The sequence below is a fragment of the Erigeron canadensis genome, chromosome 6, assembly GCF_010389155.1.
Source record: "Erigeron canadensis isolate Cc75 chromosome 6, C_canadensis_v1, whole genome shotgun sequence".
NCBI lineage: Eukaryota > Viridiplantae > Streptophyta > Magnoliopsida > Asterales > Asteraceae > Erigeron > Erigeron canadensis.
Window position 1 is genome coordinate 38,300,518 of NC_057766.1, and position 137,966 is coordinate 38,438,483.

The window sequence follows — 137,966 nt, forward strand, 5'->3', positions numbered from 1 at the left end:
TTGTATATTTATTAGTTTTGTTAGTTTTGTTAGAATATTGGTATGTTAGTATAGTTTTTGTATATTTATTAGTTTTGTTAGTTTTGTTAGGATTATTAGTTGTTTATAGGATTTTAATATGTTTGTTAGTATAATTAGTTTTGATTTATTGATAATTTAGTGATTTGTTAGGAGCCACGAATTTGTTTTGTTAGTGATTTGTTAGAATATATATCTTTAAATGCAAAATTAAGAAGATTAGAATTTGTTAAAAAATTGATTAAAATAAATAGGCAAGATTATGTAAAAATTTTGATTAAATAAACTACTTAAGACGTAATAAAATTTAGTTCAACAAAAATATACATAAAATTAATTATAAAAATTAAGTTCAAAAGTATAAAAAATTAAGTTAAAAAGTTAATATATTGATTTGTTAGAATATTTTAGTCATTAGTGTTAGGTGTTTTACTTTTTGGTTAGAATATTGACAAAATAAAAATGACGTAGATTAAAATTTGTTAAAAAATTGATTAAAATAAATAGCCAAGATTATGTTAAAAATATATGTATTGAACTAAATATACAAAATTATTTAAAAATTTGAATTAAAAAATTTTGATTAAATAAACTACCTTAGACGTATTAAAAATTACTATAAAGTTAAATTTAAAAGTATAAAAGTAAATTTATATTGTATAAACGGAGTTCTAAAAATTATTATCAAGTAAAAAAGATATATATAAAAGTAATTAAATTTGTGATAATTTTGTTATATGATTTGTATTTTGCAAAAAACGTATAATATGATTTGTATTTTGCAGTATAGATGACGACTTATCATGGCGGTGATGGCGGCAATGAAGACCCACGTCGACCATGGTGGAAGATTACATGGGGCTGCAAAGGCAGCGGCGGTAAGGAATTTGGTTTTTTTATAATTCATATTTTAATTTAATATTTTTTTACTAACTTGTCTTTTTAGAATTTGGTTCTTTATAATTCATATTTTAATTTAATATTTTTTTTACTAACTTGTTTTTTTAATTTTTGCTAGCCCCACGAAAGGGAAAGGGGAGGGGGCCATGTCAAAATTTAAATCTGGAGGCCGAGTTCGCGAAAAAGGGCCGTCTGTCGATCGACTTTGACACGAGCAACTTAAAAACGTGGCAGGCGATCGACCCAAATTCTTCTATGTATAAGAGCCTCATTGGCACCTTGGTCCGCCACATCCCTCAGACATATGACTCCTGGGACCATGTGCCTGCTGAAAGAAAGGATTTTATCATCCCGACTCTGAACGTAAAATATTATTCATTTTTAACTTCTTCTTTGATGTTTGTATCAATTTTTAATTTCGCTAACTTTTACTTTTATAAATTGCAGACTCGGTTCAAATTGGACCACTTTATTCAGATTCCTAACCCCGAGGATCCTATTAGGCGGGGGTTCAGGCTGTGTGTTGATAGGGACTGCTCCGATCAGTATCGGCTCCGAAAGAGCCAGTTCAAGAGAGCCCACTTTTCCAAAAAGGGGGGCCTGGATGCAGTTCCCCAGTTGGAACAAGCTGTTCCTCCAGAGGGTATGTCACATGAGGACTGGAGAGCTTTGTTGGGGTATTACCAGAGGGAGGACCGGGTGAAGCAGTCGGCGAGAAATAGCACAAACAGGGGCAAACAAGTTCTTGCGGGGACCCATGGTCGTAAGTCTTACTCTCAGTACGTCCACCAGGAGAAGGTTAGTTATGAATTATATATGTATTAAATATATATACTTGTGTTTAAAAGTATAAATTAAAGAATGTATATGTCTTATGATAAATTGATGTGTTTACAGGTTGAAAAAAACAAGGACGTGGACTTGGTGTATTTGTTCGGGATTAAGCACAAGAAGAAGAAGGATAAACAATGGGAACACCCGATGGCTGAAGAAATACATGTATGTGTCTCTCTGTAGGATTTTATATTTTTTAGTATTAAATGTTAATTAATCAACCTTATGTATAATGTAATGTTTTTTACAGTCTCAGCTCAAGAAGAAGAAGGAGGAGGCTGAACAGGACCCCGTTCCGACACCAGATCCTGACATTGTCATGGATGTACGGGGACCCCGGGCGAGGCATCGTCGAGGCATAGGGCGAGTCATCAGGCAGATGGGTACCGAGGCGTATGACTATACGCATCTTACCCAGGGACAGCCACGTGCATCATTCAACTTGAACAATGACCCACCTCAGCCTATCCAGACGTCCTCCTTATTTGAGGAATTATTTAACTATTCTAGTTATGCACAGGCTCCTTTTCCTCCTCAGCCGTCCCAGCAGTTGCCCACAGCCCCTCAATACTCAGGCGGATCGTATCATGTCAATTTAGATGACGATGATGATGATGAGAGCGATGGTGCTCATGATTAGTATTTTTTGGTTATAAACAATATATTTTTTATTGTATCAATTATGTTTGTGGTGTATATGTGTTTATCTTTTCGGATGTGCTGGTGATGATGGTCAAAACAAACGAAAAAAACGTAAAAAAAATATGCCTAATCTATATAAATAAATACGTCAACTATTATTAGTAATAGAATACGTCAACGATATCTAGTACTTATAAAAACAAAAACAACAAAGATAGCTATAGAATACGTCAACTATTATTAGTAATCATTATAACAAATATAAGTAAAAAAAATACATCAACGATATCTAGTACTTATAATAACTATTATTACATACGTTAAAGAGTTACAAACAAACAATTATACGATATAAATAAACTATTCAAGGATCTCATATCCCGTAGGTGCCTTATTAGCTTGAACGTGTCTGTGGTACTCAGCCAAACGGTCTCTGTACTTCGGATGTGTTGCCCAGGCCTGCGATGCAGGTTTATCATGTCCCCAAGCTGAGGTGTAAGGCATTGGGCAGTCCTTATCTAAAAAAACCGTAACAAAATGTGTCGACCCCGATACCAGGGCAATGCATATCGGGTCATCTACGTATAGCTCGCCTGGCCCCTTCCAAAAAGGAAAACATGTGATGTTCTCCTCTAAACTTAAACAGATAATTATTACCCCCAGCGCATTAGACAGAAGCATATCGCAATATGGATTCATCATCCAGTAATCGTGTAGGCGACCACTTGGATAAGACATTGATAGCAAAGTGTGTATGTGTTTAGCATCACCAGTGAATGCACCCTCATAGTATCCGCGCCTGGACTCATACTCCTCTAGCATTAGTTTGCGAATCCACTCGAATTTTTGCTCGTTTTCACCCAAAGCAACAGCCAGTGCCCGAAACCCACAGTTACCATCAGACTGTACATTTTTTATATTGACAACGTATCTTTGAAAGAACTTAGGGAGCTGGCCTAGGTAATGACTCATGTCAAACGATGTTGACTCACTCGGGAAAAAGTTGTGTGTAAACGGTTCAGGGTTGTTCTGGGGATTTTGTGTATTCTGTGTAATGGGTGTCGAGAATAATTGATCAACAAAGCTATATGTTTCTTCTTGCGTTTGGTTATTCTGGTCTCCGAAATAACTTTGTGTGTCTGCGAAACGTGAATCGCTACCCACATACGAACTATGTCTGCCACTTTGTCCCCAGTATAGTTTGTTATAAGGTTCGCCAAAGGAATCTGTATTTCCCGGGATGTTAAACTCATAACCCACATACCCACTTTGCCTACCACTTTGACCCCATAATACTTTGTTATATGGTTCGTCTACATTGTCTGGCACGTTCATTGATAGGCCCACATAATTACTTTGTCTTCCAATCTGACCCCATTCGGGCTGGCTTTCAGTTTCATTGAAGAAACGTGATGGTGTTTTCGCGAAAACAGAACTGGTGCCCACATAATCACTCTGTCTCCGACTTTCAGGTGATTGTGCTTGGCTTTCATTTTCATTGAAGAAACGTGATGGTGTTTCCGCGAAAAATGAACCGGTGCCCACATAATCACTCTGTTTACGACTTTCAGGTGATTGTGGTTGACTTTCCCATTTCTTCAAAAAAGCGTGATTGGGTGCTCACGTATTCACTGTGTCTCGCATATTGGCCTTCTCCAAATGCACATGACGGCTGCAAAAATTGATCGGAGAATTGAACCGACCTGGATTTTTGAAGACCCGAGGGTGCTGTGTTTGTCGCTGGTTTGTTTTGTTCGGGCGCCTGCAAAAAAAAAAATTTAATAACAGATTACACTTACAAGTATACTAACAAATAGGGGGCAATTACCAAAAAAAAAAAAAAATTTTAATTAATTAAATGTAGTTCGAATTATGATCCGACATACTTGAGGTATATTTTTCTTTGACCCGATTGGTCTTCCACGTTTATTTTTAATAACAGACGGGTCTTTGATTTTCGTTCTCCCCGAATAGACGATGTCTTTTAATTTAGAAATCCAGTTTTTGCGATTTGACTTCGGTTGATCCTTAAACTGGACTTTAACATCCTCTACTAATTAGTCGATAGCTTCGTCATCGTCAAAGTCTTTTCGATGATCGTTGTCTGGAAGGCATGTCGACGGTGTCAGGTCTAGCTTTCTCCAAAAGTCATTTATGGTATGCACCTCAACACGTTTGTCTACATTTTTGACGAAAACTAATTACAATATTTGTGCATTTAGCAAAAAAAAAAAAGCAATTGCCTATATTTCAATAAACTTACTGCAATGCATGTACGCAGCTAGACGGCAGGCACATGGAAGGCCACAACTAGTCCACACCTTACACCCGCATTTTCTCAAGTCTTTTCCGATCTCATTTTTTAATCGTTTTATTTCATCGACCATTATATCAAGAGCTGTCACAAATACAACACAAAGCAGGTCTTTCAAACATGGGTAGTTGTGTTTACCAGCTCTATAAATCCTGCTTTCTTCCAGTTGGCCCTTGATTTCTGTATCTTGTCCGAGGAGGACATCATTAACACACTGAATTATTCGGTGAAATGTACATCTCCCCTGTAACTCGGACTTGAGGAGTGAATGCTCAGCCTTAACTCTGTTGGTAGTGTAATTACGGTAGTTGAGGTGTTGATCCACCCAAAAGGACACAAACTTTTCCTTGTACGGGAAAGCCACTCCTTCTGCAGGTACTTGTAAACCTCTGTCAATTTAACATGTGATTAGCTTGTGTGGGTATATGTGATTTACCAAAAATTAGGAAAAAAAAAACTTCAAAAGCACTTCACTTACTGTTTAAACGGGGATCCATCTTCTCTTTTAAATATGATAAATTGTTGGTGTACTCTTCTAGTGTGCGGGACTCGTAAAGTTTTTTCCACCATCCGTAAAAAGGCCCCCATTTCCCTTCCCCTTTTAACGATGACATGCTAAATTTGTCTATGTTCCTCCATATGTGCACTCTACACAATAAATGGTATGCTTCAGGCATAACGGTTTTGCATGCTTTCATTAGCGCCAGATCCCGGTCCGTGAGTACGACACACACAGCAAAGCCTTCACCTAACGTCGACTTCAAACACTCCAACACCCATGTATAATTATGCTCTTGTTCGCTTATGATAAACGCATATGATATGCTAAATGTCCTGTTTGTTGGAGTGACACCAACGATCTCGACCAATGGCATGTTGTACATATTCGTTTTGTACGTGGCGTCTATTTGGATAACATAAGGAAATGCACGCCACAATTTAAATGCTGTCGGATGTATAAAAAACAGATTCTCCAACCGACCAGATACACTGTTTGTTGTATGATAATACAAGTAATTATGCTCCTTAAGCAAACTGAACATAACCTGTTTCGTTTGAACAATATGGCGTACATATGTCGTTTCAGATACTCTATCATAGTAAATAAATAAAAAGATATGTAAATTTGATATGACATACCTGCATTGGAGTGTTCCCATGTTTTTCGGCCGCCTTTTTCCGCATAGCTTTTTGGAAATTGTAAATGTCATCACTGCGGGTCAAGTTTCCTGGAAATTTTTCTTTCAATAGCTTTAACATCCCACGGGGCGTACTACCACGATGATATTCTTCTTCCAGAAATAATCTCTCCTCTTCAGTCAACCTTCTTGCGTACGCGTAACCCTCCAGATTCTCAGCTGGATAGTGATTATGTGTGTCGTCTACAACGGTTATCCTCCAACCATCATCAGTTAAATGACCGATTAATCTAAAATGGCACTGACACTTAAGTGTCTTTTTAACGAGGCCACTTATCCTATCATCCATTTTCCCAGAAAGATTACAGACTATCGTCACTTTATTTCTTACACCAGCTAAGTTGGAATTTGTTCGTCGTTTGATTAACACATAACCAAGCTACAATCATGTACTTTTGACCTAGTTGAACAATTCTTCGTGTGAATCGAACACCTTAAGATGTATCATTAGTCCTTGAGCAATATATTTATACAAAATTGCGGTAAAAATTTACAAGTTATTTGGGGGTTTAGTAAAAATAAGATTAGGGGTATTAAAGTCATTTGATAATATTTTAATAGTACTAAAATATAAATATTTTAATGATATTTGCCTAAATTAGTTTTTTTTTAACAAATTGTCATTAATTTATATACTAATAAATATCTAACATTTTAAATATGCAATATCTAACATTTTAAAATTGCAATAAATTTAACAACGAAACACAAATTAAATATTACTAAAATATAAATATTTTAATGATATTTGCCTAAATTAGTTTTTTTAACAAATTATCATTAATTTATATACTAATAAATATCTAACATTTTAAATATGCAATATCTAACATTTTAAAATTGCAATAAATTTAACAACGAAACACAAATTAAATATTACTAAAATATAAATATTTTAATGATATTTGCCTAAATTAGTTTTTTTTTAACAAATTATCATTAATTTATATACTAATAAATATCTAACATTTTAAATATGCAATATCTAACATTTTAAAATTGCAATAAGTTTAACAACGAAACACAAATTAAATAGTACTAAAATATAAATATTTTAATGATATTTGCCTAAATTAGTTTTTTTTAACAAATTATCATTAATTTGTATACTAATAAATATCTAACATTTTAAATATGCAATAAATTTAAAAAAAAACACAAATTAAATACTACTAAAATATAAACTAATAATGATATTTGCCTAAATTAGTTTTTTTTAAAGTTAACAAGGATACCTGATCGGTGTGGAAAACCCTAGCGTCGTAGTCAAAATGAGGGGCCGCCTCTGGTATGTCAAATTCTTCATCAGGTTCTTCTAAGTGAAGCTCAAAACCTTCCGCACCCATTTCGCCCCATATACTTTCAAAAACCATCTGAAATAATGATAAACTATAATAATAATACTAAAGAACAAATAGAACAAATAGAATGTTATATAAAAACTTTATGAAAGAACAAATAAAAAGAAAGAATGAAAACGATTGTGTATATTGAAAATCTAATGTATATCTATATATATAAACGATTGTGAAAGAACAAATAGAATGTTATATAAAAACTTTATGAAAGAACAAATAGAAAGAAAGAATGAAAACGATTGTGAGATACGAGTTTCCATATATAGAATCAATTATACACTGTGGACCATTAAGTCCACAGTGTACGATTTCGTACATCGACTTTTTGCAGCGAGGGTCGCTGCAAAAAGTGTGGTCATTTTACTAAAAAACTGGTCGGGTCACCAGGCGCCTTATTTAAGGGATTGGTGGTATAAATTGCGAGTATTAAATTAATTTTTACACTGAGGATGTTTTAAGGGATTAGTTTTTGATTATCCTTTGCATTATACAGTAGTTTTTTATTATCTTTTGCATTATACAGTGTTGATGTAACGTTAGGACCCGTGGCGTTGTGTAACATATGCAGAAGCTATAGATTTTGATTAGGCTCTATGACAAATCCTTAAATCGAATTGTTTAAAAAAACCTACGTTATTGTGAACCTGCAATTGATCGACTGTGTTGACCATTCCATCCCATCGCACCAAATCATCAACACATGTAAAAACGAACATGACAATATTGTATTGTATCCCAATTGTGAACAGTGTTTTCGAGATGTGTAAGCACTGACATGTCAGAGACCCCTTTTTTCATAAATCTCCATATGCTTCCTTCCACCAAAAGCGCTGTTCACCTCATCTGCTCACATATACACACTCACACTACTGAAGGCACTCCCCACCATTATCCATCCAACTCCCCCAACAAATCTACAAATACACCTTTTTTTTTCTTTCTCTCCAACCTCTTTATTATATCTATATATATCTTTCCATCTACGTTTCGAATATTTACTCCCCCAAAAACATGCTTCAACATCCATAAACACTTACTACTAATAAACAAATAAACCCTATCATCAAGCATTTAACCATTTTCCTTCAAACCCCACTTCCCAAAATCACATTTTTTTAATGGGTAATTGCTCAAAAACACTCAAGAAAACAAACCCAGATCACCACCAAAATCTTGACAATTTTTACCCTAAAATCAACACTCCCGATCAAATTCATCGGAAACCAGACACCCCCGAGAAACCCCACCAAAAAAGAGATCATTCGGATTCCGGCAGTAAACTTCCGGCACCGGTGCCGGCGCCGGCGCCGGTGGTCCGGCTGTACGGATCACCGGCATCACCAGCTACATCCTACATTCGTTTTGCAATAATGTATAAGCCAGTAACTTTACTTTTCGTCCCGTCGGAAACCCCAGATTTCGGGTTCGAAACGCCGGTGATACAGTATGGATCTGACGTCATATCCGGGTCATCAGTGACGATACTCCGTTATCTAGACGCGAAGTTTCCGACGCCGTTACTGTTAAGCAACTGGAATAATAATGACGAGAGGATGCCGGTGGTGGTGACGTCGACGGTTTTGCAACATAAAAGTTTGTTATGGCATTTGGAAAGGATGGTGAGGTGGGGTGAGGATCTGGCGACACGTGGCGGAAAGTCAAAGGGAGATCCGGTTATGGGAAGTGCTAGGATGGAAGTTAAGAAATATGGAAAGAGTTATTCACAGTTGTTGGAATTGTTGCTTGAACATGCTCAAATGGAAGAGAGAATTCTCTTTCCTATTTTGGAAAGGGAAGATAGAGGTAAAAAAAAAATTAATAATTTAGATCTGTAAAAAAATTTTACAGTTATCTTTTACAGTCAAACCTTAGTTGTTTCATTTTTAGATGACTTTAATACATGTGAATGGTAAGATACTTTTTTTTAGTAAAATGTGATAATTGTGTTACATGTAAATTGTAGGTTTGACTGTGGAAGTCAAAGGTTGAAATGTAGTTGACTAGCATGGTGTTGAATAAGTAATCATGGTTTATCAGTTCTTTAGTGCATTAATTGTTTTAACAAGATTCAGGAGGGTTTAGCTCTTCAGCTGTTTGCTTCTAATGAAATTTGAGCTGGATTTACCTTGTTTAATACATGTTATATATAATTATGGGCGATTAGACAAGTGGTGACGAAGTTTTTATGGTTTGTTTAAGTTGCGTAATAACATAGTTCAGTATAGACGTGTCACATACTTGTACTTTTATGGTTATTCTTGAATCTTGATTATGATGGTTTAAGTGACACATTATCTAATTTGCCAAAAGTTATGCGTATTTATCACTATTTCTTTGCAAAAGTGAATACTTTTTATTGTTACGATATCAATAGGAACCTTATTTGCATCCGAAAGTTGAATGTGGACCCTTTTTTTGAACTTTAATTGATAGTTTTTTAAGCAACGTTCATTTATATCTTGATTTTTAGCTGAATGCACTTTATTTTCAGTAATTAATGATGAGCTTTCATGATGATACATAAGATATTATGTAAAAGCTACCTAGTGCTGCTTACGTACCTTTCCAACCTGTTCGCCATACATAATCCACTGATAGCTAACATTGCTAGTTTGGGAGATTGGCTCTGCTGTTTTCAATTGAAATTTGAGCTGGGGATTTACCTTCTACTGTTTCATACGTTTTGTACTATATTGGGAAAAAATAAATTAGTAGTGACTAAGTTGCATAGTGAAATATAGACGTTTGTCTAAGGATTCATGGCTTGTCTAAGTTGCATAGTGAAAATATAGACATTTGTCACATACTTAAACTTTTACGGGTCTTCTTGATTATGACGGTTTAATTATTTAAGTACTAGTTTATCTATTTTTCCAGAAATCATGTGTATTTATCACAGTTTCTTTGCAAAAGTGAATACCTTTTTATTGTTGCGATATCAAAAGGAGCCTAACTTGCACTCAGAAGTTGAATGTGGACCCTCTTTTCTAATCATAATTGATAATATTTGAAGGAACATCCTTTTGATTGCTTAATCTTACTTTCTTGTCAGTTTGTGGCTTTAGAATTTTATATGAATGCCTGTCGAAAAAGATATTTATATGAATCCACTTGATTTTCAGCAAATATATGATGGGTTTTCATGATCATAAGATATTAGTAAAAGCTACTTGGTGCTTCTCTTGTACCTTTCTTACTTGTTCACCATACCATCCACTCATAGTAGCCTTCTTTTAATCAACTTTTCAACTCTTTTTTTTTTACCAGAAAGATGAATATTACATCTGTCCAAAAATGATTGACTAGACTTTAAGAGTGCTTGGCTTTTAGTTTAGTATCCAAATTTGCGCTTTCAATAGATAGTGACAACATAGAAGAATCCTGCAGTCAAAAATCAATTAGCGGCAACATAGAAGAATCCTGCAGTAAAAAATCAATGATAGAGTTTTTTATAATGATAATCAGTGGACTAATTGGTTTATTATCACCATGCAGGTTTATCTAAATCTGTAAATGCGGAGCATGCAAGAGACCTACCCCTCATGAATGGCATCAAAGAAGACATCAAAACCATCATAGTTCTCGACTCAGGCAGCACTTCATTGCATGATGCCCTCTTTAGTTTGTCCACTAGACTGAAATCGTTACAGGTACATTCTTTATCCAACTTCAAAACAAATATCATTGTACCCCCAAAAAAGGTGTTTTATTTCCAAGTTTGGTTCAAACTAAATTTTAACTTCAGAATCGATAAGAGTGTTGGTTATTTCAACATAATCAATTATTCATATATGCATATCTAAGGATCCTCATGCCTAATCAAGTCTTCATGCTCAAGTATTATTCCAAATATAAGGAGGATTAAATTAAGGAACATACTCAAAGGAAGAGTAGAATTATAATGTATCACCACTTTAGTAACCATATTAATTGTTCATGATGTTTCTGAGTCGTATTCTTGTTTCTTCTGATAAGTTATAGAGACAACACCCCATTGTACAGTTAGATAAGAAGTGTGGGATTGATTATCTTTTACTATTCACAAGTTATCCAACAAATCATTACAATGAACATAATGATCATCAACAAATTACTCCTGCATGGTACATATAGTCCAGGCCACCTTCATGAATGCATTGAACTATTATTATCTTTTAGATACTATTATAGATATAAAATGTATGGTGGCTTCGTATAATCCAAATCAGTGTTGAACATACTGGTTTTCATCTTAAGTATTAAAACTACATTCTTGATTATACGCATAGGAAATTATATGAATTATTATGCATTATCAATTCGTCTTGAATTTTTGTTAAAATGAATTTTGGATGGGCAGGAGAATTGCAAGGAGCACTTTGATGAGGAAGAAAGGGGGATTTTACCATTGATGGAGGCAACAGAGTTGACTCAAGGACAGCAAGAGAGACTATTAGAGCAATCTTTAGATGTGATGCCCGGTACACACTCTCACCTCCTCAAGTTTTTTATGGAAGGCCTTCTCCCTCAAGAAGCCATGCTTTATCTTGATTTGATCACTAAATGCACCGACAAAGATCGAGCCGGCTCCATATACCGCTTCTTAGTCGAGTAAGTTCACTTCTTGTCGTGCATTCAAATGGTTCAACCTTTCGTGGCTCTTTCTGTCTCAAGGGATTGGTTGAACATAATACGTGGTGTCAAAATGGGTTCTGGAATCGAGTCATTTAGTGCGGGTCAAAACGGGCTTCAGCCAGTTGCTTTGACCTGAAAGTTGTTTTCCCAATTTTCTAAGAATACATATAGTAATTACTAACGCGGTTAAGTAAAATATTTCAGCCATTAGGAGGGGTTCCGTGCATTGAAAATAGACTTTTGGGTAACTTTTAACTCCGTTGCCCACAAATAAAAATGTCGAAATTACCACATCTAATTCAAACACCCCCACACTAACTTTAAACATGGCCAAAGGGCCATTTATTTCCTATCAGTTACATTCATTCGTCATTGTGGGTCCTGTTTTTGATGTGTTTCTTTGAATCATGTGAAATTGGGCCGCATGATATACAACAATGATGAATGATCATGGAGCTCATGTTTCCATTTTGTAGGTCCTACTTTTGTTCGAAATAATTGTAACCCATTACTTGTAGAATAGAATTATATGTGTAAACATACTATTTATCAGTTGATGAACAAAATATAAATGTGGGTTTTTGCTTTCGTTCAGGGAGCACCATGGAAAACGCAATGAGGGTCGCCCGACCATGGCATTGTTGTTAAAAGCCAAATCCTGAGTTGAGCTGCATTCCGAATTAAAACATCCCAACAGTGAGCGGATAAAGAATTGGGTAAAGTCAAAAGTGTGTGTCTAGGTGGTTAGTAACAATCGATTAAGGTAGTGGTTTGATGGTTGATTTGGCTGTGTATTATATGTATACTTCTATAAAATGTAATGTGTACTTGTGCCCATTAACCCAACCTAATTCCATATTAACAGCAACAACCATAGAAGAGGATGTAAAAAGGATGAAACTCCTGGCTTTCATGTATTGATTCGTAGGCTATGCATCTAAAAGTTGTATATTTTTTCTTCCTTTGATTGATCCAAGCTAAATGCAGTTGTCATTTTCAGCATTTTTTTTCTTTCTTTTCCGCAATTGATGAATTAGAGCTGGTAAAAATCGAATGGCAGGCTTAGTTGGTGATTTCTTACATTTAAAGACATTTTGCCTGTTGGTTGAAAAACTTAAAATGCATTGATGTATTCACCAACATTAACGTTTGGAAATTTCAACTTTAAATGTGAGAAACGAGTATGGTTGTTATATTCATTAAAGCTAACAGGATGATCTACTAAATCTCGACTAATCAATCATGTGCTACCTTTGAAACTTTCATATGCAAAAGTTTTTGGTATGGTGGTGCAAGAGAAATGGTTGAGTGCGAGATGGGTACCAAATAATGAAGTAATTGTTGATGGTGACTTTGCTAAACAAATCAAAACTATCTCCTATCCAGCTATTGTCATACCGTTTAATGTCATAATAAAGTTTTCATCTAACAAATTGTCATATGAGGGTGTGAATAGGGATGTCGCAGAGGAGGGAAATGAGGGAAAGAGAGGTAGAGCTCGATAGCTATCTTTTGTCATAAATGTTCCTATAATAGTCCACAGAAGTAAGAGGCTCGTAGAAGTTAGTACTGCACTAATGCTAACGTGCAGGGGCGGTCTCAGAACCTTGTTACGGGCGCAAAAACAGTTAGTGAAATTATTTGAGAAGTTCGTTTATGTGTATTTAATAAACAAATGAACACGAACATTAGTTCTCGTTTGTTTAGTTAACCTAAACACAAACATATTGTTTTGTTCATTCGTATGCTCGTGAACATTTCTAAAGTTGTTCGTTACCATTCATTTATATTTCTGTTTCTTTATATATATTGGTGTATGGTGTCAGTGGCGGCTTAACTTTTTGGGTGGCCTTAGACAGAACCAATTTTGGAAGCCTTTTATTCAAAGTCTCTAACAAAAAAATCTCATTTTTATTCAAGCTTGGAATTGACAAAAATAAATGAAAATGCTTATAAATGACAAAATTACCTAATACAGGTAAGTAAAACAATATAAGTATGCAATCCTCACTTTTTAAATTGTGTGATTATCTAAAGTTGAGAAAAAAAGTTAAAATGTCAAAGCCCAAATAGAAAAAGAAACTTAGAATTGGAGAATGGAATATGTGCTAGTTACCATTTCAAACCGAGACAAAAGTGTGTTTATTACAATGACAAATCATTATTAGCCTAAAACTAAAATTTTGAGGCCTTTTTACAATTGGTGGCATTAGGTCTCCGCCTAATATATCACTTATATTGAGCCGGCTCTGTATGGTGTATATTACATAACTAACTAAAAACATAAATGGAAATGAAAAGGAACATTATATTTTTTTTTTTGAATTTTAAGTTAGCTCTTATATTATAGTTAAAGAAAGTCATTACATTACAACGGCAGGTAGTTGAGTAATAAGTTGTGCGGCTACCCCCTTTTGAATAGCAAACCCGATTCTACTAAATACAAAGTTTTGTGCCTTAAGGGTCGAGGAATTACTATTAACAACTTTCTGAACCCGTTTCAAAAAACGTACAGCGTCAGGGGCAAGAACACCAAAGGTGTCGAAACCAAACGGGACAAATACATGTTGATTCTCAAGACAAGTTTTCTCGTGTTTTGCAACTTTGCTCAACTCAGCCTTGAGGGCAGCCTGCCCCGCAACAAAACCATGGTCCATGAGTCCAACATGAGGGGACACTCTTGTTAAGTCTACACAAGCATGTTTCCCCCCTTCCCATCCGAATACAAGAATATCTGCGGGGCGTAAGGTGGACCTCCCTTATAAAGGATCGGTTAAGAAGTTCACAGGGGCCTTTTTTTGGCAGAGATCCCGACCCGTTTAAGGACATCACATAACACATCTCTCACCCAATCATGCCGATATTTAAAGCATGGTAGTTCTTTACAGTGGACTGCGTGCTCGCCGAAAGAATCCAAGCATGCTTTACGACATATTGGACATGGCTCATCAACCGGGAACAAAGGTATCATCAACCGGTACTTAAGGATAGTTCGGTATTCCATAGCTGACATGTGTTGTCCTAGACCTTCGATAGGAGTGACAGATTAGAAATCCTAAGCGTGAGGGGCACGCAAACAATCAAACACAGCTCTTTGTCGGGGGGATAAAACAAACTTCTCCTCGATCCTCTTAACGATTTCGCTATATAAGCCATTCGCCAGAATTTTTTGGGCTTTAAGAGAGGCGATGTATTTTATATAGAAACCGCCAAGATCAAGAACGGGAAAAGAGCTATGCAAAAGGTCTAATGCACTCTTGTAATCCGAGTCTAATATGCTCACATCGCATATTATATATATTTAAACATTATTATGTGTTTGGGTATGTTTGTTTATGTTTTAGTTTTTGTGTTTATATATCCCTTTAAACAATTAAATACAAGTAAAAAGAAAAGTATTCATTCGTTTAAACTTAAATGAACATGAATACCTGTTCATTAGCTATCATAAGCCGTTCTTTCATCTAGCCATTTTGCGAGTTATCTAGTTCAACCTGATAGAGATGTCACAACTAACCTTTGCGAAAATCAATTACATTAATTTCTATTCCGGGATTGCCAAACATTTTTTATGATATTAACAAACATAAAATTAAACTATAAAAAAATTTTAATCAGTTTTGAGTTATCAATTACTTTTTGAAACTAAATAATAAAATTTGAAAAATGATAAATTAACCTAACTCATATATTTAAAAATAACTTAAAACTTTAAAATTTAATAAATTTCTTTTATTTTTTTTTTCTAATTTACTCATAAAAATTTAGAGTAAAGCCGTGGTCGTAAACTATGGAGGGCCCACATTGGAGTAGCCGCGAAACAAAACAATTTGTCTCTTTTTTTTTTATGGCGGGAACTGAAACAAAAGAAAAGGGGGGAGAAAAAATAGTGAAAGATACGAAATTAGAATTAGAATACAAGGCAAGCCATGGGATCAGAAAGTGATGAGATTCATGAATGGGCTTCAACTCCGTGCATTATGGGCATCGATGAAGCCGGTCGCGGCCCCGTTTTAGGTTTCCCGTCCCTTCATCTTCTTTTTGTCATTTCATCAAACACCTTCCGTGCATTTTTAATTTGATTCTGATTGTGTTATTATGTTCCAGGTCCGATGGTTTACGGATGTCTGTATTGTCCACTTTCTTACAAGAAAACCCTCTCCACTTTGGAATTTGCAGGTCCACACCAAACCTCCCCCTTTCTTAATTCTTAACCCTAAATAAATCTGTATATATTTTGTGTACGATTAAATATTGTTGTCTACATATCACCTCCTGTTCTATATCGAATTTTTATTACTTCGTGTTTTTATTATTACTAGAATAGTAGTGCGTCTTGTCTTTTACTGTCTTTTAGCTTTTCGGTGTCTCGTTTCACTAGTTTTTTTAGTTTATGTTGTATAGTATGTTCATAGGATTTGCCTAGGTAAGTACTATGTTGGATCATGGGTATGTTTTCTGATAAATTCAAAGCTTTCGACTTTCCGCTAATCAAGTGTACTTTTTTTTTCTGATTGTTAATGGGTTGTCAGATTTTTACAACCTTTACATGTTTTCTAGACAAGTTTTATACCTTAACTTGATACTCATATCTATGATTTCTTCGGTGTTTATTCTGTCATCACATTGGAAGCTTAGTTTTGATATTTCTCGCCCATACGTTTATTCTTGGCTCTTTTGTTTATTTAGTTGTTTTTTTCTTCTGTATATGAAGAGCCTCTTCTGGGTGTTATGCAGATTCCAAGACGTTGAAAGAAGAGAAAAGAGAGGAATTGTTTGAAAGCTTAAAGGGTGATCAAACAATTGGTTGGGCTGCTGATGTCATAGATCCTAGAGAGCTCTCAGCTAAAATGTTGCGAAAGTTAGTATGCAACTTACTCTCAATTATAATCTACCAGTAGCATTTAAATGACTAATTACCATATGCTATATTTTTTTGTTTTTAACAGAAACAAGATAAACCTTAATGAGATTTCACATGACTCAGCCATGGGACTTGTCAAGAAGGTGCTAGGCATGGGATATCTTCTGACTGAGGTACACATTACAATCTAATACAGAGATAAAAGTGATTGTTGAGATTAATTGCACCAGTTTTGTCATGTTAAACAACATTTTATGTGTTTGATCACTGGTCAAAGATTTTTCGTTAACTTAGTGTCAATCAAATGTTGCATTTGTCCTGCGAATAGAGCAAGTATGATGATCACCATTTTCATGTCTTGATAAGTCTGATGAAAGCACATTTTAGCTATCGGGGTTATTAAAAATGCTACAGTTTATTATGCACATGCCTTAGTTCCTTCTCTCTTTTTTTTTCCGTTGAGCATGCATAGCATACTGATACAAAATGCCGCAAAAGCCTTTTTAAGCTACCATGCTACTAGTATGAGAAGGATTTATCCTCATGTGTGCCCTTTTATATAGAAAACTAAGTTAAGTAGTTGTAACACAACCTAGAGAGAGAATCTGGGAAATTTTCTTCGTTAATATCAAATGTAAATGAACTACAACTAGTATTTAATTATTTATACAACAAACTAGACTAATACATATAACATAATTAGCATCACTTAGATGTACATGTTCATATCTACGAGTTGAAGAGATATCTGGAAATTTAATCGATAGTAGCTGAGGGAAATTTCAAGAAAACTAATCAAGAACTGAACCTGCATTGGCTTAAATTTCTGCATTCACTTTTCTGTTAGTTTTATGAATGCATGTGGACTCTTGACCGGTAGAACTTCACAGGTTTATGTTGATACGGTAGGAGATCCTGAAAAATACAGAGTTAAGCTTTCCGAGAGATTCCCATCTATTCAGTTTGTGGTTGCAAAGAAGGCTGATAGTCTCTATCCAGTTGTTAGTGGAGCAAGTATAGTTGCCAAGGTAAATTTCTATACCCCGAAGAGACTGGAACTCGAACTAAAGGTGAAAGTTTTGAGTCATTTATGGTTAAAGGGTAAATGTTGATGACCTGGCTTAGAACAAGAAACCAGTGAAAGTTGCGCATACCAAATGTATACAATCTTGTAAGTCATTTAAAATAGATTAATGTTTTGTTATTATAAAGTTCAGTGGAGAATATAAAAAAAGTGTTTGTGGGTCGGCCTAAGCTGACCTTACCCGGGGGTGTTTGGCTTGACAGTGAGATTTACTATGGATGTAGGTTTTAAATGGAAATGAGAATAGATACTTGCCATTTGTGCCTAAGTTGGTGAGTTGGATACCCATTTTGTAAATCCTACCCCATTATATTAACCAAACACTTGTAATAGGAATGAAAGTCACTCCCTCATTCCCATACTCATAAACAACACCCTAACTTGTACTAAAAAGTTATCATCTGTTCAGAACCCATGGGTTCAAAGGCTTTTTGGTGATCATCTTAGATCTGCCCAGGATTACAACCTACTTGATAATTCAGGTGACAAGGGACCGAGCATTGCAAAATTGGACGTTTGATGAAACTGCTGAAAATATGCATAGAAACTTTGGATCTGGATATCCTGGAGGTGAGAGAATTTAGTTTCTTACATTTTAAAGATAGCAAGCTTACTTCTGTTGTTATTATTATTATTATTGTTTGTCTCGTTGGCATTAGTGACCGTCTCCAAATTAGTTTACTTGTCTAGTGATTACTTGCAATGAATTTTTATGCAGATCCCAGCACTAAAGACTGGTTAGAACATCATAAACACCCAGTATTTGGCTTCCCATCATTGGTTCGCTTTAGCTGGGGCACATGTAATGCATACGTCAAAGGCGGTGTTGAAGTGTTATGGTGAGCTCTCATTTCAATAATCAATTATCATCATCTTTGTTAGTAGCTTCTGAAGAGGTTACTATACCTACGTTCTTGTTATTACAGGGAAGCAGACAAAGAAGACGACGATGATGAATCCTCAAGTAAGACGCGCAAGCGGCAATCAAAGCTGAGTAATCTCGGTTTCACTGGAGTGAAGAGAAGAAGCGAAGATATTGAATCAAGCGGAAAAGGTCGATGCAAGTTTTTTCAATCTCGTAAACTCGAACAGCTCTCCCGTTTCTAACCACAAGACATCCGTATGGCGCCATAAAGTCAGATGATATTGTATTTGTGCCAACTCTTCCAGAACTTTGCATTTTCCTTATCAATTCCATTGTCTTTTTATATATATAGTTTTTTCATCGTTGCATTTTGCCTGAACCTATTTTGAATGGTTGGGGAGATATGAAGTGTGCACTTCAATGTTTATCTGATAATACTCGATAAACACCAAAGTTTATTAACAAAATGAAACATAAAAGGCCATACAAAAATCAAAAGACAAAAGCTAACTAAAATAAGCTTGAATGTCTTTGACAATTATATTAATGATTGTTATTCAAAGAAAAATGATCATTTAAAGAAAAAACAATTAAAACCATTTATTTAACAGCTCATCAAAGTCCCAGTCTTCCTTGAAATCAATTCCACCGTGTAGGGATGAGCATGGGTCAAAATCTGGCCCGACATTGACATTGGCATTTGAAGGTTCACCCACTATAGGAACACTATTATTCCACCCTAGTACAGAAGAATTATTCGAGCCAATTTCAGATACATTATTCGAGCCGATTTCAGAAGCATTATTCGAGTCAATCTCAGACATGTTGGAAGTAGAGAAGAACCTCGGGGCTGTCTTGATCATCATGGGGTCAAGATCTGGCCCGACATTGACATTGGCATTTGAAGGTTGACCAAGCATAGGAACAACATTATTATTCCACCCTAATAAAGAAGGATTAATTGAGCAGATTTCAGAAGCATTATTCGAGCCAATCTCAGACATGTTGGAAGCAGACAAGAACATCGGGGCTGTCTTGATCATCATGGGGTCAAAATCTGGCCCGACATTGACATTGGCATTTGAAGGTTGACCAAGCGTAGGAACACCATTATTATTCCACCCTAATACAGAAGGATTATTTGAGCCAATTGCAGAAACATTATTCGAGCAGATTTCAGAAGCATTATTCGAGCAAATCTCAGACACGTTGGAAGTAGACAAGAACCTCCGGCCTGTCTTGATCATCATGAGTTCATCTGCCCTTGTCTCCACTTTCTTCCTTAATTCCACCAGTGACGAAAGATATTGTTCCAACTCAACCACATCATTCATCTCTTCAACGGGCTCTTCATACCACTTGGCTCCACTTTGGCTAACCGGAACCTTCACTTTACGTTTCTTCTCTATCTCTAACTCCCTAGAAACCTGCACATAATGCTGATTATATTCATCAATTGCCAAAGGGGGTACCGAATGCTGAGTAACTGCATTATTCTTATTGTTATCATGACCAAGATAGCGGTCTATGAGGACGTCTGCATTGGGATGACCAAATGCAAAAACCTTCTCACCAGGAGACTTAACCAGAATAGCGACTCGGGCACCAGTCAAAACACAAAGTTCTGATGCCTTCTTGAACAGTCCGGTTCTACGTTTAGAGAAAGCTACTTGCCTAGTTTTGTTTTTTTCAATTTTTTTGATTACTATCTTTCTCTTGCCTTTGGGCATTTTGTTGTTGTTGATGCTACTGTGATTAATCATGGAAGAGATATTAATTATGGGTGTTTTGTTTGATCGATCATAGGTTAAAAGAATGTATAATATGGGAGTATTTATAAGCAAAACCTCAAAATAAGATTTTGGAGATCTTATTTTCTTTGGAAATATATTTAGGACAAAAATATGTATGGTTAGTTTTCTGTTATATTGTTAGAAATTTTGTTATGCTCTAAACCAACTATAACTAAAATTGGTTTTTTGAAAGAGAAATCATTTTTTTAAATACATTTATTTCATCGACACACATTATTATTAGTATTATTATAATAAAACATCATTTTCATGTTATTATTATTATTAATTTATTATTGTATATACCGAATATAAAAACATATAAATTCCGTTTTTAACAAATATAAAAAAATGATATTTCTAAAATATCATAGCCTAAAGATGGATATCGTATCGTGTAGAAAGACATATAACTACATGGTAGTTTATATAGTTAATATCTTCATTTATTCTCAATAAATAAATAAATGTAACCACTTCCGATGTACTCGTAATAGGAAAAAATATATAAAAAAAAAATGGGTTAAAGAATATAAGGTCAGGCCCAATAAACAAAGCCCACAAAACAGAACCAACCAAAGTTCGGCCTTGTAAAAACAAAACCCTAGTTATAAATAGACCCCAAACCCAGAAAATGTTTACATAAGCGCAACTTCTCTTTGCAAACAAACCCTAGCAGCAGCAGCAGCAGCACACTTCCTCTTTACAGATCAAGACTTGATGGTAACTTTCTTTATTTTCATTCACCATTTTTCTTTTTATTATAATTATAAAAAACATTAAAGTGATTTTAATTAATGTTCAGGCTCCAAAGAAGGAAAAGGCTCCTCCACCGTCATCTAAGCCCGCCAAGTCCGGTGGTGGAAAACAGAAGAAGAAGGTCATTTTTCATATTTTAATTTAAATCAATGTTTTTTTTTTTTTTTATCTTATTTTATATATTGTTAGATTTAGCTTAGTTATGCATTTTCATAGTTTTATATAGAAATTTAGTATTATTTAGATCCATGTAAACATATATCTTACAGATGAGTTTATTTTGAAAATGATGTTCTAGTTGGTTATTTTTAGGATGGGGGCCTTATTTTCATAATATCTTATTATTGCTTAAGCTAATAAGATGTCATGGTAAATCTTATTTTTGCAACATTCTTTCATGCGTAAAGCTAAGAGCTTTTAATTCAACATAAAAAAAAATATGTTTGCCCAATCACCCTCAAATACTTTTGGCTTTGGATTATATGCTTGTCGGTTAGCGTGTTTATGTTGGTTGTTCGGTTTGTTATTGAATCATCAGTTGGCTAGGTATGCATTGCGGTAACAATCGTAACATATTGGCACGTTGTATCCGTAAAAGTTGGCTTATTGATTTTTTAGGTAAAGCAAGAACCTTTATGTAGCGATACTTGATACTTATGAATTCTACAATGTTTTGGAGTTGTTAAAAGGCAGAAGGCTATTATATAAGAGTAGGAACTTTTGGCGGGTTGGTGTTTTATGTTGGAACTTTTGACTAGTAATTTTTATTCCTTGTTGTTTGAATGACAGAGTGTTGTAATAATAATAATTAAACAATAACTAAAGATTGTTCTTGTATTGGTTTTACAGAAGTGGAGCAAGGGAAAGCAAAAGGAGAAGGTGAACAACATGGTTCTCTTTGACAAGGCCACCTATGACAAGCTTCTTACCGAAGCACCAAAGTTCAAGCTCATCACTCCTTCCATCTTATCCGACAGACTTAGGGTACCCTTTATTTTTGCTCCCATTTTTCTTACACCCGCAATTTCTGTGGATTATGAATGTGTTATTACTTGTATTTAAACATTTTTCTGAAAATGTGGGAAAAAGAAATCAAATAAGTTGCTTTTCAATGTAAATCATTACATCCTCACATAGTCACATCACATAACAGCTAATATTAACGATAAGAATCAAGCTTACTTAGCATTCTAAAAGATCGTTCTATCGTATTAGTTCACATGCTTACAAAGTTATCTTACATTGCATTTACTTTGTGTTGCTGTAGATCAATGGATCTTTGGCACGAAAGGCAATCAAGGATTTGATGGCAAGAGGTGCGATTAGGATGGTGTCTACACATGCCAGTCAACAAATCTACACCAGGGCCACTAATACTTGAGAGAAATGTTAGGGGTTACTTGTTTTCTTGAGACAATGTTGAAGCATGATTTTCTTGTTTTCTCCCTCTAGTTTTCTTTATTGTAAGATTGAGTACCTTTTTTTGCCATCTTAAAAGGCCTCCAATGCTATATTATCAGACTTAGTTGTGCATCTTTGTCTCTTTGACTAGAAAGTCATGATTAGTTTTACTTTTTTTTATTGTCATATACTCGTATTAATGGTATTCATCATATCTTTGAATCTGTTGTGCATCATGCTCGATATTCTGTTGCTATACAGATAATCTGTGCAATTTGTACATAATTTCATGAAATGTTTTTGGTTTTTTGTTTTGAATCGTTATGTTGAAATGGTCAATCGATTTTGGGTTTGGAATATTTGCCACATATACTCAAAACCAACCCTCTGGACTGGAGATCTGTAGAAAGTTACAAAGCTGCTGTTATCTCATATTATTTTGATAGTGAAATGATCCAATAACATACAGCTTGACCGAGGCTTGTCATACGATAATCTTTTCATGGCTGGTTGTTTGAAACTTAGAATAATATGTATGTGCTGCATCAATACACCAACCGATCTCTGATTTCTTGACTTTGGAATGGTTGCTCAGCTTTAATCAATGAAGTGCTTGCTAAGCGGTGCGTAACAAATTTATTTATTACAAGTCGTTTTCTTTGTTGGTTGGCGTGGTGAAAAGGCTGCATAAAACATGCAAAGAAGTTGTAAAACAAGATCAATAGGAAGCAAAATTTCTTTTTTTAAAAATAATTAATTACTCTACATTATTTAAGGAGCAGTACTCTTACTACTATAACATCTAAAAAAGCCCAACAAACTGTATTCGAAAGTAGAAATAGAAAGAAGAATGACTTCCTTGTGCAGCACGTGTCCACCAACGCTCCTTACCCCGCAATCCTCACGCCAGGCCAAACTCTTCGGCAGAAGTATTAAACATCAACAGCTGATTCTACGTAGAGGCGTGGGAGTTATTAGAGCCGAGAAAGGGACAGCAGTTACAGCGACTGATGACCAGCGGCTAAAGAAAGGAATAGCAGATTTCTACGATGAATCATCAGGAATATGGGAGAATATATGGGGAGAACACATGCATCACGGCTTCTATGATCCAAACGCTAGTGTACGACTCTCTGATCATCGCTCTGCTCAGATTCGTATGATCGAAAGATCACTCCTCTTTGCCTCTGTTCCTGGTATATATTTATATAGTTGCATCTATATTTTTTAGTGTTCCACAAATCCTGTCCATCAAGATTGAGTATTGTTGCTCTCGTTATTCTGTACGAGGTGTTATTTGGTGAAATGAGCAACTTTACTTGCAGAGGAACCTTTAAAGAAACCAAGAAGCATAGTTGATGTTGGTTGTGGCATTGGAGGTAGCTCAAGGTTTTTATCGAAAAAATATGGAGCTGAATGTTATGGCATTACTCTTAGTCCTGTTCAAGCCGAGAGAGCTCGGGCTCTTGCTGATACCCAAGGATTATCCGACAAGGTTTGTAATTTTTATTAGTTTACCCTTAGCGGTCTTGTATATGATGTTCACGTGTCGTGGTGATGATGAATTGGTATAATTAGGTTCCTCGTCGACCAAAGGGTCTTTGGCCCGGGGATAAATATATGTGGATGTGTGTGATAACCTGCATTTCTGTAACGAAAAAAAGATGTTGCTGTCTAACATCAATCTTTATAAAATCAATTCAACCCCGAAATAAATCAAGTGTAATGTCCAAGAATAGCAGAGTTAGCATTCTTATTCCGGATATCTTTACAAGAAATATGGGCATACAGTTGTTGAACTAACCATGATGAATAATAAGCAGGTCTCATTTCATGTCGCGGATGCTTTGAACCAGCCATTTCCTGATGGAAAGTTTGATCTGGTTTGGTCCATGGAAAGTGGAGAGCACATGCCCGATAAACTAAAGGTTGCTTCAGTCAAAGTTCAATTTATCAAGTATACAGGCATATGGCACATGTTTGAATGAATCCCCTTGTACTTTCTCGATATTTTTTATGCTAATTCTCGGTTTCTTGATCAACAGTTCGTAAGCGAGTTGGCTCGAGTGGCTGCCCCTGGTGCCACAATAATTATAGTCACATGGTGCACAGAGATCTTAACCCTACCGAAGAGTCCCTGCGACCAGATGAAACAAGGCTTTTGGACAAGATTTGTGATGGATTTTATCTTCCTGCTAGGTGTTCTACTGCTGACTATACAAATTTATTGGAATCCCTCTCTCTTAAGGTACATTCCGCCATGTTCACGAGTCAACGCATTTACTAGAACATTATTTAGTTCATATTAACATGAACTATTTGGCTTAAAATGCGTCAAAGTCAATGGCTAAACCTACAGCAATAAATCTTGAGCTCTTTTTCTCAGGATATCAAGACAGAAGATTGGTTTGACAATGTTGCTCCATTTTGGCCAGCTGTGATAAAGTCTGCACTAACATGGGATGGCCTAACTTCATTGCTACAGAGTGGTAACTGGGTTTTACTCTCTTCCGAGTATAATGGGAAATTTTTAATCCACCTAACCTAATAGCCATGACATGTGGAAAAATCATGGGTCAAGATTAGGAAAGAGAATTAGTGGATAACACATGTCACTTTCTTATCCTTTTAGGAGAATTTTAGGCTAATCTTTAGGAGAAGTGGAGGTCAATATGGGGTATGTTTATCTCTGACGGGTCAATTGGGTTAAGCTAAACAATTCAACTAAAATGTAAAAAGCATACAAGTCAAATGGGTTGATCTGGGTTGAAAATCAGCCAAGGTGTAATAAAATGCTTAAAATGGGTTGAACTTTCTATTGCTTATATCTATACTAGTATTGCTTTTATAATCAGATTTTGATTAAAACCAGAGACTTGGTTATTTTGACCTGAACCAGTTATGGCTAGTTACCGAACAGCCCATTTTGCCACTTCCGTTTGTCAGAGTGTCAAGCCTAATAACTGGTAAGAAAGGGATTCTATCATCAATCCCAACCCTTCCAAAGGTGATAGAGACTTGTTGCACCAGGGTCACTCTTTGTAGTTCTTATGTTGTTGGGTAGTGAACAGGTATTTTACTTTCTTCATTCTTAAAATTGATTCGATAATAGGATGGAAGACAATTAAAGGTGCACTAGTAATGCCATTGATGCTTGAAGGATTGAAGAAGGGTGAATCCAATCATCAATCATTACATGTAAAAAGCCTGAATAAGTGATGCCACAATGTCAATATGTATGTACGTTCAGATTAAGATAAACGCTTATTTCTGCCATGTTGGTAGCTAAACAATATAGACGAAATTCAAAAGCAGTTATGCACTGTGCAACTAAAATCATGTTTATAACTAAAATTAAAATGGGTTGTACTTTCCATTGCTTACTAATTCTGGCATGATTTATTTTCTCAGGAAACTGTTTCTATGTTTAACTATATAGAAAAAAAAATTAGCTTCAAAAGGTAGAAACCTATTAGGTTATAAAGATTTTCTCCAGTTTAAATCTTAAAAACAAAAAGGTAAAGATGTTGCATGGGTTTTTTAAAACATTAAATATATTTTTAGTATTTAAGATAATATTCTGATAAAATTTTAATTTCAGCAATTTTGTAGTGATGTAACAATCGTTTCAAAAAAATTTACCATACAATCAAACAAAAGATTCAGCATCAATATTTTCATACTAAAATCAGTTAACTCATACTACAATTTGAGAGAGCATTTTGATGAAGAACTGTTGTCATCATCAATAGTAGATTGACATGCACATGGCTCTAACTTAAGAGTTGAAATCAACCAATATTTCATATACAAATAAAATGCAACAAATAAAATTAATGCAAAACGACATGGTTTGTATAAGCGACAATTTCATCGAGGGGGGGACTTTCTCTGATTCAAATGGGCTCGGAACCCTGGACTTGGTCAACAAAAGGTCGTACATGAATATAAAACCAATCATGTTTATATCTTACACAGATAGCTTAAACATATTTTTTGCAAGTAAATATTTGTCAGTTAGAACTCAAGTGCACTAGTAAATTACTGGGATCATAGCTTCTACTTGTGGTACTTTGGCATGATCACAATAGCAGTAAAATTAAGATAAACGTTTATCAAAACAACTGCAGTATGCTTATGAGAACAAAAGGATACCCAAAAAAGATGCATTATCACAATCACTAGTTTACAAAAATGCAGGACAATTGTTTTGCAAAATAATAAACATTAATAAAATCTGGTTTGTTGTTAACAAATCAAAAGAATCATATAATGCATGTCAAGCGATGCAGATACGACATTCTAAAATCAAGTATCTAAACTCACCTTAAAAGGTGAGCCCACCTTGAGGAAACTTTCTTTCAATTTTCCGGACCCTTTGAGGGGGCCAGATAATGTGTGTAACCCTTCCACGAATTAAGCCCAACGGAATCTGTAAAAAGAAGTATGTATGAATTAACTTCTTGCTGGAACCCCACTAACATCCTATGTATCTATATTATTTTTATCTACACGAGCATGATCATCGTAAGAAATTATAAAGAAGCCAAAATACCGGGCCAAAGGATCGGGAGTCCATGCTGTCAGATGGATTGTCTCCTTCAACCCAACAATGTCCTTCCGGAATCTTGACAGCATCATATGATAGAGGAACATTGATCCAGTCACCTGGCATGGCAGTTATACGTTTTATGTTCTTCTCTGTGTAACTATTTGGGGAGCTGCAAAAAGATACAAGCTATCAAAATTTTGGCTAGGAAGAGAAGATTGCCGTTATCTAAAATTTAGGAATCCATGTGGATGTTGCCACAAAGTCACAAACTTATACTACCAATATTCTTTATCCTGTGGCATTATTGTAAAACTTAATGTAGTTCTTAACATATACTAAAACTTTAACAATCCACATTATGTCTGTTATTAATTAGTCCCCTTTCACCCAAATACTCAACCCATAAACAAACTAAAGCTATTAAAGAGTCCATAAACAATGTTGCGTAAATGAAGGTACCTAATATAATACAGTATAAATAAAAAGACATATGAAAGTAACGAAAGCCGAACTGAGCTAATACCAGAAAACTACAACATCACCATGTGAGAATTTGTAATCCGTCAGACAACGTTTCTCCACCAATACATGGTCATCTGCAGACGAACCATGGACTCGATAAAACAAAGATAAACTAAGCATACAACAACCTGCCTAAGTTTTCTTTGAAAAAGCAACGTACCGGTTAACAATCCCAAAGGAGCGTTGTTGGGAGGATTCAACGTGGGTGACATAGACAAACCTCTTATATGGACAACACTTGCAAAACGGTCGGATATCGTAAGACCTATTAACCCAAATGTGAAAGATGATTTGCAAAATTTCCAGAGAAAACTCGCGCCTCGCATATTTGTATCGAACTAACAGATTAAGCTCAGCATAATCTATCAGTCATTCAGTCTGCAATAATAAATCAACACACTAACGATTAACCAGCTATACCTTAAAAATATAATCTTTATTGTTTGCAACTAATTCTTTGATTTCTATACATTTTCTTATGACAATGTGAGCCCTCTAAGTTTACTTGGTACGGCCTTACTGAAAAATAAAATAAAAAATGTCACTTCAACATCACACTGGGAACCACGTTGTATCCACTTTTTAACCGCTTTGACTCACACTGACATATATCATATTAATTAATTATAAAAAGGGGGGGATAATAAGGGAGAGAATACGTACTTTAATTTGTGGCGGGGCTGCCGGCCGGGTGTGGTAAAGGTGCCGCCGTATTTGTTGTGTGTATCGGATTTCCTAATCGACTTATATCGAAAAATACACTTAACCCACATCAATATTAGTTTAGTTATTACTTTTACCCTCTAGGACCTTGTTAATTACAAACATGCCCCACGATTATTCTTGTTTTAGTGGGTGTTTGGCCTAGTTTTTATTTTTTTGGCTTATGCTTTTCTTTTGTAAGCAACTTCTTGCTTATAAGCTTATAAGATTTACTTCAATGTTTGGATTAGTTTATAATAGCTTTTTTTACATAGTTTAAGGCTTTTGTTACAAAAGCTTTGGTGGGGAGATTTCTCAAAATTGACTTATATAAGCCATAAAAGCTAATACAAACATTAAAATGGCTTCTTTGTAAGAAAAAAAAAGCTAAAAACCCTTGAAAAAAAGCTAGCCCTAGTTTTTTGATTTTTATGAACTGTCTTTATAAATTGGGACATTAGAGTATATTTATATATAGTTTATTTTTGTTATAAAACTTAATTACAATATTTAGTGTTCAAGCATTCCAACATTTTCATAGTTATATAGATAAATATTTTATAAATTAACATGGTATTCACGTATTACAACAAATACCACTCAAGTTGATGGCAAATTTAATATAAATATGTTGCTATAATAAATGGATAGCTATGTGTTAAACTTTTTTAAATTAGTTAGTGGTAATAAAAAGAAATGAAGTTTGTCAAAAATTGAGTAAACAAGTTGTTGGCAAAAATTATGGAGACGTTGGTTGGTGGCCAATGGTATATAAACGTTTCCTATATCTCAAATCATGTAATATTCAACAAAGAAGAAATAATTTCTAATAATAATAAAGATCAGAGATAGTCAAATATACCTTTTCAAGTAACATAAACATATAAAAAACTGTCTTTCAAATTAAAAATGAAATCTGAAATGGTTTTAGTGTAGGTATTAATGAAATGGTTTCAACTTTGAGAAGAAAAAAAAAATGATTAATGTGTTTAAAATGCAGGTAAATATATACATAATAAAAAAAGATTAACATATGGCGAAATCAATAAGAAAGATTTAAAAAAAATTGAAGATGATTAATTTTCTTAATTAAATAACCTAAAAGCTCTCCTAATCATAAGATGATGACATGTGAAAAAATTAAAAGATAAAGTTGGAGGGCTTTTTCTACCATTTAGGTAGAAACTGGAAGCAACCTCTTTACTTAGATAGAGGTAAGGTCTGCCTACATCTTAATCTCCCCTATACACCGTCGAGTTATTGGGACTCAAAACCCGCTAAAGGCGACTTTTAAGCTAATTTATTTTTCATTTGTTAGACGTATCATTGCTCAAAACTAAATAACCAAACCAACCCATAGAAAATGTTGAAACCAAACCGAAACATGTCAATTTCAGAAAGCAAATCCCAATGATATAACAATAACATTTGGCGGGTGGGCGGCTATAGAGTTTGAGATGAGATGGAAAAGGGGGTGCAGAGATGGCTAGTCAACATATCAAAATGGAATCCAACTCAAACTGATTTCTCAACTGCCATCTCTCTTTTACCTTCACATGAGCACTCTTGTATCACCAGGTAGTATATATTCCTATTACTACTACTTCTTAATAATTCATTGAATTCAAATCAATTATTATGGTAATAAATAAATGAGAATTTAGGTTTGTAAAGATTGAAGACAGAAAAAGGGCACTTGTTAGTAGGCTGTTGCAGTATGCACTTGTACATCAACTTATTGGGATTCCTTTTCATGAAATTCTCATTGATCGTACTCCTCATGGCAAGCCTTACCTGGTAACAGATTTTCAACTTAAGTTTTACTTACTTTTTTTCGTTGGCCTGTATCTTTAGTTACTTATGTTAAATGTATTTAGGCTGTTTACCCAAACAACTAGTTTAGCAAAAACAACTGCTTGGTGAAGGAGGATCAGTTGGTTGGGTTGGGTACCATCTGAGCAGGCTGCTAGGTGACCTTGACTTACCTCTCCTCACGTGATGGGTCTGATGTCAGTTGGTTGGGGTTGCTGGAATTATATAACTCAGTTTTTTAATGATGGAGTAATGTGTGTTAATTAGTGGTTATTCACATATGAGGGCTACTCCATGATTAAACTGTATAAGATATTGATGTATGCAGATGATTCTTTGGTATCAAATTAGCTGAATACCAAAGTTATTATTAATTATGGCCTTATTTGTTTAAGTGTTTGTAGTGAACTAATCAAAATGAAATATAAAACTAAGTGAGATATGAGATGGTACTTTTATCTTAATAGTCATGATATTGATCAATTCTATGTGCCTCACTGCCTGTTACCAATTGCAGGAAAACCATGAAAAGAATGTGGAATTCCCAAATTTCAACTTTAATGTGTCGCACCATGGTGACTATGTGGCGATAGCTTCTGAACCAATTTGCATTGTGGGTTTGGACATAGTTTCTTGCTTCCTTCCTGGGAAAGAAACGGTTTCAGAGTTCATTCGCAATTTCTCATCTTACTTTTCAAATTCTGAATGGGAAGATATTGTCAACGCTGGTTCTGATGACAATATCCTGGATGTGTTTTTCAGGTAAAAATCAACCGTATTCCACAGTTAGTTGGAACCCCTCTTGTCACCTGAAATTTTTATTTACGTAATGTCTGACATCTTTTTCATAAATAGACACTATTATTCTTGTTATCGGTAGCCCAAATGGGCAAAGAGTACAATCAATGTTAGAAAACTCACCTTTTGGTCCTGAAATCAGTTAGAACCATCAGTATCCTTTTGAAATTAAAAGAATACATGACACATTTGATTGCTATTCTATATGTTAGTACCAAATGTCACTCTCACAAGTCCAGGGCAGAACCTCTTTCAGGGAAAAAAAATGTCATCATAATGGGCTGATTTGGGATATAATGTTTTCTCTGGTCAAATTGGTAAACTTAGAAAACTTACCTAGAATGAAAAGGGGTTAATCAGAACAAAATTTGACAAAGGTGCATACCACAAAACTGTGCAACTCATATGGTTATGAACCCACAAGCTTTGCTTGATGGGACTTGCTTAATACGATTGGGCTATCCTTTATTGGTTTATCATTTATATCAAAATGTTGATTATATATTAATTTTAATATAGAAAAAAGCTAAAAATGCTTAGACTCGTTACTTGACCCGCTTATTTTAACCAACTCCATAAATCATTCAAAATTTTGCATGTAATTTTGAAATAGGATGAGCCTTATTAATAGACTTGACCGGAATGTTGTAGATAGTTAAAAGTACCATAACAATGGCATGTTGGGAACTGGAACAGGTATTGGTGTTTGAAGGAAGCATTCGTAAAGGCTTTGGGGGTGGGAGTTGGATACAAGTTAGATTATGTAGAGTTCCATCACAAAGACTGGACCAACATATATGTCAAAGTAGATGGAGATACATTGAAGGACTGGAATTTCTGGCTTTTTGAACTTCAAGGAAGACATCGGGTTAGTCATCTCAAATGATCTTTCCCTGACTTGTTTAACACTCCCTTACCCGCACAAGGAAGATAGCATTTTCTTATGAACTTATTTTTGCGTTGAACTACCTTTCACCCCCATCCAAAAGTGTAAGAATGGCAAAATGGAAAGACGAAATGGACGGGAAAAACCAAAAAACATTGTTCTTAGATTCGGTTTGGGGGCCAAATTCGGTGATGGTGTTTGTATCCACTCCTTGTTTATATGTGAAACAGATTCCAAACCATTTTCTTTTAATACTAGTATTTAGGAAATGTATTTGGAAGCCACCCAAATATTCCTTTTATTTATAAAGGGTACCTAACAACAATATCCAGTCCTGTCAACGAAAGGTATATGGGAGGTGAGATGTAGACATCCATACATCTATATCCTAGGATAAAGAGGTGGAATGAAGGCCCATTCCTACAGAAGTAGATATAAAGTTAGCCAGAGTGACTGACAGAATTTAAGTAAAAGTTCTTCTTAAACTTTTTTTTAACGGCAAGTTTGGGCTCAGCGGCTTGCCTCTTCATATACTCAACTCCAATTTCAGAACAAACCCCTTATGGGAAAACTCTTGTCTCCATTTCTGGGAGCATTATGCTCACACCAGGATTTGAACCTAAGACCTCTCAGTCTCAGGTTCCACCATGTACCAATCTATCTATTAATGATTGGTAAAGTTCTTCTTAAACTGTTATAAATTCAGATAGTCTAATCTGACTCTTTTTGGGCATCACAGGTGGCAGTTGCTAGAGGTCACCCAAAAATGGCCAATGAAAGTTACAAGAGAACACTCAAACAGACTCACTTTGACAACGATCTTTACAAACTAGGTTTTCATCTAGCAAATCCAAGTTTTGTTACAAGAACTGTCGAAGAAGTTTGTTCACTTCTCCCTAGGACTGAGTTGAATGCTCAAACTCATACTTGACTTTGTTGAACCTCAGTGAGTTTTCTTTTTGCCCGAATCTAATATGGAACAGCCTCAAAAGATTGTGGAGATGGCATACCGCATTTTCCCTAATCAAACTTCATTCATTAATTCTACTTTCTTTGTTACGAATAAAAACATTAAGAGACTACGACAGTTATGCGAGGGTATGGGTATCTATTCTGATGGTAAACCTTTTTTAGTTCATCAAGAGCCGGAATATAACAATCTTGGTAGGGGTATGCGTAGTTTGGTTCATGAAGATTATGATAAGATAGTGGTTGAGGCAATCACTTTTTTAAAGGGTATGTATGGTAGAGTTATAATCTTAATTAACGTTGTAAACTTGTGTATATTTCTGTTCTAATGTACTCATCTCCCATACATTTTCAATGTTGGTCTTTGAAAATATTTAATTTAGCTATAAAACAACGGTTGTATATAACATTATCCTTATGAGCAGTGCTAAAAGACCCACCAATCTCATACTCATTTGAATTACTGACACGTTGAAGTAGGAAGAATTGTAAGAAAATCTGCATGAGCAAGTCTATTAGCCTTTGCTTATATTGGCTAACATTGTTACATGACCATTTCGCCATCTAAAGGACCGATATTGCCCACACAAGAATCATATAAAAGATTCAAATATGGATATCCACATAGTATTTAATAGAATATTGTGCAAGACTCAAATCTTTAGGGGTTTAACCTTGTTACCTACTATTGTATTGTTCTATTACTGAAGTATTTAGGGTGTAATTTGAATAAGCATAATCTGGGCAATAAAGTATAGGGCAAATGCACCTTTAGGTGACATTTGATTTTAGATTGACCAACTTATCAGGGAGATAACATAAACCAGGAAAGTAAATTGAAACCTAATGAAGAGATGGCTATTAAGTTATAGATTCAGCAGATATCAAATCAGAAATTAACACCCTTAATTTTCAAGGTGGGCACATGAACTGCGAGGGCATTTACCTAGTTAAACAGTGACCAAAAACGAACAAAAAGAGGGACCATAATTACAAATGATGATAAGGCATCTTACCTTTCCTGTAATAGTCCAAATATGCCACAAAAATATACACTTTCACTTCTTTTTTTTTAAAATCAATTAATGCGCAAAAGACCATCAGAACATATTCAATTCCGTAAGATCATCCATTGGTATCTCAAGTCCTGCTGAATAATGATCTTGCAAATCCTCTTCATCAAAATTTAACAAAGAGCCCAAATCCTGGGGATCGCCTAGCTCAGTGTCTACTGCTAATTCATCAATCGGGTCTAAATCATGAAGCAGGTCAATGGTTTCGCTACTCTCCTTGGACATTTCTTGAAGTCCATTAGAATGGGAAATCGTCTGAATGTCCTTTCGTGTGTCATCACCATTATGATGAAGTCCATTTAATGAAGGCTGTACAGGATGTAGTGATCTTGTAGATTGGTTACCGTATCCATTTCTGGGTGTCGGTGGTTGCCCTGCTTTCTGTTTCAGATTTGTTTTCTTGTCACCTGGGTATGCACGTTTTCCCATTGTCCCACCGAAAACAGTGCCAACATCATCGAGTAAAAGTTCTTTCTTCTTTCCTGGGTTTGACATTGGTCCGTTTATGACAAAAGCCTCATCTGTACATAATAAAAATACTCAGTCAAACAGTTAACATGTCATTATCGTTAGTAAAATTGGTGAATCATAAGTAGCATGATTGTTTTTTGGGTATTTAGCTCCATGCCTAGATATTCCTCAATGGGAGTAATTTACAAGTGAAACTGGCCTACCTGATGATATCCATGAATCCAGGTGGGGGTTTTGAAATTCAATATATCTGGTAGTGGTATTCGTAGAAACTGGATGCTCCAACTCGTTTTCATGAGGAGCATAAAGGATATCCCGAAGTGGAGGTACATTGAAGCAACTGACACCTGATTTTCCAAATTTACGACATTTAGCAAGAGTTCTCCTTCCAAATGCCAATGCCACATGCTTTGGAATCTTTGGGATCCCACCTCTAGAAGGTCCTCTAGTAGCCTACAAAAAATTCAGTTGGATATGAAAATATCAATGGCATGAATATACAGCAGTCAGTGGCCCTCGACAATATGTTTATTTGTATGTTCTATACTTCTATCTTATAGCCAAAAAGGTTACCATCATCATCCTGAAGTACCTGAAACCAAACCAATGAACTCCCCTGGTTGATAAACACACACACACACACACATATATATACTGATTTACCCATCTCATTTAGCAAAGTTGACTGTTATTGTCTCTCAAAAAAAAACCCTAAATATTTTCACCAAAAATGCAGTATACTATACTAGTATAGTACCTAAACTCCTTTTGTGACCGACTGAGTCCTTAAAGTTAATTTAAATATAGAAAACATGCAACTCTGTTGTGAGTGGGTGCATCAACTTTGTTCTTAGTTTTTCGATGAAGCTTATTTTTATAATGAGGGACTAAAATGCACTTTCAAACACTGAGGAACTAATCAATCACACGCTAAAAAACCAATCAGGATTAATTAAATGAAAGTCTGTTTGGTTTTATCTGAGATGAGCCATATTCTAAAAAGAGAAACAATATAGGCTCCTGGATGTTCCAGCTAATCCTCTTAATGCCACATAGGACTATCTGAGTGTAAAAGAGTGCGCCCTTTTTCCTCAATGTATGGATGATGATTGCCATGTGGTATTAACTATTATTAAGATTAGTAGAAAGACTGTTAGAAAAATATATCATTTTTCTTATAAAATGGGTCCCTTTTACTATTAAAAGATTTAATCTCCTCCTAGTTTATCTAAAATCTAAATCTCCTCCTAGTTTATCAACTTAGAATTCTAACATCCTTAACTAGCTATCTTGTAAAAGGAATTGGAAATAAAGAGGGAACTTGCCAGAAGTTTTCGGTAAGCCAGCTCCACCAGTCTATCTAATGCAAGCTGCTCAAGATTTCTGCATGACAACAGACAGAGGATGTTTAAACTTGGAGATGCCAACAATGCATCTATTCTGCCAATGAGAGATCCATGTATTACTTACCTTCCTAGAGAACTTCTTCCAACACCTTCACATATTTTTTCCAAGCATGCCTTCTTTTTGTAATTCTATATAACAGATGGAAGCACATTTAGTATAGATACTCATTGTAAGTGATAATATGCAATGGTCACTTAAGCCTTCATTGTAAGAAAAGCTTATGACTCGTGAACATATAACCTGTTGTTGAAGTCTTGTCTTCAGCTGGTCGATTTCGTGCTTGATTGCCTCATTGTCTTTGTTGTCCAGCTTAGGCTGTCATCCAGGAAATACGAGTTAGAATTAAAGCAGAAGTCAGCTCTATTCCACTAAAAAACTCCGAAGATTCACAGCAGTTCAATTAAGACGGTGGCTTAAAATATACTCGGTAAAACGGGTTAGAACTCCAGAGTGTATTTTTTATGCATACAACCTTCAAATCCTTATACTCAAAAAAAAAAAAAATCAACAAATATTAATTATTGATGGAATACTATTTCTGTAACCAAATCTGACACAATCATAATTTGGGTTGGTCATCCAAGCCCAACCTGTTTTGACTCCTTTCCCAAATAACCCAGCCCACTCATATTGCCAGTTGCCCCCTACAACTGCACTTGGATTATAGTAATTCCAGCTCACAACAAACAACTAAAGTTTATTGAAACTATTGTGAAGCTTATACGTAATCACTTATGTAAGCTCCATTCCTCCATAGCAGGAAACTTTTTATAACAAAATAAACAGCAAAGAGAATCCATTCAAGTCTTCTTTGTGTATTAAACAAGACATTGATAATGAAGAATCATATGTTAAGGGAAGTAACCCTACCACTAATTCTGGATATAGACCTATGCTGTGGAGCTCCAAAAGAAGTTTTTCATCAAGACACATATGTTCATACTGGTTATCAAATGAAGAAATGCCAAAACCTTCCATCTGTACTATTTGTGGCCTGTTGATAACATTCTTTGAGATTCCTGCCAACATCACATCTTCACATGGAGAATCATCAATGCTAGGTTTTCTATTGCTAGAAAAAGACACCTTCACAGATTGAACACTTTGAAACATCGTCTGATCTTCAGCTTCCCTCCTAGACCTCTTTCTAGAATCATAACCATCAATTTGAAATGTATTATAAACTGAATCACAAAAAGAATCCTCAAGTAATATATTTGCGGTATCTTCTTCAAGTTCATCAATCGTGTCTTCTATGATGAGTGCTGATAATACTCTCTGGATCAAAGGGATAAATTCTTTGGATCTTTTATCTGAATCGAGTCTTCCAGAAAAAGACTCACTCCCTTGATGCTTCACATGCCCACTTCTTTCTCCGCACATATTTGTGTTGTATACAGAAGTTTCAGCACGATGGTTCATCTGGTTTGGAAAAAAAACTGATTAATCACCAAGTGCAAAATATATTTTAGCACAAAGTTTCAGAGTCTTTAACTAATACCCAAAATGCACCTCAACAATGACAAGATTGAGTCAAAAACAATGCCGATGATATCTTGTAGCAAATGTCAATGGGCATAGAGGTAAACTTGGATTACATTCTTACTGAAAAAAGAAATGTTCACTTATTTTGGAACAACCCAGAATTGTAGTTGTTGCATTTCTTTATCAAAAATTTAAGCTTAGAGAAGTACCATAATATTATTTTCACGACCAGGTAACTGATGGAAGCTTTCCTGAATACCATGTTCTTTTAGCTGCTTAATAAGCATGACAGCAACCGGTTGAAAATTAAAAACAAGAATGGATATCAAGTTCTAATAAATCATAGCCTATCCAGGAATAGTTGCAGTTCCCACCTGCTGGGATAAGTATAATTTGTCTCTAGAGCTGACAGGAGCAAATATTGGTTCCAATTTTTTCCAGAAAGTGCTTGAACACGCTAGATCTACAAAAAACATTCAACACATAATGTAGCAGAGACTCAAAAGCATAACTTATATAATAGTATGTTTGTGCACCTAAAACAAAATATAGGTAACTATTAACGTCTTACAGCTAGCATTACGAGCATGACTTGCAGATGCTAACAGTTCTTCACGGTCATCATTCCCTGAAATATCATATAAGAGATCTTGTAGTCTGTTCATAAAAATGCTTTTAATCTCAGATTTGATAACAGACTACCTGTAGGAGTAGTAGAATCAGAACCATTGTTTTGCAAATGGCCAGGGCGTGGAAAACCCTTGCGGTCTGAGAGCTTTTTCAAAGGACGGCCTGCCTTACTGGCAAAAAAAAGCTCATTGCATGAGTAAACCAAAAATGATTAAATTAGAAGCTAAATTGTGATTTACAAACATACAAAGATCCTACACCTTCCATTCTTCTCACAACCAGGTCTATTGCTTCGGACTGGCTTAACCATGGTTACATTATCTAACTTCTCCCCAGTCGTTGAAGAACTAGCCATTACAATTAAAGGGCCTCTTCCATTGTGCCCCTGTCTCTTCACACCCTCGTCGTTTTCTTCACTGGTTACAGCTTTGACCTTCATTGCAGTTGCTAAAGAAGGTCCAACATTTTGACCACCAATGGATTTTTCACTTTCAGTCAACCAAAGTGGAGACTGGACTGGCTCTAGTTTAAGCTTAAACTGTTTTGAAACAAGAAGACCATTTTTCGCATCAGAGGGTACTCTAACACTGATATCAGGCTGTGAACAACTGTCAGGTGACAATGGTTTTTCTTCTTGCTTCAAGACAGGAGACACCAGATTTGCTCTCCTGTTTCGAGATATTTTTTGTGGTCTCTGACCAACCCACTGAGCCATAGGCGGAGATGATGAACCCGGTGGCACAGCACGCTTCCGATTGTTAGTTCCACCGATTGATGGAATTTTGCTTCCACTTGTCACATTCTCGCATATTTCAGGAGTTCCCGATAAATGAGGATTGCTTGGGGATGAGCTGGCTGCCACCATGGGCCCATTACGTGAAGTCCTCGAAGCTTTCCCTTTTGTCACTAAATTACCACAGGCAGTATTGTCATCTCGAGCATTTGACCTGCTAATGGAATATAATTTAGACAACGGTTAATGTGCATAATTTTGTGACGTGCCATATTACGAGTAAACACATACTTAGTGTTCCCTTTTGTAAGATTTTTTTCCTTATTGGATCCAGCACTGAGTTCTTTTGCGGGGCCCTCTAGTTCATCGCTGGGAGACATACGAGCACGAGAATTATGAGGCATATTCGGCCCTTCCAACTTATTATCCACCTTTTGAGTGCTACCACTATTAGAAGATCCTAATCTGAAATGCATAGACAAAGCTCAATGCTATTTCTTATTATTTCTGTAGGGTAGAGGAACCCACTGTATAATGTAAGCACATATGTATAATCGATAAGATACCTGCAAGGTTGGGCGTCCTTTGATAGCAACCCCGGTTCGCTAACAACCTTGTTTTGAGCAGTCCTTTTTACATCTCCATTGCTATCGATAGGTCTTGTAAAAACCGCACCTACTGAACGTTTTCTTTTTATCTTTTTGTCCCACCCTTCCCCAACTGCCGGCAACCGGTGAATCTTCTCTTCTACGATATCAGATTCTCCAGCACTATCCTTGAGTAAATCTCGATCTTTGGCCATTGCTATAGGCTGCCTTCTTAGACTATTGACCCGCAACTCTGCCTGGTAAGGATTTAGAACATTATATCTTATGAACTTCACAACAAATCAAATTCTAACTGTGCACAAGTAACAAATGAAGAGAGGTATGCCACCAGAAGGGGAAAAAATCAAGCCCCAAAACAATCTATGCAATGTTCTGTTATGAAAAGCATTTGCCCTTTTACATCAAGTGGTTTCATACTTCTTAGTTTTAACGTAATTATAACAATATATAGAAATTGCAAAATCATATTAGAGTCAAACCCGTGTTTCTGCAACTGAAGTGCGAACACGCTTGTTCAAAAGAACATTCTTAGGACGATCTTCTACTCTTTGGTTTACAACTTCTGTTGGGTTTCTAAGAATTTGAGTTCCAATCTTCGAGTTTAAAACACCTTCCTGATCACTATTTGTTAATTCATTCCTCTGCGGTTTCTTTGACATCACACCGTCACAATATTTATCCAACTTATTCAAATGTTCATCCAATTTACTTGCCCTGCCCCTGTATTTTAACCAATGATCAATGAAGACATATTTATGGACAACCTAAACACCGGCATTAAACATTAACCTAACAACAGTAAAGAACGATAACACCAAATAGGCAATAGCATACACAAAACTTCACTTCATACAGCTTTTATATACAATGTGAGAGATAATAACAAAAAGATACCTAGCAGTGTTACACGTATCCACAAAACTTGATCTCAAACGCTTTAGATCCTCCCCAACAGCCACCGGAGTCGAAGGCTTGGCATTACCCGAAACACCAACTCCAGAAGAACTCTCGTCACCCGAACTTCCAACAAAAAGCCCCATCACCCTCCTTACCTCAGCCAACCTATCGGTTTTCCTATCACCAACCGGAATTGGCTCTAACGACAAACACTGAGACAACGAATGCAAACTCCCAGGCCCTAAATTTCCATTACTTCCACCCCCGCCTCGAGTCACACCAAAACCCCTACTCTCACCACCCTCTCTAAAGCTTCCAGTCCTGTCCAAACTCCCCCTCTTCCCGTTCGTATACGCTCCCGAAAAAGCCGGCTCAGACGAAGCAGCAGAAACTGATTCGAGCTTCGTATTCCCAGCCATCACTCAAGACATTCCCCAAACATGGATTTAGCTTAACTAAAAAACAAACAATAATCAAAATTCCGAAAATAAAAATAATTATAATTTAAACTATATATAAAGTCGGTGGTCTAGGCAGTTAATTGAAAGAAGATAACATAAACTTAAAATTAATATATTAATTACAGCTAAGGATATGAGACAGTAAATAAATGAAGTACATTTTGTAATGAATGAGGTAAATAACGAAATGGTGATTATTATACCCTAGTTTTTAGGGGGTAAAAAAATGAGATAAAATTGAGAGGAAGAAATGTAAAATAGGGAACCTGAGAAAGTGGAATTGAGGTTGACTGACAATTGTAGAAATGACGGTGGTTAGTGGTCGTGGTGGTCAGGTGGTGGTTGTATCCGTGTTTGTCTGTAGCTCTTTTTTCGGACAGTTATTTTTTAGCTGTGCTGTGCGCGTGGTTTTTGCGTTTCGGAAAATCGGCTGATCGTTGAGGGAGGGGCTGGTGGGCTGATTGCTTTTCGGGTTCTGTATCTAATTGGGCGGGCTCAAAACTAGGGTCGGGTTATTGGTTTTTCATAAAAGAAATTTGTTTATTAACCTTGGCTTATCAAAACATAGGGTAAGTTATTTTGAAAACTTATAAAAAAAATACTCAAATAATCATTTTGAACAATACATTCTTTCTTTTTTCCTCTCTCTATAATTAAATATGGAAATTCATCTAAATCATTCAAAATGTTTTATTCACAAACCGTAAATCGTTATACATAACAAAAAACATGGGTAGTCTTAAAATTCCGTCCTCTTTCATTATAGATCCAATTTGATATACTTTTAATGACTTTTTAATTTTTGTTTTCTTTTTGTACTTACACATAACTTATACATGTGTAGGTTGAGTAAAAATTATGATTCGGAGCTGGCTTCGCCCTTAAGGATATTCATAAACCAAAGCTGGTGGGGGTGATAGGTCACTGAGGGTGATAGATCATAAGGGAGTGACCGATGATGGGTGATCTACCTAACGGGCTTCTCCCTTAGCCGCTATGGCTCCGCCACGGACTAACGGGCTCCGCCATGGATTAACGGGTTCCGCCCTTAACCTTCATTATTGCGTACAAATGTTCATTTACTAAATTACATGTGATAACAATGATTTTACACATGTGTAAATACACAAGTACAAGGGGAAAAAACGAAAATTAAAAAGTCGTCAAAAGTATATCGAATTGGATCTCTAATGAAAGATGACAAAATTTTAAGACTACCCGTACTTTTTATTTCGTCTAACGATTTACGGTTTATGAGATAAAACATTTTGAATGATTTAGATGAATTTTATTATTTAATTGAATAGAGAGAAAGATAAGAGAAATATGTGGTATTTTGAATTTTTATTTTTTTTTTATGAGTTTTTAAATAATTCTTATTCTCAAAACATAATAAAAAAAGTTTAGTATTTAGATTAGCTTTTAATATAATTATTATTGAAAAGCTAATAAGGTAACGTTGCTTTTCGAAATCAACTCTTTCAATTTCTAAAAACTAATAAACATCAACCAATTTTAGTTAAATCCCACGACTCGTTAGAGCAAACAAGTATTATATATATTAATAAAAAAAAAAAATCATTATACATTTAAAGGAGACTATACTTTGTTTATTTGTTTGGTTTGTGTTAATATTGAGTTTGTTTAACCAACTTTTACACGTTAAAAGTTATGTTACATTTTATCAATTCACATATCACTTGATATGTGTTAATAGTGACTGATGTTATGCGTGTAATGTAACGGTAATTGTGACAGTGACAATGTGGTAGTGAGGGTGACTGTTGGTGTTAGATGAGGCATCGAATGTTATAGATAATTGATTTGAAGGATTAATTGAGATAATTTAAAAAAAAAAGATTGATATTGTAACTTTATCATTAATGTTAAAAGGCTAGTGTGTATGTGTAACATCCCAAACTTTTTATTTAACGGTTGACTTGAGTCGTTAAGTCAACATTACGTATCCGTCAAGTCTTTAAATGATTTAATGACTATATGTGTTTAATGTGTTATACGTGTAAGGCTTTAGTGCCTTAATGATTGGTGTGCTAAATTGTTTAAGATATGTTTTATATGCCTTTTGATGTGCTTGAAGTGTTTAATGTGTTGTAAGTATTCCCCATAAGTGTTTTGAGCTAAATATGAGTCATAAGGAAGCCTAGGGACTAGTTTTGATAAAGGTGGAAATTAAAAAACGGGATTAGGGTCTTGGAGCAAGTCATTAGTTTCTAATTACTCATATTATCCTTTTCTCTTTGAGCCCTAACCATTCTCCATTGCCATAATCAATTCCTTGTTCGATTTCATTTTCGTTTAGTTGATTCGAGAGTGTTTTGATCAAGTTTTTACATCCTCTTTGTAATCTCCAGGTATCCAAGGTATAATAACATTGATTTTATGTCATTTCAATCATATAATCAGATCCATAATTTGTCTAGGTTATTATAAGATCAATTAATGTCAAAAACGTGTGTTTTGATCAATTCGGTAACCTAAAACATTTGTTATTGTGATGCAAATCAAGTAGGGGTTAATCAATGAATTCATTACATCATTATGGTCTTAAAACGGTGAACTTTGAGGTCCAAAAGTCGTTCATAAGGTTTGGGGTCGTTTGGGGTGTGTTTGGTTAAGTTTTGGAGGTTAAACAAAGTGATTTGTGCAGAAACGGGGTCTGGTGCACCGCAGTCACTAAACTGCGATGCAGTTTAAATCCAGTGACTTTAATTGCTACGCAGTCTTGGCCCACTGCGACAGAATTTTTAAATGGTCGTAAGTTTTGAAACGTAACTCCGCTTTTGACAAATAAGCTATCCACAAAGTTGTGAGAGAGTCTACTTTCTAATGGTAATGTTTTTGAAAGATGATTGTGATGTCAAGTTTCCAGAAAGGTTAATTTAGTGAGTGTATGCTGAGTTTCGTCGAGTTATGTAAGCTTTAAAGTATTAATCGAATGTCCGAGGCATCAAGCCTTGTCATGGGTCATGTTTATAGATAATTAGGCTTGATTCATGAACTATGTAAATAAGTACTTGCTTAGCTTATTATGTCGTTTAATGATTATAGGTAGTCATGAATACTTGTAAAGCTCGGTAACTTACGTTATCATTTGTTGTGTGCTTCTCTGAGGTAAGATACACTACTTTCACACGCTGAGGGTTCAACAAAAAACATGGTTTTCATATAATAACTTCCCAGATGTTATCTTGTTTGTTTATGGGAATTCGGGGTTACATGAGAGGTGATATGGGCTATGTATATGACTATTGAAACTTGAAATGCTACCGCAATGATATGAGATATTACGATATGCTACAAAATGTTATGTATGCATCGATATGTTTTGAATTGTGAATATATGTTGATGATAAATGGAATGTGCATGAATGTATGACTTGTTCATCTAGTTCACTAAACTTAATAGGTTGCCATGACACTTGCACGTTTAAGGGCCTAAACGTAAAGATATATATATATATATATATATATGTGTGTGTGTGTGTGTGTGTGTGTGTGTGTGTGATAATTGTTTAGGCAGTGTAAACACCTAAACTATACGTGATGTGAAATCGAACTCATAAATTAGATGTGAAAGTGTTAATCTTAACTTGTACTTGCCCTTGCCCGACAGGTGCGTAGATGTGGTTGCTTGGGTGGCTCCTTGCAACATGGTCAAGAATCTGAAGAGTAATACGAGAGGTCTGACCCACCCCATTTGTCTTGAACATACGGATTACTCCGGGATTGGCTTGCCATTCCTTAACAACATTGTGGTACAGCTGTAAGGTTTGTCCATCTAGTCGGGTGTGACTTATGTTGCACTTATAAAGATGTTAAGATGTTATATGTGATAATGCAAAAGATGATTATGCACATTAGGATGAATTATCCTATATGAAAGATGTTTAATGCTATGTGAGATGTATTGTGATGATATGTGCCTTAATGATGAAATATTACTTTTATAAAGTTTTAATTGAACAAATGATTTATAAATCATGTGTTATCTTACTTAGCTAATTCGTTAGCTAACACTTGTTTCTTGAAATGTGTTGTTCCCTCAGGTTTAGCAAGCTTATGAGTGTTGAAGAATAAAAAGTGAGGCTTGGGTAGATTGCTTGATGGTGACCATAGTTTACCTATAGTGGCTACTCATTTTAGATCTTTGAATTATGTTAAGATGTTTATGACTTGTATTGATTTGTGATCGGTTGTTTTATGTTGGGAAACCGATGGATTTCCATTTAGACTTATTTCTTATGATATGACAAGTAACACCATTTAATGAATAAACCAAACTTAATTTATTGGTTTGGACTTTTAGATGTTTGTTCCGCTTTCTTTGACACCGTTAGGTGAAAATTTTTGAAAATCCTTATTTTTAAATGATGGGTGTTACAAGATGAAAATATTTTAAGGGGTGATAAGTGAAAATTCAAAATATTACATATTCTAAAAATAAAGTGCTATTTTTTATAATATAGTACATAAATAGAAATAGAAATAGATAAAGAGACTATAAATTGTCAAGACCGGTTAATTTTGATTATTAACTAGCGTTTAACAAATGGATTTGGATGTGTTTTTATACTGGTTAATTATACTGGTTAGTTTGTATAGATTGTCAAGACCGGTTAATCATGATTGTTTTCAAATATTTGATACCAAACTTTTGGGTTCTTACGTTTCTATCAAAGAACTTTCACACATGTATAATCTTACCTTTAAGGATTTGGTTTTGATGTCTTTCTCTATTTTCGTTATATACAATGACTTTTGATATATAACAATTTTCATCATCGTTACGCTTAACATTTAAAACAAAACACCATATTAATATCATTGTCGTCAGAGTGTCATTATGCATTAATATAGTTATTGTTTTGTTTTTTTGTTTGTGATAATACTCTAGCTATTCTTATTGTTTTTATACGTTTTCTTTTCTTTATCATTTATATAACAGGTTTTGTTTCTTTTTTAAAAAAATCCGGGTTCAAAAAAATGTATTATACTATTACTACTATATATTGTTTGTATCTAAATTTTAAACGCCTAAAAATCATTTTTCGCAATAACGTGAGGGTATAATAACTAAATATACTAAAAAGGTATATATAAGTACAAGTGATTTATGCATGGAATGTACAGGTACTTATAGCACATGAGAGCAAGTACCCGCGCGTTGTGGCGGTGAGATGGTGAGGGTGATAGGTAGTAGAGTGTGATAGATCATAGAAAGTGATATGTCATAGAGTGTCATTGCCAAATGTCTTAGCCGTACGGGCTCCGTCATCGGATTTAAAATTCCATCGAAAGTATATCGAATAACATCTCTAATGAAAGAGCATGAAATTTTAAGAACACCCGTATAACTTTTATAATTTATCGATGTACGGTTTTTGAGATAAAAGATTTTGAAAGAATTAGAGGAATAAAATAATTTAAGGAGGAGAGAAAAATTTGTGGGCAATGATGTATATCATGCATTATCATGTGTACATTATTGAAATTGAAAGTTTAAACCTTATTTGATTATAATATATATATATATATATAGGGATAGGTTATTTTAAGAACTTTGAGAACCATTTGAGACCTTTGGATTATATTAATCAAGGGCTTGAATTCATTAATGGCAGTTTTGTAATAAACCTAAGATATTAAACTGAGTAAACGTGCTGGAAGGGTATTATTGGGTATTTATAAATTGTTACTGGAGGAACAAAAATATTAAATTAAAGTATATCTGGCTAATAAAAATTGAATCCCGTCATTTAGGCTCATTTTGTTAGCAACTCAGATTCAATAGCCATGAATAATCGGAATCCATCAACAAAACCGAAGTTCCAGCTATGTATAAATATAATAGCAGATGCGTTATCAAAAGCTATCACAAAAACCGGGTTCATCTGTTCACATGAGTAAACCAGGTTTTTTTTATAATTATTTTTTTAATATTATAGAACAAATACATGGTGTTCATAGATGTTTAAAAAATAATGTTTTTAGCATTGAGGAGTTCGATTGAAGAAGCCATCAAATCAGAGGGAAACAATGAGGATGGAAAAAAGATAACTCTATATGGAGCAGAGCATTTGCAGCTTAAAGTTGTTGGAATCGAGCAGGTAAAAGTTAAAGTTTTAGATTCGTTAGCAAATATTTTGTTTTATTTTCTCAAATATGAAAAACGAACACTGTTCATTTTTTTATATTTTTTAATAACTTGAATATTTGTTTGCAACTCATTCTGTATTCATTTTTTTTTTTTGAAATAAGACATTAGAGGTTAGTATTAAAAAGTGGGGCAACTGAAGTTGTTAATCATATTTGAATAGATGAACAAGATCGAAATCATCTAGATGTATCTGTTCATATTTGATTGAACGCACCCGCTTATAAGTTTAGCACTGTTTGGTTAGATGCTTAAACATGATAAAGAAAGTAGTTGTTCGATTTTTTGTTCATATGTGATATAGATAGTGGATGTTTAATTAGTTGTTCATATGTGATATAGATAGTGATAGTTCATACGGTTAGCCATGTATTAACAAATCAATATGTAGTTATTGATGAAGCTAGTGTCTGTTCGTAAGTGTCTGTAGATGTACGAGTTAATATCGTACGAGTTAATTGAAGTACTTGTTCATATAGTATGAGTTAGTATTGTGAATAAATGTACCAGATCATAATTCTGTAGAAAACTTGATCATAACCATGTAGATGTGTTAGTCAATAAGTGACTAGATATACTAGTTCATATATGTGATTGCATGTGGTTGTTCAGATAGGTGGGTATATGTAATTGTTCATTCGTGAGTAGAAGTAATTGTTCACATATGTGAGAATATGTTCTTGTTCAGATAGGTGGGTATATGTAATTGTGCATATGTGAATAGAAGAACATGCTTATATATGTTAGTAAATAAATGAAATAAAATGTTGTGCATGGGTGCAAGTGGAACAAAGTAACTCAAAGAAGAGAAAGGTTATACACGATGTAGTCAGCGGGGGCGAAGGGAAACAAAAGGGTAGCGGAAACGATGAAGAAGAATCACTAAGAAGATCTCCAAGATTCAAGAGTAATGTCAACAGAGACAATTCCGCTGACATAAGTGAGCGTAAAATAGTGAAATATAAGGCTGTGAAGATGGATAATGAAAAAGAAAGTCGTACCATGATGCATATCAGGACATCTCCAAAGTCATTGTATGAGGCAATCGGCTCACTAAGTTTCAGCCAAAAAAAGTGTGTGATTGAAATGGGTTTTGGAAGTTTGCTTGATTTCAAGATAGCTGGTTTGTCATCGAGGATAGTGTATTATTTGGTGAATAATTTCGACGACAAAAACCTAGTGTTGAATGTTGGTGCTGGAAAAATCATGGTAACCCCAGATTTAATTCATGATATATTAGGAGTGCCATTAGGTGGTGTTCAACTTGGTAATATAGATGGAGGAGAAGGAAATGACAACCTGGTAGTAGAATGGAGTAAACAATATAAAGATAGACAAATTAGTCTAGTAGATTTGAAGACAAGGATTGCTAGATCTCAGGAGGCAGACTGGAATTTTAAAATAAACTTTATACTCTTGTTTGCTAACACAATTGCACAATGCAAAAAAAGAGGCAAATGTGATTTAAGCCTTCTAGATCATATCCGTGAAGATTTTCGTATTGAGCAGATAGATTGGTGTCACTATGTATGGCACGCTATAAGAGGTTGTAAAGATAAGTGGAAGCTAGGAGTAATTGGGCAATACTTTTCTGGGCCGTGTACTTTACTGACGGTAAGATGAACATGATACAAAGATTCTAAACATTTATGTAATTTGGTTATTATAATATTCTGATATTTTATGTGTTCTTTTACATGTAGTTGATATACGTAGACAGAACCAAAGGAATAGATTTTGAGGTGAGACGAACAAGGCCAGCTATATTAACATGGAACAACGAGAATCTTAAACAAAGAGAGGAATCAGAAGTAGGGTCGGGTGGATTTGGTAATGTAGAGATGCGTGAACCCTATGAAGCTAGTGGAGCTGATGTAGAAAATTTCACAGTTGATGTAAATGGAGATATCGATTTTGTAAGACTCAATGCTTTCAAACCTGAAGGACTTAAGGTAAATGAATGTTGTATGGTATAGGTGTATGCTAGAAACTTGTATGAACTAAAGAGTGTGTTCAACAGTTAATTAGAACACTTTGTATGAGTAGTACATAAGTAGTTAATAATTATATTCGTGTATTCATTTTAATGAGGTTAGCATGCTAATTTGGTGATGATAAGTAGTTAATATTTTGCAGGGATATGTGTACAAGATAAGTAACTTGTTTAAATTGTTGAGGCACAACAATAATAGTTTGAAGGAAACACTCCAGGAGGCGAAGGAAAAGTATCCAGATAACGATGATATTAAAGAGTGGGAGACAAAGGTGAGTGAAATGATGTGACACCTAATCAGGAATAAACAACAGGTGATTAAAACTCAGAATTTGAATAAAACATTGGATTTGGTTTTGCAAACACCAGGGCAGACTATTGTGAGGAGTGACGTAGGAGGAAATAAGGGATTAGTAGTGATGCATAACCTACGAGTGAATGAACATGAGGTATTTAAAACTCCAAAATCGACAAAAACAATGGATTTGGTTGTGCACACACCAGGGCAAACTGTCGTGGGAAGTGATGTCGGAGGAAAGTTGGACTCATTTGCTGATGTTGGGCCTAGTGAACTGATGGAGGAGGAAACATGGACTCAGATTTTGCAAGACCCACAGGTGATTGCAGAGTGTGATAGAACTATTAGTGAACTACTGAATAAGACAAAGATGAAAGGAGTGGTAATAAATGAACAGAGTGCCTATCTAAAATTGGGTTGCAATGAGTTTGATGAAAGTGAGCTGAATAAAAAAGGTAAACAAAATGCAGGGGATGAAGGTGCAGATAAGAAGGTGATTGGCTATGAGGCGGCTGATATTCCTAGTTTTAGCCTAGGATTCACTCAAGAGATGAAACTTCCAAATGTAGCAGAAGTTGTACATGAACCAGAACGCATACGAAAGATATCTAATGAGCAACGGGTACCGAAGATGGGAGTTTCTTCTAAATCAACCTTTTCCCAGCTTGCGGTTGTGGTGGACCAAAGATTGAAGATTGAAGAAGTTAGGGTGCTAAACTATATTGAATCTGATACCAGGAAGCCAAAGTAAGTTATAAATGTTACGTTTATTAATTTTTAATAATTGAATTGATATGTCTGTGAAGTATCAACTTTTATTAGAAAACCCGGTATATGTTTTTTGGACAGTGACATCTTGTTTGCTACAAGGGAAGGGCATACAACATCATATTCAGCTATGGTTAGTTTAGTTACTGATTTTCTTGTAGTTCCACAAATGATCGACTGTTGGGCTGTGCTGTTGAATATTGAGGAGGACAAAAGAAGCAAAAATTCACCATACCGACTGTTTTGCCACTCAAGAATGATGGTACGTTACTACGTGTTATATTAGATTGGTTGTCATTAGCAGAAGGTATGTGAACAATTATGTGCATGTAATGAAACAGACGAGTAATATGGCTGATATAAAAATGGATGAAAGTTTGCGTTTGAGGCTATTTAAGTCTCATCTGAGTGAAGTATTGAATGGAAACCCGGTAATGATGAAGATGATTGGCGTCGATATGGTATAGTGTTCACAATTGACACTTGTAAATGACAGGGTAGATGCTTATTAATATATGACTGATGGTAATTTTTGGCGAAAAGTGCAGGTATTCTTCCCTATCTTACATGGCAATCATTACTACTTGGTGGTGTTCGACTTTAAGTCGCGAAGGTTTGTTATCATAGATAACGAAAACGACACCAAAAGCATTGAAGATAAATACAAGGGTGTTCCGGATATACTGGTAATATATTACAACTAAACTTCTATTTTACTTATTTGGAAGGTGACAGCTGATATAAAAATGAATGAAAACTAAAAAATGTAGCATAAGGTGTTCATTTCTTACTTGATGGAGATTGGACATAGTAAAGTGAATCGGATCATGAGTGCAAACCCAGAAAGGATGCGAATGAAATGGCAAACAAGCAAAAGAACAGACGACGATGGCGTGTTCGTCATGAGGCACATGGAGACCTATATGGGTCAAATGGAAGGAAGATGGAACTGTGAGCTAGGAACGGAAGGAAAATACCAAAAGACACAATTGGGAAAGCGACGGAAAAAATATGCAGTCAAGATGTTGTTGTCTGATCATAATGTGCTCTGTGATCAAGTTCGGATGGGTGCAGAGGAATATGAGAAAAACAACCCAATGGCTTTGGGGAAAATGCGCAAGTGAACACTTATGACACCTTTGTTCATTTGGCTTTTTAAGAATACTTTTTCAATGGTGGTTTATTATTTGTGTGATGGTTTATTATTAGTATGTGCTGGAAGACAGTCATGACACCTTTGTTCATTTGGCTTTTTAAGACTACTATTTAAATGTTGGTTTTTTTTAATGTCAGTATGTTTTTAATATCTTGGTAATCTCTTTTGATGGTATTGGTGGCATGTGGTTGAATACATGAAATTGAAATAGCACCGTTGTTTTTATTCATTAATCTGAGTTTTTTTATTTGTAATCTACTTATAGCTAACTATATATAGGGTAGTTTAATTACAATCAGGTAGCCATTTGTGATAATTTTCTAGTCACATGTGTTACGCTATTCATTTTTGAGCTATAAAGTGAAAAGGAAAGTATTCTGTTTAAAAGTGTTACGGGGTTCATATGTGAGCTATTAAGTTAGAAAGAAACTGTTATGTTCACTTGTGGCATGGGGTGCATTTGTAAATAATGCAATTATAAGGAAAATTTAATTAAATGGAGTTAGCGTTGTTTGTATGAATAAAACTCGTTATTATATGAAAAAAAAAATAGGAAAACACCCAGAAAGTATTGTTCTGCTATAAAAAACAACGAAAATTCAAATGTGAAAGAAGCAAAAACAAATAAACTAGTGACGTATAGATGATCAGGATGCCACATGATTTGGGATAGTTGTCTCCTGTGTTGCCGCTGCTGCTTGTGATCCAGATTCTTCGACTGCCCTGCCGGCCTTAAACTTTGACCTTTTGGCGGCTCTTTCAGCTTCCAACTTTGCTTTTTTGTCGGGGCAATTGCGTTGATCATGGTTATCTTGGAGTTGATGACAGTAGTTGCATTCACGCATTTGGCGTGGGCGTTTCTTCGCATGCTTCTCACCTGGAGCAGGAATTCTTTTACCGGGGTGGGTTCCTGATCCCTTGTTTTTAGCCGGACTGGGCGGGAGAATTAAAACCTCTTCAGGTTCTGTAACCCCCAGCAATTCCTGAAAAACTTCGTTTTTGCTCTTTTTCTGCTACCTTGAGGAAGAGTTGACAATGTTTCATCGGTTAACTTGTTAATCTTGGAAACAAAATCGGACAACTTATCAGGTTCGCTCTATAAACCACTGAAACACAACTCCAATTTTTCTAGAACTTGAGTCACAATCTTGTCTGCTTCAGAATGCTTATTCCCATATCTATGTCGGTCGTGTAATAAATGACGAGGGAGCACATTTCTTCTCCATCTTCTGCTTATATATGCTTCTGGTATCTCGGTTACATTTTTATTCTTATAAACACAAAATATATGACGACATAAATATCCATGCCGTCCAAAGTGGTTGCAACTGTAGCTAATGTTCCCGGATTCTACATTTTGCACTACCTAACAGGGAAACAAAGAAAAAAATAGCTTTAGTTCACAAACTATTCACATACGAATACACAACATGGTAGTAATAACTTATGGAATTATAACTATTAACACACATATATGTAAATCAAACCTTAAACTGAAGGTGATCTTCAGAAGCTTTATTCGAATGCTTTATTTATGTAAACCTCATCATTGCCACTCTTGGTAACGGATGTTTGTGAACAAATCCAGGATCCTTTTATAATCTCCGTTTGAACCTTCAAAAATATTGTCCTCGTATATATTTTGCTTGCATGAACCTCAATTGGATTAGGAGTCACCAAGGTCGGGAATGTTGTGGTTGTATGTTCATCGAGAACTCTTTGTGCATGTCTTTGCTTCTCCATTGCAGTCTCAAAACATAAACTAAACTGGACAAGAGTGTGTTTGTAGTGCGTGAATATCTGAAAGAATGCATTTGAACTCTCCGACCGAGATGTTGTCTTCATGACACATGATAGTGGCATATCTATAAAATAAGCTGGAATCCATCGTTTCATTAGCTTGAACATCCTAGACAACCATTTATTGTCTTGTAAATCAAATTCTTTCATCAATGAGTTCCATCTGTTCACAAACTCCTCTGGTTTTAAATAAATGTTCCAAACTATTTTGTGGAGGCGCTGTCGGAAGTTAGTGTTGTCAAGTATATCTCCACATACCTAATTAAGGAGCATAGAAACATTTGAATTATATGTAATCATGAAAACACATCAATGAACGACGATACATTTTAATAGTAATAAGTAATGACAATCTAATAAGGGTGGAAATATGATTTTACAGTACTAGAAACTAACCTAATAGTAACTAAAATATACCTTAAGTGGTAACTTCTTCATAATGTGCCACATACATAGTCGGTGTTGTGAGTTTGGCATCTCAACTTTAACTGCTTCTTTAACTGATGGATCTTGATCTGTCAATACCAATTGGGGTTGGTTTTTGTGAGCCTTTAGGAAGGCTTGTAGCAACCACGAATAAGATGGAATGTCTTCCTTCTTCAATAAACCAGCCCCAAATGTGACACATCTGTTATGGTTGTCAACACCTGTGAACGGGACAAAAACCATATTGTACCTACAAGGAAATAACATATGAACATAATTTAGTTAATTATTGAAAAAAACCTTTAATGTAAACATATGAACAAAGGCAAATTTCTGTTACTTGTTAGTCCTATAGGTGGCATCAAACGCAATCACGTCGCCAAACTCCTTGTAATTGCATTTCGATGTTTCATCAGCCCAAAAAAGGGAACTCAACTCGTTGTTTTTAGCCTTGAAATCAAATGAAAACTCAGGTAAACACTGAGCCCAATTTTTAAACTTGTCCACCAACATTTGTGCATCCCTATCACCGATATACATGTTTATGTCCCTCTTGAAGTTCTTGTAATCCACCACAGTACCACGGACATTTTCATACCCACCTTTCATTGTTGCGCGCAACCTATAAGCCTTTGTTGCACCTATGTTGTTTGTAGATACAGTTTGAATGAAAAGTTGGTCCTCAAATGTCAGTTGCCTTCGGGCCCGAGACAAATGCTTGTTGTGCTCATCACCAAGCGGATGGTTATGCTTTTCATCAAAGCCATATACACAGAAACTTTCTGATCCTTTTATCTTTGATATCTTAAGGCGTGCTTTGCAATCTGTTACCTTGTAGTTAGAGTTTCTACGAACAGACCGTGGTTTTTTTGTCCCATCTACATCTAAGGTGTCAGCCGCGTGTTTCGTCTTAGATGTACCAGCTTTATTGCATAGAAAATACTTATGAGTCATCTCACCTCCTCTCCGCCTATGCTTAGTTGATGCTTTTCGTACAACAAATCCTGCATTCTCTGCATATTTTTGATACATCTCGTAGGCAGCCTCAACGGAACCCCAAATAGAACCTAATACAGGTTTTAATTCTGCAGGTACATCAATAGGTACGTATACAGAGCTCCCATTTGGTGTCTCCTGTTCGGGCACTAATCCACGTTCACCGACATTTTGGGATGACTCGCCTGTATATCATAAATTAATTATGAACGGCTACACATTAGTACATTAATATTGTGTTGGTGGACAACACAATGTAACTCATACCATACGCATGATAACACATACAATTTAGAACATTATAGAATACTACACCTGATCACTTATGAACAACCCAAAAAAAAGTACTCGGCTGTAATGTGTTAGTGGACAAATTATGAACCACCTGATCACTTATGTGTTAGTGGACAAATGCTTCAACGGAGCCTCAACGGAGCCCCAGTTACGAGTAAATGGGAATGAAAATAAAGATTAACCTCATAACTATATCACATATGAACAATAATAACCAAACATCAACCAACCACTGTTCAAAGAATAACATGGAACAAATAAATAAAAACTAGAAAAAAGCAAAACAGAAAAATGACACCTTCATCATCTTCAAACAGGTCCAGTTCATGGTTTCCACCATAAACAATCGCATTATACACATCATCAACGTCTGTAATGTCATCCAATTGAGCCCCCGAATCAGTCCCATTCACTGTGATTGCATCGACATTGGTATCATTTTGATGTGTTTCGGATTGACTAACATGGGCCATTATATTCTCAGAGAAAGTTATTGTTGAAAAGTTGTTATTATTTTTAGAACTGATATGGCTGAGGATATTAGAGAAATGAGGATATACTTTATGGAACGTGAAACTGTATTGGAGGAAATTCTGTATATCTTAGAGTCTTTGCAGGAGAAAATCATGGAATGAACACGCGTAATCTATCATTTTTCTCATTTTCATATTATCTATTATATAATATTTTATAAATTACAAAACTATCCTTATGTATTTTAAGAATAAATTAATTCTCATGGTTCCTCCATATAAATTGGTTCTCAAAAGATCTTTTTCTTATTTATATATATATATATATAGTATAGATAGAAGTATAGATATAATCCTTACTAATTTTCATTTTAAACCCTTAAAGTTTTTATCTTTTAAATTTTGTTCCACATCAAAGTTTTCGTTTTTATTTTTTTAACAAAAAATTTGTAGGTTCTCATGTTTTCATCAAACAACTTTCATATGATTACGGTTTTACTTTTAAACATTTCGTTTTGATTATTTTCAACCGCCTTTTTATATTTAACGTTTTTAATATATAATAACTTTCATTATAATATTTAAAACATTAATATAGTTATTAATTGTTTATGCTTTTATACAAAAACTTATACAAATTTACAAGTTTTTTATGTAAGAAATGTACAAGTTCTCATAACACATAATTTATTATATTTTTTTTTATCAATTCTTATTTTACCTCTTAAAAATTCTACCTCAAAATTTTCTTTTCCATTTTTGACACTAAACTTTTCAGTTTTCATCAAACAACTTTTACACAATTACAGTTTTACCTTTAAACATTTGGTTTTGAATATTTTCGTTTGTCAATTTATATGAATAACGTTTTTAATATATAATAACTTTCATCATCTTTACGTATTACGTTCATGTAATATTTAAAGAATCAATATAAGTTTTTGTTTATGTTTTTTATACATCTTATTAAATTTTTAACATTTTTTTTTATTGTTAATGTTACATGTTCATTTGTTTTTTTTTTAAATAAAAATTTGGGTTCGAATATTTAACATAAACTTAGTTCCAAAACTTTGTCGTGTAAAAAATGTATTTCATTTAATTAGTTCTAACCATGTAGAAACATGAGTTTTTAGGATCCGGAAACATGGGGTACATTCCATTTTTATTTTTATTACTAGTGTTTAGTTAATGTATAATGATAGGCTTGAAAACTACATCAATCGAGTGGAAATGCATCAATTATTTAATTCAAACTTAAGTTATATGTTATTTCATTCTTTTTGAATCATTCTTTGTGTGCTTTCTAATTGTTGGTGTGTGTGTTTTAGTGTATTAGTCAAATTGCAAAATCATGAGATATTGAGATTCTGTAAAAATTTTATAAAATTGACTAAATTAGTAAAATCGCAATACTAAATTTGGCTGATTTTATTTTATTTTTATTTAAATAAATAAATAAATGTCGACGAGGTGTAAGTAGTAATACGTCACACACGGTGAGACATGGCCTTGACAAATGACAACCCAATCATGGAACGGCTTAATTAACACGCCACGAGTGCCACTCGTTTACATTAGTACCCAATCAAAACAAATTAAAGCACAAACTTTATTAGACCCAAAAATCTTTTTCTTCTTTCTTTTGTCTAATCATAAAATTCGAAATCGAATAATATCATCACTTCACTTTATAAATATACCATCTTTCAACCTACGCCGGGAGGAAAGGCGGGACGACAAAAATTACAATTTCAATCAGAAAGAATCATTTGCAACACTTTTGGTTTTTGTCTCGGTACGCTCAATCAGATCTATTCTTTTTTTTTCCCTCTCTCAATCCTTCTTCTTCATATTAATTCATTCATAGATAGATTGATTGATTATAATGGGCACATGCAATGCATCCCGGTCCTGCTTTTCCATCCTTAAACCCTGTTTTATATCCTAAAATAATTTATATAATCATGATAATTTGGGCCAAAAGTTACAATATTTTTAAGAAAATTATATAATCATAAACATATCATGTTTTGCTGTTGTTTTTATTTAATTATTGCTATTGCTATTGTATTAATCAAAAATGTTGTATAATATCATTTGCCATTTTGCCACATCAACAAATAGGAAGTTGGATACATACAGTAACCGTAACAAGTAGAATACAATGTTTATGCACTTAGTCATCATAGTATGCTAATTAAGAAAGTGTTGTCTAGCAATACTATGCTAACATCGTGTCAACTTTTTATTTTTTTGGTTTTGGTTTGTAATAATTGTTGTGTTCGAAAATGCAGGCCTAAACGATTAATAGTAGTGTTTTAGTGCGCGCAATGGGTTATATAGGTACTCATGGAATTAAAGCGTTGCATAGATACAAGTATAGTGGTGTTGATCACTCTTATGTTGCAAAATATGTCCTCCAACCGTTCTGGACTCGTTTTGTTACCTTCTTCCCTCTCTGGATGCCGTAAGTAGTACTCTTACACTTCTCATTTTTAGTTGCAGTTTGACGATTTCTTATTTGTTACGTTGGTTGGTTTCTTAAAGCATCCTTGATTTAAAGTAGTCTATATAGTCACTAACCAATTTTTATCTTTTATCTATTTTTCTTGCATATCGTGGATGCATCAGGCCCAATATGGTAAACTTGACTTTTGAACCATCTTTATATTATTGAAATAGTATAATCCGAAAGTTTTGTTTTTTCCAACTATTTAGCTTAACTCGTGATTTTCTACTCAGATTACTCTCATGGGATTCATGTTCTTGTCAGTCTCTGCAGTTCTTGGCTTTGTGAGTGTGCAATTTATAATATCTTTCATGTATTGATATATTTCTTTTCATTACAATGCCATCTATAAGTTGGATTTTTAGACCTTACTAACGAAGTGTTCTCAAAGTTTTTATCTTTTGGGTGCTTTAACACTAATTTCTACTTTATGCGTGGATGCCTTTCTTAGATATATTCACCTCATTTGGATTCACCACCACCAAGATGGGTTAATTTTGCTCATGGACTACTTCTCTTCTTGTACCAGGTTTGTAATAAAATGAGTGTATAATGTTTCTGTTCTGACTCCTGACATAGTATACATTTGTAATCTGAAGTGCTTTCTTGGATATTTGTCTAGCAAATTTGTTCTCGTAGTTTTTAGTTTCCTTTCATTGCCAGTTCAATTAATAACCAAGGCCCTTCTTAAAAAGAGAAACTATATAAAGGACAGTAGGACTATTGTTATGTCTTAAATCTTGATTAAAACTTCATTTATCTGTTTTGTAAGTATTTTTTGTTTAGTATTATTTCTTTATTGATTTACTTCCAACTTCCTTGATGTTTATACTAGACATTTGATGCTGTTGATGGTAAACAAGCTAGAAGGACCAATTCTTCTAGTCCATTAGGAGAACTTTTTGATCATGGTAAATATAAACTATTTCCTTATGCACATTTCCATTGAATTTTCTTTTCCCCTTTTAAGGTAATCAATACTTTTCACTGATTTTGCAGGATGTGATGCACTCGCATGTGCGGTATGTCTTTATTCTTTAGTTATGCTTAAACCGTACGTCCGTACTTGCTGCTTCCACTGCCATTTTTCTTTTTTAATTTATTGATGCATGATTCAGTTGGAGGCCTTGGCTTTTGGTAGCACTGCTATGTGTGGAAGAAATACATTTTGGTTTTGGGTGATTTCGGCTGTCCCATTTTATGGAGCTACTTGGGAAAAGTAAGTAGCGCAAAATAATTCCTCTTTTTGATAGTTTAATATATTTTTAATAATAATTGCACATATTTCCTACATGTTGCAGCTATTTCACCAACACCCTAATCCTCCCAGTTGTAAATGGACCTACAGAGGGTCTCATGCTGATCTACGTGGCACATTTTTTTACATCTATAGTTGGTATACATACTATTCTTTTTCTTTAACTAAATTACTTGCTTGAGTGATATATGTATTCATAGTTGGTTAATTGCAATTTCAGGTTCAGAATGGTGGGCCCATGATTTTGGGCAGTCTATTCCCCTCCTGAGTTGGCTTCCTTTTATAAATGGTGAGATAGTGATTATAGAGTATATTTATGATTAACTGGATTGTGTATGTACCTGTCACCTTTTGTTTGACTGTGTGGTTGTATTCAGGAATGCCAACCTATGGAGTTGTCTTGCTGCTTATGATAATTTTTGCTGTTATACCCACCGTATCCTGCAAGTGAGTAAACCTTTCAAGCTCTTCAACGAAGATTCACTATATATCTACATATTTGCATATTTTATATGTGTTTTTTTTGGATCATTCAAGTAGAGCAGTCAATGTATATATTAATGATATATAAGTTAATGTTTCTTGGTCACAGTGTACAAAATGTTTACAAGGTTGTACAGGCAAGGAAGGGAAGCATGCTAAATGCCTTGGCTATGGTAATATTATTATCCTGTGCATTATATATTTTTGTTAATCTTTAGTAGGCTTATTGGCTGTTTTTTAATTGCCAGCTGGTCCCTTTCTGCGTGCTGTTGGGAGTTATTATTTTCTGGTATGTACTCGTTTTTATGTCTTTGTACATGAGACAGAGTATCGCAACAACTTCTATTTTCAAATGCTCATGTACCATTTAATTTGCAACTTGTATAATTAAAGTTACTTATTATATGTGCTACCATAAACAAACAATTGATTTTAAAATATAAATTTATGAGCACATAATGCTTATTTTTGTATCTATAAATGGTGTTTAATGACTTTTGATCGTAGTTGAATATTTTTTAAGATTGTGTACCGAGTCAAATGTTTGCAATTCTCTGTCCAATATTTTGAGACAGTTTTCTTGTGTTTCTCAGGGATTGGATGTCTCCATCTGATTTAATTGCAAGCTATCCACATATGGTTGTGATGGGAACTGGATTAGCATTTGGATTCCTTGTGGTAAGATTATTCTGTCAAACTTTTAAAATTCAGTTTATTTTCTGTGCCTAATTACATTTCATGCTTCACTATATGTATGATATATTTATAAAAAGAAAATCTGTTCGAATGAATTCATTTTCGCTTAATGAACATCTGTATAAAACGTAAATGTATGAACTTGGTCCATGTTGACTTGTTGAGGTGTGAAGATTGGCTACCTGATATCAGCATTTTTATCTGACAGGGAAGGATGATATTGGCTCACTTGTGTGATGAACCTAAGGGGTTGAAAACCAGTATGTCCGTGGTAAGTTCTCTTCTAACACATTGAGGAGTCAATACTGACCCATATACCTAAATAGTGGTGGAATTTGGTTGCATAATATCTCGCCAACAGATCATAACTACAAAAAGTTACCTAAAAGAGTAATGGGTATGGTTCAGAGGTTAAAAGCTTCAAGTTCTTTTAAAACTTCTAACGTTGTTTATCAAAAATCATTATCAAATGGTATAGCCCTTACAGTTTATTAAATAAAAGAAATATGTATAAACTATAAACACTATAAAGAACTAAATTGACCAACATTAAAAAATACGAGTACATGTTTTGACCTTGTTAACCAACTCACCCATTTTACATTTCTGTTGACACCCAGAGTAATCACCATTTCTGTTAACACCCAGAGTAACCGAATGGTGAATCCAGTTGCAGTGTCTTGTTAAACTTTGGCAACTGCTTAGTATCTTGAATCTCTCTTTTTCATTACCTCCTGTTTATTGATACATTTGTTTTGTTGCTAAACTGCAGTCCTTGTTTTATCTCCCGCTTGCACTTGCAAATACGCTCACTGTACGGTTAGATGACGGGTATGTAGCCATCTGGCTCAAAGCTAAAGCCATTTTTCCTTGTCTTTCCTGCAGATAATAGGAAATGCTAGAGAAAATTCGTTTGTCATTTAACTGTTAATGATGTGTAAATTTGTGGCAGAATTCCCTTTGTTGATGAGAAATGGGTTCTTCTTGGATTCTGTTTATACACAGGTATTGTGTTAATTATGTATTTACTGGTTGCAAATTCGATCTTTTTGTATGTAAATGAGTTGATTTTAGCTATGTTATATCTCTAATGGGTTAAATTGCTTCAGCTAAAGCTTTAACTAAAAAAGACACCGGTTAAATGGGTTGAAAGTCATCTAAAGTGGATGATTTCAGTTGCATAAAACCTAGTTATGTTTATAAAAATACAAATTCGTTAGCTGGGTTTGCCTAACCTTGACCTTCGCCGTTTCACCCTTACCCCTTTTGCAATCCAATTGAAGTAATTCATGAATGGTTATAGATGCAATGTTGACGTATAAATGCATAAAGAGTTAAAGACCATCATGTTTGTATGTTTGGTAGCATTAGTTTTATCTCTTTCTGTTTCTCTAAGAACAATGATTTGTTTGCAACAAAAAGCTGACCATGGTTTAAAGGTTAAGTTTTTGATTTATTTTTTCTAATATATAATTTAAATCTTACTTTATTGCAGCTTCACTATATATGCATTTTGCAACATCAGTCATTCATGAAATAACAACAGCTCTTGGAATCTACTGTTTTAGGTAACTGAACCTTGATTACTTTAATTTGTAGTATTTGTTTACAATGTACCTTTTTTTACCACTAATTTCATGGTAAAACATTTCAGAGTCACAAAAAAAGAGGCTTGAGTCATGCTTGTACCATGTTCCATGTGACGGTATGCTTTCTTCAAAATTTTAATGATCCATATATGATGTTTACTTTTACCATACAAATTTGGGTTTCATATTGTATTTCCAGGTTGACTCTTTACCGTTACAAATGGAAATTTTGGACTTGGCCCTTGCAGACCCTTATGTGCGTTGTTCGTATTTATACTATGTCGTATCTTACAAAGGTAGTGTAGCATTTTGATGCAAGATTCTTTTCCTTTTACTATATTTCACCTGATTGTAGTATGGTTTTGTCAGGGTTTATGTACATTTAAATTATAGTTAGCTTAAAGAAGTTTTATTTACGTTTGCCTTAGTACCATACTATATCAAATCATCCATTTGTGCAACTTTATAATCATATAATACATCATTATTAGACATCTGTTATATAATAAATAAACTACAATGTGACAATGTCATTACAAATATGTTTTAGACCAATTACAGTAAGTCTCAATTACACAATGTGATTTTCATATAATCTTTGTTCTGAATGCTTCTATGTTAAAATCAAACAAGTTATTATCTGGAGCATTTCTAATTCTAACAAAGAAATGCACAATTTGTATACTGTAACTCAACATTATATCCCCAATAACACAACGTGTCCCGTTTTGAAGAGATATCCTTACCGTATGTGTAGATGTTTTCATAAGAAATAGTTTATAATAATATAGGTTACGGGGAAGACACATGCAGAGAATCGAGTATTGATTTCTTGTTTGTTCTACAGTTGGTAATGCAAATCTATAAACCGCACGTTCATCAGGCACATCAATAAAACAAAAATCCAAAATAAACTTTAGTATACAATGTGGAACGTGTATATGTAGTATATTACCCGATGACATACTTAGGGCATGTTTGTTTTTTTGACCATTAAGTGACTGAATTAATTAAGTGACTGAATGAATAAGTAATGTCTGTATGAATTAAGTACAATTGTTTTTTGTTTATTAAGTCAAAAAAAATAAACACTTTTGATGACGTATTGAATTAAATATTTTTGATTAAGTCACGACTTAATTTATTAAGTCGAAAACAAACGCCACCTCACTCTACTACGTGGAAAGCCTATACTTTAAATAGGGGTCAAAGCATTGGAGTGGTCCGATCTCACATCCATGCTTCGTGAAATCAAGATCACGTCCAATGATCCTTCTCCCACTCCCACGACATGCTGTTATATACGACAACGTAACTGTTGATGATAAGGCTCATCCAATGGTCAAAATTCGTTCTCGTGTACAATATCAAGATTAACATTGAATTTGAGACCATGTAAAGTATGGTTGTTGCATATATGATGTCTTCGGTTACACCTAGTTCATGGATTGGGTCAATTCATGACAGTTCATTAATATGTGTGTATTTTTACATAAAACGTACTTGCATATACGCCTTAAAAGTTAATTATTTATGACAATTCATATATAGTTTTCATCAGTTTCTCAAATCAATTTATGACCAATGTACCATCTATAACGATTTTTACTATTAATATTTACATTAATTATTACATAAGCAATTGTTTTTCATAAGCTTCCAGGAACAATATATATGTGATGATGGTAATTTCTTTGAATTGTAGACACTTGGAGAAAAGCAAATTTATGTCATGATGCATGTGAAAGGCATTATCCTCACTTCACTTCTAATACAAGTTTGATCTATATGAATCTTTCACTTTTACACCATACTCCAGACACACACTCAAAAAGCCATAATCACTACTCATCATTCATATCCATTTTCCCCACCTTTGCTTGCTACATTTTACAACATTATACACCAAAGCCAACAAAAATACACATTTTAGTTATCAAATTACATAAAAAAGAGAGAGACAATCCAGCCTTCAATCAGTAAGTATTGTTGTAGATAAAAAAATCTAACAAATACCATTTAAAAGGCAACAACACCTAATCATCAAGAAAATGAATATGGAAAATCATCTCGTTTTTTAAAGTCACCTAATACCCTTTTGAAATAAAGGTGTAATGTGCATTATTGAACTTCACTTGGCAATTCAAACTTTTAGTTACAACTATATTCATAAATCTATCAAATTACCTATAAATTTTCACTCTTCATTCCCCACCATATTCCTCATTCATATAAACCATGTTTCTCAAAATGTTAGTTATGTTGGTTATTTTCATCTTCTACTCTACCATCAACCAACTTATATTGGTTTCAGGTTCGGACCCCGATCCACTTCAAGACTATTGTTTACCCTCACATCATACCCACCAATGCAAAAACTCATCTTCCATCACCGTCGATGATTTTGTATTTTCGGGCATAAAACACCCTGGAAAATTCACAAACAAATTCTCCGGGGTGCCTGTCTCTGCCACGGTCTTCCCGGCACTTAACACGCTAGGAATGTCACTCGTTAGAGCTGACTTTGAAGTCGGTGGTATTAACGTTCCACATTATCATCCTAGAGCCACAGAAATTGCGTACGTGCTTGAAGGCAAGGTATATTCTGGATTTGTGGACACGGGGAATAAAGTTTTCGCGAAAGTGATAGAAAAAGGAGAAGTAATGGTTTTCCCTAGGGGAGTATTGCATTTTCAAATGAACATAGGGAATTCTCCAGCCACCATCCTTGGGAGCTTTGATAGCCAGAATCCGGGGTCGGTGAAGCTCCCAACAGCCTTGTTTGGATCAGGCATTGATTCGGAATTGCTAGAAAAGGCTTTTGGATTGAAAAATAAAGATATTTCAAAGTTGAAAAAGAGATTTGGCATTCATGAGAAAGAATAGGCAGGTATGAGTTTGAGTAAGATATATATATACATATCCTATTCATTACAATTCTTTTCTTCATAGATTGAATAATAATAATAGAGTGAAAAGTTCTTGATGTATTCTAATATATAAATACACTTTTGAGTTGTGTTAAGAATTCTTATGAAACTGTTTTATATAATTTCACTTATGTCTCTGTGATGCATTGTGTATTTCTACGAAAAGTCCAGGTTTATTCAAACAATATTTTGTTGTTGAAGTTTTTTATCCTAGAAACGGCATTGATCCAAGTTAACTTGAGATTAAGTTAATGATGTTAACCATATTAATGAGCCAGATCTTGATCAATCAACCAGACAAGTACCATGATTTGAGGGACTGTTGTCCATGAGACCATGATCAAACCAGAAAAAAGATATGTAGATGAGTATATCTTGATCAACTATTTAGTTCAAATTTATTCTTATATCTTTTCTTCGACTATTACTGACAGTCTTTTTTAAGTTTCTATAAGCCTTCCTTGCTGAAAAGCCTAATTGGAGACCCAACTTCAATTTTTTTAATATGGGTAGATACTCCTCTTACTTCTTAGCGCTGTCGAGTCAGCCTGGAACATAAACTCAATTACGTACTCAACATTGTCGTTTCATGTAATGTCTATGAGCCGGACAAAATTAGGTTTGCAAATTCGTTACAAAATAACACACCACTCACACTACTACAAGACACATATTTAGTAGATCTGAATATATAGCTCAAGAAGCAATAAACAAACCAAACTAACTAATTAACTGCCAACAAGAGACATGTTACAATCCAGATACAGCATCACTAAGACACTAACACAGCTTTCATTAACCTAATTAATGGTACATTAATTGACTTAATGTAACCGAGCTTTTAAAGCATAGCATTTAACACTTCATTCCAGATATCAGGGACCCCAGGCAAGCACCAATGGCTACAATCAGCTGAAGTATGGTCCGTGCGGTGATGCTTATCAGCTCCACCTGCGGTAGCAGCTTGTGTGTAAACTGATGGGTGACCGTCTTTTCTCAGAGCGGACATAGCTGTTATGTCTTCTAAATAAACCGGAAATCTCATATTCTTGAGAACACCTTTGAGCACCATCATCTCTTCTGGAACATGGGGGTGACTAGCATACCCCAATGGCTCCCTTTGCTTGTAGCATTTCCATCCATTGTCCCTGTACAACTTTCTTTGTGTCGAGTCAGACAGGAATCATAAAGTGCAACTTTTAGCTTTCTTTTTAATGGTCAAACTACTAAACATATGAAATTGTGTTTATAATCAGACTTGAAGACTTTGACTTTACGATCAATATGTTATAAGGAAACACCGCTACTTCCAGGCTAACACGTTAATGCACAAGGTACCTGTTGTGCCGAGGTGACATGCTACGAAATATGACCCGAGATTGACGTGGGTCAAGATTTAAATCAACCCATTTAGCCCATGTCCGAAGCCCTTTTTGGTATGCAACCATCCTGTTCATATCAGGGGCTACACGCTTTCCCTCCATCAACAAGTCCCACCTATAAGCATTATCATTAGTAAATTGTAGAAGTATGCATTTAATTCATTCATTGATGTACGGAATCAGTTTTGTGTCTTACGAGGTCCACTTGTCAGAGTGGGTCCACCAATGTGCCGAATCAAAAACCAACACATCAGCAGCCCTCCAATACTTGGCATTCTCTTCTATCAAATCCAAATGTAGAATTCTTTTGTTTCCACGACCTTTCTTTAGTTCAACTAGAAGTGGTGCCCAACAAAACTCAATTGATGTCTCGAAATCCTGTATAAGAGACAATGCAATCCATGCTCAAACAATGTTAAACTCATTGATGCATCCAAATTGAAGTCTCACCAGGGCATGGAAGGCCATCGTTGGGCCTGCATAAGTGACAGTTTTGCGATCAGTGGGCACGACAGATTCAACCAAGCAAACAAGGGACTCCCATTGGTTTCTCATTATGGAATCACCTACTAACATTATTCTTTTCCTTCTCATTCTTCCAAGAAACTCTAATGCATCAAACCTGAAATAATATGAGCCACCCAATCTTAAGGTACAGTTTTGTTGCAAGAAATACATCACACTGTTTTTAAAACACTACTAGCAAAAAACCCATATGTCCTTTGGCTAGAGCCATTTTTTTTAATTGGAAAAAGAAGTCAAATAGCCATATCTAAAACAAGTTGCAGTTCTTCTGCAAGAATTACCGCTCAGAAATGTTGCTTCTTACCTAACAAACTGGCTGGCAGTTGGACATGGCAAAATCCTTTACTTATGAATTAGTTAACCGGATCATTTTTGATTTTTTTTTCTCTCTGTCAAGTCAAACCACTAATGGGTCAAACGGGTCAAAAGTAATAAATGTAATTTATTGTTGAAATAAATCAATAATGGTCATTCTGTAATCACAGTTGACACACAGTTTGCTATGAAAAGAAGTAAAAAACTTTGGACAATAACAATTTAGGGTCAACTCAACCCGTTTGGATCTTTCAAAAATTGCCCACTATGACATGTTACCCAACCCACTGTGCCATTATAGAACCTCTAAGTCGCTAATAGCAAGAAGACTTTTTCTATAGCTAAAAAGACCATAACCAAGACTATATATAGTAACGTGCAATAAAAGATGGAATGTACCTTGGAATGGTGCAACCATGCGGTTTCCATCTCCATTTCTCGTAATCAGAATCAGGCCTTCCATTCTTTCGACAAGTAACTCTAGTACTAAGATACGGACAAGTAGCTGCGTCATAAAGAGGGTATGTTTGATCATACACCCATTTTCCAGACCCAAAGTCACATTTTCTAAGCGAATCATGACGACTCTGGACCATGTTGATTTCCTCATTGTTGTCATCGTCGAGCCATGACAACTCTTCGATCTCGAGCTTTGATGATTTAGTTGGTCTAAAGAGACTGATCAGTAGCAATGAGAAGGCCAAGAAACATAATAGGAAGGAAGAAGCCATTGCAACGGTTAAAAAAAATGCAATAAATGGTGGGTATATAGAGGACCAAGCAAAAATGTGCATGTAGGGTCATTTTTAAAAAAAAGAATTGGACTAACTTTGTTCAATTTAGGCATGACATGCGGTGAAATTGAGTAATAAATACTGTACTATCAATCATGAATGTTTGGTCTCTATAGATAGATATGTAAGTGAATTATATGATTAACTTTGAAAAAAAATGATATCTATAGACCAAACTAAGGTAAAAATATATACATCTATATTACTTATTAAAAAAAATACCCCCATGTTGAAAGTTACATGAGAAAATGTCTAAAATGCCCTTCCATGTAATATTTTAATATACTACCCTTAAAATATATAATATTTTCACTTAGCACTAAGATATTTTCAGTTACACTACCCCTTAACATTAATGATTACGTTACACTATCAATCCTTTATCTTTTAAAATATCTCTATTAACCCTTTATATCAATAATCTACACCAATCGATGCCTCATCTGTCACCAACCGTCGCACCTGCCACCACATCGCCGCCGCCACGCTCACCGCCGCATTGCGCGGGTAACGTGCTAGTATAGTCAAAAGTTTATACAGGTACAAATTACAATGGTCATGTTTAGGCATAACTATAATTTACCTATTGTATGTTGTACAAAGCAAAAGCGTATTAAGTCTCGTTTTCTACACCTAATCGTGCTACTGGTTAAATTTATCGATCATGGATGTCTAGAAATGTTGTTTTAGCTTATTGAGTTATGTTAAGTTATTTTGGCAACAGTTAACTAAACCAAAGAAAGCGTTACAGGCGATAAACTATACGATCCAAAACATGTATCAGAGGCAGTCACACAAGCCATCTACGCATTTACAAAGCATGAACAAGTGTCTATGAGGATGTTTATAGAACCCAAAACCAATGTGATTTTGGCGTGAACATTTTATATAAGTATAAATATATGTACATAGTCGATAGAATATATAGATATATAAAGTGAAAGAGTAACTTTAGAAAATTGGTCCCAGTATTGGACAATGGAAATGATATGGTTTATACTTTAATGTTTGGTTGGTTAAAATTATTGAAGGCATGACAAATTCCAAAGGACCAAGACCATCATCACTTTACCAACCATCCCCAACTTTCAACTTAAGAAACAGGTTATCTAGACCAAATTAAAGAAAATACTTATAATTAGTACGCAATTGAATCTTTATTAAGTATATAACAAAAGAAAATATATATAATTAGTACACAATTGAAACTTTATGAAGTATATAACATGTCTATCCACTATTTTAACAAAACTATAAGCATTGTTGAAACTAGACAAGTGTTTGTACAAAGAGGCGATTATAATAGATAATATTCAAATTAATTTAAAAAAATCATTATCATACTTCATATTCGTAATTATAAATTATAAAAAAGAATTAATTATTACATTTCATAATTACAAATTATAAAATGTTAGTTATTATATATCAATTTGATAACTAACAATGTAATTGTAAAAGAGTATAGATTTGACTAAACGAATAAGAAAGTAATCTTTATTATAGGGTATATGTATCAAGAAGGTAATATACTTTATAGTATTACTAGTCATATTCTCGTACGATATGGGACGACTGATGATTGTGGTGTCAATGAATATTGTAGGTTACGAGCATGGTATCCGCGCAATGCGACGGCGAGCCGATGATGACGGTCGTGGCGACATCTATTGGTGTAGGTAAATGTATTTGATTTAAAGGGATTAGTAGAGATATTTTATAATATAATGGACTAATGGTGTAATTTAAAAGGGTTGATGGTGATTTAATTCATTAAGGTTATTTTGGTCAATTCGCATATCTCATTTTTGTAAACTTTCAATATGGGGTTATATTTTTTATATAGTAGTATAGAAATATAAATTAACGTAGTGTAATACTCGTAACTAAATAAGCATTATTGAAAAAATTGATACAATCAAAAACTTAATCCAATTATATAGGGCAGGCCTTGTTATGATTGGACTATTCGAGCAATCCACATGGCTCAAATCGGGCCTTGTTATGAGGGTTGAATATGTTAATACCAAAATATATCAAGGTACCTAAATGCGTAAGAAGATAAATCTTTAATTCAATTCAATTCAGTTAAACCCTAAAATCTCTCCCCTCCTTTTTGTCCCTAAACCCTCACAGACACAAAAACCAGTAGAGTTATCACTGCCAATGGCGGCATTTGAGTTTGTTGAGAATCTAAACGACGTCGCATTGAAGCCCAGACTCCTTGTTTCGCTCATCAGAGAACACATTCCCGACGAGAAACAGCAGTTACGGAATTCATTAGTCCTGTCTCGCGTTGTATCTGAAATCAAAACTCATGAATTGTTATCCGAACGCGTACCTCAATCTGCTGCTGACAATAACAAATTTATCGAAAAATGGAAATCCGCCGTCGATTTGTGGATTGATCGTGTCCTTATGCTCGTCTCCAGTAACATGGTATACATATTTATTTCAATCTTAACAAGTTATAAATTACATGTTATAAGTTCGTTCACATGTGAAAGTTATCAAGTTAGAAAATTTGAAGAAAATTAAAATCAAGTTTTATATTCACATTCTGGACCATTCACTTGTAACTATTTAATCACTTGATATAATTTAATAACGAAGCTTATTATATATTATGCTTTTTATAGCCTGTTTTGGAAGCGTAATCTGAATTTATTTGAGTATATGTGGTGTAGCCGGATAAGTGCTGGGCCGGAATTTGTTTGTTAGGGCTGACTTGTGAAGAATGCAGTTCCGAGAGGTTCCTTGCATCTTACTCTGTTTGGTTTCAGAAGTTGCTTTCACATCTACAGGTACTTGGACTTAAACGCTTGTTTTATCTTTAATTGTTACGGTTTGATGTTTTATATTTTGAATCTAACTTGATTTTGAGTTTTGCTTCTAAATCAGCCTCTTGCAGAGTCTCACTTTGTGAAGATTGCTTGTTGTGTTTCATTGTCGGACCTTCTTACAAGGTACGTCTTTTCTTTGTAGTTACAGTTACAATTGAAGCTTTGTTTTGAAAGGGGACAATCTTGCCATTAATTATTCGATTTTTAGATTTTGAATTACAAGTTTTGCTGAGGCAGTGAGAGGATAATATGTGCACCACTAATTATACTTGTAGAACTTTCTTTATATGTGTGACTTATTGATGCCCACCATTTTCTAGGACTTGTAAGTTTCTCTGTGAACGCCTTCTTTTTTAAATGTTTCATTGTTGAAGCATCGTTTATTTCTGACAAAACCGAGTGAAAGACAACTTGTATAGTACAAGTCTTTCCTAGAGATGTAGTTTAATAATGACAAAAAGCTATTGACTTTGGAGTATTTAAGTATCTCCTAGAGATGTTTAAATTGGGCAAAAGTTATACTCGTTTTGTCAAATGAAGTCCACATTAGATCTTTGGAGGAAGCAAGGCTAGGATGCAACCAAATAATACCCCTGTTTAACTTGGTAAATGTTAATAAATACTGCTTTTAGGAGAGCTTGTCAATGTGGGAAGTTATTAATGACTCGTGGAATTACTGGTCTATCACATACAAGACTAGGTGTAGCTTGTTGACTGAGTCAGTATATTTAAGCAGCATATCACAGTCATTAGAGATTTTTTGAATTTCTCTACATCACAAGAATTATAATAGAGTTGAATATTGGAGAACCTTTACAACTTGGCTGTGACAGTAAGTTCACTATTAACACACTTCGTAATCGAGTCCATGATGGGAAACTAAACACAGATCAAGGAGAAACTAGAGGCAAACACTTTTGACATTAGGAATATCCCAAACTAGAAGCAATTAGCAAATCTACTCGATAAAGGGTTTCCTGAAAACACTTGCGAGTATTGTGTAGGCAAACTTGTCTCATCAGCATGCAAACAGGCTTGAGGGGGATTCTATATAAGTTTTAAGTTTTTTTAGGTTATTCATTATATTAGGTTAGTATTAGGTGGAATATCCTTTTTTATTAGTACTAAGAATACTTTCTTATTTTGTGGGGCCGTTACTTCGTCTTTTTCCGGGACGTTACATTTTATTTGCAGGCTTTTACAGCTTATTTTGCGGACGTTACATCTTAGTTTGCGGGAGAGTTACTTATGTAACCTATAGTTACTTCATTTTTTGTGGGGTCGTTACATTTTATTTGCTGGCTGTTACATCTTATTTTGCAGGCGTTACTTTTTAGTTTGCAGGGGAGTTATGCTTATTTAACCTATATAACGATAGCAAGTTTATGTTATTCTCTCATACACAAAAAATAGTTCAAATTTCTACTTTCCTTTTTCTTTTCTAACAATTAAGTGTTGATATTTTCTTGTTTGATCTAGGCTGGGTGGGTTTCCAAATATGAAGAGAGATGGAGCTTCAAGTGCTGCAAAACTTTTTCAACCAGTTTTAAAGCTGATGAATGAGGATAGCTCAGATGCTGTATGTATTGGTATTATCATGTTCAAAGTCATTTTTTCCCTTTCTTTTATGCATAGAGAGCTACTACCAATGGCATGTTCTTAGTACCTCATAGTCATTCTACACATTGCAAAGCATAACTGCATATCCTCAAAACTTCATAGTCATTCTATCCACCGCAAAAAAGTTTTTCACTTTGCAATTATAAATTCAACGGTTTTACATATACAGTGTGTTCCATCATTCCTAAGCTTCTGGCTTATTGGTAGCTTTCTGCATGATGTGGCTATATAAAAATTAATTTATTGTGAACGTTTATGTAATGTAGTGCATGTAAATTATGGTTACCGACTTATCGGCTATACAGCACAAGTTTTCAAAGAGCTGATGCATATATATAACCTTTGTCACTAATATTATCTGTTTCTGCAGGAAGGAGCTGTTAATTTGTTATGCACTATTTTGAATTTGTTCCCATCTTCTCTCCAGAAGAACTATGATTCTGTAAGTTATTGATGATCTAGTTTTGTATTGGCATTTGAATGATTTTTGTACTCTGGTTTACAGTATTACCTTATGCAACTTACAATGTTCCCAGAAAAAAAGATTGCACTTGAAGATCCCTGTACTTAATGCAGCAATGTCTCATATACATGATCATGCTTTAACATTTGTTGACACTGTCTAAAGGAAAGTTTTAAAGATGGTAAAAATTAGCAACCTAATTGTTAGGTTAAAGTTTTCCTAAAATTTAAAATGTGTCATAGTAAGTACCGGGATTATACCATCTTGTCTCATTTACATGATTGCATTGCATGATCATGATTTAACATTTTGAAACGGTCTAGGTGAAAGCTTTGAAGATGGTAAACACTAACTACCTAAATACCAGTTTAATGTTTTTTGAAATTTGTAAGAAATATATTATAGCAAGTGCACTTTTGTTTTACTGATGAATCCATAGATTATATTGCTTGCTTGCTATCTTTCTTTTTAGGCTGTTCATCCCTATACTTTATTAATTTTTTTTTCTCTCACTGAGCATCGCATATGTTCTAAATGTGGAAGGAGTTCCTTTCCTTCTTTTTCCCTTCCTTTTAATAGAAAAAGTTATCTATACAATACATTTAAATGAACAATATGTTTGGCAGGCTGAAGCTGCTATTGTCACAAAGCTTATGTCTGGGAAATGCAATACTATCATGTTGAAGGTGATGCCATTTTCAATGCTATTACAATCAGTTTTTTACCGGTAATGAAAATTCACAATTATTTTCTGGTGTGACCAGAAACTTGCTCTTTGCTTATCTCTACTTCCTAAATCAAGAGGGGACGAAGACAGCTGGTTTTTGATGATGCAAAAGGTCTTACTAGCTATTAATGTTCTTCTGAATGACTCATTTCAAGGTTTAGAAGAGGGTAAGTCACGGAGAGTTATTTTGCTGATGTTTGATCATGTCATCAGACTAACAAGCTTATGTGCACACTGTAGAAACTGCAACCCGTGAAACCATGCGGGCATTAGTCTTTTCAGGAAAAGATCCTCCTACCCCCCTTGGAGGGCTTACAATATTCGACATCTCTAACAAGGAAACAATGCCAGAACGACTAGCTATACCTAGTGTATCTGCACTTATGCTTTGCTGCTATACAATGCTTACAACTTATTATCCTGTTCAGGTAGATTTTCAACCATTCAGTGCTACACTCACTTTTTAAATTGTATACTTGGATGTTTCGGACGAGCTGGGTAATATGTAAAAACCACTTATTTCTTGCGCAAGTCGAATTGTCGAAACAAGTTTGGCTGTGTAAATAACTAGCGTGACCAACCAAATCTAAGTATAACTACAAAAGTTATATTGTTTACTAACATCTGTAAGGTTTTTTTGAGCAAACGTTTTCATGAGGTCTTATGCATTCAGATTACGCTTTGTGCAATTTTGGCCCATATGACTTCCTATTAAGCAATTTTGTTACAGTTTTATCCCGTTAGAAATACGACAATATCTAGAGAGACATATTCATAAGTAAATGGCCTAGTGCCACATCTAATCACCTTCTATCAAGTTAAACCAATATAATTATATGAAGTTCCATTTGTTTTGATAAAAGGTTAAAGCTCCTGTTAAGCCATTATTAATGCTTGCTGGAAGAGTGCTGATGGTGGATGGATCCATGCCACCCACCTTGTACCCCTCTATTACTGCAATGCATCAGGAATATATATGTTCTGAACTTCCGTTGCTGCATGCACACAGTTTGGATATCCTATCTGGTATTATCAAGAAAGCATGCAGGTGACATATAGTTTTAATCCATTATCTAGTAGTATCTTTCTATGATAAAGTGTAAGACCTTTTTTACAATTACATTTTCTCAAATATGCTGAAATCATCCCATTATCACGTCATTTTTGTGACACTAAAGGAAGTACAATAAGAGGGCACTTAATTTTTTTTTTTTTTGAACAGAAGAGGGCACTTAATTGCACCATCTTATATTCCTATAGTATTGTGAATTTTTCATCTTTCATTTTTTAAGCAGATTTGATTTCATACATGCATATTATGCTCATCCAATATAGTCTTGTCAACATGCTAAACAGTTTTAAGTGCTCTGGCAGTTTTTATAGCTTACTTCACACTCTCTTTTTTGGTTGTTCTTGCAGTCAACTGTTACCACACACAGCACAGATTATCCGAATTGTAATGGAGTATCTTGGGCGATGTGAACTACCCGGACTAAGGGTAAAGCTCTATGCTCTCATAAAGTTGATGCTGATGTCCATGGGAGTTGGTATGCTGTTATTTTTATTCCATTTAATAATGTTACTGAATACATGAAATTTGAGTGATAAGTTCCTTATTCATCATATTCTAACTTGGGATATTTCGTTTTCAACTGTGATTTTTGTGGAACCAAGGAAATAATTGCAAGTGTTGTTGGAAAATTTTGCAGGGATGACAATATTCATAGCTGAAGATGTCGTACGAAGTGCTTCTGCTGATCTGGATTTAAGAGTCGGTGCTGAAGCAGGTTCTAGTTTGGTTGTAAAGACTTCTGATGCATTGCCAAAGTCCATACAAAAGAAAAGGAAATATGAAATGTCACTTACACCTCCTAAAGTTCAGTCTCCAACTATCTGTTCCCGTAGTAACCCCGTTTCCGTGAAGATTGCCGCACTTGAAGTATTAGAAATGCTTCTCACTGTGGTATGTTTTTTGCTCCGTGACTAGGGTTTCTATTACTTGTCAGGACAAAACCTGACCAATATAATACGTCAGCTACTCTGTTCAAATTTGAAAAGTAGATAAGCCTAAAAATTGTGATTTGAACCGAGAGTTGAATGGAGGACTGGTTTTTAAGAACTTTTGGACTGAGAACCATACTGGCTATATACTGCATATTGCTGGTACTGGCCCAGTTATATTTGGTTTTGTTAGTTCTGTTCTGGCTGAATTTTGAGCATCGCGTCCATGAAAACCCATTGCATACATCCTTTAGAGCATTTATGTCTCTACACAGCTTATAAGAATCTATTGCTTGCTCCCCTTGGTGATTCTGTAAAAAACAGTACCAAACCATAACCTCTGCTTCTGATAGTTCAATTACGGTATTTTATTTATATTATATATATTTATACACCATCACTAAGCTGGTCCAATGGAAAGGAGTCCTATATTCTTACAGAGTCAAGAGGTCTCAGGTTTGAATCCTGTCCTAGGCATATCTAACGGATGGCCAGCGACATGGCTGGAACCGGCCACGGCCAAAGTCCGGTTACATGGTACAATGAGCCAAAATGGCTCGCCATCCAGGGGTACCCTTAACCAAGAAAAACCCTTTACAAATAATATACATATATATATGTATGTATGTGTGTATAGTGTTTGTTTTATAATGTTTTTGTAAATCGCATTTTCGTTTTTATCAGCTTTCGTACAGGCTATGGATATGTAACAATACTGATTTTGGCAGGGTGGTTCATTGAAAACTGACAGATGGCGATCAGATATAGACTTGCTTCTTGTTAATGTAGCTACAGATGCTTGTAAAGGTGGATGGACAAAACCAACAACTGATTTTAACAACCCGCATAACAGTAACTCTAGTTGGGCTGATTTTCAACTTGCTTCTTTACGTGCTCTTTTGGCGTCCCTTCTTTCCCCTGGACTTATTCGTGCTCCATCTTTGGCTCAGGGCCTTGAGCTTTTCCGTAAAGGTATCTATGTTTTCGTGATATTTAGTAGTTTGAGCTCATTTTTTAGCAACATTCATTTTAATATTAACCTAATCTTATCCACTTAAGAGTTAAGAGAAATCAAGAGGAGATAACTATTTAACTGCTGTATTTGATATCCCGTCTCTAGACAACCAGCATACCTGGTTATATGCTACGGGTGGCAAAATGAGTGGGTTAACTGGTCAAAATGGACGGGTCAACCAGAAACACGCTATGTCCAAAAAACAGTTTTTTTCCTTCATATTATTATTATTGTATAATAAAATTAATTACCGTGTCGAATATCATTATAAAAAGTTTAAAACTGTATTTATATATATTGATAATAATCCGATTTTAATGAATAAGATGATTTTGGAGGTTTTATTTGATGTGTTGACCCCTTTGGCCCGCTTTCTTCTAAGATTTTGTGTTAATTGGCGCTTTTGAAGATAAACATTATTGAACTGTCTCATTCGTCAGCAAATGAGTTGTAACAGCCACCTTAAACTCATGCCAATAAGGAACGCTTCAACCGCTGAAAAACAGTATACATACCTATACATTTGCCTTCTAGCATCATAATATATTAATATTGTATTAAAAATAGTTTATTGTAATACTATACTGTTTCTTCCGCTTTTTCTGCAACTTAAAAGAGTTCAAGTGATGTTTTTTTTTCCGTCTTTCACTTTGTTCTTAGTTTTGAAATAAAACGCTTTGTAAACAGTAACATATGGATCATGCCTTTTTCATATGCTTTTATAATCCAATCTTATACGAAAACTATGCAGGTAAGCAAGAAGCAGGAACAAAAGTTGCAGAGTTCTGTGCACATGCTTTACTGGCTTTGGAACTTCTAATACATCCCCGAGCCCTACCATTGATAGATTTTGGATCCTCCATTGAGTATCCTGTCAATGGAAATAAAAGCAGGTTTATGGAGAACATCACCAACTCTGGTCCTCAGCAACACAACAATAACATGTTTAGAAATAAACCTGACACCCCTGAATCAGAAGAGGATGATCTTTATAATAAATGGGTAAGGGAAAATGATGATAATGAACCCCCTGTAACTCTGCCGGAAAAGAACACATTTACAAATGAAACTGCACAACAATCAGTAGAAAAGATTGTATCTATTGATGGCCCCTCTGGTACAGAACCGTCTGAAGATAAGGGAAAGGGGATTTTGGTTGAGACACGATCAGCTGAAATATTTAATAAGAATTCTGAAATTCTAAGTCAAAAAGTTGACATTTATGAACCTGACGATATGGGAACCAGTGATCTGGAGACCAAAGGTAAAGCACCTGTCTCAGGTTCAAATGTAGCCATGGATGTTATGTTTAGTTTAGGTGATAACGACGATTCGATGGATGACTTTCCTGATATCGTTGATATTGAACCAGACTCTGATGAGGATTAGGATCAAGTTGCCTAACTTTTGATAGAAATCTAGAGTGGTAGGATGTCTTGAGAAGGGGGAATCATAGGCCTCTTCAATCTAGTGGTGAAATTGTAGAGCATTCCCATACTCTAGTCAAGTTATACCGAGGGCTTGGATAATGATATATGGTTATGGGGTTAGTTAAAGCTTTGTCTATGAGGTTATACTTGTGTTTAGATAACAACTTTGTTTTCTCCAATTTTGTATCGTTCATAGAAATATGATCCACAGATGACAGATGTAAGAATGCTTGTTTTAAATACTTGATTCCATCTTAATTGTCTAAATTTCTTGACTGCTTAGATATATTCTGCACCATTCACTTTGTCACAAATGTTAAAATACATCGATTCAATAAGTGGTACTCCATAATACAAAGTTCTTTGACTTGCGCTATCTGCATTCCTCAAGTTGAAATTAACTTTGAGGAGTTAAGAGAATTTTAACCCTTTGATGAAAATCAAAGGTCAAAATTTAAAGTTAATTTTTTAATTTTTATCCTGATTTTAATTCAAGAGTTAGATTAGTTTGAGGAAATGTTCACATGAAATTTCATTAGAAAACTTTCTCCTTCTCTTTTTCCTAATATATGGTATATAATGTACACTTCGTCGCTGAATAACCTTGCCAACTTGGATATTATTGCTACTCATGTATATAATGTATCCTAGGTCCCTAAGCATGCTATTAAATCTTTATATAACAAAAAATGTCGAATAATATTATTTCAAAAAAGATTTAGTTTAAAGATTTTTTTACATCATAAACAAGCAGTACAACACCTATTGAATTCAACTCATCAAGTCATGCATGTTGTCTAATTTTATACATTAATTCGTGGAGCAAATGTGTTCGTGCAATCATTGCTTCATCTTCCTAGAGGTAAATCACCTTTTAATAGAAAAAAATGGGTATGAAAAAAAAATGACACGTCGTTTGATAGTCACGTGAATCTCATTAATTTCATGGATCTCATGTTACGTGAAGCAAATAAGGTTTCTCGATGAAACGTGGTTTCGTAAAACTTTGTATGTTTGTTTTATTTATTCAATTAGGTGAGGTGATTGCGATTTTATTTGATCGATAATCTCATTGATTTCATGGATCTCTTGTTACGTGAAGCTAATATGGTTTCTCAGTGAAACGTGGTTTCGTAACTTTGTATATTTGTTTTTATTTATTAGGTTAGTTGAGGTGAATGAGATTTTATATGATTATTTATTAGGTTAGATGAGATGAATACGATTTTATTTGATTCAGAATATACATATACATATAATCTACATACCAATAAATTATAACGTGATTACACCAATTTTAATCAACACATAACGTTTGATTTAAGCAATACATATTTGTTTAATTTCATATCAAAAATCTCGATTTTTAGCTAACATAAATAATTAAATGTTTTTATTCAAAAACATTATATGACATGTCAAATTATTAAATAAATATTTATGTTTCTGACTTAATGGTTATTATCTAAATATTTATTTATTGACTAACTGAACTAAGAAAAAATTACTATAATGGTCAAATATGAGGACGACTTATGTTTAAATATGTACACCAAAAATAATTTACCAAGTATTTTTAATCACCTACTCATGTAAGTAAGATATACCAATAACACGTTCAAGTAATGTTTTCCTAGACTGATGTATTAGGCACATGATTCATTAATTTAAGATAGAACTTGAGTCTCCATTGAAAGTCGATTTTTAAAAGAATGATGATTACGAAAAAGTGAGTGTATATGCATTTTTGATTCTATAAACAGGAATGTGATGAAACAGAAGATGCAATTGGTAGTAACGGTCTAACGGAATCTCCACTAACGAATGACATAACTAACATGATAGACTCTTTCGTGACTTCTATCAGTGAATCTGTGAACTTATTACAACCGAAAAAAAATTCATTCTCATCGGTTTTGGGAGGCGATGTACTTGACTAGGACTATATCTTCTAGGAAAGATGTTGAAGCTAAAAAATAAAGATATCAATTTATCTATATTATATTATAAAGCAGATTTCTTTCAGATTTTCAACATTGAATTGAAATTTTCAATATTGATTTTATGTACATCCCCAAAATATCCTTCTCATCTATTCTATATTTATCTAAAATAACCATAATACCCTTTATCTCTCCTCAAATCTCAACCAATCATCTTTTTTTTATCTTCTCCATAAATCATTTATTCCTCCAATTCATTCAAAATCTTTTATCTCAAAAATCATACGTCGATAAATTATAAAAATTGTATGGGTGTTCTTAAAATTTCATGCTCTTTCATTAGAGATGTCATTCGATATACTTTCGACGAATTTTTAAATCCGATGGTGGAGGGTGGAGGCATTTGACTATCACACTTTCTGACCAAGCTATCACCCGCACCATCTCACCGTCGCAACGCGCGGGTACTTACTCTCATAGTTCTTAAAGCACGGAAAGAAGAAGCTCAAAATTAGAAATAATGTGAATAACTCATTGAATTAAAAAATATTTAGAAAAACCTAAAAAAAAATCCCTTTTATATATCCATATACAATTCATCCAAGTCATTAATAATACATGTATCAAGGCATTAACAAAAAACACTTGATATCATTTAATTGTCTATTGGTATTTCTAATTAAAAATATGAGTAAGTGCCAATGATAATTAGGTTTTACCTAAGGTTTTGAGCTCGATCTTTAGAGATGACAAGTCTTAGGGTACGTACATAGTCAACATTATATATTATATAATGTTGTATAGGATACGTACAAGGTTTCACCATTATACGGTGAGATTTCTCTGATTTCGCATTCCGACTGAATGTTAAAAAAAAATATGGGTAAGTGGTTAGATACTTTAAACCATTGAGATTAATTTTTCAATAGATGTCAATGTGTAGACATAGACTCTCAAGTTTGACCATCGTGCTAATTTAAAATGTGTGTAAGGTTTTTGATGTAAAAAAAATAATAATATTAGTATATTTAACAAAAGTGGGGAAAGTGTAAAAATAAATAATGTATTTTAAAATAGGAAGGGAGGCGTATTATGAAGAAAAAAAAAGGTCTAAAGAAACGCACGCAGTAGAAGATCTCAACAAAAAGTCAAGAATGGGCACCATCCACCAACCAATATATAAATATAAATGAAAAGAAATATCAAAAACAAATACTACTACACTCCCTCCCTCTCAGATCCCTCTCCCTACATTCTTGTTGTATCAAAGCATTCGGAAGTAAAAGATGGAGGGAGAGAAATGGGTGTTGATGGTGACGGCGAAAACGCCGACGAACATAGCAGTGATAAAATACTGGGGGAAAAGAGACGAAACATTGATATTACCGATCAATGATAGTATCAGTGTAACTCTGGATCCAAATCATTTGTGTACCACAACTACTGTTTCTGTTTCCCCTTCCTTTCCACATGATCGCATGTGGCTCAACGCCAAGGTATTCTCTATCTTTCTATATCTATGTGCGATAATCTACATTCTCTGTATCAATCTATATATGCCACAGTGTATACATTTACATCTTCTGCATCTATCTATGTGCTACAATATACATTTCTCTGTATCTATCCATCTATATGATACAATTATTACCATATACAATAGCTTGGATTTATGTACATCGTCCGCATCAAAATCCTACAATTTGTTTTTAATTTAGAAATAGTACTTGTTGATTTTGATAGTGTCTAAAAGTGATATAGCCTTATAATTATTCTTAATCTAATTAACTTAAGTTATGTGGAAGTTAGAATTGATTATGTTTGTTAATTTTGTCTGATTCGTGGCGTTTTGTTATGAATGTTTGCTGGTTAGTGTAGGAGATATCTCTTCAAGGAGGTAGATTCCAGAGTTGTCTAAGAGAAATCCGTGCTCGGGCACAAGATGTAGAGGATGAGAAGAAAGGTATTAAGATCAAGAAAGAAGATTGGCAGAAACTTCATCTGCATATTGCTTCTTACAATAACTTCCCGACGGCTGCTGGTCTGGCTTCCTCGGCAGCTGGTCTTGCTTGCCTAGGTACACATTTTATATAATGATCTTGCAACCATATTTGTGCTTTATAAAGTGTCGATTAAGAGTTGTGTCATAGTAATATAAATCCAAAAGGCATATAACATAATTGATTATTTGCAAACCGACAGTTTCCTGCTAATAAGAATAATGGAATCCTTTGTTTTCTGGATTTTGAAACCCCTTGGCTTATATTTTACTCTTGATGCAGTTTTTTCCCTTGCCAAGTTGATGAACTTGAAAGAAGATAACAGCCAACTTTCTGCTATTGCTAGGTACTTTATTTTCCTGGTTTCCAGCTCCTGGGTGATTAGTTTCACCTTTGCCTTCTAATTCTGTGCATTCATGTTAGTGGGTAGTGTCTACTTTTTCTGAGAGAAATATGAAGAAATGCTAATCTGCTCAGCATCCATGTATTGCATCGACACAGAGAATCACTCACACATGCACATATATGGCCCTTTAAGTGAATATGTGGACAAGCCTTGACCTTCAAAGTTCAGTCATTGCATTTTAGGTCATCCTTAGATGGGATTACTTCATCCTATTTTTTTTCCCGTTTCATCCATCTATATGTGAAGCAGGAGATGGTAGTTTGGAGATTTACTTTGTATCAGTTAATACTTTTTTCTTTTGTGTCTACTTGGGGTTGACTTTATGTACATGTATGAGGATTGAGAACTTATGCAAGTGAATACTCTTGAGAACCTTCTTAATCTATAAACTACATGCAGGCAAGGCTCAGGTAGTGCTTGTCGCAGTTTATATGGTGGATTTGTCAAGTGGACCATGGGCAAAGTAAGTTTCCGATTTTATATATATATATGATATATGTGACTTATTAGCTTCTTAACTGAAGTGTGACATCATGGGACCATATGTTTTTACTAAGGTTTCAGTGTCTACTGTAGGAGGAGAATGGCAGTGACAGTCTTGCTGTTCAACTTGCAGATGAGAAACATTGGGATGAACTAGTAATTATCATTGCTGTGGTATGTTGGTTTCGTCCCTTGTTTTTTTTCTTAATTATGTTCTGTGGTTGACAATTATGAGTTGTACAGTTGTGCTAGAATATACATATTTTTTTACTAGTAAAAAAAGTATATTACTTGTATTTGCAATCTGATGTAAACATGCTCTGCAGTATCTCTTAATACGTATTCAAATGTTGTTTCTGTGTTTTACAGGTATGTGCCCAACAGAAGGAAACCAGCAGCACCTCAGGAATGCGTGATACTGTTGAAACTAGTGCGCTTATTAAACATAGAGCCAAGGTACACAACTGTCATCAGTGAACTCTGTTTAACTAGAAGATAAATGAATCGTTCATTTTATAACAATCTTTTTAGACACCATCATTTGTTTGAAATGAAGGGTAAACAAATATCGTCTCCTAGCCAACTTAGAATAATCTCGCTGATTATTTATGTCTCTGTTGTCCACATACTTTGTTGTTATCCTTGTGGTTTCTTTGTTTTGTCTTTATAATACTATTTGGTGTCTCTTACAATGTATAATCATGTTAAGCTGCTTCTTTTTTAATGTAATGATAGGAAGTTGTGCCAAAGCGGATAGTCCAAATGGAAGAAGCCATACAAAACCGTGATTTCTCATCTTTTGCACGTTTAGCGTGTACAGACAGCAATCAGTTTCATGCCGTCTGTCTTGACACATACCCCCCTATATTTTACATGAATGATACATCCCATAGGCAAGTTCCTAGATCTATATGGTAGTTTTACTTGTGGATTAGCACTAGAAGAATTATGGCTCAAGTTTACATGGTGACGTTATTACAGGATAATCAGTTGTGTCGAGAAATGGAATCGTGCAGAAGGAACACCTCAGGTCTGCATTCTATTCCCCATCCATTTTATATATGTATGTATATGTATGAGTGTTTATGTTTTGTTAATGACGTGTGGAGTGAGGACTGACTTTGAGAGTCTGTGTAGGTGGCCTATACCTTTGATGCAGGGCCAAATGCCGTTATGATTGCGCGTAACAGGAAAACTGCTGCCCTTCTGCTCCAGAGGCTGCTTTATAACTTCCCTCCACAGTCTGATACTGCTTTAGACAGGTATGCTAGTGAAAAATGTTTGACCATTGGTGTGATGTTTAGAGAAAATCCTCACTAATGAATATAGGATAATCTTGACGGCCTAAATCACCATTATCAATAAGTTGTAATACTTTTAATGGGCAAATAATAATTTCATATCCAAACTTTGCCAAAAGAAGATTTATCACAATATGTAGAAGCTTTCTATGATATGTCTGATAATTAATGTTATTTTTTTCTGTTTTTGAATCAATAGCTACATAATTGGTGACAAGTCAATACTAGGAGATGCTGGGATTAAGGACATTAAAGATGTCGAAGCTTTGCCCCCTCCCCCGGAAATCAAAGATAACATGCCGACCCAAAAATCCAAGGGAGATGTTAGTTATTTTATCTGCACGAGGCCTGGTGGTGGTCCGGTTGTGATGTCTGACGAAACTCTCGCTCTCCTGGATCCACTCACTGGCTTACCAAAGTAAAAAATAAATGCATTGGGACAACCTGTTTATTTCTTTGTATTTCATCCATTTTTTTTTCTGAGATTTGAAAGTTTTAGATTGGAGTTTGTTGAGTAGAGGCTAAATAGAGCTGTTTAATATTAAATTATAAGCTATATGTTATATGCACCCACACATGTTTCAAGTTAATAAATTGATCTTTTATGACTTTCTCATTCAGCATGTTAACTGTTGGTAATTTTTCTTTATATGAAGCCATACTGTTCATAAGCTATGATTAGGATCAGTTCGAAAAACATTTCTGCTCAAATCTGGACGCAAAGTTATTATTTTGCAAATGACCAGATTGTTTTTGATATCATAGAAAATCACCCTGATTCAAAGTCATTTACAATGACCACTTGTCTTCTATTTTGTTTAATGAACTGATTCGTAGTTAGCACAGTACTTATCAATCATTATAATAGTCTGCCTTTATATAAAAACAATGTGTTGATAAATTTGAGTTAATTGGCTATTACTTAAAAGGTTACACGAAAGCATTATATCTGTATTCAGAAGGCCATAAAAAATGTAATGGCACTTGAGTTCCTCTTGACTGTTGAAATCACTTGTGACTGGAGCGCGAAGAACATCATACTGATCGTTTTACCATGTGCCACCCGCTATCTTTAACCAGAAAACTGGACAAATCTGGTCTTCTTTCCTGTATGGCCGTGTATCATGGCACCTCAGTATCACCATTTAATGTTTCCTTTTTGTTCCAAAAGCTTACGATAAAAGAGTCCATGATGATCTAAACCAAAATGTTTACTTTTTACTGGCTCATTATAAAAGAACTTGGCAACTTAAAGCTTTTACAAAAGTACATATGTGCTAAACCTGGATTAAATGTCCTGCAACACATGGAAGGATCAGTAAACCTGATTCACCAAACGTGCTACCAAGTTGATCCACCACTGCAACTAGCACCGGCAAAGCTTTCTACAAAATCACAGTATATATGACCTCTGAATACGCCATTTTCAATCCTTTCCAAATTTCTAAAGAAGATAAAAGTACATGACACTGTTTACTAAGAATAACAGGAACATAGTCAATAATTTACCTGACTTGCAACTAGTAGGAGGGCAGTAGAATTTTCTTTCTTTGCGAATATTGATTTGCTACCACCAGATACAGCACAAAGACACTGTATTGATACGGCATTGAAACCCAATAATATGAGGTGAAAACATCTGCAGTTTATAATGTTCTTATTAGTTGACAATAACTTGACATTACATTGTTAGATCTATCAATAGTCGGCCAGTCAGGATGTGTAAATAAACAAATATACGCTTAAATGTTTTCAACTTTTCATGTAAAGATTCTAAAAATGGATCAAAACATGTGCTTGACATGAAATGAGAGAGAGAAAAAAAATAAATAAATAAAATATTTGCATGGGATTCATAGAAACATACATTCCCATCATGAGAACTATAAGAAAAGTTGTAGGCTTGATCATTAGAAGCAGAGACCTTGATCTGCTCACTTGTATCCACGGAACCTGAAAAAAGATAAATTTGATTTTTGAAACACATGATTGTAACTAAATTCACCACATAGCAACAATGTGATAAGAAAAAGAAAGCCAAAGGGATCAGCGTAGTTTAGACTTACCCAACTGAGTAATACTACACTCAGAACCGACAAGAGCTTACGATTATTATCTGCAAAATCTGCCAGGCCTGTAATACATATGAATTAGGAGATTTAAGAAGGCATTCATTACTGATAAGGAACTTTTGATATTGGTTAGCTCAGTTACAGACAATGAATTTGAATGCATACAAGAAGAATTATCCATATTACGACTTTCACATTTTATTAAGCTACAAAGATCAGTCAAATGCTGACACTAAATATAGATGAAAAATTTACAAATTATGGAACTGCAATAAATAGGCATAACTACCCACTCCAAATAAGAAGTTTAGTACTTGTTTGGGAAAACAATACAAATATCCACCTACTAGATTTTACTATTTTAGAGATGGATGGGACGTTGCGGTTTCAAATCGTTGATTAAAATACCCGTAAAAATTTAAATGATGAAGGAAAAATAGAAGCACCTTTAAAGGATTCCCGAAAAGCCTGTCAAACGAAAGCAACAATTACTTTTTAAATCTGCAAACTTGTGAAACACCATGTAACAGATGTAAATCCCCACTCTATTATGTATAGACTAAAGCACATTATCTGCAGATTCTAAAAACGGTATCGTATTCTACAGAATAAGGTGTGATATTTGATGGGGCTTGACAAGGTTCAAACAAAAGGTGTTACCTTCCCCAAAATTAAAGGTATCAAAAGAGTAAAAATTAGCCTTCTGAACAATTTCTCAGCCGGAACAGATGCTCCCAGTCCGGAAGCTATCAGCTTTGATATAGAAAAAGGCACCTAAAAAATTGTGGTTACCATTTATGTTGTCCCATTTACAAATATATGCAAGTGTAAACAGAAACAATTTATATGAATACATGAAACCCAAGATATAGTTCTCCTTTATATTCAAGAGGATTAATAGTGCCACAACTTTGGAACTTACAATCAAGATTGCCAATGAACTAGCTGTTACAGTCATTGCAAGAGCCAGTGCAGAATTTCCTCCAGCAAGCTGCATTAAGCAAAATATTGCTCGGTTCATTATAAACTTATATCGATTTCTCAATGATACAGAACAAAGTAGAAATTGGTTTGATTTTACTATAGCAAATGACAAACCCGGGTTAAAGAAACTCCACTTGATAATGTCGTAGGCATACAGCTAAAAAGTGCTAGACCTTTACCAATATAAATTACAGATAAGCATAGTGTTAATACTAGAAATAAAGTTGTATCATTGCGTCTAAATGGCACACCTGTAATAAACTCTTGAGGTTGAAGGTGAAGCTGCAAGATGAATCTGGAAAGATTGGGGGTAAACAATAAAATTGAGGCCTGCATTATGTAATAGTATCAAACTTTCTTTACCATTCATATTCATATCCGTAAATAATACTAAGATTACTTCAAAAATAATAAGAATCACAATGAGACTTCAAAAAATTTGAGTTCATACTAGCCCAAAGAGTCCAACAGGCCATGCTTCAGCAGCGGCACCAATATCTTCACTACTAAGTGTCAATCCTACATCATGGAAAAACAAAAAATAAATAAAAAATAAGGCGATTAATATTTAAGTTTAGTATTAGCTAATGCTGAAATAGCTTCTTGCCTGATATGATGAATATCCCAAAAGTGCTAACTTTAGATAACTGATATCTATGAGCAAGACATCCAGGACCAGGATTTATGAGGCCCAGCACTACTCCTCCAATAAGAGCTACACAATTATCAAACATTTTTGTAACTTTTGAATAATGCAAATTTCAGTTCATTCAAACAATAAATGTATTGCATTACCTAATGGAAGAATATTGCTAGAAGAAAAACTCAATACAGTTTCTGCCAAGACCGAAAAGGTCCTGAAACTGGACTTTCGAGAAGGTTGATCTGCATTTCCCTGAATTTGAAACCAAAAGAATGATAAATTACAGTTAAATGTGAAAACAAAACAAAATACTGTTGCAATGAAAATATATCAAGGACCTGATTGTGGTTTTTGATGATGGCGATTGAACGCCGCTTCCGAGATATCAACGAGCTACCGAAAGCGCGATTGTGAGGTTTTGAGTTGGGGGTCCTGAGAGGAGGAAAGGTTTGGGTGACCGGAGAAAGGAGGTTAGTTAAGGTTCCCGCCATGTGGTTTCAGGGGAAAGCAGGCTAACAGCCTCACATTCCACTCTTGGTGGAATTGGCTGTTATTCAGTTTGATTTCCATTTTTAACCCCCTAATTAGACCGTTTTTGACAATTTGGCCATACATTATTACTCTTAAGGCTACAGTACGTGGCAATCGTATCAAGATACACATTAATTAAATATACGTAAACATAGAAGTAGAAGTGTTACAATATTTCGAAATTAATATTTGAATTTACTATATTCAGTTTTCCTGTTCGTAGTTTGTAACGAGTTGGAGGGGTCAACCTAAACCCGACCCATATTTAGTCATGTAGACCAATTAATAACCCAAACCCACTTTGTGACAATCCAAAGACATTTATTTATGTCGCGTCACATGTCAAAAGTGACGCGACATATTACTACATATGAAATTATCATATTACTACATATGAGATTATCATATTACTTGTTCTAGAGTTGACCTCAAAAGGCAACTTTAGTTATTCAAGCTTGACTAATTTATGATCCATTCATTTTAATGTTATTTTTTAATCGATAGTTTTTGAGTCATTTTGACTTAGCCCTATCTCCAAATTCTCATACAGTTAATATCCTCGTTATAATTTGAAAGGAAACTTACGGTCTTACATATCTATACTACTTATTAAAAAAAATACCCCCTATGTTGAAAGTTACATGGGGGAAATGTCTAAAATGCCCTTCCATGTAATATTTTCATCTACCACCCTTAAAATATGTAATATTTTTACTTAGCACTAAAATATTTTTACTTACACTACCCCTTAACATTAATGATTAAGTTATACTATCAATCATTTATTTTTTAAAATATCCCCATTAATAATCTACATCAATCAACGTCCCATCTACCACAAATAGTCGCATCTACCACCACATCGTCGTCGCCACGACTACGGCCGCATTGTGCGGGTAACGTGTTAGCAAGCCATAATGAGACTTGTTAGTATCTCATAAGAATATTCAACTATTTTTGTATTGACAAAATCCAATAAAACATTTATAATTCGCTCTGATAGGGTATCAATATTGTATTGATATTTGTTATGTAAATCTTCTATGTTTTAAAAACACGATACATGTTACTATTCCGGGAGAATGATAATCGAGTTTGAAGTGCAAGATTCAAAAGGTAATCAGTCAAAACACACATACAATCATTTTGGCAAATTCGATCATGTGAAGTGTTATCTAGTTCGCAACATAGGTAAGGAATATGACATAGACCACAACCTGGCTAAAGATTGTGACAATATGATGATCTGTATGCATACACAAACTGTCATACATGGACTATTATGCTAACTCGGAACACTTCTTGAACTTATGATCAATAGTCTTTATTTATGCAAAACCAGATTATATTTGGATAGATTATGTCAAGGGTGCTCATATGCCAAAATTAGTGGAGTCAAGGTGATGATGGTATGTGTATGAAAACTAGAAGGGTTGAACATGTAAGATTATCTTTTCATTGATCGACTCTTTTTGTTTTTCCGAAATCAAACAAAGTCTGGTTGTTTCGGAGGCTAGCGTGTCTTGGCAAAGAAAATGATGGTTTGTTTTGGAAGTGTTTTAGACTTTTAACAAGTATTTTTTTTATTTTAGATTTAAAAACGATTGTAAAGTCACAGTTATGTCATTGACTTTGCAAATTTATCTAAAGACCTACATTCATCGAAGTTAAACCGTATTCATGCAAATGTACATTGATAGATTAGTTTATATCAACACTTTTACTATGTTACTCGTATGTTTTACAAAGATTTTAGTGGATATAGGCATTTGACTATTTGAGCGTGACGGCATCTAGCTTGACTAGTTGTCTATTGGCTTTAGAGTTTGGATCGTGACTAGAGTATTAGTAATGCAAGGTTTAGGAAAAAGTCATTAAGGAAATGAAATGTGAGCGGAATTATCATAACAAGAAGCGACAACTACTTGAAGAAATCTAAACAAAATAATTAAGACGACGGATTTATGAATGAGTAATTTAGTTGAGAATTGAATTTAGCCAATTATATTACTTGCACATTATTGTGAGGGGTATAAATATGATTCAATGTTATATTATGATTACGAAATGGATCGGGTAATGGAACTATAAGGTTATAAGTGATAGAATGAGTGGTTTATACTCTGTAAAAAGTTTACATGGTAGAATGTGGATAAGTTTTTTTGGAGTGACGTAGTTTTCAAGAAAAGCAACGTCTTTTACCATAATATGGTGAGTCAGTGAGAGAGTAACTAGTATGGATAGCTAGTTGTCTATATTGGACCCAACTATATCCTTATTGTAGAGGCATCTCAATAGAAAACTCCATTGGGCTTTTTACCACCAAAAATTTTGACCGAAATTAACTTTACACCTGACAAAAATCAAACCATAACTTAAAAAATAAAATTGACCATTAGATCAACGGATCATTGTAAATTTGTAATGTGGATTAGTTACATGACTTAAATCGAAACAAGTCTAAGAATTTGATTTTCAACCCATATAAGATCGAAGGTCATTTTTTACCTTTTCATATTAAACCTGAAATCAGTCTTTTTTACCTAGATAGAGGTAAGACTGGCTACATTTCTACTTCTTTTATAAATTGTCGAGATATTAAGACCAAAAACCCGCAAAAGACGGTATTAAATGTTATTTATAACTTATTTACTTTTTTTTAAAATTTTTTTGAACATTGTTAACTTATCTATACTACTATATAAAAATTATACCCATATGTTGAAAAGTTTACAACTTGGGACATGCGAAGTTACCGTTTTACCCTTAATTAATTAACTTACACAATTATTCCATAATCTTTTAAAAAATATATATTCAGTATCTCTAATTTCAAATATCTTTGTATCAATTTCATACACCACTTGACGCCATCACCATCCATTGACGTCACGTACCACATTGCAACTAATATCATCGTCGCCACATTGCGCGGGTACCATGCTCGTTTACTTAAATCCAAACATGACGATTTAAAGCATTTAGTAAGTAAACTTCCAAATTTGGCCCTTGATGTTTTGAGTGATGAACATCTGTAGTATGAAGAATTTGGTAACAAAAAAAAAAAAAAAAGTTTTATCACATCCAACAGAAGATAACTCCCCGGAGGTTGCTGAAATGGCAGCGGCAGCAGCAGGCCGATTCCACCTCCTCCAACAGGCAATAACAATCTCATCATCTAAATTCCCTCTTCAATCGCCCTTATCTTGTTGTACGCCTAATAGTGTTTTCTTAAAACCGAGTAGCAACACTCGTTTACGCAACCTTCATCTCACTCCCTCACTCTGCTCCACCTCCAATCCCATTCCCATTCCCCCAGATCATGAGGTATATATATATACATCTCTCTCTCTATATATATATATTTAATTTTTTTTAAAGAAAAATTTGAATGATTTGAAGTGTGTTATGCAGAGTGGTAGTGCAGGTGGACCAAGCGGTTCAATAGTCGGTGATCTTCTCGACTATCTCAACGAATCTTGGACTCACTTTCATGCCACAGGTACATTTCTTATCTTATCGCCGACTCTTGTATTACTTTAATTATTAAAAAAAAATCAAGTCAAATTACTATTGTGTTACTCCCTGTCATGTAGAGGATACCTACGATTCCTAAAGCCTTGTTCTTTCCCAGTACATAGTCTTCTTCAACACAAAACCAAGAAAGTTGAATCCTTTGGTTGTACTACACTCTAGTGTGGTGTTTGGTTTAGTTTATTGGATGTCTCTGATTATTTTGTAGTTTTCACCCAACTAGTTTCAGTTTTTCTTGGTTGGAATCTTTGTATAAATGAGTACCCTGATTGATGGGCATGTCTATCTCTGCCGGAAGCACCGCCTCTGACTTAATGAGGGTTTCGCCATTACTTGCCTGCCTTCGTGATTGTACCATATGCGCATACAATGATAGAAAGCTTGTCCAATTGTTGGTACGTACTGAAATCTAGAAACTGTCAGTCAGCGATCCTTTCAGTTGAGCTTCTCGCCATTCAAGTACTGGTCCAGTGATTTTTCTTTCTTTGAGTCTAGTAGCTGTTGTTGATTGTTTCAGTTGAGCCTCTTGTCATTTAAATATTAGCGGTGGATTTTGTCGCATACCTTATTTTACATGAACTTTATGTAAACGTGATTGCTAGGAAGTTGATGGAAGAGTTCGGCTTATGTGAGTGGATCCCATAGGACATACAGAAGACAAATAGAGTAACTGTATTATTTTCACATTAGTTATACTTAAAGGGATCAATGCACATTGATTTAATAATTACTCAGATTTGGTGTTAAAAGATTACACTTGAATTGTATTATTTAAGTGCTTATTGCTTGCCAAAAATCCCAACTTATTATCTCAATGTGAATCTACAGCCGAAGCAAAGCAACAGTTAGTTGCTGCTGGATTCCACCTGCTCAGTGAGAATGATGAATGGGACCTTAGACCTGGCGGACGCTACTTCTTCACTCGGAACATGTCCTGTGTGGTTGCTTTTGCCATTGGAGAAAAGTGAGCTACCATATTTCCTTTAACTATTATATCCTTTATTATTTTCATTAAGTTAATGTTTTGTTTATTTAATGGTTTAGTTTTTCAGGTATTCTATTGGCAATGGTTTTCATGTAATTGCTGCTCACACGGATAGCCCATGTCTGAAATTGAAGCCGAAGTCCGCATTGTCGAAATCCAACTATCTTATGGTGAATGTACAAACCTATGGTGGTGGATTATGGCATACTTGGTTTGATAGAGATTTAAGTGTAGCTGGAAGGGTCATAGTGAGAGATGGTGATGACTCCTTTCTACACAAACTAGTCAAGATAAAGAGGCCCCTTTTACGAGTGCCTACGCTTGCTATTCATCTTGATCGGTTTGTTTGCTATTTTTCTCTTCTTGATGTATGAAATGTTCATTTAAGTAAAGATATATTTAAATTATTCACATTGTCATCATCATATATGTTGTTTTGGTTATAGTACGGTGAACAAGGACGGTTTCAAACCAAATTTGGAGACTCAGCTCAACCCACTGTTGGCAACAAAACATGACGATGCGTCCTCGGATAAAGATAGAAATTCCACATTGTCTAAAGTTCCTCATCATCCTCTACTCATGCAGGTATTTTTACTCACAGCCGTTGACAATTATAGCAACCATAGTACAGCAGTTAAGTGTCATCATTATCATTCTGCTGGAACTAGCTTTATTTGGTGACGTTATGTTGTTGATTTCAGATTTTATCAGATGAGTTGGGCTGTCAAGCTGATGACATAGCAAGCATTGAGCTAAACATTTGTGATACCCAACCTAGCTGTCTTGGAGGTGCAAACAACGAGTTCATATTCTCTGGAAGATTAGACAATCTCGCGTCGAGTTTCTGTGCACTCAGAGCTCTTGTTGACTCATCAGGGCCCGAAGATCTATCAAATGAGCATGCAATTAGAATGGTTGCACTTTTTGATAATGAAGAGGTACTTCAGCTTCTGAAATGTGACATTTTGTATCATGATATCACTTATTCCTTATAAGCTAAGAAAAATAAAGGTTCTGGTGAGTATCAATATTTTAATGAGCATTTTTTATAGTTACTATAATAAAGCTGAGTGAATGTTTGTTAAAAAGATTTTATTTAACAAAGCTGAGCTGCATGTTTGATACCAAGCTAAAGGTCTTGCTGTCGTCCTTTTCCGCTATTAGTGGTAGCCTTCTTGACCTTTGGGTTTTTTATATTATCTCTATCGAGTCAAACTGATGAATTACAACAATAGCTTAAAAGAAATATGCCAACCAGGTCATAAGCTGCCCAAAGTGTATTTTTGATACATATAGTGTTTTAAATTTTATATTTGGAGAATTGGATTATTATTTAACTTAAAACAAGTCTCCAGATCGTGAATAAACTAACCGTTAATTCATAAAAAAACTTGCCTTTTTGGGGAAACAGTCTTGGTCAACCAAACCCAGGCCATACTAAACTTACATTTCTGACCTGCTGGTATCTTGCCCATATTGCCATCTCCAGCATTACTATGCTGCATATAATATATGTTCTTTGATGCTGTTGTTTGCATGTATTGCTTATGATGGTAATAACTTGCTTTTGTGCCATGAGGAGTTGGGGCTACTTTTCCACTGCTTATGTCTTTAATGTTTCAATGTTGAACCATACAAAGTTTAATTGCAACTTGACCATGTCAAATCATTTCTACCATTTCCTTCTTATCTTCAGTTTTTACTTCTTTCTGTTTTATAGGTTGGTTCTGATTCAATGCAAGGGGCTGGTGCACCAACAATGTTTCAAGCTATGAGGCGGATAATTGATTGCTTGTCTAATCAATATGTCAGAGAGAGCATTTTTGAACGTGCAATTCGTCAATCATTTCTTGGTTTGTAGTAAAGCTTTAAGGATCCTTATTTTGCTATTTCAGATTTTATATGGTCAGAAAACTTCTTAAATGTTTTTGCCATTAAAAAATGCTAGCTTTTCTTCATCAACCTGCATTTATAAATTTTTAACAGATTGATTGAAAAGTTAAATAAACACTGAACCAGTTGAATTTTTCGGGGCATGTTAATATTGTGGTCCTGTTACTTCATCTTTGTTTGTATTAAGCTTAAGTTACTTTCATATATTCTTGCAGTTTCTGCTGATATGGCTCATGGAGTGCACCCTAATTTCATGGACAAACACGAAGAAAACCATCGGCCGGAATTGCACAAAGGTCTTGTAATAAAGCATAATGCAAACCAACGGTATGCCACCAGCGGAATTACGGCTTTCCTTTTTAAAGAAGTCGCTAAAATTCATAACCTTCCAACTCAGGTAACTGTATGTTAAAGGAATTTTTAAATTCATTTTAGGGTTAAGTACCTTTTTCATCCCTGTGGTTTCCCAATTGTGCGTTTTTCATCCCTCCAAGTTTTCGGCCAAAATCATCCCTGTGGTTTTCATTTGGTCCTTGCTTCCGTTAAGTGCCCCACGTGCGTGTCACGTGAGGGGTATTTTCGTCCACTAGACGTTTCATGTCTCTTATAAATACTCACCCAACCTTACTTTACCCCATTTTGTCCCTGTGCTTTCCCCAAATCAATCAAACCATTCCAAATAGCACACATATACAAACACAAAATCAAAATCAACCTTTGATTTCACCATGAAAAAGCCAAAAAAATGGCTACGAAGAAAACCAAACTCCATCGACGTCTCGTTTATGTTTGGTTAGTCTTTTATTAGGGTTTATTAATACTTACACTTCACGAACAACAATAGAAATGACGATCTAGGTTCCTTGTTGTCCATGATATTCGAACAATCAATGGCTTGCCACACACACAGTGGGGAATCATTTGATCGTGGGAAATTGGGAGGGAAATAAAAGAGGGAAAAGAAGGGAGAAATTAGGAGGGAAAGAAAAGAGGGAAAAAGAGAGAAACGGGTTATGAGAAAAGAGGAGGGGTTTTTTCTTTATATACGGAGTATATTTAGGTCTGGTGGACAAAAATACCCCTCACATGACACGCATGTGGGGACACCTAACGGAAGCAGTGACTAAATGAAACCACAGGGATGATTTTGGCCGAAAACTTAACGAAGGGATGAAAAACGCACAATCGGGAAACCACAAGGATGAAAAAAGTAGTTAACCCTTCATTTTATAATAGTTAAATCTAGTTTTAAGGAAGTCAATTAGATTTGTTTGACTTATATGCAGGACTTTGTGGTAAGAAATGATATGGGTTGTGGATCCACTATAGGCCCTATACTTGCTTCTGGAATTGGTATCCGCACAGTAGATTGTGGTATTCCTCAGCTTTCCATGCACAGGTAATGATTTTGGTTGGTACAATAAATGATCCGTTCCAAAACCAGTTTACCCATTCATCTTAGTTGATGCTGTAACTGCAACAAAACTCTAAAAAGTTAAAGAAAATCGCTTCTTAAATCTTGGCACGCCACATCATTATTTGTTTGCATTGAGTACTTCTATTTTTACAGTGTTTTCTGAGAAATGGGTTTCCCAATTACTGCAGTGTAAGAGAGATTTGTGGAAAGGATGACGTCGATATTGCTTACAACCATTTCAAGGCATTTTACCAAACATTCTCAAGTGTAGACCGTAAACTGAACGTGGACTAGTTAGTTAGTTTCCATCGAGATTGTAGGAACAAAGCAAATGTATCACAAAGCAACAGTAAGGAATCTCTACATTCTTTTTATTTGTCAAGAACTCTGTTTCTCTCTCTCGCTCTCTCTCTCTCTCTCTATATATATATATATATATTTTTTATATATGGAAAACATAGGTCAAGAAAAAGTATGTGTTATTAGCAGTTGATAACCAATAAGATACTTCAAACATTAGCTAGAGGCCTAGCCATATATCCCTGATGGTATGTATGGTATTGCACATAAACCATGAGAAAATACACATCCAAGGTTTAGTTTTGACTTGCTAGTCCTGCACTTTCGTTTTGTTTTATTTCTTCTCTTTCTGGGAACTGGAATCAAGTTGGAGTTGGGGTTTTTGAACACAATTAGGATCACCGAGTTTCTGCTTCAATTCGGTCAGAAGAGCCTGATTCTCCTGATTCAACTGCTGAGCTTTCCTTCTTAGCTTTTCGTTCTCTTGAATGATTTGGCAATTTTGTAGGAACAACTCTGAGTTGGATTTTTCCATCTCCTTAGTTTTGCTCTCTTTCCTGAAAAATAAGTACAATGATGTAAATTTGAAGGGGTAGCATTCTAGCAGAAACATCAAACATGGTTAGTTTGACTTGGAAGCTATTAGTTATGGCACCTTGACATAATAGTTTTTTGAACTGATGAGTTGATTACTATGGGCAAATGGGTCTTTTAGCTTTGAATTTTATTTTTTTATTTTTATCAAGGAAAGTTTGAATTCGACCAAGGACATCCCAAAAAAGTATTGACGCACAATTATATGTGCAACTTTGTGATTTAACTTTTGTTGCAACTTTCAAGTAGTTTTCCTTCCTGGCAGAATCTATCATTTGATTAAACCTTGTAACAAATACCAGTCAATTGCTGTATAGTAGAATTTTGCTCGAGTTACCTGATTCTGTAAATGAGCTTTGTACTGGCGATATCAGGTCATGCATGTAAGTCTTCTGTAGGAGGTGGTCGTAGTGGCCTGAGGAAGTGTTAATGGAAGAGGTGTAAATAAGTAGTTAATAAATATATGGATAACATAAACTGTTGGTTATGATAAAATGAGGAAAGGAAAGCATGAAAAGTCATACAAAACAGACATCGCCTTTATTTGTAAAGCCATTTCGTACTGCTTTATTTCTTATAAAACGTCATTCTTTGCATGGGTCTTTAACCGTCCATGGAGTCTGGGAACTTCCTTTTTTACGTTTTTAAAAGAATCATACCGTTGGCTTCATATTTAAATTACTGTAAAATGGTTGAAAATGCGTAAGACCAAGAATTAAGTAAATTTAATGGAAACTTGATGCAAATATGCATATCGATTTTACTTCGAACGAAACTTTGAAAACTGAGAGTAAAAAAATTCTTCAGAATATCATTTCGTTATTAATAATTACTTTAGATGTCACAGATGTTGGTAAAGTACATATCTTGTGAAGTAACACATTAAAATCAAGAATAACTAATTATGATAATGAGCAAATTAACGAATCCAATATGAAAGTTTTCACAAAAGAAGGAAACGTTATAATGGACATCAGAAAAACGGAGATTTGTATATTTAAGTTAAATGTTGTGCGGATGTGTTTACATGAAAGCAAGTTTAAAGTGTATTTTATGTGACCAAGACATAAACACGTTCTTTACCTTGTGCGCTATACATTTAATGCGTATATTAACTATTAAGTGACCGTTTATGTAAAACCTTTGTGACTCTAAAACGAGGATGGGATTAACTTGATACTGTGGGAGTAACAAATTTCATGTTGATTAACAAAACATCTTGCTAAATGATGTCGGGGTTCCCTTTTCGCGGCTTTTATAATCCGAGATAGAGCATGACCTTGCTCAAGACTTTTCGAGGTGATCAGTCACTGAAATTGCTGGATGAGAAGCAATACCGTGAGTGTTTAACTGATAGATAAGGCTCATAAGCGACTGTTTAGGCTCAGTCAAATTCAACCAACATCTTGCTGGCTGAGTTTTTTTTTTCAAAAAACACATGTTGCAAAAAACACAAAGTACATAGATCTTCTAGGGAGTTTTTTTTCAAAATGCTTGTTTTCACCTTAATATGCAAAAGGCAATCTGTAATAACAGTTCATTTGTTTCAGTTTGGCTCATCTACAGCCAACTTGATACCAATATGCACTATACACGATCAGGATACTCTATGGCATATGAGCATAGTTCTTACTCTTCTCCTTATGAAGGAAAACCCAAAATTCACAACCAAGCAATTTTCTTGAAAAACGATAATGCAAAACTTAGAGTTTAAATAAAAAGCATACGGCATACAAGAATGTATTTTTCAAACATAGATTTTTACATAAGAATACACACTATTGATATTGTATGCCATTTTCTTCTTCTATTCACCCAACTTATGAGTGATATAATTGAAGCCTCTTTTTCGGTTAAGCCACCAGCTGGGCTCCACTTCCATTTGTACCATCCTATCTACGCTTTATGGTGCTGCAACAAAAGAACAAATCTGAAGAATGAATGCATTGAATGATGATATTGGATGATAAACAATAGAAAGGGGGTCATAAGCTCCCAAATTGAATTTTTTATTCATAAAACTTCATTAATCATTTTATTAAAACTCACTAAATTCAAGTGTATTGCGTTAAGTACGTATAACTACTTTTCATTTAATATTTGTTTTCCTTGGATTTATATTTTCAAGTCCCATTATGCGCTTGAAACACATACAAAGCTGAGTAGATTTGATAATAATAGGGTTGTTACTCGTGAATTTTATAATAGGGCTATTATCGTTTAATCAAACTCTATTTGTTTATCTTTTATCATTTTCAGTATCATGACGTAATAACATGCCAGTTATTATCTAGCATACACCTTTTGTAATCCTATCTGACGCCAAGACTATAAACCTAGACCTGTTTTGGCCCATTACCAAACCGAGTTGGTTTTCCAACTACATGACTCGTACACTTGATATGCCAAGACAAAACTAAGACAAGAGTCATGGGGAATAGTAAGAAGATATTATTTTTAAAAAATTGAAAAAAGTAGATTGTGACAAAAGATAGCAAGAAGAGATGTGGAGAGCTACCTTTGCTTGCAAAACAGGTGTACATTAGCAGCTCCGATAGTCTTTTCTTCTTATCACTCTTCGTCGTCATCAATGGCAAAGTAGAGCTCACCTGAAGCTATTCAACATAATGATATAGCAGAGACCAACGAGCTTCGGCAAAAATTATGAAGCTCCAGAGACTGAGATTGATGAAATGGACCAAAACCATATTCATGATACTGATACGTCCATCCCAACCAACCTCAGTAAATTATGCCTGCACCTCTGCCAGCTTAGATAAGGTGAAGTGATAGAAACCACAACACACAGTATACACATTCGATAGCTCTGGCAGGGTGCAGGCATGGCCCAAGCCCCTCATCGGGGCCGGGCTAATCCAAAACTTGCATCAGGTTGCGGCTGCTGAGACTGCAATGACATGTCATAAATAAACATTTAGTATTCAACATATTAAGAATACAAATGCCAAATAATATAACATCCAGTAATATGTCTCTTACCTGTGCATAGTGTTGATGAACCTGTTCATGAGGATGGATAAATGTCATCCCAGGACGCTGACAGGGGTACTGCATATATAGTGTTGAGGCTGAATGTGGAGCGTGGTTGGGACTAAATGGAGTCATCATTGCATCTGGAGGCCGGTAGCCTAGTCCGGCAGGAGAAGATGGTGGAACCCATGGGCCAGGCAAATGTTGAGGAAGTGCACAAGGTTGGCGTTCACCAGAGATAGGAGACCTGTGTGCTGAACCAAGCTGAGGAAATTCAGTGTTGTAATTCACGACTGGTGTGTACATCGGCTGTATGGCATATGAGCCTCCATTAAACCCAAAGCCTGGATCAAATCTTTGTGCATATCTGTAAAAACACATTATATTATTGCTCCTATGTGTGCTGCCTAACAAGAAAGGAAAAAGCTTTTAAAGAACAGTTCCCAAAAAAACCTCTCTCATTATCATTAGGAAATTTGAGTTCTTGGAAATGGAATCTAGAAAAAAATTTATATAAAATTTATATGACGAGAGAAGTTACTGAACTGTCTAGAACTTGATTTGATAAAATATTAGGAATATTCCAAAGACAAACATCAAGAAGCCACATTTCTTATAAGTATAAAAATGATCACCCAAATCTTTAGTACAAGAAAAAATCGGTGCTTGTTAACTGAAAAGGGCCATGATCTGATGCATTCACTAAAGTATCATAAATGTACACCTACTATGCTTTGAGTAACTTGACGTAAACTTGCAAAAGTGACACATATGTATCAATTCACAGAACAAACTGAGATGGTGATGCATGCACAGAAAGATGATGCTAACCTGTCATAACTCCTATCATAATCGGGATCCTTTCGTTCAACTTCACGGTCACGAAAGATGGCCACTCTACTATTACTACGTGACCTAACAATTGGCTCCTTCTCTGTCCTAACTCTACCTGATCTACTGCTTCCGGCAGAGGAATCAACTGAAACCCTTCCAGTACTCACATCAGGAACAGAAACTTCTTCTATCTTTGAAGTCACCAATGGACTATGCTGCTGGAAAACTTCCTGCATTCTCGGCTCATTTTCTTGTTTCCCACCACTAGAGCTGGAGGTGGAGCTAAATATTCTTGCACGGGCTCGATTATACTCTTCTTTTCTCTCCTCCACACTCTTTAAACTATTGTTCTTCGTCGAATTTGAGTTTGCTCCACCACTGTTTTGTGATCGCTTATTAGGCCTCTGTTTGATAGCAACCTTAGCAACGCTGCTACTAAGGCCGTCTTCTGTTGGTAAGTTAACAGGAATATCTGCTAATCGTATTAGAGGAATTCGGCAATCAGAAGTCTTGCGGACAATGATCCGTGAACCAGAACCATCCGGAAGGGTGTTGTCTAGTAGTACCATCGACTGCAGTGAATAGTGTTGAGCCACACGATGTGCTGCTAAGCGAAGATATGAAGTAGGCAACTGCTGGAACTCCATCTGTTGTTGCAAAGGATCTCTAATGAACTTCTCCACATCCTGCTCCATCCGCAGCACTGAACATAACATGATAAATATGCACTTTTAAACTTAATATGTAACACGTACACAAAATGGACTAGAAAAATTCACTGAAGTATTATAATATGCAATGGAGACTAATTCTTATCAAGTTTTGATAGTAATATCATAACACGTCATTGTTCTCATATACTTTCTAAAAGTGGTGGAACCTCAGAAACAAGACAATTTAATATTCTGCAAACCCAACGATTAATACTAATCCTCGAGTCATCATATACACATGACTCCTATGTTTAAGAGTCACAACTAGATGTTATTTGATCCCCTCAGAATTATGGCCCCCATTGACGGTTATCACAAAAGGCTTGAAAGATTCACATTCCCATAACTATTTACAATTTTTAGTTGTCAGTCCAAACTATACTTGTCAATGCAATAGGGTGGCCAACCGGGGGAAAAACAGGATTACATTCCCTGAGCAAGCGACACATCAAGGTTATTGGGACCGACCTATACATAATTTAATTACAAATCATCCTCTATATCAACTGAAACTATGAATGATTTCCTCTCCCTTGTCCTTCAAGTTCAACAAAACAAGTGAAATACTCAGACATTTTCATAATAAAGTTTTGATAATCAAACATGATTTGGTTAATCTACCCCAAGCTAAAGCAGTAACACATTTAAAAAACCGCAAAATCTCCGAAACTAAATTCCCTGTCCTCAAATAATTTCCAGCATTGAATAAGATCATATCACTAAGCAATGACCACCTTATAAAAGATTTTATTAAAATCAATACATAATGCTACACATATAAACATTAACAATAAACATATTAATTGTCCGCGATTGCTTATTTGAATGATTATCCCTTTGTTATTATGTAGGCATTATATGCAAAGTTGCAAAACTGCTTTTTCTGCTAAATTTATACAAAATCAACACTTATTCACAAATCATTGTAAAGCACTTTACAATTATTAAATGCCCGATTATTATCCTAAATTGATCTTCCTTTCTAAACATTGCATTTACAAATCAGTTGAACCAAAACATGACCTGACTTTAACGCTACCTTAATATATCCTCCAACTAAGAGAACATGAAAAAAATAAACTTTAATACTAATCTACTAAAATATATACATATATAAATTTATACTACCTGAAAGGCGTTCCCTAGGGTTTTGCAAGGCTTCGCGAAGAAACTGATCAACAGAATCAATCAGATCCTCCAACACACCGCCGGAAGACGAACTCACCGGAACTGAAGAATCACTAACAAACTCCGAAGAGCTATTAGTAGTAGTAGTAGTAGTCAAACCCGAGTTTTTATCATTATTATTATCACGCTTCGAATTAAGCATCAGCCTGCTCATAGTAGCGTCTAAGTCAGCAACCTCCCATGAATCCGGCGGAGCAGCTCCGAGATCGTCGACTGATCCCGCCATGGCGGCGGTGGGCGGTGACGGTAGTTGTGATAGAGCGATTTGGTGAAGAATGATGTGATGTGTTTAGATTGATCGGAGTGATGTCAGGTGGTGGCGGTGTGAGATCGGAGGGATTTGATCGGTTTCATGAGAGAGAAGGGGAGGAATTGTTTTGTTTTGTTATTATAATAAAGATGATGAAGATGAGAGGAAAGATGAATCGACAGTAGAGAATGAAGATAATAGGGTTTCACAAGGGGAAACGTGCCTCTATACCGTCGCACGTGTCGTGTACATCTCACTAATCCAATAATCATCAATTGCTATGTCTTGTTCCCCTGTACTAATGCTAGCATGGTGTCACGCAAATGCGGCGGCGGTAACGATAATATGGTGGTGACGGGTGACAGTGAGTGGATAGCGCTGACGACAAATAGTGTAGACTATTAGGTTAGTGTAGTTATTTTAAGACTTGAGGGACTGGTAGTGTAATTTATTTCATTAAGGGTATCTTAGGTATATTAGTGGAGGTAATTAAATTGATGAATAAAATAAAGAAGATGGGTAAAAAAAGAGTAAGGGTATTATAGTCATATTGCATAGAGTAATTTCAACATTTCCATAAATAAATGGGCTATTCTTTTTATGTATAAGTATAGATAAAAAAAACTTACATTTGAATTTTATGATAAATATATAAATAATTTATCCACCTTAATTACAGTCTTAAGGGCTGAATTTAACAAACTCTTTTATTTATAAACCGTGTTTGTAAAAACTGATGTATAAATATAACATCTCAATTGCTAATTTTATAACATTGTTACTAATATCAAAATATTTCATTGAAATTCCATTGAAGCCGAGTATAACTTGATTGGATTGCGCACTATACTCTTTGTATCTTAATTTTCTTTTGTTAAGCATGATTTAAAAAACTATATTATGGGTAATATATTGTAAAATATATTATTATAGAAATAACCACCCATTTAATAATACGAGTAGCCTTTAGAGCACCTTTAATGGAACATGTATTAAACTTAAAAAAGGGCTTAAAACAGCATTTTGTTTTGAGCTAGAAAGTAAACAGTAGGAAAAGATCGAAAGAAATGGGATTCGAGCCCGTAGATTGATACTTTGAGTGTCAAACTCTATAACCATAATAAGGGTAGTATTCAACTTCGAATACAATGCACATCATTAGGTATGTTTTTAGTTGTGTCTAACTAAGGCTTAAACATGAAACCTTTTGAATGAGTGATGTCTTTTTAACCACTGATCTAATGCTCAAATACTTACGTTTAGTTAATAATTTTAAAAAATTAACTATTATTAATTAACATTTGTGCTTAAAATAAAAAAATTTGGATAGATAATAACAAGGTTATTTTTTAAAAAAACTAGTTAAACTTTTAATATACAAAATTAAATTAAAAGAAAATTGAATATGCTGTAAAGTTCATAGATCAATCACACACATACATATATATATATATATATATATATATTAATGATCACTTTTGATTTTTAAGATAACTTTATCAAAAAATGATGTAGTTAACTGTATTTAAAGTAAGTTTTTAATTTAAATAGAAAAATTGCAACAATAGCCAATTTTCATACGATCGTACCAAAATAGCCAAGGTTTTCGGATTATCACAAAATAGCCAAGAAAATCGCACAAAAAAATGAAAATTGCAACAAAAAACGCGAAATCGCAAAAAAAAAATGGAAATCACAAAAAAAAACGCGAAATCGCAACTCGCAGTTCGCAACAATTTGACTTTGACTTTTTTTTAAAAATTTTCATTTAAGGATACTAGTTTATTATATTAGACATGAATACAAAACTTCAGATGAGCCCTAAATTTTCATTAAATTTAAAGATACAATACAACTAAATAAAACTTAACATTTATTTAAAACATAAAACATTAAGAAATTAAAACACACAAAGCAGTTTAATGAGATGGAAAAATAAATTGCTCTGGAACAACTTGATTGTGCGGTTACCACCTTAGAGCATTTCATCATAACTGCCAAAACATTTTATGAGATGAATAAATAAGTTTGTCTTTTAATAAATGTGTTATACGAACTATTATTATGTATGTTTCTGTTTATTAAGTTTGTAATGTTTCTTATGTATTTGTGTTGTAGGTTAATGTTTTGTGTGTTTTAATTTGTTAATGTTTTAAATAAATGTTATGTTTTATTTAGTTGTATTGTGTTTTTAAAATTAATGAAAGTTTAGGGTTTATTTGAATTTTTATATTCATGTCTAATATAATAAACTAGTATCCTCAAACAAAACAAAAAAGTCAAAGTCAAACTGTTGCGAATTGTGAGTTGCGATTTCGCATTTTTTGTTGCGATTTTGTTGGATATTTTGTCATAATCCAAAAAACCTTAGCTATTTTAGTACGATGACAACAAAAATCTGACTATTGTCGCCCTTTTCTCAAAATAAATATGAATAGGAAGTGTTAAAAATGAATTTGGCAAGGGATGAAAAGGCAAATACGATAGATACTGATAGAGATATACGCGACCGCCTTCATCTGCAGCAACAAAATCTCCCCTCATTTCATAAAAGATTACAAATAATAATCAGTGTATTGGGGATTCAGGCGGTGGCGATGATGAGGGGTTTACGGAGGTTGATGACATCATCAGGGCATCTTGGTGCAAAATCACGCTATACACCTCGCCGTCTATTATACCTTTCTTCTTCGTCCAATCATCAGCATCTTTTCTCTCCTCCTAATTTCACTTCTTCTCCTAATGTTGTTCCTTCGCACACGTCATCATCTGGATTAACCAATTTCATTACAGGTTAGTTTTTTTCCCATTTTATCAATTCCTTTTTGCTTATTTCTTGTATTTTGTATCATCTTCATTCAATCTTGTTTCTGCACCCATAGATTTGCTGCTGCTTATTGCCCAAAGCTATTACTTTTATTATTTACAGGAAAATACTAGCAATATAACCTGCTTACAAATGACAAATTCATGTTTATCATTTAACTATTGAATCCACGAATAGTTTTTAAGAAGGACAGGAATGATCAAAAAATTGGTTTGATTAGGAACAAGGTTGTCTTTTTAACATCATGGATAGCTTGTTTTTAACAAGTCAGGGTTATGTTCTAGCTTGTGATAACAAAGTGAACAACTTTTCCGAATAAATGTAACTAATAACTAACGGAAAGGGTTGGTCGACTTTTAAGAGATCATCCATCTCTTTCAAAACCTTAGAAAGCTACTATTAGACTTCCCAATTTGGTGTTCTCCCGAGCGATATTGTGAATCCTATAGAGAGAAAAAGCGCCTTTTCTGTGCAGTCCCAACATGAGGCTAATCTTCAGCTATATACCGCTCATTAAGATTTCTTATGTTGATTGTTCCTGCATGTGATACTTCTCACCAAATGTTCCATGAGAATGTTAAAGATAGCATTTTGTGTCCAAGTGAATGGAAATCACAATTTAGGCTTCTAAAGTCACTAGTTTGTGACTTCGCCAATGCAAATTCAACTAGTTACTTGTCAGGTAGAAATAAAAACGAAAACCAGTAAATTTATGTTAGATCATGGAAAGACATCACAGAATAGTAGCAGGAAAAGATGATGATGGAGACATGTTGGACGTGTCTTTCAACAACTGGGAGATCTGAGAGAAGTCGTTGCCCTTATATTAATATGGTATCAGGATTCAGAATTCCCCACTATGGGACTACAAGGAACCTTGTTAAAAGTTAAAAGGAAAGAGCATAGTTAGAGGTATACATGAAATTATATGACTGTTAGTCGTTGTTAAGGGGTAAAATACCACTTACTTTTTGAACTGGTTTGGTGAAAATTTCCCGATCTCTAGTTTTTCCAACTTTACTTTCATGTATAGTTAGTTTTGCTTGTCGTATTATTCGTCCTTCTGCTTATGGGTTGAACTCAGTCACTCACTGGTATGGAATCGATGTATCTTGTAATAATCATAATTTGATTTTACTTTGTCACAATAAAGGGTTGCAAATCGATGTATTCTGAGTATTAAAATTCATCTGGACAGGGCAGAAGAGGACAATGTTTATCCAAACACAATCCACTCCTAATCCTTTATCCTTGATGTTCTACCCTGGGAAGCCAGTTATGGAAGTCGGGAGTGCAGACTTCCCAAATGCTCGTACGGCTATGAATTCACCATTGGCCAAGGCCCTCTTTGGAATTGACGGTGAGTCTGCATCGTGTTATATTTTATGGCTTGAGGTTTTGCGTTGTCAAACAGTCAACAATTATATGGTTGAACTCACATATACTGGTGTTTGTTCAGAAATAACTCGCGTGTTCTTCGGCTCAGACTTTGTAACTGTAACAAAGTCAGATGATGCGAGCTGGGATCTTCTAAAACCTGAAATATTTGCAGCAATTATGGACTTTTACTCATCTGGGAAGCCACTGTTTCTGGACTCGACTACTGCAGCTTCCATGGATACTGCTATTCATGAAGTATTAAGTTCTGAACTCTCTCCTTTCTATGTCTTTTCTGACATGTTCTTTATTCTACTTGTGACTTTTGATAGGAAAATGATATTCTTGAGTGTATTATTTTTTTCTGATTCTTCCTCATGCATGGCATGTCTGCAGGATGACTCGGAAATTGTTGCAATGATTAAAGAACTATTGGAAACTCGTATACGACCTGCTGTGCAGGACGATGGTGGGGATATCGAGTACATTGGATTTGATCCGTATGGCCCGGCCACCTAATTATATTGACGTATTCATTGAGATCTGTTCTAAACCTATCTAAATATGATTTTCTCTTCCATTGTCAGCGAATCTGGAGTTGTGAAGCTAAAGATGCAAGGAGCATGTAGTGGATGCCCCAGTTCATCCGTCACTCTGAAATCAGGCATTGAGAATATGCTGATGCATTATGTGCCGGAGGTAATGGCCACATATTTTGGTTAGCTATTGACTTGTGATGCTTATATAACAGTAAAAAAAAGAAGTTTTTGGGCGACTTTTGACCCGCTTGATTCAGTCAGCTTGAGTTATTAATTTTATTCATTTGAGCTCTAGAAATATACCCAAATTGACCCTTCAAAGGCAGATTAGGTAACATTGCCATTTCTAGTTATTGAATCCCCTGTTTTACAGGTTAAAGCTGTCGAGCAGGAATTTGACGATGAAGATGAAAATGGAGAATTGACGAGCCAGCTGGACTGAGGTAGCCAACCGTATTCATTTGTTCTAATACTTTTTGATTTTTACAACCTTTTTTGTAACCATTGTATGTATTATCAGTGATCATGAGACACAACTTTCCATAAATTGCACAATAGACTATAGTAGCATGCTGGTCCAGAGGCATTTTAAAATTTTATTATCGATGCTTGCTTTTGGTCCTAGGGAAAATGAAGTTTATTTTTTCTTTTCCCTCGAGTAAAACTTTCATCTTGAAGGGCATTGAGATTGTGACCGTATCTTATTGGCGTGTTGAATAATAGTTGATTTCGAACCTTGAGATTGTTGAAACAACCAGTAACTAATCGAAATGAACATTGTATACGAGAAAGATGTTTTGGATCGGTTAATTGGTTTAGTACTGGTTCACAAATTGTTCTTTTTCATATCTACGGTCATTCATGGGAAAGTATGGTCTTGATTAATTACATTGATTTAAGTATGGTCTTGATAAATTACATGGATTTTGAATCTTTTGTGCATCTTAAGTTACATCAATCAGGTAATGTTGTTGGGTGGAAACAAATATTGTGAGCTCAAACTAGTCTATGTTTAACAAGAACTAGAAGTCTAAAAAGAGGGGCGTGTTTGATTTACAGAATGTTTTTGGAATGAATGAAATTTTTCGAAGAAATTAGAATCTAAAGGAAAGGAATTTGACGGAATGTGTTTTATTTTCTGGGATTTCTTCCTTCCTCCATCCCCAAGGAATGGAGATTCCATCAAATGATGGACTGTTTACATTCATACGGAATGAAATTCTTCTTTCTTTGAACAACCAAATGCACGAAAAGATGGAATTCAATTCCAGATTCCATCAAATTCTGTGAAACAAATGCGACCTAAAAGTCTAAAAGTAATGAACATTGCTGCTTTCATGTGCTACTACTTTTTAATGGTCAAGAAGTTGTAATCATAGGTTGACTTCTAAAAGTAATGAACATTGCTGCTTTCATGTGCTACTACTTTTTAATGGTCAAGAAGTTGTAATCATAGGTTGACTTCGATGAGCTTTTTTTTAGTTGAAACTTATGCAAATCAGAATCACTTGTGGTATCTGGAAATAAAACCAAAGTCATTAGGCTATCCGGAGTGAGGTTACTCACAAGTGGGAGGACTTGTGATATTTGGCGCCAGATCATCATGGGCAAAGTGTAAGAAAAAAAGGGGAGTGAGACTACTTGCAAGGGGTGGGAGATTTGTGACAAGTGTATTTAGATAATTGGTTTAGGGGTAATAAAGTCTAAGAGATAAAGAGAGATACTGCACTTTTTTTTTGGAGAAGTGGGCGATCGAAATTTTTCGCCTGGAGGTGTTTTTGGGGCTCAATTGGCTGGGAGGGGTGGTGTAGTGGGTGAAAAAGAGGGGGAAACCGCCCCACTCCATATAGTCTTAGTTTGATTTCCGTGATCCAAAGGGTGTCTTGACTATGCTTCGTATGCATTAAAAGGAGTAATTGTGACATCCGTCACCAAAACTGGTAATTTATTATAGTCTCTAACTTACATTCCAAATTTTTTGACTAGTCAATATGCCTATATAGTATAACAAGCATAGAAATGTGGTGATCATTTTCAATATGGGATTTCTATTACTTGAATTTCAATAGTTTAGGATTGAGATATTTGATCTTCCTAAACGTAGATGACTATAACTATCCCCGTAATTTCTAGACTTGTAGTTGTTAGTCATATTTATTTCTAGACATTGATAAATTAGTATACGCTATTTAGTGGTGAACGAAATCAATAATTATAAAAATAATATATAATTAGTATAAGTAGTAAGATGGTAATAGTAATAGTAAAATATCATATGTTTAGTAAAAAATTTTAGTCATATATATATTACAACAATTTAATGGTGAGCAAGGAATTTAAATTCCATTAGAATTCTTATGATGCATTAAGTCTAATCATAAACTAACTAAAACACTTATCTCCATATATATATATATATAATAACTTTACCCTAAATAATAATAAAAAAAAAAAACAAAACCCTTTTTGATTTTGCTTCTTTTTTGCCGATCAACAAACAAACATCACAACATAAAATATATATATTTTTTTTATTATTAATCATCTCATTGTCAAAGCAAACTTTGGTAAGTTTAATTATAATTTTATTGAATCTTGATTTAAATTACAATTAATAATAAAATTCTTAAAGATTATATTCTATTCTTCTTTTCAAGGTATCTAAGAAGAAGATCATCAATCTTGAGGTAAAATCACTTGTCTTCTCTTTTCATATATATTAGTCTTTTTATTTATTAATATATATATATAAGCATATCTTTTTATTTATTAATTTTTATTTATAAGTAACCTATTTGATGAATATATATTATGGCAAATTTATAATAATGAATGAAAGGGTTTTTTTTTTAGGGTTAAATCAAAAGCTTGAAATATAAATCATATTAATGTTAAAAGTTTAAGTATTTAATGAAGCATAATAATTAATGTAATAAAAGAAATCCAATTATGAAAGCATGAAAATCATAATAACAGATTTAATTAGGTGTTGGAAAGATTTGAAAGTTTATATATAAATATTAGTTGTACTAGTCTTTAAAATAGTAAGTTTGAGTTATTTCAAAATCTGGACAGATTCGGTTTGTTAACTTTGAAAGGTCGTATCTTGGTCATGGAAGATGGTTAAGTCATGTTTTTGGTGTCTAAAATTAAGTTCAGGAAGTCTAATTTCTGGTGGAAGTGGTTTCGTGTCAAAATATGAAGGTTAAGGTTGTCAAACGAATTTTATAACAAAACTGCGCAAAGCTGAGTTTTCCGAACAGATTTTGGTCGACTTCAAATAGTCATATTTTGGTCGATTTTATGAACTGGAAAATTAATTTTCTCCAGAAACGTTTTTGAGATGTTAAGATTGTACAGTAAAAAAATTGGATTTTTTTGAAGCTTCGAAGGCCCTTAACTTTTATAAAACTTTTCTGTGTGCAAATAGTGATTTTTCTGACTAGTCTGTAATCATTGAATTTTTAAAAATAGTTAACGTGCCAAATAAATTATGTAAAAATTCATGTAAGTATATAACCCTCTAAGGTAACAGTAGTTAAGATTTGGAATCTTGAATCGTTCGTTTCAACCTAATAAAAAATAGATAAAGTTACCAAAAATTTCAGTGAATATGAACTTGTAGAATTTAATCTTAAATCATTAAAACAAATACCATATATTAAGTTATGTGACTTGTAGCTTAATAATATATGACAAATCAGTTGTGAATATTTTGAAAGTAGCCATATGTGTATTACATCAAATACGGGTTACAATGGACGGTTCTTGACCATGTCCATAATTGTAACTTGTTCATATTTATATGTTGTGTAGATTCTAGCGACCTTGTTGGATTTGCATAACTACTTGCTTGTTGAGGTGAGTTTCGTGGCCCCTTTTTATATTATTTCTTTGGGGGAAAATGATGCTCAAAACACTTTTCATTTCTTTACTAGCTGTGTCAAAAACTTGTTTGTTTTCATGGACAAATACGTATAATTATGAAATGTGTATGCTAGCTTGCTTGTATTGATTTTTTTGATGCAACAGATGTCTTTTGATATCTATTGAAGACTATTGGAAAACTATCGACCAACTTTATACTCCAGCTGGTAGTTGTTGGTATTTAAAGCATGATTGAGTTGTTGGCAGGAGTGATGGGGATTGTGTTGTTGGATAACTATGATGGCATTGATCAGTATTTAGTATGCTACTACATGTTTATATTTACACTATTGTCCAAACTTGATATATCATGCACAGCAAACTCATTTGTATTCCTTTAAACCTACGAACTCACCAACATTATGTTGACATTTTCGGGCATTCATTTTCAGGTAATAACAATGCTTAAGAAGATTGAGCTTATGGACTTTAGGAAGACCAATAAAGAGATCCTTTATGGACTCCTAGATTGCATGTGAAACATTGAACACTATTTGCAATTGTTACTTCTTTGCCATTTGAGGCGTGTTGCCTAGACTTTCCATTTGTGGAATTTACATTTATTTGAATTTCATTTAGTATGACTCTGTTATAAAGTCCATGTGCTATTGCTATATATTTTCGTCATATCCTACGATTCCGCCTAAAGTGAGGTGTGACAGTAATTGATGTTTATATGTTATATAACCGTAATGCAACAAGAATACGATCCATCATGGATTACGATATGCCCTATAGGGTGATAAGGTGGTTAAGAAGTCCATGCCTTTTTTATCTTCTTATTCCGTAACAATGAAAACATTCAGCTTATATTGTATTGCGATTTCTCTGACGACACTTGTACAAAACACATGTGGAAATAACCTATGTAACCCGACCAAAAATTTACTTGTTAATAAGATGATTGCTTAAGATCTTTCCAACGTTCTACCACATGAGGCCAAAAGAATAGTCTATTTGTTTCCATGCTATAGAACCGTTGATTTAAGCATATAAAAGAATAGTCACACATATTGTATCATGTTTTTAAATTTCATCATCATACATATAAATTAGGACCAAGGCTAATTGATACGTCTTCCATTTGTTTTTATCAATACCAACACCAAGAAAAAGTGTTAAACAATCAATCTAGAAATGAATTGACTATTATAAAAGATTAAAAAGTCTAATCAAGACTCCTAACTTTGAGGCATTCATATACATATACCCTACAATAACGACATTTCTTGGAATCTTCCTACAACCACGTATTCCATAGTCACCTCCACCGTTTATTCTTTCGTTGTTTTCTTTCCTTTCCTTTCACCTTTTTCTCACATTTCAACCAATCCTTCCTTCTTCACCTTTCCATATTTCCATCCCCATTCTCTCCCCCACAACTCTCAATCTCTAATTTCTTTTCATAAACTCCCCTCCACCTGAGCGATCGATTTATTTTCTTATAATAAATCAATCGCTCAAATGGCAGAGGAACAAAATTGGGAAGAAACAAGCAATCACACACCATGTGCTAATAACTGTGGCTTTTTTGGTAGTCCCACAACTCGCAATCTATGTTCCAAATGTTACAATGATCATTGTGTAAAAGAACAACATATGTCAACGGCTAAACTCGCTGTCGAGAAAAGCCTTTTCATTCAGCCCGAAACATCTCCTTCTTCTTCGGCCGGTTCTGATGCCATATCAGAACCGGTCTCCGTGAATAAGGTGGCGGTGGGTAATTCTTTGCACGAGGCGAGTGTAAAAACACAAGTACGAAATAGGTGTGGGTCATGCAAAAAGCGTGTGGGGCTCACGGGCTTTACGTGCAAGTGTGGGACCATGTTTTGTGGGACCCATAGGTATCCCGAAAAACATGGATGCACATTTGATTTCAAGACTGTTGGAAAGGAAGCTATCGCAAAGGCTAATCCGGTGATTAAGGCTGAGAAACTTAACAAGATTTGAGATGATGATGATAATCTTAGCCGTTGATCTGATCGTATGCTTTTAGGGGGTGGGAGATTGGGGAAATGGTTTGGAATTGTATTTGGTTCGGGTTATATTCTAAGGTTGTAAAAATCTACAAAGAAATGAAAGTATGTCATTTATTTATGTAACATTTTAAATTAAGCAAATAATAATTTTTATCATTTACGTTACCGTTACATTATTCTCATTCATACATCAATAACATTCGAAGGGGCGGGGTTTGAGAGAGGTATGATGTATACAATTTTACCCCTATCCAAAGATAAAAAAAAACTGTTTTCAGAAAAAACCTTCGGTCTTGGACTTTCACTCTTGTAAAAACTTCTCGACGGTTTTGTCTCAATATCAGATCTAAAGAACAGATTCTCGATCTAGAGAGATGTTATAAAGAAAGTTGTTAGAGAGTGAAAAATTATTCTCATACATATTACTTAAATCATGTTGTTGTCTTTACATTAACACTAGATCCTTGCATTCTTTTTAGATGAGATATGAAAAGGCGCCATGTGAATAAGTGTCAGATGAATCATTAGGTTTGATGATTAACACTACATCCTTGCGTATTTTCATCACTCTTGTACACCATCTAAGGCTTGATGTTATGATGTATAACCATTGGGTGATGATCCGTATATCACCTAAATTTAACCATACACTACCAATTATGTTTTAGGATGTTGTACAGTACAATGAAACATATTTGGTAGCTTACGGCTAAAATTAAATGGTGTACAGATCACCATAACCATTAAATCATTTTGATAGTTTTATGTTTGACTTTTCAAATGGTCAATGATATCTTTAATCCTTTAAAGTAGACACATTTTATAACTAAATCATATTTTCTATTAATTATATGTTAAACCTTTTCAGTGCATGAATATATGAATGTTAAATTTGAAGTTTGAACACAATATTTTGGTTGGATTTTCATTTTTCTTTTCCAGATGCAACCGGTTATTATATTTTTTTTTATTATTGAAAATTTTTAATTTTTATTTTAATGCTAAATACAACATTTATGCTTGTAGTTGAAATGCATAAAAAACTATAGTTTTTATATTAAAAATCTACCCCGTACAATTTATGGTACATGCACAACTGTTTTACACATCTTAACCCGTATCTAGCAAGACTTTTTTTTATATTTGTAATCATGTGTATATCTTAATGTTATTTTTTGTTGTTTGTGTAGTTTAAAGCTTATATCTATAGCTATTTGGTATTATTTTTAAATGATTTATAATTATATTTTAACTACATTCGTTAAATAAAATTTAATAGCATTTTTATAGAATAAAAAACCTAAAAAAAAACACAAACTAGTACAACCGCTCCGTCCAACTAATTGAACCAGATTTTTTACCTCGTCCTATCTGGTTAACAAATTGGTTTTAAAAATTGATCTATGTCCATCTAGTGCAGATAATGGTATATTTTAAAAGAAATGTTTCATTCTTAAAAGATGTCCAAAGGTAACATTAATTAAGTGTTTTGCTAATAGAATTGGTGACTCATTGATAAGGTTTTTGAACTTCATTTTTCACATTTTTAAGGGTAGATTAACAAGAGGTTTTTCGATAGTCTTGAATTTCATCCTACGTATAATTTATAAATAGGAGTTGAATTTCATATATGTCACTACTAAACTTATAAATATCACATTTATCCAATTAATTTTTGAAATATCATAAAAGCCATTATTAAGATTTAAATATATCATAATTACCCAAAATAGTTACTTTTAATCAATTTATAACACTAAAATCCTTAAAATTATTAATTGACATTTCCAAATTACAATTATACCTTTTCTTATTTAACCCTCTTTTATTTACCCCCATTTATAGAGAATCCTAATTTCAAATTCTCGCTTTTTTTCTTCCCTCAATATCGATCAAAAACAATTTTTTGTTGAGATATTCCATTGTTTATGAGATAATTGTTCTTATAAACATGTCAGAAGGTCCAATACCAATAAAGAACATGTTTTTTTAGCACTATCATTATTGTTTTGTGAGATTCAAGGGACCCGATTTCTAGTATGTGTAATGCGAAGTTGCCAATTAAGTTACAATAATCAGTTTGAAATGGTGTTTTTTCTAACTTGTATGAAATGACATTTATATCGTCACCATTGGAAGTTGTTTATAACTAGTGATGACTGATGAGTTGGATATTGAGTTGTTTTCAAAGGTTTTGAGGGTTTATAAAAAGGGCGGGAATTTGTGACTAACTCTGCGTTGTATGTTGTTTTTAAGGCTTTCATAAGGGAGGAGCACTTAAAATTTACAAACTCCTTGTAGAGGTGGTCGCTGAAGACATTAAGGATTTTACTTCATGTATAAACAATTTTGCATAGTGTAATTGAGGGTTAAATAAGAAAGGTTATAATTGTAATAAGTAAATGTCAGCTAATAAGTTTAAGGATTTTAATGTTTTAAGTTGATTAAAATCAACTAATTGGGTAATTATGATATATTTAAATCTTAATAATGGCTTTTATGATATTTTAAAAATTAATTGGATAAATGTAATATTTAGAAGCTTAGTAGTGACATATATGATATTTTCCTTCAATTAATTACGAGTATTAATCTAATAAATTTTGGCTACCTTGGTGGAGCACTTTCACAAGTATGTTCATATATGTTAAATAGACCAGAACACTTGTGAAAGTACTTTACTGTACATTATATAAGCAATAATATTCATGATAGCCTTTACAGCCATATAGACTTGGTTTTTAGTGAAGGAAGGAAAAGGGTACTAGCTAGCTAGGTCTTATATCGATCTTCATCAGCTACTATATATATAACATTAACAGGCCGATCTTCAATTCTGTTCACGTTATTAATTGCAATTTAACCCTGTTTGGGTCATCAACATATGGTTCTGGATCCTTTGGTAATTAAGCGTAGTGATCGATGATATATTCTCATTTAAAGACCTGGGGAGCCATTTAAGCTGTTTTGTACGTGGACTCATCAATGGGATGATTTATTGCTTACACATTTTATAAAAACGAATAAAATTAAACATGTAAGTTATTATAGAAGGAAGGGAGCTAGGAGAGTATGTTTTTAATTTATAAATAATACTCGTAAAAACTAGGAAATATGAAGTGTTTTGGTCAAGCATAAATTCATTCATCCAACCAGGGATGAGCAAAAGAACTGTTGACCCGCGCACGACTCGAAACCGACCCGCCCGTTGCCCAAACGGGCCGGGTCACGGGTCACGTTTTTGTTGCATTCACGGGTCACGGGTCGGGGCGGGTCGTGCGAGGCAAAAACCGAAAAAACGTGAAGAAAACCCGCGACCCGCCCCGGACCTTCACGGGCCGTGTCACGGTTTCGATTTTCATGCATTCACGGGTCGCGGGTCGGGCCGGGTTTTCGATGGTCAGACCATTTGCACATCCCTAATCCAACCTATTAGCTAGCCTATTATTACTCTACAAATACGTATATTGTTGCATTAAGGCCGGGCCTCATCACTCGAAAATGGGCCGCAACAATAAGTTGTTATTTCTACAGTATTTTATTTTTAAGTATACAAAGTACGTATAATCTAATTGGAACTGTTTGATTTTGTTGTTCTATCTTTTTAGACTTTTTGATAAAATTAATTCTACTAATTAAATAACCTCTCTTAGATATTATATTAAACCCATATAACAGATCGATATCCATCCAGTCTATCGATCTTGTGTTTATTAATACGTACTGTATTATTTAGCATATGTATGATGGAGGAGATCGATCCACATACATGATGACATTCTTCAAAACATATATACTTGCTGGAAAGGCACTGCTCCGGTGCAGATGCGTATCCATGCACTGGAACCGGTTGATCTCAGATCCTGGTTTTATGAGAGGAGACTTGTATTTTACAGTGATGTACGTGGGGTTGTTTCTAAATGGCGTTTTGTATTGGGTAATTACATTCTATAATTTGGGGATCTTGGCTCTTGATGTCGTCAACCAGATGACGTACATTTTCAAAAATAAATCTACCACATGGGCGCCCTTGGAAGGAGCTCACAAATCCATGGGTACCCGAGTACTGGGGGACTCTTTTGGGGTCCTTAAATGGACGCCTTTGCGTGATCGATAAAGAGACTGAAAAGTCCACCAGATTCAATGTGTGGGTCATGATGAATGAAAAAGGGGCGGCCGATAACCTATTATGGCTGAAAGTATGCACATTTACATTGGGTTTGGACTTAGGTAATATACACAACGAGTTCCACCCTATGTGTCCGGTCAAATTCTTCTGATAAATGGCTCAAACCAGATTTTTATCTATGACACAAAGACACATTCATGTAAAGAGCTAATCAAATTTGAATCAAGCAGTAACCGTGCTTCACAGAAATTTATGACATTTCCAGATTTCAACAACATACTCTCAATCGAGTACGTAGAAAGTTTGGTTTCGCCATAATTAATTCAATATCTATCTCTTTCGCTTTAACATATATCTCAATGATATGCTAGCTCTTTTGAAATTAAAATATATATATATCTATGAGTTTCGTATTTCTTTCCTTTAAAAAAAAGTATATAATTTAGCATTTTTAGCTAGTGAGCATTGTTCCGCTTCTTACAAGTTTTTATCAAAACTAGATATCTATCCACGCAATACAATACATATATAGAATTCTATAGTTTCTACTGGATAAAGACAGAAATTATTTTTAGCGCATGATCAGTGATTAGGCATAACAGTATTGTTAAAATATACTCGTAATATTATTCTCAATCTCTATGAATACACTATTTTCATTTTAGTGCATGACTAGTGATTAAGCATAATAGTAATGTTAAAGCGTACATAATCTTATTCTCATTCTCTATACACTACTTTTAGTGCATGATTAAGGTTATAGACGACCAAATTAGAAAATCTCCTTTTCTTCGTGCAAATATGACTCTTAGACTGTTTGCAACGGGGATGCCCATAGGATATGATATCCGTGAGTGATGTGGAGGCTATAGGTCGTGATGTAGGTGATGATGTGGAGGTTGTCCATCCGCGCGTGAGGAAGGATTCATACGCATATGGTTTTAATTGTTCATTATTCTTTTAAAGCATGATCATATGGTGAAATGAGTTTTTTCTATTATCTTTATACGGTAAAATAAAAGGGTAAGTTGGAGAACAAAAATAATATGACTGTGAAATGAATAACCAGCAGCAACAATATGATGAAATGTAGCTGATTATGAAACGAAATGCGTGCATAGATGATTGATCGAGAAGAGATGATATTTTTTAATTTGGAAGGGGTGAGAAGGAATTTGAGATACACAGATGGGGTTAATTAGTAAGATAGATAGATGGTGAGAATGGATATACCTAATCACAATGTTTGGTGTGGGAACTGAGAACTGAGAAGTTCTAAAAAGGTTTTGACTTTAAAATTAAGTATTCATTTAGGGTGGTGCTTATAAGCGTCCATGGCTTGCGTCTTGAGGCCATGGGACGCTCGAAGCTTATTGACACCCATCGTCCTTGTGGCTACGTCTCGGTCTTCAGTCTCCACCAAGAAGTTCAAGAACGCTCGCTGTGGGTCCTTTGTAGCCATTTGAAGTTTTTGTTTTTATTTTTGTTTTTCTTTTATCCCCAACGTTCAATTTTTTTTTCCTATTTAAACATTAACATTTTCTCAACTTAACACAACCATTTCAAATCACTAACAACTTCTTTCAACTCATTTTTATCTTCCTCAAACCATTCAATTTACAACTCATTTTTATCTTCCTCAAACCATTCAATTTCAAATCGACGAGACGAATGTGGACTGAATCCGAAGATCTTCTGTCATGCAGGTGTTGGATACAAGTATGTGAAACGGTTAACGAAAGCCAAAATACTGCTTGGACCAACATCTCTGAAAGCTTCAACATCAATACGACTGAAGGTCCACGATCCATATCTCAACTACTAGGTCACTTCAACAAAATTTGCAATGAATGTAGGCCGTTTCAGGCAATCTATACGAGGTTGAATGCACAGAGGCAATCTGATGAGTTGCTCTATGCAACAGCGCATTAGGAGTACTGCGAGAATTATTGCAAGGGCTTCAAATACGAGCAGTGTTTCAGGGAGTTTATCACGGTTGCCCATTTTTATTAAGTTTGTTTTCGAATTTCAAGTAAGTCTGTTTTAGTATTTTAATTAAGTGTGTTTAATGTATTTGTAATGCCTACTTTGTAATTAAATAAAAACAGACTTTTATTCATAATTTAGAAACAGTACAAACTTATTAAAGAGAAACATACAACATAATAGTTCATAGAACACATTATCAAAATACAAACTTATTTTTCATCTCATAAACTCCTTTGGCACTTATGATCAAATGGTCCAAGGTGATGACCGGACAAGGAAGTTGTTCCATAGCAATTTGAATCTTGTCGATCTTTCCCCGCAAATAAGTAAAGTATTGATACTCAAGATCAGTACAATATTCGGTTTGTATATAATCGATTTGTTATCGACACCATTGTTTATTCGCTTTTAGTTTTCGACCAACTGCAACAAGTTCCTCTTTGAATCTTTGGTGATCGAGGATATCAGCCATGATACTCTGTTGCACTTGATCGACAGTCATTGGTGGTTTCGGTTAGAAACATTTGATGAAAAAGCCATTTAAGTTGTATAAAAGTTTGTGGTTTGATCAGAAATGTTTGATAAGAAGCCACTATATATATATAGGTAAAGTAAAAGACACTTCTCCAATGTTCAAAATTCAAAATATTACACTTTCAATCTCTCCAACATTCGAGTTCAAAATATTTGCAATTTCAGTCCCTCAAACGGCCAAAAATTCAAAAACATTTACACTTTCAGTCCTTGAACGGCTAGTTGGATTGTCACTTAATAAATGCCAACCCACAGCACAATTCATTTTCATCACCATTACAAATTTCATTATTCTACAAACTCACTCACTTTTTCTAACCAACTAGCGTCCTCATCATCAAAGAAAAATGTTCACCGACATCGACTGACCGAAGATGAAATGAAAACACGAATCATGATTGATATCAAAGAGGACACCCTCCTTCAAACTGAAGTCTCTAGGGTCATGGGTAACCTATGGGAGAAAATGAGACGATGCAAGAAACAGGTTGAGGCAATACAAGCACCTGGCCGCAAGGTCTCGAAGCACGAAGAAACATATTCATTGTTTCTGCAGGATGAGATCAAGAGGATAAAGAGGATGGTCGATGACGTTTTTAATGTCGGTCACACGTTGGGTGACCAATGCACTTGGACCGAATCGTACCACGACAATTGAGGGGAAAACAAGACAACGGATGAAGTCAAATGCCCGCAACCCGACAAGTGGTAACTCGACGAAAGCGCTTACCGTGACTTAGAAAAAATGTCAATAAAAGATGATAATGAGTAATCGTAGAAAACTAATGTATATCGTGTTTTTATTATGTATTATCTTTTTTAATTATGTGTTGTCTTTTATTTTTAAATAATGTAATGTGCTTGTTTAATAACGAAATGTGTTTTTTTGTTATATTTGAATGATGTTTTTTTTGTTAAAGAAAATATATTAAAGAATTGATGATGTTGCAAAAAAGTTCTGAAGGAGCTGTCATTATAGACAGTAAGAGTTCTGAGGAGAGTCCTGAGTAATGTGATGCTGATGTGACAGGGAAAAAGTTGAAAGATGGTCCTCCTTATAAGCACTGACCTTATAAAATTGTTCTCTTTTATTTTATTACTTGACAGACTATAATGCCCAATATAATCTACTCTTTGCACAAGGCATGTATGGTATCAATGAAGCTCAAATGTTTGCAGTAGTGTAAAAAATTAGAGTTAGAAACCAAGAAATTACCATATCATTTGTTCCGTGTAACACACGGTTCAATTTTGAAAATTTATAAAATGATTCTAGTATCTAAACTAATGTGCGTATTTTTATGTTCATTCAATTGGCAAACTTAATTATAGACAATTGTATGTGCTAAATGTTGGAAATTTTATGTAATAACATAGAAAATCCAAGTTAATAGATATGTTAAAAGGAGTTGAAAGAGTAATTAACTAATGTCAGTTTGTCCCACATTGGTAGAAGAATAAACATTAAGTGTGTTTATAAGGAGGAGTGTTGAAGGGACCGGGACCGGGGGCGTGGGCGATGAGGCGTAATGTGTCGTTTTAGTGGCGCACTTTGCACTTAGCCGTCTTTATTTTTGGCTAGTTCGGTGTGGCTCGATTATGGCTTACATGGCTCGATTATGGCTCAGTGGCTGATGTGTATTTTCTAGTCTTAAATTTATGAACACAAAATACCTAGCTACTGACTACTACACACTTGCGGGCAGTGAACCCGTTCGTATGCAATATAGTTGACTTGGTAAACCGAGGTCGAACACAAGGACTTAATAAGCAATTGTTACAATAAAATGATTCAGATTAAAAGAGGGGGGTTTTGTGACCGAATTGTCACGTTGCAAAGTTAGTGAAGAAAGTCAGTAATCCCGTAGGATTAATCGCAAAGAGTATTTGATTGATTGAATCTTAACACAGATTTAAAAATGAACACCTACTTGGATCAGCTCACATGCCAATCATCGGGTCTAAATATTATTTGCATTTGTTGAACGACTTAAAAAGTAGACAAGATGAACTCCCGTTATACTTGAAACTTTAACTGCTCAAAACATATTTATTGCTCCCACACTTAATTTCTACTCTAAACAGTTAAGCATTAAATTCCTTAGTTGATTTTATGATTTAATCTTTTGAAAGCTTTCTCCCGAACTGCTTATTCGCCTAATCAGATCCCTCTATCATAAGCGTTTACACATTCAAAATGAATTTAATTGTTTTTAATCTTTATCGTTGATTTCTCCCGAACTCCAACGATTTTAGGTTAATTATAGACCGATTAACCATTTCATAAATCAATTGACATGACATAGATTTCTCCCGAACTTCTAATTACAATTATCAATCAATTAATATAAAAGTTGAAAACAATAATTAAATCCAAATAAATGTGGATCTTCGATTAAACATATAAACCTTATTCAACATTCACAAGCAACATTAATTCGACCCTATGACATGCTTACTACCCAAGCGGGTGCTAATGATTTAGCTACTCATATTAAAAACACAAGAACAAACAAATAGAGAAGAAATCATATTATACCAAATGAATGAAGATAATCCGGTAGCAATGATGATTACAATCCAAAGCTGAAAATATGTGAAACCCTAATCACTTGTTTGCTCCAAAGTATTCCAAGCTATGAGAAAACTAATAAAATTATGTCAAGAATTCGTCAAAAGTGCATAACCCTAACTGAACCCATATACCAAATACGCGTGTAACGGCCGTTACTGAGCTAACTGGTCGTTACACTTATACTTGATGTCTAACGGGCGTTACTGGCTAACGGCCGTTACTCACCAGTTGATTTCTAACGGCCGTTAGTTCTCTAACTGCCAGTTACAGGAGAAACCACAAATCACCTCTATAACGGCCGTTACTACAGTAACGGCAGTTACAACTTCCAGATTTCGTTTTCTTCGTCTTTCGCTTGATTTCACCCGAATCCTTCTCCCGTTTCTTCCATAACTCATCAAAATCGACCAATTCATTCGTCTAATCAATTTCCAACCTGAAAACACTCAACACACCTTCAAAGCATAGAAAGTTGGATATAAAACTATCAAAATGACGAATAATTGGTTCTAAAATCACGTGGGAAATGGTATAAAATATGACACATCGGTGGGTGGTCCTATTCCAGGCCTTGCACCTGGCAGGACACTTGACTTAGTCTTAAGTGTAACACATGTTGTTTAATCATGCAAACCAACATGTGTCCCACTAAAACTTCCACTAACCAGTTTATATGTATATAAACTATACTTAGTGGTTTTTTGGTAGTTCAACAAGAACAGAACACTAACACTTCAAAAATCTGGATCATCAACTCTTCTCTTTCACTTCTCTTCAAGTTGTTCTTGAAGGTAAATTCCGGGTTGTTGGTTAACTCCGGCAGTACATACTGCTTTGGCTGTTGTACCCTGGGAAACTGACGGGTTTACTTGGGTAGCCCGAAATCAGTTTTAAGGGGCCTCTGTTCAACAAAACCCTCAGCCCGTTTTGCCTTCTTCTTTTCTATTTTATGTTTCTGTTCTTTTTCTTTCTTGTATTGATTAGTTAATAGTTACTTTACTTGTTATATCTTGTTGTAATTCGAATTTAATTATCAATAAAATGTTTATCTATTGAATGGTGTTCTAACAATAAATTATGTGAAACAAAAGAAGGTAATCAAACGATAGTCAATGGCGAAAACTTTGTAAAACTCCTAATGGTGTAATCAATCGAAATTAATTTAAATCAAGTTATAAGTAATCGCGGAATCTATTTAAACAAATGAGTTTAGTGGTCGGGATACTTGAGGAATTCCTAATTTATTTTAAACGTTCGATAATTGAAAATTGAAAATTCTAAAATAAAATAAGCTGCTAGGTAGTATTAAACTTCAACAGATTAATTGAAAATTCTAAAATAAAATAAGCTGCTAGGTAGTATTAAACTTCAACAGATCATGATGTGATGTCTTTTTTTGAATCGATTTATTTACTTATAGAACTAAGGGATAAAAGATAAGTCGATGTAGATGCGTACAAATCATAAAATAACTTTTAATGGGAATCAAGGAAATTGGGAAGAGGAAATGTGGAATAATTTGGTTCTTCTTTGATGGTTGAAATGGTTATAAAAAGAACTTTTTGTTTTCCAAGTTGAATGGTTCATCATGCACCAAATATTCTTAATCTTTTGAATATGCATCTTTATATACATATTAACCAATATAATTAATGCATACCAAGGTTTAAATATATGCTTTTAGAATACAAAGCTCAAATATTACTGGATTACTGGTAATTAGCCACATTATCATTATCATATATGTATATATGATTCCTGTTTTGGAAAATATATAATTAGTTAAGGCCGTTTATTTTATTAAATAAATAAACGATAAGTTTGAACCCATTACACAAAGTGGTACCGGATTCTTAGACCAAACGATTGCACACATCCATAATCTCTCCAAGTATAACGTGCTAAAAGATCTTCAAGAATACGAATTCGGAATAAATTCCACAATTTATTGAATAATATTATGAAGCATACACCCAAGTGGACATGTTGTTTCCCTTATAAATAATTGTGCTCATCAGGTGTTTATTGTACAATGCAAGAAAAAAGCTCATATACAAAGCCAAAAGTAAGGGAAAAAAATGTCTAGATTGGGTGGTAGCAATGGCGGCGGTAGTCGGCAGACAACTGAGACTGCACCACCTAGACTAATTCGGCTAGAGCGGCTATCAACCATGGAGAAAAAACTGCCTACCATCAAAGAAGATGAATGCACGAGTGGTGATCTTGGCGGTCAGCTTATGAACTTTCACGGAAGTCGTGTGGCAACATATTCATCTTCGACTAAGCATTATGCTTGTAGTTGATCAATTAAGTAATTGTTAACGATCAATAAAGATGAATGTCCCTTTTCATGCATATTTTTTCTCATCTTTGTTTCTCTAATATGTCGCTATAAAAACTAAAGCTTCATAAGCTAGTTTGTCTCGTTTAAGTAACATGTTTATTAATTCTTTCTTCTTATTTTCTGATGAAATTAAAAAGATAGACTTTACTACCTGTTAATAATACCAATGATCAAAAACATAGACCATCTCCCAAACTTTTGAATGGAACCAATTATACTAAACGAAAGCAAAAATTAAACACAAAACAAAGTTTCGATACACACAGCACAAGGTGCATGACTGAAATTAAAGTAAACACAAATAACTACTCACTGAATTGAAAATGACCCAACAATGACATCTTTAGCCTTTTTTTTTCATATACACATATCAATTAATGATTTGTACTACCTTTCCCCCCAAAAAAATTTTTTTAATTGATATGTACTTGTGTATTGTAACCGGTTTCCATCATGTATCCCTTTTTCGAAATTCAAAGCATTAACCGAGAATAACAGCATATGTACCCGTAATATATTTTTTTAACAAAATACAATTAATCAACCATACGTACATATCCTCACATATACACCATTTATGAACCTATTTGAACTCACAACCTAATGGTTAATTTGTCATCTCAAATGCCACACGAGTAAGTCCCTTTGGTTAATATGCAGTAGTATTTTGATTGTTTTGAAAAATAATCCTACATCCACTGTGAAGGGTTTTATTAGATGGAAAGTAAACAAGCAGCTAATTCAAATAGAATATTTGTCTTATCTAAGTGCGTTTTTAGTAATCTTAGTAACCTTCTTTGTTTTTTGGTTGGATATATTTGTGAGTTTAAATGAGGTTAAAAGGAGTAGATAACATAAGTGATGGGTAGATTTGTGTAGGTGGAAAGACATTAATACCCTTTATGTGTTACTCACGTGAGACACTTATTGACACAATTAACAGATGCGTTAGAAAGGGACTATCGTTGCAATTGAAACATGTTTTCAGGGATTACCATTGCTAGAAAAACACGAGAAGGACTACCATTGCAAAAAGTAACAACCTGCAAGGACCATTCTTGCATTTAACTCCAAGATATGTACAACTCGTATCCACAATCTATTGGTTGACGGATATCACAATTCACACATACTGCAACAAGGTATAGGAGTTTTCCCAAGTTCTTTTGGATTTTAAAGGAAATAAATTTAATAACATGTGACAGGCAAAACAATAATAATAAAAATCTATACTCCCTTATAAAGGGTATTAGATTTATTAAAATTCAGCACTTTTTTTCTTTCTAAAATACCCCTGCTTAAACATAATATCCTTATATACTCTCATTTCTCTCATTTTCTTTAATCATTACACACTCTCATCCACTTTCTATCACCCTTTGCCGCCTCCCTCGCTCTCCACCACCGCTTCCTTATTATATTGTCATCACTTTCTAGCCGCCGCAACGCACGAGTATGCTCGTAATAATAATAATGAACATGTTTAAAGCAAATGCTTTGAGCATTTATGTGAAGGTTATCAATTTAACAATTTCTAATCCTTCAAAGATATAAAAAGGTCTCTTGCTACACATAATAAAAAAAAAATGTTCACTTTTTTGGTTTAAAAGCAAACCTAACATTACCTACCAGTTCCCACCAATTTATTTTGTAAGAAAATCTTCTATTAGTGTTAAATGTAGAATAAATCATAATATCAGTTGGAATATGGAAAGGATAAAAAAGACTTGGAAATATGCAAAGACCCAAATCAATCATTTTGGTCCACGAGGTTAGGCCATATTTGGCCCATCACAAAATTTCCTGTGAAATGCCCAACCCAACTCATCATGCAACATCTGTGTGTTTCAAAAACGAGATCGCAAAGTCCAAATAAAAAGGTGAGGATATTTAATATTTTCATGTTGATTTAGGGATGAACAAAATCACCGAAATACTGAAACCGAATTGGTATCATACTGATATCGAAAATCGGTAAGGATAAGGATTCGATTTTGGTATCAATTTTAAAGATTTAGTCAAATTGGTTTCGGTTCATTTATGCATTATTTGAACCTTTCGAGTCTAATAATGCTATAGCACATCTAAACTTCATTTTATGAGTCTTTTAAAACTTTTTGAGATTTGATTAAGCCATGAGTCTAAGTATATATGAAAAAGTAAATTAGATCTAAAATATGAGATTTTATGTATTAGGATGGTGTTGGTGATGATGTGGATAGTTGGACCAGACTCGAAAGAAAATTCCGGAATTATTTTTAAACTAAACATCAAAACAAATTTGAAAAATATATATTAAATACATATAAGTTTATGTATATTTTATTATACTATAGCACAGTTGTCCTAATAACTTATTAACCAATCACAATTTTTAATTTCCTTAAATTTTAACTTTGACTTCTTTTGACTTTAACATTAAAGAATTATAAATTTCATTGGAAACATGTCAAACATTAAAGAATTATAAATTTCATGGGAAACATGTCGACTAACTATATGTATATCAACATATTAGATAAATTAGATAAATATGAATCTTATTTTATACATGAAAAACCAACATACTATTATATAATCGACTAACTAAATCTAATGATTAAAAAATATACTACCTAAATAAATAAATATATATATATATATATATATATATATAAATATTAGTATATGAAAATTACACATTAATTATTATTATTGTTATATTCTATCAAACACTATATACAACGAAAAAGTCAATTTATGATTATCTTAGTTGAATTCCTTAAGGTATCTTCTAATTTGATCACTATTATATATACATATATATATATTGAACGACAAATATAATTATTAAATACTAATACACCAAATAATCCTACAACTACTCAATGCCAAGGATTGAACCTTGGTCTCTACTCCAAGAGGCAAGAGCCTCTACCAAGAGGCTTTTATGAATATCTAATATAGTATAAATCGTAAGATCTCCTCATCCTTTTATGACTTAAATGTATAAAAATATAATAATGATATATCATAAGTCTCGTGTCTAGTGTTGGGCACGAGCTTAAAATCTAGTTAAATACATATAAGCTGTGTGTTTTCGTTCCTTGGGCTCATCTGGGATTACATTAAAAAAATTATACAGTGAAAACCGGTGGCGAAGTGGCGCGACATCTTTGAGTTAGGATTTTACTTGTATCTCAATGTAATTGAAACGAGTTTATTTTTATCCTTTTTTGCGTTTCTCGCGGTTCGAGCCTCAAAATGTATCTAGCATATATTCTTTTCTTGTTGTTTTCCTAGACATTGTACTGTAACTGTTGCTTGATGTTTAACAATTTGCTAGACATTCTTATTTTTAATATTTGACGTTCTAAAAAAATATTAAATACATAAAATAACAACACAATTGATTCTTTGTTCTAGTTGTAAGGGGTTTCCATTTATGGATGAGAAACTCTCATGTTCTAATTTTTGTTCTAACAATTTTTGTTTTGTTTGCAATTATCAAATGTTTTTGAGTAAAAGGAAAAGAGGGAAAATGTTCGACAGTATTTTGGGTATATTAATTCTTAGTCTTTAAACACGGAATGCGTACCCGCGCAATGTGGCGGCAACGGATGGTGCTAGTGGCGGTGGCGATAACGATGTGGCTATTAATCTAATTTACGTAAATGGTAGTGTAATTTTTTTATGGTTAAGGGATGTATCTTTTGTAAATAATTTTATTAAGAATATTATAGAGATATTAAGTGGAAATATTTAAATTAAATAATAAAGGAGATAGATAGTTTGGATAAATATGAGTGTAAAATATTTTAGGGATATATTAGATAGATTTAGTGTGTGAATTAGAAATGTGTTGAAAATTTAAGGTATTTAGGGTATTTTAAAGATAGAGAGTTAAAAAGAAGGAAGAATAGTTTGTTTATTAATATATTATGGGGAGTAATATCCCTACAACACTTTTTATCTATACACAACAATACATGTTTCGTACAGTTGCATACTGTACAGTAAAACATGTACAGTTGTTGTGTATGGTTAAAAAGTGTTGTAGATATATCACTTTTTATAGAAGAGTGTATAAAATGGTTTATAAGTAGTTGTAGATGTGTCAGATTTTCATAAGTTTATGAGATTATAATTTTAACTTAATGAGTGAAAACCAATTCGAGTGATTGTATGTGCGTATGACTGGTTGTGTTATGTCGTCTTCTAATACTTGAAAAACATTAGCAAAAGTTTACTAACAAAAGTATGGCATAATTTTTGCACTCATAAAAGATAAAAAATAAAAGGTGATAAAAGAACCCACCTTCACTTCTTACTTTGATTAGAAAGTATATCTTTTCAATTTGTTATGTATACTTTCAATATATGTAGATTATATAACTTTTATTCTTATTCTTAAAATTAGTAAAATACATTACTATTAAAATTCAAATAACCAATCAAAATGTTTATTTTAAATTGATTATTTATTAGAAACAAGATTACCTAAAATTATACTTTCTTACCTTAAATTTATACTTTTTTTTGTTTTTTGTAAGGACAATTTATTAAGTTTAATTAATTAAATAAAGATATAAATATGATTTAAGCATATTATGAATGCAAGCAATTTTTATTTAACTTATAAGATATAAAGTCAAAAGATTTAATATCAAAATTAAGGGTTGTATATATATACTCCTTTATAAAACGAACTATTTTCCCCCATTTTAAACTTTCTAACTTTAAAATATCCAAAATAACTTTAACTTTTAACACATTTTCCACCCCCACACTACATATACATAATATACCCTTAAAATATTTTCTAACGCTATTTATCCAAATTATATCTCTTCTTTATTCACTAATTTAAATATTTCACCTAATATACCTATAAAATATCCTTAATGAAATTGTTTACAATATGCATTCCTTAACCTTTAAAATAACTACACTACCTCTTTTAAATATATTACTTTTACATTAATAACCGCATCGTCACCACCACCACCCGTCCCCGCCGCCGCCGCATTGCGCGGATATGGTTTTTGTATATCTAAAATATGACTATGGATAAAAAAAAAAAAAAAGAAGGGTTCTAAATAGGTTAACATTTTCATTAATCTAACCATGTGCATATACAAGACTAACATCGAGCTAGTTAATCTTGAAAAAAATTTGTTTTAATTCTGATGAATATATCCTGGCTGTATAATTTAATTTAATTTTATTTTATTTTTACCTTGTTTGATAGTTCAAAATGGAAGTCTAGGTGACAATGTATCTCCTTTAAGTGGTTTGCTCGTATCATTCCATAAAATATATTCACAGAGGTATTTGAAAATGTGTTTCCGAGCTCACATATCTAAATTATTTAGGCGAGATATGATGTGAATAGATGAAATGGAAGTTCTAATCCAATCTTTTTAAATGAGTTCATGATTATCAGAGAGAAAAAAATAAATTTAATTTTTGATTTGGACCATTGAAATTAATAAGCAAAACGATCTGAGCCTTTGAAATTAAAATTTAATATATGGTAAGTAATAAATAAACTAAGAGTCAAATTTGACTATTTTAGATATGGTAACTATTTTTATTTAATTTAATATATGCTTTTTTAATTATGTAACTATTTAATACTCGGTACATGATAATTATTTTCAAAATGATTTGTATGTTTTAGCCATTGATCATGATAATTATATACTACATGGTAATGGTAATTACTTCCAATTTATTTGCATATTACATGCACGATCTAAACATTAACTTTTATATAAGTATCTCCATCATTCCATTATTAGAGCATTAGAGCTGATTATTAGAACATTAGATTTTAGGCTCATATTTAATACACATGGATTATCACATCATCAATATTAGGTGTTAATTTATTATAGTTTAAAATTTAATTAATTTACTATTTTTATTAATAATACACTGATCTATATATTAAAACTTTGAGTATTATATTGAAATATTTTTAAAAATATACTCATGGAAATTGTTAAATATATCCAAACAACTATAGTTTCTATATTAATCATGGTAAATATCTAAATATGAGATTTCAAAAAACAAGTTACTTGAAGTAATCATTTTCTTAAAAGGCTTTTTTTTTTACTTGAACTAAACATAGTCTACACATTCAACATTTAAATGTTATTACCGTAACATGATGCCATTTTTTTTAACAAATTACAATGCTATTCAAGTTGGAGATCATTATCTTATGTCATAAAAAATAATACTATTTCAAATATAAATTGTAGATCATATATTTTTTTTTTGACAATACAGTTTGTTTTTGCTTTAAATTAATATTTTAAACTCTTACTTTCGATATTTAATATTGTCTATTTTTACATTTTGCCTTTTCTATATATGAACACCAATAATTTTTTTATTATATATAATCATATATTGATGAGTAACCGCATGACGCGCCGAAGACAGTATGGTGGTGGCTGCACCAATTAGTAGTTCGGGTACTTTATCTGAAAATAAGCGCGTTATAGGGGGTAGTGTATATATTTTAGCAGTTAAATGATATGTATAATATATATATAAGAATAAAATAGGTTATGAGGGGTAATTTAGAGAGCAAACATGTAACTTGAGGAAGAGACTAAAATAGTTTATAAGAGAATATAGATATATTACTTAAAATGCAAAAAGAAAAAAAATTGACATGACACAATTCATCAAATCCATTTACATGAATTAGTACATGTTATTTAAGTAAAGTAAAAATATGGCTAGACATTGCAATATTCTATTGTTTGAGTAAGCTGGTGGCAAGTTGACGAATTGAAATTAACCAACCCATAGGCATCCCATCTAATCATGGTGTTAAAATCCCAATGGCGCGTTAAATGGGTTGGTTGATTTCGGGTCACATGGGTTGTTCAGTTGGCGTATTAAATGAGTTGGTGAGTTAACGGGTCAACGAGCTGATTTCAATTCAAATGAGTGTTTGTTGTTTGATCAAATAAATTGGTGGAGCCGACCTATTAAAAAACATTATATAAATTTTTATAATTTTGGGTTAATAGGTTGACCTAATAACCCAAAAGGTCAACCCGACCCCGACCAAAAGAAAACAAGTTGGCGGATTACCGAGTCGAGATCTTACGACTCTAACCCAGTTTTCCGTATCAGTTCAAGTCCAATTTTGGATAAGGTTAATTATTAACAATCTTAATATATATCAAACCGACTCTATATATGCTATATCAAAAAGTGTACAAAGTTTAAGACTTCATTTTAACATTATGCTTGACGTAATAATAACCTTTATAGTTGGATATAAGCTAGGCTTTTAAGTTTACTTAGTAACCCGATCACCGACCGGGTATTAATCTAGTTATGATTTGTCTTTGTTTCTATTGTGAGTTTAATATTTATAAAGAAAATACTAAATACTAAATAATGTTATGTGCATAAAGAGGTCATACTTTTTATGTAAAAAACTTACTCTTTAAATGCTATGATAAGTGTATTATTAATTGAGAGATGATAGGGAGGCTTAAACTAATTAACCTAAAAACACACCTAATATTGAGATTATGCCATCTGTCCACAATCTTGCTAGCTAAAATCTTTTTTAATATAATCCCCAATATATCCTTACCAAGTATTAGACATTCATATATATTTACTTAAATTATGCTGGAAAGAAGGGATATTAATTTCTTCTTCTTTAACAATGATCGACTTTGACAAAAACATTTACTTTTCATTTCTATTTCACTTAGAGTTCCATGTATATATACATGTATATCTTTTCTTATTTCTTATATATATACATTCTCATTAGTTATTTATTTATTTATAAAATATATTCAAAATTGATGCCTTCGTCATCTTATACATCATCTGGAAATCATTTTATAATGTATAAAAAAGTTATGCCATAAACCAAAAAAGCCACTGTAAATCAATACTATACATAATCACTTGCATATAATAATAATATCAAATAGTTGCCTCGTCGAACACCACAATTAACAATCACAAAAGAATTAAATATTTTTAGTGGTAAGAGACTTCAAGAAAAACGCAAACAAACAATCGAATTAAACACAACAAGAGGTTGATCTGGGAGACAGAAAGTGTTTACCGGAAAACAAAAGGGGGTTAATGAGAGGGGGTAATAAAATCTTTAATTCAAGGATACAATCGGAATTACATTAAAAGAGTTTTTGGTTTTCAGAATTGGTACAGGTGGCATTATATTAAGATTAGACCTATTTTTAGGTTTAAGAAAGTAGGTCTCTCAATCATTTTTCTTATTAATTTATGCATTTTGATTACATTTTTAAGGATTGTATTTAACATATAATAGTAAATCAGATACATATTGATCTTAGGGATGTGCATGGTCCGGATTGGACGATTTTAACTTAGATTTTAGTCCAAACCAATAATAACGGTTTAATGTTTTTTCAAACCAAACTGTCCAGATCAGTGTCTTAAACCAAACCAACCAAAACCAATTAAACCGGTTTGGTTTGGCCGGTTATATATATATATATATATATATAAGGGGACAATCAAATAAGAACAGTTTTAAAATAAGAACGGTGAGAACACCTTAAAAACATCATTTTGATACATTAAAAGTCTATAAAACTGACATAGTGCATAACTAATTATCATTATTTAAGTGTTTAACAACACATTGATTCATCAAAATCGAAAAAATCACGTTTTTTGTTGGATGCATCGTTTTGATGATTATGCATCCAAGATGGATGCACAAAACAAAAAACATGATTATTTCGATTTTGACGGATGAATGTGTTGTTAAACACTTAAATAAAGATAATTAGTTCTGCACTATGTTAGTTTTATGGACTTTAATGCATCAAAATGATGTTTTTAAGGTGTTCTCACCGTTCTTATTTTAAGAATGTTCTCACCGGAGTGTTACCCTATATATATATATATCATGTGGTTATAGCTAACATACTAAAATATAGTGAGATTATATTCTTCATATGTTACAACTATTAAGTTTTTGATATCTATACTTGTAAGATATAAAACAATACCATGACATAATTAATACGATGACATAATTACTTGAGTAGAGATATAAACTTATGTTTATAATTACATATGTTAATCTAATGGTCCGGTTTGGTTTAAATGGTTGGTTTAATCTTTAAAACCGCAAACCAAACCGTAAGAACGGTTTATGGGGAGAAAAAGCCGTCGGTTTATATTTTTGATTTCAAACCAACTAAACCGTACAATTGGTTTGGTTTAACTGGTTTTATTGGTTTCGACCAAACCATGCACATCCCTAATTAATCTTACAGTTAGTTGACTAAGACATCATTTTACATGAAGACAGTTGAAGAAAAAAACAAGATAAAAAAGAAAAAGGAGGATACGCCATAAATTAACGGGGGCATAAAAGTATTGGCCATTGGGTAGGCCGAGGTGTATCTTATCGTCCACACAGAGAGCACAAAAGTTGATTTTAATGGAATGTGATGTGGGTCCAAACAACTACCCGAATCTAGCGTACATTGTACTACAAGGTATTTTTAATCGATTTGGTAGCCATTTAACTTTTGTGCCACTCCTAATACGTACACATTTACTATTAAGACAAACACAGTTAACTAAACTTTTTTATTTAAGAGGTTAAATAAGTTTATTCACCTAATAAGTTGTAACTGGCTTATTTTAGTCTTATGTTTTAATTCAAATTATTTTATTATCATGATATGGGTCACCGGGGGCACCATTTGACAGGGGCTATGACAAGGGACAGAGGTCATCAGGGGTACCAGTTACTGGGGGCACGAGGTGATTGGGGCACAAATGACCGGGAGCATTAGGTCACGGGTTGGGGCGACTGGGGGCGAGGCGTGACTAAGACAAGGTAACTGCGAACACGATCCAAGAGGCACGAGTAATGGGGGCACGAGAGGTTTTCCCCAAATAACGCCTCTTTAGTTTTTGAAAAGTAAAAATTTATTCACCTAAAAAAAAAGTATTAATATAATTTAATGGATTAATCTGATCCATCCATTTAAAATTATTTGGGTATGGATCGGATCACGATCCATTCATGGATTATATAATCATCCATTTAAGTTAGTTCATTAACAGATCGGATCATGATCCAATCTATATCCATCTATTGACACTCTTAAGTCTTAACCCAATATATGTTCCTTTCTGTACGGTATACCTATTTACATTTCGCATCCTTTTAAAGTTCATTCACAACACCAAAATATGCAATAATATATGTTTACTGCAATAGCTTATAGTACATTGGTTATAAATTATAGAGTCGTGCTTTGGATGGGTTTTAAGCTAGTGACATATAAGATTGGAATTATAGTATGTCTAGTGGAACAACCTATCATCATTAATATATATATATATATATATATATATGAGTTACGTACGTTTTGAAAGTGAAACATATATATCAGTGGTTGACCGGTTGACAAAAATATGAACATCTTTATAAATTTACTCTGTATTCTCAAGTTTAAAGCTAAAAGAATTAAAAATTAATAAAATTGAACATGGAAGAAGTGAAAAGAAAATATACACATAAAAGTTTATTTTGGACCTGTCATCAAAGATACTTTTAGGCCCAAATTACTAGTAAAAGAATGTATCAGTTTCCGTAACGGTTTCTAAATAACAAAAGACTGTCCACACCCAACAAAGAAAAGAGAAAAAAAAAAAGAAGCTGATTCAGACTCCAAATTGAAACGTAAAATCGAATCTTCTTTTTAGCCTATATTAATAGACGAGTTTGCCCAGTTTTTCTAAACTCACTTCGAATCCATCCATATATAATACTAGTAATTGATAACAGATAAAAATGTCTCAGGTACGTTTTCTAGATCTCTAAATTTATATGTTTATATAATTAGTACGTATAATATATACTTATACTTGTTTTTTAGCAAGGACAAGTTAGTTTTGTTAATATTACTGTCTTTGTTTGTGAATTGTGACTGTTAGACCATAACTTGTTTTTCATATGTGTATACCAAAGCTATATATGTTAGCTTTATTATGTTTGAACTTACGGAATGATTGATGTGTGTTTGGAATCATAGACGGTTGTTCTGAAGGTGGGTATGTCATGTGGAGGTTGTGCTGGTGCTGTCAAGAGGGTTCTTACTAACATGGAAGGTTTGTGTTTTTTTGATCTTGTTTTGCAAGAATTCATACATAATATATGGACCTAATTCATTCCCTGCCCGATTAAATTAAGTAACTAATAATTAACCCATCACTAATTATAACACGTGACATGCACAATTTACCTTTGTGTATTTATTCATTTTATTGTCACAGGTTTTAGGTGTATCACAATCATAACATTAGTTCTAAAATACCTTGCTAAAGCCAGCTTTAGTTCAAGAACTTTGAGTAAATTTTGGATAATTTTAGATTTAAGATATACAAAGGAACAGTAGTTATGCTTCTTTAGACTCAAAGTACTCATGTTTTTAGATTATTTTGATATTTTCTACCTTTGCATCTGGTTCTAAAATCAACAAAACAGAATTGATTCCGGGCCTATTTTGGCATTTCACTTTCAGTGTTTAACATTATCCCTATTTGGTTGAAAATGCACAATTAATTGCATATGAATATGATACCATTTGCTAAAAGTTGGATCATGCTATTTTATCACATATAAGAATTGTGAGTTGGAAGGACCACAAAAGTTTAGCTTTTTATCGTCAAAGTTCACTTTTAAGAAATCTATGCTAAGATCATGGAAATGTTATTATTTAGGGGTGGAAACTTTTGACATTGACCTCGAGCAAAAGAAGGTAACAGTGAAAGGGAACGTAGAGCCGGATGCAGTTTTGCAGACTGTTTCCAAGACTGGTAAGAAGACCGAATTTTGGCCAAAAGAAGCATCATCATGTTGTTGTGGACCCAAAAAGGCGGTGGAACCTGCTGCCGCCCCTTCTACTGAAGCTGGAGAAGCAGTGGAGCCTGTGACTGCACCATCTTGTGGAGCGGAACCTGTGGCTGCGTCATCTTGTGGAGCTACAAAACCAACAGAAGATGTTGCCGCACCATCTTGTGGAGCTGCGAAACCAGTGGAACCTGTGGCTGCACCATCTTCTGAGGCCGAAAAACTGGTGGAACCAGCTGTTGCACCATCTTCTGAAGCTGAAAAACAAGCTGAACCTATTGCGGCTTGATCTTCTTATAAGGGTTTTGGATGTTGGTGTATTCAATATGTTAGTAGTTGTGTGGGTTGTTGTAAGTTTGTAACTTCTTCCTTTGTAAAAGTTAGCCATTGAGATAAATCTTGGCACCACAATAAAAACAGAACATGATTGTATGATACTCGTATAAAAAAGTACTAGTACAAGTTATGAAAAAAACCCAAAGTATTTAATTACTCTTCAGCTAAAATTGTATTTCACCAGTCCTTGGTGTTAAACTAGAGAGGGCAAAGTGGTTAGGCTGGGTAACAAGTCAGAATAAGTCATGTTAAAACGGGTTTCTTCTACCCGGTCAACCTATGAAACTTATTTGCCCTTTTTCTGTTTTCAAGTTGTTTACCCATTTAATCCGTCAGTGCAACGCAAATCACCTATGTTATCTATGTAAATGGGTGGAAATTGCACCTTAAATTTAGTGGCTAATTTATCCTTGGCAATTGTGTGCTACTAATAAACTGTATCTTCAAAACAATTCATTTTTTATGGACTCGTACATGTCAAACATGTCTTTTTACATGTAAAGTAATCATAAATAACGTACAGAACAAACTAAAAATGACAAAACAAATAGATATCATGAATAGTGAGTGACTAATAGTAGTCTATATGATCATCATGATTATCATTTTGTGCAATAAAATCTCGAAAAGAGACGGGTTGAGGAATATAGGGTGGTGAAGCCCCACGTAGAAGTGCCCAATCTACTCCATCAAAGAACGAATGGTGTTTGATTGACGGTGCACCCTTCATGGACCCTATTCTCTTAGCCGGGTCCTTGATTAAGAGCTTTGTGATCAAATCTTTCATAGCTGAAGATGCCACAGGTTCTTTAGGGAACTGAAGCCCTCTAGCC

The 137,966-nt window shown here is 34.1% G+C and overlaps 21 protein-coding genes and 1 pseudogene across 25 annotated transcripts in view; 14 read left to right on the top strand and 8 right to left on the bottom strand.

Moving 5' to 3' along the window:
• Nucleotides 1-8,070: 8,070 nt before the first annotated feature.
• LOC122604017 lies at nt 8,071-12,878 on the top strand. The gene is made up of 4 exons (XM_043776902.1): nt 8,071-9,068; nt 10,761-10,915; nt 11,605-11,855; nt 12,475-12,878. Exons 1-4 carry the CDS (start codon nt 8,384-8,386, stop codon nt 12,539-12,541), a joined length of 1,158 nt encoding a protein of 385 aa, XP_043632837.1. The 5' UTR covers nt 8,071-8,383; the 3' UTR covers nt 12,542-12,878.
• A 2,864-nt stretch (nt 12,879-15,742) lies between these two features.
• Nucleotides 15,743-19,060, top strand: LOC122605455 (ribonuclease H2 subunit A). The gene is made up of 8 exons (XM_043778407.1): nt 15,743-15,896; nt 15,987-16,058; nt 16,617-16,740; nt 16,829-16,916; nt 17,634-17,771; nt 18,310-18,397; nt 18,546-18,666; nt 18,754-19,060. Exons 1-8 carry the CDS (start codon nt 15,809-15,811, stop codon nt 18,932-18,934), a joined length of 900 nt encoding a protein of 299 aa, XP_043634342.1. The 5' UTR covers nt 15,743-15,808; the 3' UTR covers nt 18,935-19,060.
• A 222-nt stretch (nt 19,061-19,282) lies between these two features.
• LOC122604840 (agamous-like MADS-box protein AP3) lies at nt 19,283-20,422 on the bottom strand. Its single transcript, XM_043777703.1, has one exon. The coding sequence runs from the start codon at nt 20,420-20,422 to the stop codon at nt 19,283-19,285; it is 1,140 nt and encodes a 379-aa protein (XP_043633638.1).
• A 675-nt stretch (nt 20,423-21,097) lies between these two features.
• LOC122603756 (40S ribosomal protein S25-like) lies at nt 21,098-22,777 on the top strand. Its single transcript, XM_043776550.1, has 4 exons — nt 21,098-21,208; nt 21,291-21,365; nt 22,094-22,228; nt 22,512-22,777. Exons 1-4 carry the CDS (start codon nt 21,206-21,208, stop codon nt 22,623-22,625), a joined length of 327 nt encoding a protein of 108 aa, XP_043632485.1. The 5' UTR covers nt 21,098-21,205; the 3' UTR covers nt 22,626-22,777.
• Nucleotides 22,778-23,495: 718 nt separating this feature from the next.
• Nucleotides 23,496-25,860, top strand: LOC122604841 (annotated as a pseudogene).
• Nucleotides 25,861-26,797: 937 nt separating this feature from the next.
• LOC122605531 (mitochondrial inner membrane protease subunit 2-like) lies at nt 26,798-28,486 on the bottom strand. The gene is made up of 5 exons (XM_043778488.1): nt 28,383-28,486; nt 27,880-28,097; nt 27,721-27,793; nt 27,201-27,366; nt 26,798-27,077 (listed from the first exon to the last, which is right to left on the bottom strand). Exons 2-5 carry the CDS (start codon nt 28,043-28,045, stop codon nt 26,973-26,975), a joined length of 510 nt encoding a protein of 169 aa, XP_043634423.1. The 5' UTR covers nt 28,046-28,097; nt 28,383-28,486; the 3' UTR covers nt 26,798-26,972.
• Nucleotides 28,487-29,769: 1,283 nt separating this feature from the next.
• LOC122605061 (L-aminoadipate-semialdehyde dehydrogenase-phosphopantetheinyl transferase-like) lies at nt 29,770-33,293 on the top strand. Its single transcript, XM_043777935.1, has 5 exons — nt 29,770-29,999; nt 30,086-30,218; nt 30,751-30,995; nt 31,728-31,899; nt 32,657-33,293. Exons 1-5 carry the CDS (start codon nt 29,884-29,886, stop codon nt 32,846-32,848), a joined length of 858 nt encoding a protein of 285 aa, XP_043633870.1. The 5' UTR covers nt 29,770-29,883; the 3' UTR covers nt 32,849-33,293.
• A 583-nt stretch (nt 33,294-33,876) lies between these two features.
• LOC122603503 lies at nt 33,877-41,060 on the bottom strand. 2 transcript variants are annotated; one of them, XM_043776222.1, is made up of 16 exons: nt 40,918-41,060; nt 40,188-40,645; nt 39,773-40,013; nt 39,252-39,529; nt 38,977-39,150; nt 38,213-38,899; nt 38,025-38,122; nt 37,894-37,950; nt 37,697-37,785; nt 37,532-37,594; nt 36,708-37,259; nt 36,078-36,152; nt 35,901-35,965; nt 35,756-35,813; nt 34,634-34,883; nt 33,877-34,480 (listed from the first exon to the last, which is right to left on the bottom strand). In XM_043776222.1, exons 2-16 carry the CDS (start codon nt 40,607-40,609, stop codon nt 33,987-33,989), a joined length of 3,603 nt encoding a protein of 1,200 aa, XP_043632157.1. In that variant the 5' UTR covers nt 40,610-40,645; nt 40,918-41,060; the 3' UTR covers nt 33,877-33,986. The 2 variants fall into 2 exon arrangements, with proteins under 2 accessions (XP_043632157.1, XP_043632156.1); XM_043776221.1 differs by having other exon boundaries at nt 38,213-38,902.
• Nucleotides 41,061-46,455: 5,395 nt separating this feature from the next.
• LOC122605915 lies at nt 46,456-50,341 on the top strand. Of its 2 annotated transcripts, XM_043778875.1 has the most exons (7): nt 46,456-46,584; nt 46,664-46,779; nt 47,611-48,440; nt 48,530-48,778; nt 48,963-49,864; nt 49,967-50,147; nt 50,227-50,341. In XM_043778875.1, the coding sequence occupies exons 3-5, from the start codon at nt 47,802-47,804 to the stop codon at nt 49,107-49,109; spliced, it is 1,035 nt and encodes a 344-aa protein (XP_043634810.1). In that variant the 5' UTR covers nt 46,456-46,584; nt 46,664-46,779; nt 47,611-47,801; the 3' UTR covers nt 49,110-49,864; nt 49,967-50,147; nt 50,227-50,341. The 2 variants fall into 2 exon arrangements, with proteins under 2 accessions (XP_043634810.1, XP_043634811.1); XM_043778876.1 differs by lacking the exons at nt 46,456-46,584; nt 46,664-46,779 and having other exon boundaries at nt 47,265-48,440.
• Nucleotides 50,342-51,688: 1,347 nt separating this feature from the next.
• LOC122604842 (protein FAR1-RELATED SEQUENCE 5-like) lies at nt 51,689-55,030 on the bottom strand. The gene is made up of 6 exons (XM_043777704.1): nt 54,856-55,030; nt 53,608-54,448; nt 53,259-53,517; nt 52,698-53,099; nt 52,059-52,137; nt 51,689-52,005 (listed from the first exon to the last, which is right to left on the bottom strand). The coding sequence occupies exons 1-6, from the start codon at nt 55,028-55,030 to the stop codon at nt 51,689-51,691; spliced, it is 2,073 nt and encodes a 690-aa protein (XP_043633639.1).
• A 1,629-nt stretch (nt 55,031-56,659) lies between these two features.
• LOC122603362 (choline/ethanolaminephosphotransferase 1-like) lies at nt 56,660-62,040 on the top strand. The gene is made up of 20 exons (XM_043776039.1): nt 56,660-56,828; nt 57,328-57,500; nt 57,665-57,674; nt 57,776-57,826; nt 57,994-58,071; nt 58,378-58,453; nt 58,542-58,564; nt 58,661-58,761; nt 58,844-58,938; nt 59,021-59,089; nt 59,178-59,247; nt 59,393-59,456; nt 59,532-59,572; nt 59,877-59,961; nt 60,188-60,250; nt 60,752-60,810; nt 60,932-60,984; nt 61,475-61,547; nt 61,634-61,684; nt 61,768-62,040. Exons 2-19 carry the CDS (start codon nt 57,364-57,366, stop codon nt 61,653-61,655), a joined length of 1,170 nt encoding a protein of 389 aa, XP_043631974.1. The 5' UTR covers nt 56,660-56,828; nt 57,328-57,363; the 3' UTR covers nt 61,656-61,684; nt 61,768-62,040.
• Nucleotides 62,041-63,606: 1,566 nt separating this feature from the next.
• On the top strand, nt 63,607-64,573 carry LOC122605938 (germin-like protein subfamily 3 member 2). The gene has a single exon (XM_043778903.1). The coding sequence runs from the start codon at nt 63,807-63,809 to the stop codon at nt 64,452-64,454; it is 648 nt and encodes a 215-aa protein (XP_043634838.1). The 5' UTR covers nt 63,607-63,806; the 3' UTR covers nt 64,455-64,573.
• Nucleotides 64,574-65,188: 615 nt separating this feature from the next.
• On the bottom strand, nt 65,189-67,451 carry LOC122605229 (protein trichome birefringence-like 36). Its single transcript, XM_043778137.1, has 5 exons — nt 67,120-67,451; nt 66,331-66,502; nt 66,077-66,258; nt 65,837-65,995; nt 65,189-65,646 (listed from the first exon to the last, which is right to left on the bottom strand). Exons 1-5 carry the CDS (start codon nt 67,449-67,451, stop codon nt 65,340-65,342), a joined length of 1,152 nt encoding a protein of 383 aa, XP_043634072.1. The 3' UTR covers nt 65,189-65,339.
• A 2,157-nt stretch (nt 67,452-69,608) lies between these two features.
• LOC122602842 (proline-, glutamic acid- and leucine-rich protein 1) lies at nt 69,609-77,880 on the top strand. Its single transcript, XM_043775447.1, has 13 exons — nt 69,609-69,953; nt 70,202-70,318; nt 70,416-70,480; nt 71,837-71,936; nt 72,348-72,419; nt 73,067-73,126; nt 73,205-73,334; nt 73,408-73,595; nt 74,031-74,215; nt 74,587-74,714; nt 74,877-75,130; nt 75,897-76,140; nt 76,935-77,880. Exons 1-13 carry the CDS (start codon nt 69,681-69,683, stop codon nt 77,570-77,572), a joined length of 2,454 nt encoding a protein of 817 aa, XP_043631382.1. The 5' UTR covers nt 69,609-69,680; the 3' UTR covers nt 77,573-77,880.
• A 2,847-nt stretch (nt 77,881-80,727) lies between these two features.
• Nucleotides 80,728-84,362, top strand: LOC122602843 (diphosphomevalonate decarboxylase 2). The gene is made up of 10 exons (XM_043775448.1): nt 80,728-81,052; nt 81,435-81,633; nt 81,839-81,902; nt 82,362-82,425; nt 82,539-82,619; nt 82,815-82,901; nt 83,181-83,338; nt 83,427-83,475; nt 83,583-83,707; nt 83,946-84,362. The coding sequence occupies exons 1-10, from the start codon at nt 80,843-80,845 to the stop codon at nt 84,166-84,168; spliced, it is 1,260 nt and encodes a 419-aa protein (XP_043631383.1). The 5' UTR covers nt 80,728-80,842; the 3' UTR covers nt 84,169-84,362.
• Nucleotides 84,363-84,595: 233 nt separating this feature from the next.
• LOC122605003 (probable sodium/metabolite cotransporter BASS4, chloroplastic) lies at nt 84,596-87,975 on the bottom strand. The gene is made up of 14 exons (XM_043777865.1): nt 87,784-87,975; nt 87,598-87,697; nt 87,410-87,517; nt 87,254-87,321; nt 87,054-87,132; nt 86,917-86,975; nt 86,741-86,809; nt 86,479-86,592; nt 86,265-86,286; nt 85,813-85,880; nt 85,614-85,699; nt 85,256-85,385; nt 85,030-85,131; nt 84,596-84,943 (listed from the first exon to the last, which is right to left on the bottom strand). Exons 1-14 carry the CDS (start codon nt 87,934-87,936, stop codon nt 84,869-84,871), a joined length of 1,233 nt encoding a protein of 410 aa, XP_043633800.1. The 5' UTR covers nt 87,937-87,975; the 3' UTR covers nt 84,596-84,868.
• A 3,056-nt stretch (nt 87,976-91,031) lies between these two features.
• LOC122605645 (probable aspartyl aminopeptidase) lies at nt 91,032-96,206 on the top strand. Its single transcript, XM_043778601.1, has 10 exons — nt 91,032-91,303; nt 91,391-91,478; nt 92,339-92,474; nt 92,563-92,835; nt 92,942-93,083; nt 93,200-93,436; nt 94,219-94,351; nt 94,607-94,788; nt 95,678-95,790; nt 95,997-96,206. Exons 1-10 carry the CDS (start codon nt 91,094-91,096, stop codon nt 96,100-96,102), a joined length of 1,620 nt encoding a protein of 539 aa, XP_043634536.1. The 5' UTR covers nt 91,032-91,093; the 3' UTR covers nt 96,103-96,206.
• A 2,172-nt stretch (nt 96,207-98,378) lies between these two features.
• LOC122603825 lies at nt 98,379-102,886 on the bottom strand. The gene is made up of 5 exons (XM_043776646.1): nt 102,369-102,886; nt 100,525-101,230; nt 99,703-100,060; nt 99,221-99,610; nt 98,379-98,613 (listed from the first exon to the last, which is right to left on the bottom strand). Exons 1-4 carry the CDS (start codon nt 102,652-102,654, stop codon nt 99,560-99,562), a joined length of 1,401 nt encoding a protein of 466 aa, XP_043632581.1. The 5' UTR covers nt 102,655-102,886; the 3' UTR covers nt 98,379-98,613; nt 99,221-99,559.
• Nucleotides 102,887-105,104: 2,218 nt separating this feature from the next.
• LOC122603317 (nifU-like protein 4, mitochondrial) lies at nt 105,105-111,761 on the top strand. 3 transcript variants are annotated; one of them, XM_043775993.1, is made up of 7 exons: nt 105,105-105,471; nt 106,704-106,865; nt 106,965-107,140; nt 107,279-107,382; nt 107,470-107,581; nt 107,795-107,864; nt 111,741-111,761. In XM_043775993.1, exons 1-6 carry the CDS (start codon nt 105,129-105,131, stop codon nt 107,861-107,863), a joined length of 966 nt encoding a protein of 321 aa, XP_043631928.1. In that variant the 5' UTR covers nt 105,105-105,128; the 3' UTR covers nt 107,864; nt 111,741-111,761. The 3 variants fall into 3 exon arrangements, with proteins under 3 accessions (XP_043631928.1, XP_043631926.1, XP_043631925.1); XM_043775991.1 differs by lacking the exon at nt 111,741-111,761 and adding an exon at nt 108,078-108,352 and having other exon boundaries at nt 107,795-107,863; XM_043775990.1 differs by lacking the exon at nt 111,741-111,761 and adding an exon at nt 107,942-108,020.
• Nucleotides 111,762-112,638: 877 nt separating this feature from the next.
• Nucleotides 112,639-113,498, top strand: LOC122605176 (zinc finger A20 and AN1 domain-containing stress-associated protein 6-like). Its single transcript, XM_043778071.1, has one exon. The coding sequence runs from the start codon at nt 112,813-112,815 to the stop codon at nt 113,296-113,298; it is 486 nt and encodes a 161-aa protein (XP_043634006.1). The 5' UTR covers nt 112,639-112,812; the 3' UTR covers nt 113,299-113,498.
• A 22,090-nt stretch (nt 113,499-135,588) lies between these two features.
• LOC122602937 (copper transport protein CCH-like) lies at nt 135,589-137,296 on the top strand. Its single transcript, XM_043775551.1, has 3 exons — nt 135,589-135,747; nt 135,980-136,055; nt 136,668-137,296. Exons 1-3 carry the CDS (start codon nt 135,739-135,741, stop codon nt 137,084-137,086), a joined length of 504 nt encoding a protein of 167 aa, XP_043631486.1. The 5' UTR covers nt 135,589-135,738; the 3' UTR covers nt 137,087-137,296.
• A 406-nt stretch (nt 137,297-137,702) lies between these two features.
• Nucleotides 137,703-137,966, bottom strand: part of LOC122604844 (serine/threonine-protein kinase D6PKL2-like) — a 1,482-nt gene continuing 1,218 nt past the window's right edge. Inside the window, exon 2 of the mRNA XM_043777705.1 lies at nt 137,703-137,966. This exon is cut by the window's right edge and continues 519 nt beyond it. Coding sequence (XP_043633640.1) covers nt 137,705-137,966 — 262 coding nt within the window. The 3' untranslated portion in view covers nt 137,703-137,704.

What these genes read in the sequence shown, in the direction of transcription:
- LOC122604017 (XM_043776902.1), top strand. Translation starts at nt 8,384, where the DNA reads ATGGGTAATTGCTCAAAAACACTCAAGAAAACAAACCCAGATCACCAC. An exon ending in TTTGGAAAGGGAAGATAGAG is followed by an intron (nt 9,069 to 10,760) that starts GTAAAAAAAAAA and finishes ATCACCATGCAG; the next exon opens with GTTTATCTAAATCTGTAAAT. An exon ending in CTAGACTGAAATCGTTACAG is followed by an intron (nt 10,916 to 11,604) that starts GTACATTCTTTA and finishes TTGGATGGGCAG; the next exon opens with GAGAATTGCAAGGAGCACTT.
- LOC122605455 (XM_043778407.1), top strand. Translation starts at nt 15,809, where the DNA reads ATGGGATCAGAAAGTGATGAGATTCATGAATGGGCTTCAACTCCGTGC. An exon ending in CGGTCGCGGCCCCGTTTTAG is followed by an intron (nt 15,897 to 15,986) that starts GTTTCCCGTCCC and finishes ATTATGTTCCAG; the next exon opens with GTCCGATGGTTTACGGATGT. An exon ending in TGGGATATCTTCTGACTGAG is followed by an intron (nt 16,917 to 17,633) that starts GTACACATTACA and finishes AGAACTTCACAG; the next exon opens with GTTTATGTTGATACGGTAGG.
- LOC122604840 (XM_043777703.1), bottom strand. Translation starts at nt 20,422, where the DNA reads ATGCCCAAAGGCAAGAGAAAGATAGTAATCAAAAAAATTGAAAAAAAC.
- LOC122603756 (XM_043776550.1), top strand. An exon ending in GTGGAAAACAGAAGAAGAAG is followed by an intron (nt 21,366 to 22,093) that starts GTCATTTTTCAT and finishes TTGGTTTTACAG; the next exon opens with AAGTGGAGCAAGGGAAAGCA. An exon ending in TCTTATCCGACAGACTTAGG is followed by an intron (nt 22,229 to 22,511) that starts GTACCCTTTATT and finishes GTGTTGCTGTAG; the next exon opens with ATCAATGGATCTTTGGCACG.
- LOC122605531 (XM_043778488.1), bottom strand. Translation starts at nt 28,045, where the DNA reads ATGCGAGGCGCGAGTTTTCTCTGGAAATTTTGCAAATCATCTTTCACA. An exon ending in GGTGATGTTGTAGTTTTCTG is followed by an intron (nt 27,367 to 27,720) that starts GTATTAGCTCAG and finishes ATCTTTTTGCAG; the next exon opens with CTCCCCAAATAGTTACACAG. An exon ending in ACTCCCGATCCTTTGGCCCG is followed by an intron (nt 27,078 to 27,200) that starts GTATTTTGGCTT and finishes TTCTTTTTACAG; the next exon opens with ATTCCGTTGGGCTTAATTCG.
- LOC122605061 (XM_043777935.1), top strand. Translation starts at nt 29,884, where the DNA reads ATGGAAAAGGGGGTGCAGAGATGGCTAGTCAACATATCAAAATGGAAT. An exon ending in CTCATGGCAAGCCTTACCTG is followed by an intron (nt 30,219 to 30,750) that starts GTAACAGATTTT and finishes TACCAATTGCAG; the next exon opens with GAAAACCATGAAAAGAATGT. An exon ending in ATCCTGGATGTGTTTTTCAG is followed by an intron (nt 30,996 to 31,727) that starts GTAAAAATCAAC and finishes GAACTGGAACAG; the next exon opens with GTATTGGTGTTTGAAGGAAG.
- LOC122603503 (XM_043776221.1), bottom strand. Translation starts at nt 40,609, where the DNA reads ATGGCTGGGAATACGAAGCTCGAATCAGTTTCTGCTGCTTCGTCTGAG. An exon ending in GGTTGTGAGAAGAATGGAAG is followed by an intron (nt 38,123 to 38,212) that starts GTGTAGGATCTT and finishes TTTTTTTGCCAG; the next exon opens with TAAGGCAGGCCGTCCTTTGA. An exon ending in GGATTCATGGATATCATCAG is followed by an intron (nt 34,481 to 34,633) that starts GTAGGCCAGTTT and finishes TATTATGTACAG; the next exon opens with ATGAGGCTTTTGTCATAAAC.
- LOC122605915 (XM_043778875.1), top strand. Translation starts at nt 47,802, where the DNA reads ATGGATAATGAAAAAGAAAGTCGTACCATGATGCATATCAGGACATCT. An exon ending in GGCCGTGTACTTTACTGACG is followed by an intron (nt 48,441 to 48,529) that starts GTAAGATGAACA and finishes TTTTACATGTAG; the next exon opens with TTGATATACGTAGACAGAAC. An exon ending in TCAAACCTGAAGGACTTAAG is followed by an intron (nt 48,779 to 48,962) that starts GTAAATGAATGT and finishes AATATTTTGCAG; the next exon opens with GGATATGTGTACAAGATAAG.
- LOC122604842 (XM_043777704.1), bottom strand. Translation starts at nt 55,030, where the DNA reads ATGGCCCATGTTAGTCAATCCGAAACACATCAAAATGATACCAATGTC. An exon ending in CCTGTTTGAAGATGATGAAG is followed by an intron (nt 54,449 to 54,855) that starts GTGTCATTTTTC and finishes TATGATATACAG; the next exon opens with GCGAGTCATCCCAAAATGTC. An exon ending in TGAAGAAGTTACCACTTAAG is followed by an intron (nt 53,100 to 53,258) that starts GTATATTTTAGT and finishes CTCCTTAATTAG; the next exon opens with GTATGTGGAGATATACTTGA.
- LOC122603362 (XM_043776039.1), top strand. Translation starts at nt 57,364, where the DNA reads ATGGGTTATATAGGTACTCATGGAATTAAAGCGTTGCATAGATACAAG. An exon ending in TCTCTGCAGTTCTTGGCTTT is followed by an intron (nt 57,827 to 57,993) that starts GTGAGTGTGCAA and finishes TGCCTTTCTTAG; the next exon opens with ATATATTCACCTCATTTGGA. An exon ending in AGGAGAACTTTTTGATCATG is followed by an intron (nt 58,454 to 58,541) that starts GTAAATATAAAC and finishes CTGATTTTGCAG; the next exon opens with GATGTGATGCACTCGCATGT.
- LOC122605938 (XM_043778903.1), top strand. Translation starts at nt 63,807, where the DNA reads ATGTTTCTCAAAATGTTAGTTATGTTGGTTATTTTCATCTTCTACTCT.
- LOC122605229 (XM_043778137.1), bottom strand. Translation starts at nt 67,451, where the DNA reads ATGGCTTCTTCCTTCCTATTATGTTTCTTGGCCTTCTCATTGCTACTG. An exon ending in CATGGTTGCACCATTCCAAG is followed by an intron (nt 66,503 to 67,119) that starts GTACATTCCATC and finishes ATATTATTTCAG; the next exon opens with GTTTGATGCATTAGAGTTTC. An exon ending in ATGTCACCTCGGCACAACAG is followed by an intron (nt 65,647 to 65,836) that starts GTACCTTGTGCA and finishes AAAGTTGTACAG; the next exon opens with GGACAATGGATGGAAATGCT.
- LOC122602842 (XM_043775447.1), top strand. Translation starts at nt 69,681, where the DNA reads ATGGCGGCATTTGAGTTTGTTGAGAATCTAAACGACGTCGCATTGAAG. An exon ending in TTGTCGGACCTTCTTACAAG is followed by an intron (nt 70,481 to 71,836) that starts GTACGTCTTTTC and finishes TGTTTGATCTAG; the next exon opens with GCTGGGTGGGTTTCCAAATA. An exon ending in ATTTCAAGGTTTAGAAGAGG is followed by an intron (nt 73,335 to 73,407) that starts GTAAGTCACGGA and finishes TGCACACTGTAG; the next exon opens with AAACTGCAACCCGTGAAACC.
- LOC122602843 (XM_043775448.1), top strand. Translation starts at nt 80,843, where the DNA reads ATGGAGGGAGAGAAATGGGTGTTGATGGTGACGGCGAAAACGCCGACG. An exon ending in CAACTTTCTGCTATTGCTAG is followed by an intron (nt 81,903 to 82,361) that starts GTACTTTATTTT and finishes AACTACATGCAG; the next exon opens with GCAAGGCTCAGGTAGTGCTT. An exon ending in GTGCAGAAGGAACACCTCAG is followed by an intron (nt 83,476 to 83,582) that starts GTCTGCATTCTA and finishes GAGTCTGTGTAG; the next exon opens with GTGGCCTATACCTTTGATGC.
- LOC122605003 (XM_043777865.1), bottom strand. Translation starts at nt 87,936, where the DNA reads ATGGCGGGAACCTTAACTAACCTCCTTTCTCCGGTCACCCAAACCTTT. An exon ending in TTTTCGGGAATCCTTTAAAG is followed by an intron (nt 85,881 to 86,264) that starts GTGCTTCTATTT and finishes TATGTATTACAG; the next exon opens with GCCTGGCAGATTTTGCAGAT. An exon ending in GTGTAGTATTACTCAGTTGG is followed by an intron (nt 85,700 to 85,812) that starts GTAAGTCTAAAC and finishes ATCTTTTTTCAG; the next exon opens with GTTCCGTGGATACAAGTGAG.
- LOC122605645 (XM_043778601.1), top strand. Translation starts at nt 91,094, where the DNA reads ATGGCAGCGGCAGCAGCAGGCCGATTCCACCTCCTCCAACAGGCAATA. An exon ending in CCATTCCCCCAGATCATGAG is followed by an intron (nt 91,304 to 91,390) that starts GTATATATATAT and finishes TGTGTTATGCAG; the next exon opens with AGTGGTAGTGCAGGTGGACC. An exon ending in GCTTTTGCCATTGGAGAAAA is followed by an intron (nt 92,475 to 92,562) that starts GTGAGCTACCAT and finishes TTAGTTTTTCAG; the next exon opens with GTATTCTATTGGCAATGGTT.
- LOC122603825 (XM_043776646.1), bottom strand. Translation starts at nt 102,654, where the DNA reads ATGGCGGGATCAGTCGACGATCTCGGAGCTGCTCCGCCGGATTCATGG. An exon ending in TATGATAGGAGTTATGACAG is followed by an intron (nt 100,061 to 100,524) that starts GTTAGCATCATC and finishes GTGTTTTTACAG; the next exon opens with ATATGCACAAAGATTTGATC. An exon ending in TTCATCAACACTATGCACAG is followed by an intron (nt 99,611 to 99,702) that starts GTAAGAGACATA and finishes ATGTCATTGCAG; the next exon opens with TCTCAGCAGCCGCAACCTGA.
- LOC122603317 (XM_043775993.1), top strand. Translation starts at nt 105,129, where the DNA reads ATGAATTTGGCAAGGGATGAAAAGGCAAATACGATAGATACTGATAGA. An exon ending in GGCCCTCTTTGGAATTGACG is followed by an intron (nt 106,866 to 106,964) that starts GTGAGTCTGCAT and finishes GTGTTTGTTCAG; the next exon opens with AAATAACTCGCGTGTTCTTC. An exon ending in TGGATACTGCTATTCATGAA is followed by an intron (nt 107,141 to 107,278) that starts GTATTAAGTTCT and finishes GCATGTCTGCAG; the next exon opens with GATGACTCGGAAATTGTTGC.
- LOC122605176 (XM_043778071.1), top strand. Translation starts at nt 112,813, where the DNA reads ATGGCAGAGGAACAAAATTGGGAAGAAACAAGCAATCACACACCATGT.
- LOC122602937 (XM_043775551.1), top strand. An exon ending in GGTTCTTACTAACATGGAAG is followed by an intron (nt 136,056 to 136,667) that starts GTTTGTGTTTTT and finishes GTTATTATTTAG; the next exon opens with GGGTGGAAACTTTTGACATT.